The sequence below is a fragment of the Strongylocentrotus purpuratus genome, unplaced genomic scaffold, assembly GCF_000002235.5.
Source record: "Strongylocentrotus purpuratus isolate Spur 01 unplaced genomic scaffold, Spur_5.0 spur5_scaffold_12, whole genome shotgun sequence".
NCBI lineage: Eukaryota > Metazoa > Echinodermata > Echinoidea > Camarodonta > Strongylocentrotidae > Strongylocentrotus > Strongylocentrotus purpuratus.
In genome coordinates this window covers 27,206,365-27,339,686 of record NW_022145597.1, presented here as the reverse complement: position 1 = coordinate 27,339,686, position 133,322 = coordinate 27,206,365, and the positions used below count along the sequence as shown (strand labels likewise).

Sequence of the window (133,322 nt, the reverse complement as noted above, 5' to 3'; positions counted from 1 at the left end):
AATAGTACTGTACAATGTCAATTAAATAAAATAACTAAATAAACAAACAAATAATGGACCTCTTTAGCCAAGACTGTGGATTTTTATTGTTGAGCACTAAATGATTCTGCTCGGTCATACAGGCTAGGTGGGGGAATGCTTTCAATAGACTTAAATTTGAAAGGCCCTTTGTATCACTTCGTGCAAAATGACATAGGGCACTTCTAATAAATTTATACGAGAAGTAAAACCCTGTTCATCATTGTTTTCGTGTTGCAAAGTTGTTTACAGACTGAAAAAGGGATAGTACGGGACTGTAGAGAGTGAATAAAACTAGGAAATTATAATTGCAAATGTAAAACAACGTTGTAAACCTAGCAATAAGAGGCTCTTGAATGCAGTTTTTAAATGGACATGGCTTTGGGGCTACCCGCTACCGCCGCTAGGCTACGCTGTCGATTGCCAGCTAGCTGTCGATTGCCAGCTAGCTGTCGATTGCCAGCTAGCTGTTGCCAGCTAGCTGTCGATTGCCAGCTAGCTGTCGATTGCCAGCTAGCTGTCTAGATGGGACCCCCCTGGCGATTAATGTGGGGGGGGGGGTGATTTTTCAAATTTTCGAGGGCCAAACAAAAAAATAGTGCTCTCTAACCCCCCCCCCCCCCCCCCCCCCCCCCCCTCCCCCTTCCCCCTCTACCACTGAGTGAAATATCGGCCGGCACGATTTATTTTTATTTCAGCACATTAAATTTCAAATTGATTTCAAGTTTGGGCCCCCCTAAGAAATCCTGAATCCGCGCCGATACCCACCCCCCCCCCCCAAATAAAAATCCCAAGGCTCCCCTGTAGTTTTTTTCTACATTGCTCCCCCCCCCCCCGCAAAAGGTCCCTATTTTCTCATTGTTTTACATCAACAACAACAACAACAATAATATTTATTATAAAACTCCAAAATTGGTTTGTTTTTATAAATAATATCTGCCCGGCAAAATATTTGAAGTAAGTATGTAGATTAAGATCATCAGACTTTATTACACTGATGAGGTGTATTGGGTTCTCTTCACTTGTCTCTTTCTGGCTCTCTTTCTCTTTCTCTCTCTCTCTCTCTCTCTCTCATTGGGACTGAAAAAGTATTGAATGTAATAATGTTTGATAAATAGATAAAACAGGATTCCTGTCCTTCTTGTACTTCGTAAATATAATACTTTACCTTGCTTACAAGTTAATTGCAAGCTCATTGTATAGATCAATTAAGAGAATAGCAATAAATATGGACTTTGAGTGAGATCAAAATGGGTTTGACATCAGTTTTTCTTTTTCAAAGATTAAAAAAAAAGCAACAGCTGGGTGTCGAACCCGATACCTTCCAGTTACCAGGCGATTGCCTACCCACTAGACTAAAGTGTCACATTGCTAATCTCCATGTTTTTTTCTTCATACTTATACTTATTGTTGTAGATGTAGCAAAAGAAAAAAACGCAACAGCTGGGGGTCGAACCCGATACCTTCCAGTTACCAGGCGATTGCCTACCCACTAGACTAAAGTGTCACATTGCTAATCTCCATGTTTTTTTTTTCATACTTATACTTATTGTTGTAGATGTAGCAAAAGAAAAAAACGCAACAGCTGGGGGTCGAACCCGATACCTTCCAGTTATCAGACGATTGCCTACCCACTAGACTAAAGTGTCACATTGCTAATCTTCATGTATTCTTCATACTTACACTAATTGTTGTAGATGTAGCAAAAGATGTTTTCTGACTAATTCAGAGAGTCGCTTGTTAAAGAAAGAGTATTACATGCTATTTTTTCTTTGTTGAGGGGGGGGGGGGGGTCCCCTTTAAAAAAGAGATGACAAGTCAATATTATGGAGTGAAGAAAAAAAAATAACATGGGTTTATATAAAGGAGAAACTGAGACTCGAACCGAGTACATTGCATTGTGAAGTGATCACTTTTATCCACAAGACCATTTTGCCTCACCGTGATAACTGGTTCGCTTTTTGTTGTTAACACTTTCTGCATGCTAATGACTTTACAAAATGTGCCGATTTACTGATTTGACGCTTTCGGGATGCATTATTATCATCATTTTTGTAGTCCGATGTTGTCAAGATTGCCCGTATTTTTTTTTCTTTCAGTTACTGATATTACTGATATAATAGTGAGGTTTTATGTTTATTTCATTTAATTTGCAAACTGCTGACTTAAACTTATAGTGATATGACAAGAGGCCACTGCCCTCACATAGTATAATGAATAGAACACGGGTCTATTCAATTCAGTATATGCTACGAATTCTATAACAGGGCACCAATGAATAGGGAAGCTTGGCTATTCGATTCTGTTTTCAATAGCTTGCACCTGCAATTTTTGAATAGTTACGTAACAAACTACTCAGCTCTTTCTGACATGGCATCAATAATATTAGTGAATTGAAAACAAACCTGACCCTCCCTTCATTGAGTGACTTTTGTTTGGTCAAATGCGAGGATTACCAAAGAGGAGGTAATAATAGCATTCCTGACATTGCAACAATGACCGCGTTATTTTGATGCATTGTCCCTAAACCTACCGAAGAGGCTCTTTGTCCTTGTCTGGGAGGACAAGCACTTTAGACTGGGGCTGTAGTCTGATTTCAAGAAAGGAAAACAATTTCGGGACAGTTCAAAATAATGCTTGGAAATGGAAATTCAAATGATACCGTTTTAAAAACCAGAAAGATATGGTTTGAGGACAAGAAGCAGGATGTAATTCATTGCTCGGCAATCTTGACTGTATTTAAAACAGAGCATCCAATATACCTGATATTTAATAGTACTGTACAATGTCAATTAAATAAAATAACTAAATAAACAAACAAATAATGGACCTCTTTAGCCAAGACTGTGGATTTTTATTGTTGAGCACTAAATGATTCTGCTCGGTCATACAGGCTAGGTGGGGGAATGCTTTCAATAGACTTAAATTTGAAAGGCCCTTTGTATCACTTCGTGCAAAATGACATAGGGCACTTCTAATAAATTTATACGAGAAGTAAAACCCTGTTCATCATTGTTTTCGTGTTGCAAAGTTGTTTACAGACTGAAAAAGGGATAGTACGGGACTGTAGAGAGTGAATAAAACTAGGAAATTATAATTGCAAATGTAAAACAACGTTGTAAACCTAGCAATAAGAGGCTCTTGAATGCAGTTTTTAAATGGACATGGCTTTGGGGCTACCCGCTACCGCCGCTAGGCTACGCTGTCGATTGCCAGCTAGCTGTCGATTGCCAGCTAGCTGTCGATTGCCAGCTAGCTGTTGCCAGCTAGCTGTCGATTGCCAGCTAGCTGTCGATTGCCAGCTAGCTGTCTAGATGGGACCCCCCTGGCGATTAATGTGGGGGGGGGGGGGGTGATTTTTCAAATTTTCGAGGGCCAAACAAAAAAATAGTGCTCTCTACCCCCCCCCCCCCCCCCTCCCCCTTCCCCCTCTACCACTGAGTGAAATATCGGCCGGCACGATTTTTTTTTATTTCAGCACATTAAATTTCAAATTGATTTCAAGTTTGGGCCCCCCTAAGAAATCCTGAATCCGCGCCGATACCCACCCCCCCCCCCAAATAAAAATCCCAAGGCTCCCCTGTAGTTTTTTTCTACATTGCTCCCCCCCCCCCGCAAAAGGTCCCTATTTTCTCATTGTTTTACATCAACAACAACAACAACAATAATATTTATTATAAAACTCCAAAATTGGTTTGTTTTTATAAATAATATCTGCCCGGCAAAATATTTGAAGTAAGTATGTAGATTAAGATCATCAGACTTTATTACACTGATGAGGTGTATTGGGTTCTCTTCACTTGTCTCTTTCTGGCTCTCTTTCTCTTTCTCTCTCTCTCTCTCTCTCTCTCATTGGGACTGAAAAAGTATTGAATGTAATAATGTTTGATAAATAGATAAAACAGGATTCCTGTCCTTCTTGTACTTCGTAAATATAATACTTTACCTTGCTTACAAGTTAATTGCAAGCTCATTGTATAGATCAATTAAGAGAATAGCAATAAATATGGACTTTGAGTGAGATCAAAATGGGTTTGACATCAGTTTTTCTTTTTCAAAGATTAAAAAAAAAGCAACAGCTGGGTGTCGAACCCGATACCTTCCAGTTACCAGGCGATTGCCTACCCACTAGACTAAAGTGTCACATTGCTAATCTCCATGTTTTTTCTTCATACTTATACTTATTGTTGTAGATGTAGCAAAAGAAAAAAACGCAACAGCTGGGGGTCGAACCCGATACCTTCCAGTTACCAGGCGATTGCCTACCCACTAGACTAAAGTGTCACATTGCTAATCTCCATGTTTTTTTTTCATACTTATACTTATTGTTGTAGATGTAGCAAAAGAAAAAAACGCAACAGCTGGGGGTCGAACCCGATACCTTCCAGTTATCAGACGATTGCCTACCCACTAGACTAAAGTGTCACATTGCTAATCTTCATGTATTCTTCATACTTACACTAATTGTTGTAGATGTAGCAAAAGATGTTTTCTGACTAATTCAGAGAGTCGCTTGTTAAAGAAAGAGTATTACATGCTATTTTTTCTTTGTTGAGGGGGGGGGGTGTCCCCTTTAAAAAAGAGATGACAAGTCAATATTATGGAGTGAAGAAAAAAAAATAACATGGGTTTATATAAAGGAGAAACTGAGACTCGAACCGAGTACATTGCATTGTGAAGTGATCACTTTTATCCACAAGACCATTTTGCCTCACCGTGATAACTGGTTCGCTTTTTGTTGTTAACACTTTCTGCATGCTAATGACTTTACAAAATGTGCCGATTTACTGATTTGACGCTTTCGGGATGCATTATTATCATCATTTTTGTAGTCCGATGTTGTCAAGATTGCCCGTATTTTTTTTCTTCTTTCAGTTACTGATATTACTGATATAATAGTGAGGTTTTATGTTTATTTCATTTAATTTGCAAACTGCTGACTTAAACTTATAGTGATATGACAAGAGGCCACTGCCCTCACATAGTATAATGAATAGAACACGGGTCTATTCAATTCAGTATATGCTACGAATTCTATAACAGGGCACCAATGAATAGGGAAGCTTGGCTATTCGATTCTGTTTTCAATAGCTTGCACCTGCAATTTTTGAATAGTTACGTAACAAACTACTCAGCTCTTTCTGACATGGCATCAATAATATTAGTGAATTGAAAACAAACCTGACCCTCCCTTCATTGAGTGACTTTTGTTTGGTCAAATGCGAGGATTACCAAAGAGGAGGTAATAATAGCATTCCTGACATTGCAACAATGACCGCGTTATTTTGATGCATTGTCCCTAAACCTACCGAAGAGGCTCTTTGTCCTTGTCTGGGAGGACAAGCACTTTAGACTGGGGCTGTAGTCTGATTTCAAGAAAGGAAAACAATTTCGGGACAGTTCAAAATAATGCTTGGAAATGGAAATTCAAATGATACCGTTTTAAAAACCAGAAAGATATGGTTTGAGGACAAGAAGCAGGATGTAATTCATTGCTCGGCAATCTTGACTGTATTTAAAACAGAGCATCCAATATACCTGATATTTAATAGTACTGTACAATGTCAATTAAATAAAATAACTAAATAAACAAACAAATAATGGACCTCTTTAGCCAAGACTGTGGATTTTTATTGTTGAGCACTAAATGATTCTGCTCGGTCATACAGGCTAGGTGGGGGAATGCTTTCAATAGACTTAAATTTGAAAGGCCCTTTGTATCACTTCGTGCAAAATGACATAGGGCACTTCTAATAAATTTATACGAGAAGTAAAACCCTGTTCATCATTGTTTTCGTGTTGCAAAGTTGTTTACAGACTGAAAAAGGGATAGTACGGGACTGTAGAGAGTGAATAAAACTAGGAAATTATAATTGCAAATGTAAAACAACGTTGTAAACCTAGCAATAAGAGGCTCTTGAATGCAGTTTTTAAATGGACATGGCTTTGGGGCTACCCGCTACCGCCGCCAGGCTACGCTGTCGATTGCCAGCTAGCTGTCTAGATGGGACCCCCCTGGCGATTAATGTGGGGGGGGGGGGGGTGATTTTTCAAATTTTCGAGGGCCAAACAAAAAAATAGTGCTCTCTACCCCCCCCCCCCCCCCTCCCCCTTCCCCCTCTACCACTGAGTGAAATATCGGCCGGCACGATTTTTTTTATTTCAGCACATTAAATTTCAAATTGATTTCAAGTTTGGGCCCCCCTAAGAAATCCTGAATCCGCGCCGATACCCACCCCCCCCCCAAATAAAAATCCCAAGGCTCCCCTGTAGTTTTTTTCTACATTGCTCCCCCCCCCCGCAAAAGGTCCCTATTTTCTCATTGTTTTACATCAACAACAACAACAACAATAATATTTATTATAAAACTCCAAAATTGGTTTGTTTTTATAATTATCTGCCCGGCAAAATATTTGAAGTAAGTATGTAGATTAAGATCATCAGACTTTATTACACTGATGAGGTGTATTGGGTTCTCTTCACTTGTCTCTTTCTGGCTCTCTTTCTCTTTCTCTCTCTCTCTCTCTCTCATTGGGACTGAAAAAGTATTGAATGTGATAATGTTTGATAAATAGATAAAACAGGATTCCTGTCCTTCTTGTACTTCGTAAATATAATACTTTACCTTGCTTACAAGTTAATTTTTGTAGTCCGATGTTGTCAAGATTGCCCGTATTTTTTTTCTTTCAGTTTTTTAGATATGATTTTAGGACAAGAATCAGAAGATAATTCATTGCTCGACAGTCTAATTGATTGTATTTAAACAGAGTATCTAATATACCTGATATGTGATAGTACACTGTCAATTAAAACAAATAACTAAATAAACAAACAAATATAGACCTCTTGACCCAAGACTGGGGGTTTTTATTGTTGAGCACTATTTAATTTTGCTCGGGTATACAGGCGAGGTGGGGTGAATGCTTTCAAATGTAAAAGGCCCTTTGTCTCACCTCGTGCAAGATTAGGGCGCTTTTATTAAATTTATAGGAGGAGTAAAACACCGTTCATTGCATGCATGCTACAAATAAGTTGTATACAGACTGGAAAAGGATAGTACGGGACAGTAGAGAGTGATTTAAACGAGGAAATTAGGATTGAAAATGTAAAAAAACGTTGTTGACCTGGCAATAAGAGCTAGGCTCTTGAATCTTGTTTTAAAAATGAACATGGCTCTGTGGCTACCGCTACCGACCGCCAGCTACCCCCCCCCCCCGGCCCCCCCCCCCCAAAAAAAAAATCAATTAAAAGAATAGCAATAAGTATGGACTTTGAGTGAGATAAAAAAAAGGGGTTTAACATAAGTTTTTCTATTACAAAGATTTTTTTTTTAAAGCACTTGCTGTATGTCGAACCCGATACCTTCCAGTTACCAGGCAATTGCCTATCCACTAGACTAAATTAAATGTGTCACACTGCCAATCTCTATGTATTTTTTCATATTGATACTTATTGTTGTAGATGTAGCAAAAGATGTATTCTAACGACTAAGTAATTCAAAAAGTCGCCCTTAAAAAAAAAGAAAAGAGTTATTTACTCCTTTGTTTAGAAGGTGGGGGGTGACCCCTTTAAAAAAGAGATGGAAAGTCAGTATCATGGGGTGAAGAAAAATAATAATAAAAAAAATAAAGGAGAAGCTGGGAGTCGAACCGGATACATTACATTGTGATGCGATCAGTCTTATCCACAAGACCACTTTGCCTCAGTGCCATTCTCTGGTTCGTTTGTTGTTAACACTTTCTGCATGTTAATGACTTTACAAAATATGCCGATTTACTGATTTCACGCTTTCGGGAGGCATATTTATTATTATTTTTGTAGTCCGATGTTGTCAAGATTGCCCCTAATTTTTTTCTTTCAGTTACTGATATATTAGGGATGTTTTATGTTATTTTCATTTATTCTGCAAACTACTGACATTAACTTAAAGTGATATGACAATAGGTTACTGCCCTGACATAGCATGATGAATAGAACACGGGTCTATTAATTTAGTATACGCTACGAATTCTATAAAAGGGCACCAATGAATAAAGGAAGCTTGGCTTTTCAATAGCTTGCACCTGCAATTTTTGAATAGTTACGTAACAAACTACTCAGCTCTTTCAGATATGGCATCAATTAATGAATTGAAGAAAACAAATCCGACCCTCCCTTCATTGAGCGAATACTTTTGGCAAATACGTGGATTACCAAAGAGGTAATAATAGCATTCCTGACATTGCAACAATGACAGCATTATTTTAAAGTATCGTCTCTAAAGGTAGCATACTGAATAAGCTATTTATCCTTGTCTGGGAGGACAAGGCCTTTCAATATCCCCATGCATAAGAAAAGAATAGGCTGGGGCTGTAGTCTGATTTCAAGAAAGGAAAACAATTTCGGGACAGTTCAAAATAATGCTTGGAAATGGAAATTCAAATGATACCGTTTTAAAAACCATCAATTATATATGATTTTAGGACAAGAATCAGAAGATTCGTAAATATTCATAATTGAATGACACACGCCCTTAAAACTAAAACAACAACAACAACAACATGATTTTTCCGTAGAGATCAGTGGGTTGTATTTAATACTATAGGAGCAGCAGCAGCTACAGTACCGTACCCTGCCCGGTATCCGCCCGATAGGCAGTTTTTCTTAGATAACTTTTCTGAAAATGAATTATACAGGCGCTAATGTATATCAATTTGTAGCCGAAATTCTAGCGAATCCAACCATGCCATTCTTATGCCTGAAATCGTAAGCAATTGTCCGTAGTGCGCCGTCTGCGTGAGGCATTTTCCTTGCCTATTTCCGCCTAGACCTGCCCTAATTCGTCCCGATGGTAGACGCGCATCAAAAGTATAGAAAAGGGAGACATCTCGGGTAAACGTTAGGCCAAATAAAATTGCTTCCCAGTAGAATTTGATCTACATGATATTTTGATAATTGATATTTCTTTCTTTATTTCTTCTTTTGCCTCTGTAGGCCTACTAATAATGTCTGTTCACTGTTATTCACCACTTTCTGATCTGGGAAAATTCTGTAACTGCCTTTCCGGGAAAATCTTGTGACTTGTCTTTAATGTTTTAATAATGGTAATCAGACAAATCTGACTAAAGTCACTTAACATATCGCTAATCATTTTTAAATTAACCACTAGGGTGAAAGAATTGAATTTAAAAAAAAACTATAACCACTATCAAAGTGAACTTATTGTAAAAGAAAGTAATGGTGCTTCATTTTTATTTATTTTTAAATGCAAACTATTCTCGACATCTCTCAAATCTTGATTCAAAAATAAATTAGCGTATATTTTTAGGCATAATAATTGGTTGGAAAAAGCATCTAGCAATATTGTCATTAGAATTATCATCATCGCCGACATCGTCTAAATCATCATCATTACAATTTTAGGGTATATAGGTCTATAACGCAAATGTGGTTTCCTTTTTGATTATTTGTTTAAGACTTCAAGTTGTTGTGTTTTTTGTTTTCCACTTGTTCTAAATTATGCAGTATTATATTTTGATAATGCATTCAATAATAATTATAGCCAACTTGAAAGACAAAACTTTCCGAAATGATCTTAAAAACGAAGTTGTCGATTCACTTCCATAGAAAGTCAGTGTTTTTTTTTTGCAAAATAATGTAGTATAATAATTAATGCAAAAGGAGTGGTGGTAGGGGGGGGGGGGGGTCACCAGTCACGTTTTTGCCACTTCAACATCCAAAGAGGGTTGAAAGCTATTGTATAAGTATTTTGTTGACATTACCGAGAACAACTCAAATCATGTCCTGCAATGTATTGCCCTTCTCTAAATTTGGCACTATACCCCCTCCCCCACATCTTCTACATAATTCATCTATTTATTTATTCATTCAATATTCATTCATTTTATTGCCGAGAGATATTAATGTGATGGATAGAGATAAAAAAATGTTCACCTTTTATTCGCCATAAAACTTTTGCAAACTAACAACGTATATAAGAATTACCCTAGCCATTTGAAAGGCTGACAGGCGTATAGGCCCTTGTGAAATGTATCATTTATAGTTTTATACTACTCTTTCGATAGCCATTCATATAGGTTTATTTCACATAAAACAACATTTATTTTATTCACAGTCAGCTGACGGAAATTTGATAGCAGCGAAAATGTCATGGTCCGTGTTGGCAAAAATATATAACACACAAACATTTGAAAAAAGATATTATAGCCTAATGTATAGAAGCACTAAGAAAAAGGATGTAAAAGTGAAGAGGGAGACTAAAAGAAAAATCGGGGAAAGGAGGGGTGTAATCGAAGAAAATTGAGGGAATAAATTAAACTAAATTAATTAAAACAAAAACTAATACATCAATCCTCTGCCTGCATCCTGTATCGTATCAGAAACAAGCACTCTTTTCGCTACAAAGCCACGACGCTGGATTGAAAGGCGACACAAGCTTCAGCGACATAGAACATAAATACAAACTTTTTGCAAATCTACCAAACCTGGCAACTTTTTTAAAAGCCGGACTTAGTTGTCATCGGGATCACTTTTGGAGAACCGAACTTCAAGCATTTTTTGCAACATTAATCAATCATATATAATTTTGTCACAAAATTTAACTGCATGATTATCACATTACCACATCGTTACCAGAAATTGTCGGTTGCTCGATCGAACGAACGGCCAAACATCATTGCAACATTCTTCGGGGGGGGGGGGGTTCAATCTCAGCCTCCCACCTTATTCGCCTACCATTACCCCCCGGAAAACTACCCCCAAAGATAATTACCCCTAAGGACAATTACCGTGCCTCGACGAGCTACCCCCGGAAAAGAGTCCCCCCCCCCCCACCCCCTGAAACTTAACCCCTATATAGGACAATGCCCCCCTGGGACAACCAAGGACAACCGCCCCGAGGACTACCCCCTGTTCAGTATGAACAGGGGGAAGTCAACCTCGATAATTAGTTGGGTAATTTTTAGGGGGAGATCATTAATTTCAGGGGGTGGTAATTGTCCTCTGGGGGTTTAATTGTCCACGGGGGGGGGGGGGGGTAATAATTGTCCTAGAGGGTAATTTTTCGGGGGGGAGTAACTTCCTCGGGGTGGTTGTCCTCGGGGGGGGGGGGGGGGGTAATCGTCCTTGGGGTAATTATTGTACCGCTAATTGGCCGGGGGTGACATGCCCAAGGGGTAATTGACCTAGAACCTTCAAAGGGCAATAAATAAACAGCTACTCAATTTACACTGAATCTTATTTTCTGGTTGTAAACTCAACAAAAAATGAATGGCCACCTCTAAATGATTATTTTGTAGACCATGCAAGTGAGCCTGCAAAATGTTAAGTTTAGTAGCACGGTTATGATTGCTCATCAAAAAGTGAAACAACATTCTGTCTGGCAGATTTTGACAACTGCATGGCTGTAATCCCAGTAAAGAGTTTTATGCCTGGTGACCATGTTATCTCATTTATGATCTTTCTTTTATTTGCAAAATGTAGGTCAACATATACGGGGGGGGGGGGGGGGGTGAATTCCCAATTTACAAACTGTTTATAGGTCGAATGTAGTTTTATAGTATTTGTGTATTCTTCACCTTCTTCATACTCTCGAGTTGCGATTTTATGGAGTAAACCGAGTGTTTTATCATGGAAAAAACAATGAAGTGTGCACTTTCAAAAAAACCAACCGCAGACCTAAAAACACACAAATAGACTAAAAAACCACGGGCAGATAACCTTTTCTCTGTTAGAGCATAAACAACGCACGGTACATACACTGAACTAGCGCGTGTGTTTGAGTGGGCGGAAATAGGGCAGGGGCATCACAGGGCGACATGGCCGAGTTCAAGCCTCGATAACTTTTTTATAAATAATAATTTTCGCAAGAAATTTGCTCAGGTAAAACATCAGGAATTTAAACTTCCATATCTCTTTAAACAAAAGTAAAATTTCCACCATATTTTTTTTCTGATCGTTTTGAATAGGAACTTGATGTTTTTTAAAAAGGTTGATTCACACCTAAATAAGCGCATAGCTGACTGCTGCACAGTGACGTCATTCGCGTATCTCCGTTAAATGGGCGATCGACAGTGTACCATATTTCGTGCACATGTTCCTTACAACGTGTATGTATGGAAAGCCGTTGGTGACTTTATTCACGTGCCCCAGACGAATGGAACGCGGCACACGTCTGCTAAATTGACCAATCACCGCCTGTTATTTAGCAGGCGCGTGCAAGGTGCGATAGCACACGCCTGTTACTTTATTAGCACACGTGTGCCCTTTTCCAGACGGATGCTGTTTACTGCGCATGCGTCTGGAATTGATCGACCAATCAGATACCTTGTATGTGTGTGTTTGGATCGACAATGGGTGCATGCAGCGCAGACAAGCAAAAATGTGCCGGGCACGTGGTGATCGACGCACGTGGTACTCTTACCGTTCCTAAAAGTTTTGATTTTGATTTCTATGTCAGAAAAGAAGTATCATTGTAAGAGTACTCCCATTGAGGTTGGGACTAATTTCTGATGCAAAGAATATTATGTCAAATTATAAACGAATTAAGTACCGAACTGCTATATGAACGTTTATCCGAAAATCCTCCACCTAGTATTGGAGTATGTAAATACTATAAAGCTAGTCTAGGGTTGATAAAGAAAAGGTAAATCTAATATCATGAATGGTAGTTTCCAGATTTACAATCTATCATTCAGAACCTAACTCTAATTGCAAATTAGGTGATATACTAAGCAACAGTGCCATTGTGATAATGTGTATGATCCAGTGTAGATACATAGTGTTGGAACAACAGAGTAGATCTCTCCCCCTCTTACATCTCTCCCTTATCTCTCTTGGGTCACTCTGTACAGAGGTCAACCCTCACTCGTGGTAGGGGAACACACACACTCTCTCTCTCTCTTTCTCTCTCTTGCTTCCCCAGTATTCTCGTGCATGCTGTGTTGTTGAGAAACATTCTGCATTAATTGGGCTAGGACAGGCGGATTAGTGATAGGAGGCATGTTTGCTTAAGAGCTCAGAATACTGTGAAGAGTTTGCATTTGCTTGGCACAAGGGATTGTCTGACCATTATTATTTGGTAGTTTTCAATCGAAGAAACCTGCTCATAATTATCCCATAGGCCTAATTGTATTTAAGGGTTGATGTTTGGATGTTGATTGGCTTATAATACAACATGTATTGCTGTATATTGCATAAGTGGAAGTTATCAAATTGCTTAGAGACAATAAATATTCTTTAGTCTATATTTCTTGTCTTGTATATAGTTTATGATTATTCCTTTATATTTCTATGTTATATCATATGGGTAGTCGAAGCATAATAATAGTGCAATAATTATAGGTGAATCACATGCAGATTGCAGTATTGATTGATAAGCTCGTTTTTCTAAAACGATATTTACACCTGAGATTATGTATGTGTTGTGTGCTGGAGGAATACAACATATTTCTATGTTAGTATTATTATTTCTAAATCTGAGAGGATAAAAGATTAGCACGTTTAGATGAGATTGTCTAGGTACAATGAAGGTTTAATTTAGAGTTAGGGTATAACGAATCACAATCAGGGGCGTCGGATCTCCAAAGGGGGGGGGGGGTGGGGTGCGACACCCCCCCCCCCACCTGTCAGGATATTGTCGGACAAATTGCGCTGCCGTCGGGAAAAAAGAGAAAAAGGAGAGGGGAAAAAAGAAAGGGAAATGGAAAAAGAAAGGAAAAGAAAAGAAAGAAAGGAAAAGAAAGGAAAGAAAGGAAAAGAAAGGAAAGAAAGGAAAAAATAGAAAGAGAAAAAAAAGAAAAAGAGGGAGGAGAGGAAAGAAAAGAAAAGAAAGAAAGAGAAAAAAGAAAAAGAGGGAGGAAGGAAAGAAAAGAAAAGAAAGAAAAGAAAGAAAAGGAAAAAAAAGAAGAAAAAAAAAAGAGTAAAAGGGAAAGAAAAAAAACGGGGGATGAAAGAAAGGAGAAAGAGTGGAGGAGTGGGAGTAAAAGAGAGAAGGGGGTTGTTGGGTGGAGTCGTCTCGTCGAGGGAGCAAGAAAGACACGGCTAAATATGTTGCTGTGTCGGGTCAGCTGTGTCGGTATTCTTGCTCGATCCTCGTGTACTATATCAATGCAGAAGTTTGAAGTCGATGAGATGTATATTGTCGGTCGGCCGTATGGCAAGCCGTTTTATCATTTAAACATATTTCTTGATATCAAGAATTCGATTTCTTGATATCAAGAATTCATTTTTTGATATCAAGAATAGAATTCTTGATATCAAGACACATGAATAAATGTTAAAACGACAAGTTTTTTTCCCTACGAACTGTGACTTTTTATCCGCTGTGACGACTGCGAGAGTGACGACAACTACTATACTTGTATTTTCTCGAAGTTTCACTTTCCTATTATATCAGCTAAAGAAATTAGAGGTTTGAAATTTTCGGGGAGACTGAATTAAAACAAGGTTTAAGAGTCAACAACGGTACGACGAATCGTTTTCTTTTCTCTATATTGTGATGAAACGCCAAAAATTCCGCCCTTCGCTGGGAAGGGGAAAACTTCATTTAGCCGAGTCAAGAACGGTACAACGAATCGTCTTCTTTCTCTAATAATTTAAGGAATCGTCAAAGCTTCCGCGATTCGCGCTAAAGGAGAAACTTAATTCAGATGAATAGGGCTTAATAAGAATTGAAAACGGTACAACGAATCGTCTTCTTTCTCTAATAATTTAATGAAACATCAAAACTTCCGCGATTCGCGCTAAAGGAGAAACTTAATTCAGATGAATAGGGCTTAATAAGAATCGAAAACGGTACAACGAATCGTCTTCTTTCTCTAATAATTTAATAAAACATCAAAACTTCCGCGCTTCGCGCGGGAGGGGGAGAACTGAATTCAGACAATTAGGGCTTATTAAGAGTCGAAAACGGTACAACGAATCGTCTTCTTTCTCTAATAATTTAATGAAACGTCAAAGCTACCTAAGAAACTGAATTCAGACAAGGATTAAGAGTCGAGCACGGTTCAACGAATCGTCTACTTTCTATAATAATTTAATGAAACGCCAAAGCTTCTGTGCGGAAGAAACTGAATTCAGACAAGGATTAACAGTCGAGAACGGTACAGCAAATCGTCTTCTTTTCATAATAATTTAATGAAACGTCAAAGCTTTCGCGCTTCGCGCGGGAAGGGGGGGGGGGGGAACTTCATTCAGACAAGGATTAACAGTCGAGAACGGTACAATAAATCGTCTTCTTTTCCTTATAATTTAAGAAAAACGTCTAAGCTTCCGCGCTTCGCGCGGGAGGCCTTTCTCCCACACCCCGCGCCCTTTAAGTGATTCGCTTGCTCACTATACCGCCCCTCCCTAAAATAAGATCCTAACTGTGACAAGTTAGCATTCACAGATAAATTCTAAAGATTAGTGCTTGTGTCAGCCCAGACATATTGAAATGCTGAACAATGAGTGGATTATGTGTCTAAGAAGGAAATGTTATCAAACTTGGCACAGTGCACCTTTCACATGGTGGACAGCAATGCTTTGTTATTCAGTCAACTGTGACAGTAGTAGTATGATCGGGGTGTCATTAACAAGAGGACATTCTGTCCTTTACAACAGACATAAAATGCTTGATTATGAAATCAGTAGTTTTCATATAAATCGTCATTAAACTTCAATATCCTTTATTATGATACGCCCTAGTAGATAGTCCATAGGAAACACAATTTAGCCTTCGGCCCCTGGTTTATAGGGTTTATTTTGTAGATATTGGAAATTTAATTTTGTCGGTAATTGGTGGCTAGTTTTGTCGTTAATCGTTGGCCTCTACACCCCCCCCCCTCTGAAAAAAAGGTATAGCGACGCCCCTGATCACCATATTAGGTATGAATATGATGTGTATAAGAACAAAACATATATAACATTATCTGTTTGTAAGTGTTTATTCGATTTGATAATGAAATTGTTCTTATAATAATGTAGATGTTAGTTCAATAGGAACTCTGTAGGACCATGCATTATGGTTCAAGGCATGCCCACATAGAGAATTTTGTAATTAGGGGTCGGGGCCAAATGCAATAAATTATTCATAATTTATTGCATTTTCTTTTTTTTCTTTTTTTACTTCTAGGGGCGGCGACGTACCCTAGCCCCCACTGTTTACTCGTACCAAGGAAATACTGTGGGGAGGGTGGACCGAATGGCGCAGCGTGGTCGTAATTTTTTTTTTTTGGGGGTGGAGGGGCAAGATGATCGGTCGCGTACATTATTGGGGCACGCCTTTTTTCTTTATTTATTCAGAAATGTACGTTTTCAATAAATGTTTTCTACAAATATTCGGGGCCATGTGGCGATCCCCCCCCCCCTGCGCCTACGCCACAGACGTGGGGTGTTCCCTATCCATTATTTCGCTTTCTTATAATCATTTTGTTTATTGCTAATTTAATTTTCATTTAATTGTTTATGAAAAGCGACTCTCAACCCATGTTATGAATAGCGACCCTTAAACGCGAACCATCATCCCGGGCCAACCCCCCCTCCCCCCCCCCCCCCCATCAGTCTGACCACGTAGTGCAAGTTCATATTACCGACAATTTTCGTTCAAGTAGTTCATAGATGGCGTAGCCTGTGTGTGTTTCACGGGGGGGGGGGGGCGGTGGGGTGTAACAGCGTTGCCATCTAGGAGCTGATGTATCATGTCCCTAACCCACAGCAAAGGAAGGAATCGACAGAGAGGGAGTTGTATGGACTTAAAGGGCAAGTCCACTTCAACAATTAATAACAAACCAATCAAACTAAAAGTTTGCAAAATCGGATAACTAATAAGAAAGTTTTTAATTTTTAAACATAGAAAACTTTGAAAATCACAAGACAAATTGGCAACTCACTCATGAGTCTGTTACGTCATTCAGGCGCGGATCCAGGATTTCTTAGGTGGGGGGGGGGGGGGGTGGGAGGGGCCCAAATTTGAAATTATGCGAGCCAAATATTGGTACGTAATGGTGACCAGCAGTGACGTAATAGGGGGTGGGTACAGGGACGGGCGAGCTTCCCCTCCCTCCTCCACGAAGCGCGGAAGCTTTGAAGTTTCAATAAATTATTAGAGAAAGAAGACGATTCGTTGTACCGTTCTCGTCTCTTAATCCTCGTCTAAATTCAGCCCCCCCCCTCCTGCGCGAAGCGCGGAAGCTTTTACGTTTCATTAAATCATTATAGAAAGAAGACGATTAGTTGTACCGTTCTCGACTCTTATTTTAATCCTTCATAAACCTTCTTTGTCTGCTCCTTTTTCTTCCTACGTCCTCTTCCTTTTCTTTCCTCTCTCTTATTTTTTTGTTTTTTGGGGCCAGCGTTTAAGGGAGGACCGCCCCCACTGCCCCACCCCGGCCCCGGAAGCTCAGGGGTTTAAGGCAATAAATCACTGTTAGATGAGCATCTAAGGGCCCGCCTTAGGGCCCTAGGTGGAATCCAGGGGGCAGAGCCCCCGAAAGCTTAGGGGTTTTATAAGCATTTAATCACGGTCAGATGAGCACATTTTCATACCTCATTATTTTGTGCCACTGGCAGTTAACCATTCTTTCTTTCTTGCTCCCTTTCTTTCTATTTCTCTTTAATATACTCTTTTTGTTAAGTGTGTGTGGAGGGAGCTCGAGGCTCCCGATCCCCGCCGTTCCTCGCGCCCTGACATGTAGGCACCTCAAGAAGCATATTTCTTGCCTGGCTGTAAATTTAGGAATTTATCATTTTCCAAAAAAACGCATATAAAAATATAAAAATATAAAATATAAAATATAAAAATATAAAATATAAAAATATAAAATATAAAATATAAAATATAAAAATATAGGTAATTTACTAAAAAGTGAGGACAAATCCCGGAAAAATTATGTCATTTTAGCATTATTTGTAAACCACCGTTATGGAATTAGAAATAAACCACGTTTCCACCAAGCCGCCCCCGCCCCTTATCAGTACACCAGTGCCCCCTCCCCCTCCGTTACACCTTGTTGGCGGGAAAAAATCGCAACTGATCTCCCCTACCTTTCTTCTTTCTCTTTTTTTGTCTTTCCCTTTCTCTCCTCTTTACCTTTCCCTTCCCTTCCTTTTCTCTCTTAGGTTGTCCGGGGAGGGGGGGGGGGGAGGGCAAGGGCCTTTTGGCCCCCATCCCGCTCCGCACGCTGTTGGCGGGATTAACAGCAACTGATCTCCCCCTTCTTTTCACCCTTTTCTTTTCTTCTTCCTCTTTTTGTTCCCTTTTAGCGCTCCTCTTTCCCTTTTCCTTCCTTCTCTCTCTCTCTCTCTCTCTCTCTCTTTTTTTTTGGGGGGGGGGAGGGGGAACAGCCTGGGAGGCAAGGCCCTTTCAACCCCGATCTCTTCCTCCCTCCTTTTTTTTTCTTCTTCCTCTTCTTTCTTTTCCTTTCTCTCCTCTTTCCCTTCTTTTCATTCTCTCTCTCTCTCTCTCTCTCTCTCTCTCTCTCTCTCTCTCTCTTGCGGGGGGGGGGGGGGGGGCAAGGACCGCTCGCCTCCCCTGGATCCGCGCCTGACGTCATTGCCTTGCTATCCTCTTATTGTTTTCTTTCTATTGGTAATATACATTTCTCACTTTCCCCCTGAGAATCTCATCTTCTAACACCAGCATCCAAGTCATATTGATAATAATGTTTTTGTGTGGATGCACTAATAATCTAATATAGAGTAATTGTTTTCAGTTAAATCATGAAAAATGTGAATTCTGAAAATTTATTAATATAAAAGTCAATAATTATGAATATACAATATTCTGAAAATAGTTTCAATTTATAAAAGATATTGTGAAATGTCATGCCCACAATACGATACAAATCATATAACCTGGGCAAAGGCATTTGGAAATCAAGTTTTGGGGATAAAGAGGGGAATTAATGGGATAAAAATATATAAAGCAATTGATAAATAGTGAGGCAATGGCGTCACAAACTGATAAACAAATTGGCAATTTGTGTAGTGATTTCCATTGTTCCATAGTTTTTCATATTTAAAAAAAAATCATAACTTCCTTATTAGTTATCCGATTTTACTCATTTTTTTTGCTCTGCTCCTCTTGTTTTTCTGCATCTATTGAAAGCGAATTATTTTAAAGTGGATTTACCCTTTAGGTTATACCATATTCAAGCTTTTCGTAAAAATACAATATTGCACGATATCTTTTCCAAATAAGTAAGGAATTTAGATTTTCAAGATTTTTAGCTAAATAAGATACGGTTTTTGTGACCGGAAGGCATATGTGAACGGAGCTTTTATTAGAATCTATGGATCTACCATCTCCAGGCACCCAGAAACTATACAAGTTTAGCCAATGAAAATTTTCAAGATTTTCGTTTGTCCATGACACTGGAATTCTCAAAACCTCAGGATACCAGACGGAGCTGACGGGACTACAAGCCTAGTTACTGCTCGGAGAGGGGGGGGGGGGGGCACTTTAAAATTGTGTCTTGTTAGGGGATAGGGAGCTTGGACACTCTCGGGCCTTGAAGGTTTTCGCGTCATGTAGCGTACAACGGGGTAATGCAATCCCAATATGATTTACTTTTTGAGTTCTATAATATTTGAAATAATTGATAGTGTTTATATATTACGTACGCGTAAATATATATTTACATAACTATACGTGTTTGTTTAACGCTGATTGGAAATAATAACTGATGATGGGGGGGGGGGGCGTTGGATGGTAGTATCTTCATTTGTACATTTTTTATTTATTTTTTCTTCTTTATACTTCTGTTCTTTGTTTGTTTTTAATATTTGAATGTTTAAGATATGTGTAATAATAAAAAAAAAAAAAAATAATAATAATACTGTCTTCTTTACCCGGGGTAGCCTCATCAGTATTTATGCTGTTCTCCCTGAGGTCCATGCAATCAAATTATAATAATACGATGTTGGTTATAAAGGTGGCCTATTTACCCCAGTTTATGGAATGATTTTGACAATGATTTATTCTTAACAGATCTAGATAATAGTATACATTCTCAGATTAAAACAAAAAAATAGTTTGCAAGTGCTCGTTTTACCTGACTGCATGACTGCTAAAGTGTGTGCTACCAGGCGTCGGAGGGGCGAGGGCCCCCCCCCGACAAAAAAGAGAGAGATTAAGGAAAATAAGGGAAAGAGGAGAGAAAGGAAAGAAAGAAGAAAAAGAAGATAAGAAAAAAGAAAAAGAAGGGGATCGGGGGAGGGGGAAAAGGCCTTGCCTTCCCCTCCAGCCCTCCTTCGCCCTCAAAAAAAGGAAGAGAGGAGGAAGGGAAAGGAAAAGAGGAAAGCTATAAGGGACAGAAAAAAAGAGAAAGAAGAAAAAGAAAAGGGTGAAAAGGAGGGGAGGTCACTTGCAATTAATCCAGCCAACGACGTGTTGATCGCGGGGCCGAAAGGCCCTTGCCTCCCCTCCCCCCTCAGCAAAAAAGAGAGAGAGAGAGAGAAAGAAGGAAGGTCGGGGAAGGGAAAGAGGAGAGAAAGTGAAATAAAACAAAGAGGAAGAAGAAAAGAAAAGGGGGAAAGATGTGCTTTTGCGCTCCCCCCCCCCCCCCAAGCGAGACCAAGCGCCATATACGCCACTGGACACTACTGGCGTACTCCCCCAAATAAGAATAAAACGAGGTTTATTTCTAATTCGATTTCAGTGATTTTCAAATGTTGTGAAATGACATAACTTTTAGTAAATTATACTGTTTTATGAGTTTGTTGGAAAATGACGAATTCCCAAAGTTACAGTCAGGCGAGAGGTATGCTTATTAGAGGTCTACATGTCAAGGCTCGTGGCACAGCGGGGCTCGGGGGCATGGGTCCCCCACTATTTTGAAAAAGTATATTCAAGAGAAGTAGGGAGAAAGTAAGAAAAATAAATTGTTACCTGCCAGTGTCACAAAATAATGAAGTCTCAAAATATGATCAAATTAAATGAAATTTCGGAGGCTTCACCCTCTTGACCCCACCAAGGGCCCTAAGGCGTGCCCCTGAATGCTTATCTGACCGTTATAAAATGCCTAAAAACCCCTGAGTTTCCGGGGTATCAAAATATGCTCATCTAAACGTAATGAATGCCCCGATAGCCCCTGAGTTTCCTGGGGCTCAGCCCCTGGACCCCACGCCAATTAGTGACCTACCCGTGTCATTAATAAGGTATCAAAATTTGCTCATCTGAACGTAATGAATGCCCATTGCCCCTGAGCTTCTGGGGGCTCCGCCCCTAGACTCCACACCAATTTATGTTCCGCGAGCCTTGACGTGCAGACCTCAAAATAAGCATATTTCTCGCCTGACTGTAACTTTCGGAATTCGTCATTTTCCAACTAACTCATAAAACAGTATAATTTACTAAAAAATTATGTCATTTTACAACATTTGTAAATCACTGAAATCGAATTAGAAATAAACCACTTAAGGGGGAGGCTGCCCCCTTGAATTAGTACGCTAGTGGTGTCTAGTGGCGTATCTGGTGCTTGGTCTCGTTTGGAGGAGGCGAGATGAGCGCGAAACCATATCTTTTCCCCTTTTCTTTTCCTCTTACTCTTTATTTTCTTTCCCTTTCTCTCCTATTTCCCATTCCCTCCTTCCCTTCTTTCTCTCACTCTCTCTCTCTCTCTCTCTCTCTCTCTTGCTGAGGGGGGAGGGGGAGACAAGAGCCTTTTGCCCCCGATTCACACCTTGATGGCAGGAAAAATCAAAACTGATCTCCCCTACCTTTCTTCTTCCTCTTTTTTTTTTCTTTCCCTTTCTCATCTCTTTCCCTTCCCCTTCCCTTCCTTCTCTCTTTTTAAAGTTTGCTGGGGGAAAGGCAAAGGCCTTTCACCCCCTACCCGAACCACATGTTGTTGGCTGGATTAATTGCATCTGACCCCCTCCCTTTCTTTTCACCTGTTTCTTTTCTTCTCCCTTTTTTGTTCCCTTTAGCTCTCCTCTTTCCTTTTCCCTTCCTACTCTCTTTTTGTTTGCCCCCCCCCCCTCTTTTCCCCCTCTTTTCTTTCCTCTTCTTTCTTTCCTTTCTCTCCTCTTTCCCCTTCCCTTCTGTTCCTTTTCTCTCTAGCTCTCTCTCTTTTTTGGCAGGGGAAGGGGGGGGAGACCCCTTTGACCCTCCCCCTGGATCTGTGCCTGGCCGTGGGTGTGTCCCCCATCCAGTACTGACATGAGCAGTTTTGTAATAGCGAACAGGCCTCGTACGTACTGAGCTGAGCAGCTTTGTAACAGCGGACTTGATTGGTTGCCTTAAAATTCAATTTACGAGCGTTCTGCGCATCCGTCTGGCAAAGTAACAGGCGTGTGCTATCGCACCTTGCACGCGCCTGCTAAATAACAGGCGGTGATTGGTCAATTTAGCAGACGTGTGCCGCGTTCCATACGTCTGGGGCACGTGAATAAAGTCACCAACGGCTTTCCATATGTATGCTGCTATAGGCAAGTTAGTCGCACGCCTTCCTTGCGCACCGTAGAAACTCGGGCGATGGAAGACGGCCGTTGTGTCTAATAAGCCACTGGTAACAGGGGGGCGGTAACTGGGCAGGGTACGGTACGGTATGTATACTGCTGCGCTGGTACTCGAAAGCAGGTGGTCGTAGTTGTGTAATGCTGAAGAAGGGAAACCGGGTCGCGGTACAAGTTTCGAGATCTTTGTTGTAGATGGCGTCAAATATAAAATGGGGATCGGACGTTTGCTTTGCTTGGTGAGTTGTCGTTCTTTTAAGTCTTTACTTTCGTTAAGCTTAGATTATTTTTTAGCATTCTTCAGTATTTGGGGGAGCTGAGAGCGCGAGAAATAGGTAGAGCATTCGAGAGGCCAGCGGCTGATATGTCTCCCCCAGAGTTCGGGCGGGCAGTGGATTGGGCTGGAGCCTTGGCACACATAGCTGCATCACTATCCTGGCTGTGTAGTAAAAGCTGTAACACCGCTGTACAAAACTCCACGGATTTCACAAAAAATAGGTACTTTACTCTTTAGTGACAATTGATGACACGTAAATAGCAGTAAAATACAATTTTTTTCCTTTAAGTTACTGATGTTAAAAAGAATAATTAAAAAATTCAAATTGTAAGTCTAGTGTCAAATTTGCCGATCAGCCCAATCGGTGCTATTGTGTGCAGTCTATGCAATATTGTGTGGTGTGTATATTTGTGTATAATACCTGCCTCACAGCAAGTATACAGTGCTAGAGGTCAATATGCATTAGCATTGACTCTTTGCTTTGCTGGAGTGGAGCCTTGGTGCTGTGAATAAGCGTGGGCGATACAGGAAACTTGTATTGCAATTAACAACATTAATCCTGCCTTTCACTGTGATCAAGGTCTTCTTTGTTCTCTTAACTGTGTTTCTATGGTCCATTAATTGCTGTGTTGTCATTGAAATTTTTAACTGTAGAAACAAAACTGATAAAAACAAAAAATGTTCATGCAACTGAAAGCGACTCTTGCCAAATAAAAATAACAAATACAAAACAATTATCACAAGAGACCTTGTGTGTAGTGCAGTGGCATCTACTAAAATATTAAATTTTATTATTATTATTATTTGTTCAACCATTCTTAAAAAAGCACAAATACAATACAGCAAGGCAAGAGACACGTACATAAAAAGAATGAACAAACACATGCAAAGAGATAAGGGAGCAGCGAGTGGGTCAGGGTGCACAAAAGTTAAGTTCATCGCTGTTGCCCAGAGGCATGTGCCCCCACACATGCTACTCCCAGTACATAATTAAAAATATTGCACATTATAAAGGGGGGGGGGGGGGGGAGAAGAAAAAAATATATATACAAAAAATAAGATGGATTAAAAATTGAATATCAACAAGTTAATTTAAAAGTTGATTTAAATAAATGAAAAAATGCTACAATGTACAAAAAATTTCTATCACCTCAACTCTGAACATTCATCACGTGTATAATCATAGAGCCATCACAATGTTTGATAAAACATTTCAGATTAACAATGAAGAAAAAAAGCTCAGGCCATTACACCGTTCACCAAGACATTGTGATTTGTGAAACAATTAAAGAAAGATGTTCTTAATTATATCTATTGATTATCATTAATCCAATACAGTATTTGCCTTGGCCATGAAAGAATCTTGTAAATTTAAGTGCAAACATGTATTTCAAAAACCACTTAAAAATTATCACAATCTCTATGTGGTCTGTGTTACTTGAACCCTTTCAGTGTCAAGTCCTGTATAATGTAAATCAATTTGAAATTAATATCTGAGATCATTATAGATTTATAGAGCCCTAAAAGTTGTATGTATCTCTCTTGTCATTGCATATAATGCCATATACATGTATGTAATCATCGCTATTTTTAGAATCATTAGAAAGTGGGTTTATTCTTTGTTAAATGTCAACGAAGTGTAATACATGTACGTAATACAAATAAATCATCTGCATTTACTTACTCCTTGTAGGCATGTACACCAAAAGAAGTTATTGATATTGTTTCTAAACTCTAAAATGGCAAGAGTCCTGGTTTTGACAGGGTGTATATTACATTGGTTAAAAATGTTCTCCATATTTTGTTACCCTTTACTAGCACATTTCATGGATTTGACTTTTCTGTTTAAATTCATGGAGTGAAAACAACTACTTAACTTCCTGTTCCTTTACTTTGATTCCTGAAAACAGATGAATGAGAAAAATATATTTGTACTGTTGTAATTGTGTATTCAGAAAAGTGTGTGAATTACACTGTCTTGCTGCCAATGTAAGGAGTAATTGACCTTCTTTAAAGGTCAAATTTCTCTCTATACTGATCTAAACTTGAAGTAATGTATAAATGCATTTTAATAGATGCAACAAAAATAAGAGAAACAGAGGAAAACTAATTTGAGTAAAATTTGATAACTGATAAGGAAGTTATAATTTTTTTAAAGTATGACAAATTGTGGAACTTTGAAAATCACTACACAAATTGCCAATTGGTGACGTCATTGCCTCACTGTTTATCAGTTGCTTGACATATTTTAAATCCATTAATTTGCTTTGAAGAATCAGAAGTTTTCATGTTAGTAAAAATTCATAACTTCTTTTTTAATAGCAATCCGATTTTGCTCAAACTTTTTATGATTGGTTTGTCAGATTTTTCTGCTTCTATTGAAAGTAAGTTATTTTGGAGATGACTTGCCCTTTAATGCCCTTGTGGTTCCAAACAGTTAATTCTAGACTTTTCAAGGATTTTAAATCTGGATTGCAAGTTTATGTCACAAAGTGAAAGTTCAGTCATTGACAATACTTCACTGTTGTCTTTATTTTCCAATTATCCTGTTAATACAATTAGTGGTTATCATTCTTCTTCAGTAGCTTTTTTAGCCCCTGCCAAGAAAAGCAAGTATTTCCTGTTAACCAGCTGCAGAGTTTGACAACCATATTCCCTTTCATATTTGCAGGATATTTGTAAGAAGAAAACTATATCATTATAAAAAACAGAGAAAAAATTCTCATGATCTGTTTAAGTTTTTGTTTTGGAACTTTCCCACATTGTCCTCCTCTGACCTATCCCCCCCCAAAAAAAAAACCCCACACATTTCTCCCTCTGTCTCTCTCTCTTTAGTCTCTTTCTCTCTCTCTCTCTCTCTCTCTCTCTCTCCCTCTCTCTCTCTCTTTATCTCTCTCCTCTCTGTCTTTCGATTTGTCCTGATAGACACATGATATTTGAAATATATGTACTGTACCTCAAGACGATTTATGTCATATAATTTTTTCAGATTGTATCTTCATTTTAGTGATTACGTGCCATGTGGTTTGTGGTTCATGTTTTTTTTTTCTTCCATACATGTATGAGTAGTCATTGTATTTGGGGTTCTAAGAAATGTTATTGAATACCAAAGGTCAAAGGTCATTGTCTGATGAGAGATTCCTGCTCAGGTGGTTTTATCTTGTGTATTATTTTTAATTCTCACGGAAGATTCATCGATGTTGCCTTTACACTACGACATTCATCTGTTTGGAGTCGGCAGGGTGTTGGTTCATATACAATGCACCCTCCTGGCTCGAAATTAGTATTAGAGGGTATGGATGGATTAATATACTAATATACCCTTCTGTACTTGGGGGGGGGGGGAGGTTTTTTGAATTTGTTTTGGTTTTTGTTTGCTTGTTTTTTTGTAGATTTTTTTTTTATAGGCAGTTTATTGCTAGTACATGTATATGTGTGAAGCACACTTTCACTGCCCTTGTATCATTGTATTTGCTTTGACATTTTTACAGGCAGTCTAACTGCAATAAACTGCAGCATATATAAACAAGGCGTAATATTCCTTGAAATGGGATGTAAAAAGTCCTAAAAATGTGAATGGATGATCCAAGTGTAATAATTAATTTGCAGGAAAGCCTGCTGTAAAACATAATTGCCGTGACAAAGCTTTTTTTCTATCAGGATATCCTGATTTTGATATGTTCACATATCCTACAAAAATCTTAGTTCTCAATTGTTACATTTTTCATGAACTATCTGTAAGGGAATTTTAAGCTTTTATTCTAGGATATGACGGTTTCTTAAAAGTAATCATAAGCAATTTTTGAGGGAAAGCAGTCAGAGACTTACATGTACAAGTGGTTCGCATCCTGCTTGCTGATATTTGAACATATTATTTAACATTAAGAGCAATGAGAGGAAACACTTATTGTCTTTGATCTTGAAGGCAGGTTAACTATCAAGTGTGAACAAGGTGACTGTACACTCATGTTTAAAGGGAAATCCCCCCTTGAGGCCTTGAGGTTTGTTCAGATGTAACGTGGTAAACTGCTGCGTTTGTTTGTTTAATTAGTATTATAATGAATGGCAACTGCATGCACAGCAAAGGTCCTGTGGCTGCGTATATTTCCTGAGCTCTGTGTTATAAAATGCAGAAACGTGAAGCGTACGTGTTACACACTGTATTTCATTTGGTTCATCATCATTAAAAAAAAAATCTGCTTTGATTTTGCCACGTCATGTCTGAACGCAGCCTTAATGTACAAGTTACTCTGATGGAGAGCAGAAAAATCAGAGAAGCAGAGTAATGAAAGTTTGAATAAAGTTTGAATAAAGTTTGAATAAAAAGTAGACAAGAAATAACAAAGTTATGATGTTTATGAGCTGCAGACGCTGTTCATGTTGGAAGTTCACATTGAAGTAATAAAAGAAAAATCACAGTGTTGCCAATTTGTAGCCGTGACCTTATGATAGTCGGAGAGTTGATTATTTTTAACCCAGGGTTGCTGATTTTGGCAGGGAATGCATGTCGGCTGGAGGATGTACTCAAGTACCTCTCCATATCACATGGCTTCAAACTTTCCGTTTGACTTCCATTGTCCTCAATAATGAAAGAGCAATGCGTATTCAGAAAATAACAGCCCTGTCTGTACAAATGATATACAATGTATGCATGACATTTCTTTTCTTTTCTTTTCTTTTCTTTTCTTTTCTTTTCATATTTTACATCATGAGTTTCAATCCTTTTGTGAGTTTGACTGGTTAAAGTCACACATTGTTTTGTTCCCTTTGTTTAGATTGTGCAGTCAAAGAGACAATCAGGTCATGTTCAGTGATAGGTTCTCCCCAGTGTTTAAACAGTGCTGTTGTGATAGTTTACATTTAAGCTGGTAGATTGTTAGGGCGTAAGAGGCCTGTAACTCCCTTAAAGGTACTATGTCCCATTTGCAGGCCAAAAAAAGATGAAAAGGTTAAATTCTAATGGCATTCGAAAGATAATACTAATTTAGAACTTCCCTAAAAAAAGGGGGGCTTGAAAATGTCCCTAAGTGGGAAAATAACGACTATTAGTTTTCGAATCGACTAAAGAGCTACATGTATAGAGCCAGTATGTAATAGTCTGATTTTCAGACCATTGTACTGAATGGTCGCACGTTATATGCTGTGCAAAGATTCAATCAGTTTAATTTTGGCCATTACAAGAAGTGGGTTATTGATGTAGACAAATACCCATGTATCCTTTACAGCTCATTTTATGTACATGTATGTTATTACCAAAGAAGAAAAAAAAGCCAGTCAGTCACAGATGAGTCACTCAATAGTGTCTGACAGTGAAGTCTAGCAAGTAAACAGGTTTCCTTGCATACTTTGAATATTAGGACACTGCTAACGTTTAAATTTCACAGATAGGACATACATGACATATTTATAATTCCTGCAAAGTTCTACAGAAATTGATGTTGGCTGCAAAGGGACATAGTATCTTTAAAAACCCAATTGGGACACATACATATACATGTACATGTATAACCTAAGAGTTTTTACCAATAAAATGTTCCCCTTCCCCTTTTTTCCCCCAAAGTTTTTCAATCTGAAAAGCACTGTTTTTTTCTTCTTCATTGTCCCCCTTCCCCCCTTTATGAAATTTTGGATCCCAATACAAGGCTTGTTCATAAAGCCATATACAAAGCAGTATGCCCACTACTAAAGTTGTCCTTGATCATAACTTATCTTTTTGGCTGAAAGTCTACTCAGAATTGTGTATCAAAACAAGTGACATGATGAATACAGGTACCAGTATATTGATTGAGGGGTCACATACAAACCTTGACCTCTACTGAGCTGGGATCATAAATGTTAACCATTGTTTAGAGCAGGAACCAGACTGTTCAGACTCGCAGAGATGTACTTAGAAAATCATCGAAAGAAACATTTATTTGCAGTGAAAAGGGTGCACCAATGGAAAAGAAACAAAATATCAGTAATAATGGTGGCTTCATGTACTGTACAATGCTTCATGCAGGGATGCCAGTTTTCAGGCCCTGGCGAGTTATTTTCAGACCATAGTTTAGGCTTTTTTGTGTACAAAATAGCTCATTCTAGGTGATTTTCAGGCCCTCTGATCAATTCTAACTGGCATCCCTGTTCATGATGCTCCTGGCACTCCAACATTATTATTCCGATCATAGCCAATAGCTAGGCCAAAATGTAGCTCTCTAGCATTCGGGACCCATTTAGTCCTGGGTGGAGAGAGGCAAACTTGGATGAATGTCGTGCAACAGGATACCACTGCTGGGCTGGGTTCAGATTTGAATACGAATTGCGAGTCAAATTAATTAACCACAAGATCTCCACTTTTGCTATATAAAACCGGCTTGTTTCACTCTACAACCTCTTGTAATGTGACAACCAGACTGACCAGGAAAAAAAGAAATATGTATCATTTTATGACCAGAAAGAAGAAAAAAATTCTGGTGTAATTAATTATACAGATTTGTTATGGCTAATTACTGTAGCTCTATAATTGCTCGTGTGAATGAGCATGAAGAATGGATTCACATCATGCTTCATTTCATTGGACTGTGCATACCAGGATATTTATGCAATAAAATCCCAGACCCAGGGGGCTATGTTTCATTTAGGCCTAGCTGTACATCATTGGCATACACAAATACGCATGAAAAAGGGTAGTCTGTTCATCACCAGGCTTTTAACGTGTGCGTGCATAGCATGTTATTCTTAAGGGTACCAAAAACAGGAAAATCTTTGAAAATTTGATCGCTAGGGTATCAAAATCAAATTCACTGATGATAAGAAGATATTGGATAGCTAGCCCCGGTTGGTAGCAGATGGTTTAATAGGATTCTAAAATATTGAAATATCATTCTGTAATGTATTCCAAATCAAGTTTACCTAAATGTATTTTAAGGATTATGAAGGGATTTATTTTGTAATGTATAACCTAAACTACATGTACATGCATAGATCTTTATGAGGCCTGTCCTCATCAGCTTAAGTTTGCCAAATAACCCGCTATTTTCAGTCTCTGGATATTTTCCCGAAGCTCAAAATTGCGTCTTCACCAGACCGATGCGATCATCACAAACTAGCTCGGACGAGCACAAATTAGCTCTCTATTTCTCAAATAGCTGGATATTTGGAAAAAGACCAGATTTTCACAGGATATCTTCTCGACCACATATCCGGCTAGTTGTAACTGCGGGCTGATGAGCACAAATTAGCTCTCTATTTCTCAAATAGCTGGATATTTTGGAAAAAGACCAAGATTTTCACAGGATATCTTCTCGACCACATATCCTGCTAATTGCAACTGCAGATTAACTGGCTAATTTGCGATCAGGATAGTTAAAATAGCGGGTTATTTGGCAAACTCAAGCTAATGACAAGAGGCATATGGAAACCATTTAGAACAGCTGTTAGAATAAGGGGAATCACCTACTCCTTCCTCCAGCAATGAGTGCCGTTGGTTTCAGTGCAGTTAAAGATTGGAACAATGGATGCCGGCCAAGCAAGCCAGATGAGAAATGGTAAATCTCGTAACTTTTATTTTTAGTCACAAAGGACTGTCCATAAATTGAACATGGGAGCTGTGTTTAAAGGGCAAGTCCACTGCAAAAATACTCCTTTCAAAAGAAGCAGAGAAATCAGACAATTAAACCAATCAAAAAAATTTACCGGTATTGTTCAATTTTTCTCAAACCTTCACTGATCTGTTCTTTTCATTTTTATCCTTGTATTAAAGCCCCACTGAACTAGTTTGGCAAGGAGGGATTAGACCTCCCTGCATGGTCACTGACAGGTGTTTATCTCATCAAGTCAGCTCTCAATTAACATAAGAAAAAGAGGATCATGGGGGACCAATGGTCACCGATTAGGCATTGTTTGCTATATAGAGGGTGCAAGTAGCTATAAGTAGTGCAGTGGGGCTTTAAACCAAACTTATTGTCAGGGTGAACTTCCCCTTTAATATTAACTATAGAACAATGTGCGATATTCCCATATATGCATGAATAGAGATGCAAAAATCCCATTATGAATTGAGTTGTAATCTTTTGTTTGATTGTCCATTGCGCGATTGATCCTTTTAATCATTACAATCCTGTAGTTCCCTAAGTAAAGACCAGTTTTGGAAACGCCCCCCCTCTCAAAAAATGAAATTACCAATCATGTGAAAGAATATGTTTTGACTAACACATGATGATAACATTTTGCCGGGAAACCGCCTACTAAATGATATATTTGGTAAATTAGTTTATTTATTTGGACGTGATAGATATACATCTTTCTGTGTACAGTGCTTGTAACTTTACGAAGACTGGGTCAAATTTCTTATCATTTTGATGATTCCAGAACCTTGCAGTACACACCAATACTTACAGTGTATATGCTAGATGATCAACCTTTTCTGATCGATTCCACAACGTTTCTTTCACAATTAATCGCATGACCATAAATGGTCTTTATCTTTAAGTGCAGTAATAATAATAGATAATAATAGGCATTTACATGTATATAGTGCCGTCTATCTAGACAATTCTATTCCGAGGCGCACAAATTAATTATTACTCCGGCTTTAGCCTAGCTGCCATTACAGTGCTCTATCATTTCGAGGAGTTAATTTCTGCCAGGTACCCATTACCTCACCTGGGTCAAGTGTGACAAATGAAGATTAATGCCTTGCCAATGGACATTAGTGCCGTGTTGGGGATCATACCACGACCTTTGAATTTCAAGTCAAGTGCTTAAACCACTCAACTACGACACTTCTACAGTACGCTTATAGAATGCCCTTGCATGGCTGCCAAGTTTACAAACAAAATAGATTTGCTTATTAACACTTATAATGTTATTACATCTGTACAACTCCACTCAAGAATTATTGACTTTTCATAATCAGGAAGTTTCTGCTGATTGAATTTTCAAGAGTTTAATGGTCATTAATGTGCCAACGTTTTTCAAACTAAAAAGTGCATCTGAACTCTTATTTCCATTATCTAAATATGCACTTTAACATACATTATGTATTGCTTGAAATAAAGTAAACACTCTCACACAGTGTCAAGCGGGACTGCATGTATTATTCCATATAATGTGGTGTGACTTGGTGTTAGGGTGTCTACTCTATTTCAAGCAATAGCCTACTGTACATGAACATGCCAATATTTTGTTAGCTTACATATATCTCTATCAACAACAAGGACAAAGCAAATTCATGAAAATAAAAAACTTGGAAAAGCAATGGTTGTCAAGTTGCCAACTTTCATAGAAAATAATCTGAATTCATAATTAATTCTTACATAAATGTAAGGTAAAGCCAAAGTGAGAGTAATTTGTAATATATAAATAAGAAAATCCAATTCTAAAGTTGCTGCCCTGATTCACTTCCAGTTCTAAATACAATGAAATGCATCATAAGTAAATCGAGAATGGTGACTTTACACATTGTATAAGGATATACATGTACATCCTTCAGTCTTATCACTGTACATTGTCGTAATGGGGGGAGATTTTGATTGAGGCAAGCTTGTGTTAAAGGATCCAGGATATTTGCATAACAAAACACAAAAAACAGAAAGTTGCAGTTTCAAAGTGTTATTGGTATATTTATAGATAATTGAATATCCTCGGGTGGGGGTCTGAAAATGATTCAGCATCCAATCTTATAATGTACTGTACCAGGATATATGAGGGGGTGGGGGATTTCAAAAAAATAAATAAAATGATATTAAAAAAACATAACAAAAAACACACAAGACAGAAGTTGCACTTAAATTTCTCATCAATTTATTTAGTGTACATGTATGAACACATATCCTAGGATGGTTGGGAGCGGGATCTGATCGAGAAATAGTATCCTTTCTTATAAAGTACCAGGATATGAGCAGGAGGAGGGGGGGGGGGGATTTAGAGCAAGATATTTTAAAATTCATCAATGTATTTGATTTGTTTGAACCTATATCCTACGGTTGGATAGGAGCTAGGGTAAGAATACCGGTACCAGGATATAGGGGTAGGGGAATTTAGAGACACACATATTATATAGCAATACCAGTATGCTCATTTTTATTATCAATGTAGCCATTGGAAGTTCCATTGTATTAGCTCATAGCCGTGTGAAGGATTTGCATTACCGGTATCCGACATGAATCATTAATGCAGAAAGGTTGTAGCAGAAGAGCCGAATCACACAGTACATATACTGTAAACAGTTCCTGAGGGTTTATCAGTAGTACATGTGGGTATTAACACTTATGTTGGTTTTGGCAAACAGACGATAGCACATGCACACACTGGTCTCTCCACTTGGGTGAGTTTTTTTGTTTAAACTTCTATTGAAAGAGACTTGAAAGAGACTTGATTTCATATGGTTAGATGAACTGCCTGTGTGCTATATTTTACTTAAGGAGGCTTTTGATCATAATATTTCACATAGGAATTTTCTTGCTCGCATTGGTATTAATTGTTGTGGTTAACATTTGAGCTTTTGTAAAATCACTTTGTTGTGGAGTGGAAATCTACTCTCAAAAGACTTATTTAAACTACTACTTTGGAGTGTATTCAACTCCAAAATGGAGTGATTCCTATAATGTGACTCCAAAAAGTGTTGCTTGCAAATCTACATTAAGAGCACCGTGTTGACAGTACATATAGCAAGCAATTTAATGAGCTTGTATGTCGGTTTGGGAATTATGGATTCCTAGAAACGATGAGCAATACAAATGATATATATCATGTGGTTTGTGCATTTTGAACTTGGGATAGAGGTCATCGGATTTCCTCTGAAAGGCAACCGCTGATAATGAAGCTATATATTCAAAGCTGTAAACTAGCCAAGTCTACTGTTTTAGCTGTCCCTTGACTTTGGTCTCTCAAGGCCTTCTACCCCCTTGAGCTTTTCAAGTTACGTGCTCAGACAACGCCCCAACTTTAGGGGAGCTATATATGTTGTTTACCCATTTATACTTGGATTTGAGTCTAGGAATTATGGATTCCTAGAAATGAGCGATGGGCAATAAAAATGATCAAGTTCATCGGATTTCCTCTGAAAGGCAACACCTAATGCAGCTATATATATTCAAAGCTGTAAACCAGCCAAGTCTACTGTTTTAAGTCTATGCGAATCTCAAATTGGTAGTTCGGTCAGAGGATTGTGACTTAGGACGAGGATAACTCTCCCATTAGCCGTGTACATCATTAATTTCTTTATTTCTTGTAAGTTCCTTCTCCCTTGGGGCACTTCTCAAAACATATTATATTATTATAGGTCCTCTAAAAAGAATTAACCCTCCTGAGCAATGAATTTTTGCAAAATTTAAAGTCTAGTCATTATATGTTGGAACAGATGGGAAAGTAGTCCAGCACTACATCACATTGACATTACCGCTTCAGCCTATTTGAAGTGCCCATACCTATATAGTGATTACAACTTTCCAAAATTCATAACTTTTGTATATTTAGTCAGATTTAATTGAAACTTTCATCAGTTTGCATCTTTTCTGCTTCTTTTAGAGTAGTTGTCTATTTTGGTTTGATTTCCCTTGAAGTCTCTCATCGGTCTACTCCCTTGAGCATTTCAAGTTACTCCAACATCTCCCCAACTTTAGGGGAGCTATATATGTTTGTTTACCTATTGTCTTGGATACTTGGATTTGAGATCAATAAGATGATACCTAGCTAGCAGACAGGTTAACTCCAATACAAACAGTCAGCATTCAACTTATAAGTCTCAAATCAATTCTCTTTTTTTCTCATAACTTTGATGTACCTTCTTTCTTTTTTCTTTTTCTTTCCTTTTTTTATTGACTTTGTTTTAAAGCATGGTACCTGAGATATCATTTATAGATACCTGAGACCTACATGTACTACCAGTAAATGACAATGAACATAAAGGTATACTCTTGGACCTGTTCTTTAACCCGCAACGGTCAAATCTTTAAAGTGTGAAGTCTATAGTTCCTGTTACCGGTACTTTTATCAACCTATATTAAACCTTCTTTTCTTGTTTTTGTTGTAAAGATTCTGTCCTGAGACAGCATGTGTGGATCAGGATGCCTAAGACCTACAAGATGACACCTAGAGGACAGGTCTACACTTGGACCTGGTCCTGGACTTGCAAGGCTCTAAATGGCCTACTTCTACTGCTGTATTTAGTACATAACTCTATTTCTCTATGCCCTGAAAACAGTAAGTAGAAATGCCATTATTCTGCTTACTTCAATTAATCGGGGGATCGCGTCTGGTCAGTGGTCACGACCTTTCGTGAAACAAATCCGGAAGATCATGTGACCTTTCATAGATTTGCTGTAGGATTTTCACAAAGTGTTGTGTAAATTGGACTAGACCATTTGTAGATAAGGGGTGCTTATTCCACAAATGTAACCCCCGACATTTCGTGAATAAAGGGGCAAATAGAATTTTTGTTGTAATATTATAAGAGCATTCCAAAAATCATAGATATCATCAACATTTTGGGGAGAGTAATTTCTCAAGATTCCACAAGAGTGTCTCAACTAATATAATCTTGCTATCAATAACCTTTTTTAACTCAAATATTTTATGACCTTATATTGCTAATAAATTACAATCTTTTTATTTTTAAATCCTCGTTTAAAAAAGATTGTTCAGTGAAATAGCTTAAAGCTTACTCCAAACACACATTACCCCTTCACACTCTGAATCCATAATGGATTGTAAATTCTGATTAATTATCAATCAACTGTGTCAATTGTTCTCTAGATATGTTATTTTTAGGGTCTGTGTGAAACTGTGATTTTTTTTGATTTTTTTGATTTTTTTTTTTTTTGGGGGGGGGGGGGGTCTACAATTTCAAGCACCCATTTGTATGTCCTGGGCGTTATTGCCGAGCCGTGCCTCATAGACTGATCGCTTCTTTTTTACATATATATCTTGATTGTTTAACAGTATATTTTGTATATATTCTAGAGACGGACCCCAGCACGGAAGAGATTGGAACTGCTGGCACATACAAAGATCTCATCTGCCAAGTGACGGAGCAGTGTAAGGTCTGATTATAGGACTTCCCCAAAAGACTGACAGCCCACGAGACCAACAGCCCATGAGATCAACATCCCATGAGACCGACAACATCAGTCTGACGAACCGTAAAAAAGCTCTCAGATGGCCCACGATCCTGACACGTTAGTCTTGTGGGCTTTTTGATAACTTTCAGGTTTGCTAGACCAACATGTTCGGTCTCATGGACTGTCCATCTCGTGAACTGTCGGTCTCGTGGACTGTAGACTCTTATTATACCCTGTTGTAGCCTAATACATATTCATACATAATTCAATAAACTGCCTCAAATGATCTGCCGCGGCATGTTATAACCACCGACGTAGTGCGCTTTACAAATTGGTTGTATTTTATGATTCACAGATAAATGAATACATATAGATGCCTATTTCTTGTGCCCAGGTATAATACTTCTTTTTGATTCCATTTTCCTTTAATGTACATGTGAAATGGTTTCTATGTTGTTTTATATGCATCATGAATTGAGTTTACCATTACTGTAACTGTCTATGATTATGATTATTTCTCTTTTTGTTGTAAAATGATCTTTGCAAATTTTTACCAGTGAAAAACAATTTACCGAATAGACAATAAATATTCAATTTCATTTTCTTTCTATTTAGAAATTTCATTTGTAACATTTATACCGGTGATAAACAAATTTCTGAATAGACAATAAATAGTTATTTTCAATTATCATGGAATGATTGTCATGTAGTAAATCGGACCTCTTCACCATATTGCTGCCACAAGATGATAAAACTAGTTCAGTCTTTCTCTCCACTGTAACCAACACAGGTATCCTGGCAGCAAGATGGCGTACCACTCAACCTGACGGACGATGGAAGGATCTATTGCGAGAGCGAATGTAACTGCCGAGCTTTGAAATTCAAGTCCCTCGACTTAGAAGATGAGGGGAACTATACCTGTTTAGAGGAGACAGGATGTGAAGGAGAAAACCTGCCACAACAGACTTACTTGAGAGTGGATGAGGGTAAACGTAAGCAACTTTTCTCTTTTATCCTTTTTTAAAGTGACTTTGTAACATTGTTGAAGGTTGATGAAAAGAAACTGTGTAGTTTTGGTATGAAATGCTACTTACTATATTCCTTCTACTGTATTGACCCTCTGACATGCAAAAAATCCTGAAAAAATTCTCAAACCACAAAGATATTTATGGTTTTCTTTGGAAGCGTCACTCTGCGACAACCTCTATCAGTAAATTCCACCAACCATTTTTGAATTTTCCCAACCGTTTTTCCATGAAAATAAGACATAAGACGGGCTTTTGAAAATCTTTCAACACTTAAATGTCTGGAATGGTATATAGAGCCAATTCATTGCTTTGTGACAATTTTCATTCACCTAAAATGTAATTAGATTGTAATAATATAGTTGGGAGAATTAAGGAATCAATCAGATCAGTTTTTCCCAATTTCTTTCATTAATATTTGTCTGTTTTAACTAAAATTTTCAGATTATCTTTAATTGTACATCCAGCATTGAAGTCGCTTCCTTAGGACCATTTTGTCTCATCTGAACAATGTTACCAAGTCCCTTTAAGCTACATTTGCCATTACACCACACCGTATTCTTTCAACAAGATTAGTTGGGCCTGAAAAGGGCCGCACACTGACTCGTGCTCTATCTCAATGTTTTAATAGCCCGTATCTATCATCTTCATGATTTTTTAAAAAAAATTAAAATAATTTATATCTATATGTATATCAATTATAATGGGATCACCATAAATCACCTGGAAAATGATTTGAACACAGATAGAATGTATAACATCAACCTCAAAAAACTTAACCATTCATTCTATACGCTATTACAGTTAAAGTGTTCAAATAAATAATGAATAACATCAAACACTGAATGAACAATAAATAGCATCAAAACGCACACACGTAACCCAAGTCAGTCTTGAGTTTGCCGGGTACCAGCCATATTCTATGTGAGCGGGTACATGCATTGGCTAGTCTACTCAGCTGTTGCTTTTATGTGCATTGAGCGTGTATTTAAAATTCAAATGCTCTTTGGAGAGGTAATATTTTAAGCTCACATTTAGATTAAAAGATATAGCGACATAGAACCTTGAATATACAGATCATAATACTTAAAGGTAATACAGAGTTTTGGTATGGGTCATGAATTTGGTCAAATGAACATATTGGAAGCATATGCGATCCTACAATATTCAGTGATCGTTGTCACGTTTGAAATCGATTTTAAAGTTATGAAATTATAAATAATAAACTCTTTATGTTGTATAGCTCCCTCTCAAGGTCAAGATATTAATTAAGCTATAAAACAATATTTCTTGACTAAAATCTACCGATTAGCTATTCCCGTTTGGAAATTATATATCACAACTGCATATTCTGAAATGTTCATGGTCGCATGTACCATTGCACGACCATGCAGCGCTATTTGAAATTTATCAAAATTTAACGGGAACACCGGTAAATTTTTATATTCAATTTTTCTCGAAAGCAGAAGTGTTTTAGAGGCTAAATTTTCTAGTGCTTATATAACATCCACAGGGGCATCCAAATATATCAAAATTGAAAAGAATCACCACCATCCAATTTTCTAAATTTCCCAAAACTTTGTATTACCTTTAAGGGTGATTGGTACACTTTAATTGGTGTGTACAGTGAGGTAAATAAAACAGAAGATGTTAATGCTTTATTACCAATGCATGCAATTTTATGTTTAGAGACTGAATTATCAGAATGCAAACTCATTCCTTTTTTCATATTATTATTATACATGTACCGGTAATGCATATGATGCATGCGAATGAGTTCATTATACAATCTATTCGCAATCGAGTTGAGGCTGTATGCATTTATCTGACAGCTGTTGGACTAGGTGCATAAACGGTAGCCTCAACAAGAGCGAATAGATTTTTTAATGAATGAAAATATGCATCATTTGTTTTACATAATTAAACTTTTAGATTCAATTTTTCAATTTCAATTTATTTTCCATCTTTAAAAAAAGAACAAATATAACAAAGTATTGAAACATTGTATTAAAATAACAATATAAACATAAACATGGAGGGATACCCTTAATAAGCAGGTTGCTTGTAGGCAGGGCCCCGGTGTTATTGAAATAGGCTCAGTAAATGAATCACACATGCTGGCCACGTTTGACCAGTCATTTGAATAGGATCGAAGAGAGAGTTGTATAACATTTCTTATTTTATATCTGCAGATTCCATAGGCCCCATCATCACGGTTAACTCTGAATGCCAGGATAAGGTAGTCCATCCGGGAGAAGACGTGACCTTCTGTTGCGTCTGCCAAGTCGGCACAGTCTCTGACAGTACCTTCACCTACTGGGAGGATGAGAGTGTGACCCAAAATGTAAGGTGATTATCCCCTGTCTTATGAAATTATAAATTCTTTATGTTGTATAGCTCCCTCTCAATGTCAAGATATTAATGAAGCTATAAAACAATGTGTCTTGACTAAAATCGACCGATTAGCTAACAGTGAACTTGTATAGAAAGACCAAAAAGCAATATAGAGGCAGGTGCATGGTCTATATGAGAAGCATTAATTATTTCTAATGAGACAATTGTGTTCTTATTAGATAGGGGTCCTTAAAGTAGGTTTGATTGTATAAACAACCGTTTCCCTTAAATGAACATGCGGAGAAATAACATTTCCAAATGCTTGTCTCCTCAAATTGGCGTTGATCTGAGATTTGTTCTGATGACCATTACTCCGGGGTTTATTTTTTCGAGAATATCTAATAGGGTTGGGTTACCTTTGGGTTTTGGCGTAATTGTAGGATTAGGGTTAAGTGTAGTGCTTGGGGGAGGGTTGAAGTTTTTTTTTTAGGCCTAATGAAGAACAGTAATCATAATAAAGTGATTCTCATTATCATAATTATTTTCAAAGCAAAGGAAAGGGAAATATATCATCCTGCATCACCTTACACGATGTGAATAAGACATCTGAAGGGAATTATACTGTGGTTTGCTCTACGCCTCTTGGTAACATCATCAATACACTCAACTTGAAAGGTAGGATGATACAGATTAGAACTGGTAAAAATGATTGTGAAGATGATGAGGATGATTATTATGACAAAAGTGATGATATTGATGATTTTGATGATAGTGACAGATTATTATGATGATGGTGACGATGTAGATGATGATGATGATAATGATAATAAATATGATAATAACGATAATGATACAATTTATGATATTGATGATGATGATGATGATGATGATGATGATGATATGAATAACGTTTACAAGCTCTAGCTCTCTCTGTCCTTCCTACAACAGTCCAACCGAGATGGTCTATACCGAAGTGGGAGATACCTGTTAGCGTGATGATGGCATTCATCGTGATGACTGTCTTAATGTCGGCCCTCATCTACAGAACAAAGAGGACTGAGATACAGCTGCTATACAAAGACCAGTTTGGAAAACAGGAACAAGATGGTAAATACACTAACCATCTGTGTAGAGCCAGAAAGGCGTTCAGTCCTAAAAACTATTTGAGTTGACGCCCTTCTGTTCTCCAAACAGACAAAATGCTTTACAAGTGTGTCACATGAGTGAATTTAAAAAAAAATTTATTACTGCTACGGACACACAGAATAAAGGGAAATAAAGCTTGTTAAAATAAAGTTAAATTGTAACGTTTAATTTCCAATCATTTTTCCTGCTTCACACACTTTGTTTTGGCTTAAGTAAAAAAAAAAGTAGGTAATTAAACTTATCTTTAACAAAATAATTCTGGATGGGTAGTTTCCCGTCTGACATCGATGCCGGTCACAGCTCGTCTCGTCCACTTGGCCCTGGCCTCCGCATACGGCGTCTTTGCTCCACTTGGCCCCGGTAGTCGCCCCAGATTCTTGACCTCCGCAGACTGGGATACGATGGTGTGCGTCCCGATCCCAGACAAGAGCTAGCCCCCCGACGAAAGCTATGGAGAACCGGGTGGCAGTTGAGCTAGCCTCTCGTCCCGACGTGGAATTACCCTCAGATATTGACTTTAATTGCCGACTTCTAACATGACGTTAAGTCTATTATAGCTTAGGTGGTTCTCCTCGATTGCAGAAAATCCACCTCTTAATATACCCTACGGTTACTAAGTAAATTCTAAAAACATGACTACAAATGTTTGGAGAGGAAATCATCTTACAAAGGAAAATACTTGTCTTCTAAAGAGGCTTCCTAAATGTGTGCCAAACAACAGATAAAACATGTACACTGAATTAATGACTTCCCCAGGCCTATTCATAAGGAACAATACATCTTGGCCTGAAAAGAAAACATCTGACCTTAACATCTTCACCTGACCTTAACAAAGAACACTCCAGACCAGAGAGCTAAACAAATAAATTTCTTTCCTGACAAAGTGCAATTTCCCAGATCATTTTTTAAAATTTCTAATGAATCTTACATTTTCTATCTAAAACGGATGAGTAGTCATTTTTTAATCTGCATGTGTTCTTTTGGGTGGTATTTATATCTTACTCTGTTAATTTTAAGATAAGATACAAATTTTTCTTCATCAGCCTCATCATTGGGATCTCAATGCGGCTATAATGTATTACATACATCATCTTCAAACTTCTTATCTTTCAATTTTCTTGTAAAAATCATATTTTATGCTGCTGTAAACCTTATTATATGTTTAGATTTTTGTGCACACGTATGGGTATGGGAAGGAAGCCATGTGGACCATGGTTAGTTTAGTTGACCTATTCCTGCCCAGGCTGCCTGGTTTGGTGCAGCAGTGTCTATGAAATCGGGTCATATTATTGTGTATTGCAGTGATAAATAAATAGTAATGAATAATAAAAATTTAGTTATTTAATGGTTTTAAAAGTTTCAAGATGGTAAAAAGATGACTTCCCCTGGATCCCCCAACCCACAACCCAAACAAGTACCCCAATATACCCCAATTCAGCCCCCCCCCCCCCTCCAAACATCTAGCTGAATGGTAGTATACTGGTCGTTTTTCAGAGACTAATTGTCCCATGGGGCAGTTGTTTGTTAGTTGTGTCTTAAAATCTTTTTAAATGTCATCATTTAAATGATTTCTTGTGACTACGCTGATTTGACTCGCTGTCTCACTTGCAGATGGTAAGGATTACGATGCGTACATATCTTACTTCTGGTCAGACGGCGAGAGTTCACACAATCCAGACCGACTGTACGCCCTTGACCTCAAACAACGCTTGACCAAGCTTGGTTACACGGTGTGCCTTGCAGAGACAGACTTTCTCCCTGGGAATGGTAGGTCTTCATCATCAAACTTGAACAAAGGTCTTTCTCAATAAAGACTGAATACATTTGTAGAGGTGTCGTGGTCGAGTGGATATGTCACTGGACTGTGGATCACAAGGTCCGCAGCACTAATGTCCTTTGGCAAGACATTAATCTACATTTGCCACACTCGACCCAGGTGAGGTAAATGGGTGCCTGGCAGGAATTAATTCCTTGAAATGCTAGAGCGCCGTAATGGTAGCCAAGCTAATGCCGGGGTAATAATTTCAAAGGCTCTGTGGAAGCACATAGAGACGTTATAATGTGGTGTGCTATACAAGAACCGAATATTATTATTATTTTTAGATATTTTAGCAATTTTTTATTTTAATATGAATTCCGGGGTAATAATAGTATAGTGCTCAGAAACGATACTATTAATCACTTTATAAATGTTACTATTTTTATTATTATTTTTTTATATTTTTTAAATAGAATATAACTTTATTGAATACATACATGTACATCCTTTCTGTGCATGTCATGTTAAGAAATCATGAAACAGATGATAACAACAAAAAATGGTTTCAAGAAAATATACATTTTTGGAGAACTTCAAGATGAAATACGAGAAATGTTTTAATTTACACTAATTCTCCATCCTGCACATAGTTGTTCATTAGCAAAGGCAAGTGGTACCCTCTTTTTTAATTTGTTATATTTTCTCAAAAATGCAGAGAATAGGAGACCCATCCGTAAGTACTCAGACATATGGTATTGTGAAAATAATACAAAAAATTCAGTCATTATTTTCATTGCTGGTATTTGGTACATCCATCCAAAAATAATGAAATGTATTCAGTTGGAGTGGGATACAATCAAGGGGCTTTGCTTATAATCTGGCATTTTAACAATGATTTCTATTTTTACTGTTATTTGAAGTTTTAAATTGGACTGTGGAGCATTAGGCCAAGACGACTATAGAAAATCCTAGCGGGTTGATAATCTATTATTCTGCTTATCTTCACATACAAGTTATTTAATGAAGCCAGCAAAAGCCTAGCAAAAGCATTTGCTAGTTTATTTCATAGGCTTTTCACGCCATATATTTTAAAACTAATAAAGGAAGGCTGTGTTTGGATTTTGGAAAATCATGGTGGGCTTGTTTAATGAAAATTCTGGCACCAAACCTAACCTATTCCTCTATAACCTCTTCCTATTGTCATCTTCATTCAGCTAATGCATATGTTATTGGCAAAAGACTTTGGAACAAATTTCTTGCTAACATCATGTAACTTGCGCCAAAACAAAGTATATATGTTTCATGCCATAAGTTTTAAAACATAACATATGGCTTGTGGTCTCAAATATCCTGCATTAGTACTTTTTGTGCATCTATCACCCAATTGATATGTGTGCTGTACTGCAACCGGTTCATAATATCCATATTACCCACTGTCTCCAATTCGCAAACTTGTACCTGATTAAAAATTGTGTGGAAGGAGGAATGCCGTTACCTTCCTGCAAATTTACTTTCAGTAATAAACCTGCATAATATTGTAATGATATACATATATTTCATCAATAGCGCCACCTTGTGGTGATATGTCACATAGACAGCAACACAGGCAGAGCTCTGTATGGATGCTACAGTGGGAGTCTCATGTACTGATAAGTTTGTATCAAGTAATAAAGTTTCATTTGAGCTTAAAGATAAACTTGAGTTCTGGTTTTAAAAAAAATGAATTTTCACAGAATCAAATGAAACTTGCACTGAATGTTCAAGATTACAAATAAATGTCATTTGCCAAACAATTTTGGTAGAAAATGTATACTGGCTGAGTAAGGAGCATAGAAAGATAAGGAAATCAAGGAAAGTTGATCCGACACTATTTGTGTCGTCTCATATACATCTTTCTGTGTACAGTACTTGTTACTTTACCAAAACTGGGCCAAATTTATTATGATTTTGATGACTCCAGAAACTTGCAATACACACCAATATTTACATGCTATATGATCAACTTTTTCTCATCCATTCCACACCTTCACAATGCAATCGCATGACCAGAACTCAACTTTATCTTTAACTACATGTAGATGTCAAGCATAATTATTACAAATGTATTCTTGGTCACTGTTGTTTGTCTGTGTACCACCAATGAACAGGAAATGACTGAAATATCAATTCTATTATGATTCCTTATTCTTTGCAGAGACGTCAGAGGAAATCGTCCAATCATTGACTAGGAGTCGTCGTTACATCATTCTCCTGTCTCCACAGTTTCTTACATACAGGTATAACCCTCTCCACCTCTTCCTCTCTTTTATAATGATAATAATACAATATTCATAGAGCTCTTAATGAAAAAAATATGTTTCTCAATACACTGTACAAGAAAAATGTAAAACACAATACATAATACAAAGTACTACAATTCAAGGGTGAGTGCTTGCTTGTACAACACATACTGTATGTCACAAGGTTGCCAAATTGTACTTGATCCATTACAACTTTGAAAATTCCCTATTCTTACACTTTTCTTATTCTTACACTTTCCTATTCTTACACTTTCCTTATTCTTACACTTTCCTTATTCTTACACTTTCCTTATTCTTACACTTTCCTTATTCTTACACTTTCCTTATTCTTACACTTTCCCTATTCTTACACTTTCCTTATTCTTACACTTTCCTTATTCTTACACTTTCCTTATTCTTACACTTTCCCTATTCTTACACTTTCCTTATTCTTACACTTTCCTTATTCTTACACTTTCCTTATTCTTACACTTTCCCTATTCTTACACTTTCCCTATTCTTACACTTTCCTTATTCTTACACTTTCCTTATTCTTACACTTTCTCTATTCTTACACTTTCCCTATTCTTACACTTTCCTTATTCTTACACTTCCCTTATTCTTACACTTTCCCTATTCTTACACTTTCCCTATTCTTACACTTTCCCTATTCTTACACTTTCCTTATTCTTACACTTTCCTTATTCTTACACTTTCCTTATTCTTACACTTTCCTTATTCTTACACTTTCCTTATTCTTACACTTTCCTTATTCTTACACTTTCCTTATTCTTACACTTTCCTCATTCTTACACTTTCCTTATTCTTACACTTTCCTTATTCTTACACTTTCCTTATTCTTACACTTTCCTTATTCTTACACTTTCTCTATTCTTACACTTTCCCTATTCTTACACTTTCCTTATTCTTACACTTTCCTTATTCTTACACTTTCCTTATTCTTACACTTTCCTTATTCTTACACTTTCCCTATTCTTACACTTTCCTTATTCTTACACCTTCCTCATTCTTACACTTTCCCTATTTTTACACTTTCCTTATTCTTACCTTAATCAATGCACGCATATACGATTGCATAGAATAGGGCCTACATAGAACCAAAGTCATACTTAGGCCATATGCATGGGGTTTTAGGTTATTCTGTATTTTCTTAATACACTTCACCACTAGCCCCTTAGAATTTGAGGTGAAGTTCTTTATGTTGATTTTATATTTCCTAGCTGCACTTGTTACTCGTATTTTTTATTATTTTATATTGTGTGTGATTGGTATGCCCTTTGATATTTCATTGGAGGTGGTGTTGTGGAGGTGTAATGGTTAGTGCTTCATATACTTGACTCTAAATCCAAGGGGTGAGGGTTTGAATCCCAGTGCAGCTCTCTCGTCTTTTGGCAAGACATTCTTCCATATTTGCCACTCTCCACCCAGGTGTTAAATGGGTACCTGGCAGGATTTATTCCTTGAAATGCATTATGGCTGCCAGAACTAAAGTCGGGGTATCCAAATATCCAAACTAAAAGGGACGTTATATTTTAATGTGATATGCGCTTTATAAGAAGAGTTTATTATTATTATAATGATCCTTATTGATTATAGGTATATGTCTCTGGAGACTGAGCAATGCCTAGATATCATTAAACAGAACAAGAAGGAGATCATCCCCATCTTCATCCGAGAGATCTCACCCGATGTCATCAAGGCTCACGTGGCCCTCGACCACATCGTCAGCACCCACCCACGACTAGACTGGCAGATCTTCAAGGACTCTCGATCTCAGGAGCCGCTCAGAACCCTGTCAATGGAAAACGGTAACCATATTGAGATGGAGGCCAGAGAGTCTATTCAAGTAGCGCCAAAGCTGAAGAGAGCCGAAACGCGTGTATGGAGTACTTTAAGATTGCAGATGCCACCCGTTCCTCGACAACGTTCCAGTTCAAGCAGTACGACAGAGCAGCCGCTTTCGAGCGTAGAGGCGGACAGCTTGATAGAAAATGCAGTTTTGCAAGAAGATTCAATGCCCGGGGAGAATCCAGAAGCAGCTAGGCACACGCCACATGTGGTCTGATAGGGACTATTGCAGGAAACCAGTCCAACCATATATGGTTAGCGTTTCACCTGGTATTTTTCAAGGAATGCCTGGTTTAATCTAGTCTGGAGTCTGTTGTGATTACTAAAGTCGCCAAATACTAGAGACCTTGCAGAGTGTTTCTGACTTATAATAACACATAGCTTTAAAGACTCATTTCTGGGGATTGTGGCTATATTTAGGTTCTGTTTAGAGTCTCTTTCACTCAATAAATTGCCATTTATCATAGACTTTCAGCAATGTTTCTGCCTTATACTGACATACAGCTTCAACTACTCATGCCTAGCAATCAGCCTGATTTGTGGGTTCTGTTTGAATCTATTGTGTCTACTGATGTTGCTGGAGACTCCTTCTGAACAACATTTCTATCTTGTAATTACATAATTGTGCATATTATAGCTTCAACTACTCATGCCTAGCAATTGGCCTGATTCAGGTCGAGTTTGCAGTCTGTTAGTGCTTACTAAAATTGCTAAATATCACAACCTGTAAGCATATTTCTGCCTTTTATTGATGTATTTTTATAACAACTCATGCCTAATGATTGTGGCCTGGTTTGTAAGTTCTCTGTGGAGTTCATGTTGCTAAAATTCTTGCATATTTCTGCATTATAGTGACAAATCTAATTGAATGTTGTATCGTTTAAAACTTTCTCCTGAGCCTTGACAATACAAACCTGCCACGATACGTGTTTAAAACACAGACCAATCTGACTGTCAATTGAATAAGTAATGATAAACCTGCAATACAATGCCATATGTAAATGGTGCTATAGGCTGCTAATGTATGTATGATATATGTATTTTAAGATTTTCTATACTCAAGTATACTTCTATTATCAGTCCCTCCTCAATTGAGGGATGGTCTTCCCAAACTTACGTTGCTGAAATTGCAAACAAAACCTTTGAATAGGGATGGAGTTATTGAAACCAATTTTGTTTTCACTTAAAGATACTATGTCCCTTTTGCAGCCAACATCAAATTCTGTAGAACTTTGTAGGAATTATGAATATGTCATATATGTCCTATCTGTGAAATTTGAATGTTAGCAGTGTCCTAATATTCAAATTATGCAAGGAAACCTGTTTACTTGCTAGACTTCACTGTCAGACACTATTGAGTGACTGACTCGCTTTTTTTTCTTCTTTGGTAATAACATACATAAAATGAGCTGTAAAGGGTACATGAGCATCTACATCAATAACCCACTTCTCATAATGGCCAAAATTAAATTGATTGAATCTTTGCGCAGCATAAAACGTACGACCATTCCGTACAATGGTCTGAAAAATCAGACTTCTACTTACTGGCTCTATAACTCCTAAGTCGATTTGACAACTGATAGTCGTTATTTTCCCACTTAAAGACTTTTCAAGCCCCTCTTTTTTTAGGGAAGTGCTAAATTAGTATTATCTTTCAAATGCCGTTGGAATTTAACCTCTTCATTTTTTTGACCTGCAATAGGGACATAGTACCTTTAATACACATATCCCTTGGTTTTAACCTTGGGTCATCTCAGACATAATACTCCATGGGAATGCTTCCTATATATATATATATATATATATATATATATATATATACTTGCTTTCTCAGCAGTCAGATAGAATATACAACATCAACACTGCCAATCTACCAAATGTATGCTAGTTTGCCGTCATTTTACATGCATACTGTATGGCCATGTCTTAGAGTTATTGAAAAAGTTGTGATTCGCTTGACTAGTTTCTTCAAAAACTAAAAACATACCACAACAATACTTCTTAAGCTGTCCTTAGACTAAGGGACAGCACCTTGTATCATTTTGAAAAGGCTCTATATATGTAAATCCAATTATTATTATCATTATTGATCTAAATCAATCTACTGTAAAACCAAAAATTTAAAGCTAGAATGGCATTAACTTTGTAGTTAAGTATATGAGTTCATGCCCTCGTACCTTTCAACAGACAAAGAAATTAAAGAGGGTCAAGTGCTTTCATCAGATGTTGTTAGTATGTGGGTTTTTTTTAGTTCCAGTGCAAAAAAAAGACGGCTCTGGCAAACCTTCAATTTAAGAAAATATGAAACAAGGTTGTAAAAGTAAACATTTTATTTTAAAGAATTTTTGAGAAGTTTGAAAGGTGATTGAAAGTATGTCTTTTTTTGTCTTGGTGCTAGGCTTATGAGCAAATATTTAGTAGTTATGATAGTCATTGCACAATCAATGATCGTCAAACAGCTTTGTGCTTAAGAAACTGTAATATTTTACGCGTTTGAAAATCATGATAAAATCATGAATTTCATCACCCCAAATGTGGATGGGTCATCATCCTAAACGATGGATATAAATTTTGATAGAATTTGTGCAATAAAACGTAAATTTTCTTTAATCAATAGTTTATATTTTGTAAAGCTTCTAATGCATTTTTAAAAATATTTGTGACTACTTTTTAGAATTGTAATTTAAAAAACCTTGTAGAATTGTAATTTAAAAAACCCTGTAGAATTTTATAGATTAATAAAAGGATCAGCTTTGTAAAGCTTATATACTTATCTGGATGTTTTATGATTAGTTGTGAATGCTCTTTAGAGGTTTTATTTTGTGGTGTATATGTCACTTACAAATTAAAATCAATGTTGTTGTTGTGTTTTGAGTTATTGGCGATTAGTCAGTGATTTGACTATTGTCGCCAAATTACTTTACGGCACGTGTTATATCTCTCAATTTGGATTTTTTAAGAATACATTTATTTCGTTTTATATTTATCTATCTTTTAAGATAGTATCGTAAAATAATATTACAATGGTAAATTATGGTATCCTTGATTCCATGTATTCTGTATTTCTGATTTATGCTTTTATTGGAATTAAATAAAATTCTAATTCAACTCATTTCTGCTGTGAAAGGTTGGCAGGTATGCTACTGTCACTTTGATTCTAAAATTCAGATTTTCTTTGTGATGCCATAGTCAAGTTCAGAGCTATCCTATAGCATTCAGTGGGCAGCATTTAAAGGTATAGAACAGTTTTGGAAAAGCCCCCCTCTTAAAAAATGAAATAGAAGCTTTTATTACCAATCATGCGAAAGAATATGTTTTTACTAAAATGTGATGATACAAAGTTTGCCAGGAAACCGCCTATTATCATATCGATCCGGCCTGGGTAGATATTGCGAATGCTCTTCAACATTGAACATTTGGGCATATATTTCTGCTTTTTTGCGAATTTTGGTTGAAGTATTGCCATCTAAACCTCTGAAGGCAATATTTAAACAATATTGAATGGATATTTCGCACCCAAAACCCTTGAACTGCAATTTTACCACTACCGCTCTATATATTTAACAAAATAAAACATCATGGCTACAGGTTCACTTAGAACCTATTGAATCGCATGTATTAAATCTAACACCTGTTTCAATAGGATTTTAGGAAACTGTTTTTATTGTTATTTCTGAAAAATTAACAGAGTAAAAGCAACAATATAATATATTATATCATCTTAAAACTTCTAAACAGGCACCCGCTCATGCACCCATGTACACGCACATACATACTTTCCCAGGGGGCAAGTTTACATTACAAAAAGTCAATGAAGATGTTAAGAACAACAGAGCTTTGCAAAACTACTACAAAATTTCACTTGATGGACCATTTCTTAAAATGGACATGTAACTTGTTTTTCTTTTGGGCAAGTTTATATTCTGTTTTTTTTTTAACTTTACCATTGAAACAAAAGCTTCGAAAATTAGTTCTTTTCCCTGAAACCTACAGGAGTAAATGTAATATTTTAAACATAAACAGAGAAAATTTATACAAGAAGTGTGTTTGTCCCTTGACTGTATCTCAAACAAATAATTAAATTTTGTCAGAGTCAGATTATAACTGTGATCAGTGCCAGTGTTAATCTTATCCACCAATTTTTCCCACAGTGATACAACTTTATTACAGAGATTTCAGGAAACTTGTACTTATGACACTTTAATTAGTGAAACGATACACAGGAAAATTAATTCCCCTTTTCCAGAGAAGTGTCATTTTATAAAGATCACTCAATCAGGGAAAATCTGGGAATCTCATTAGCCGGAAGTGAAAGTAGTTGTTCTCTTATATATTTAGTTTAGTGTCCAAACAGGATATATACTGGATGACTGACACGCACTATCTGCACTACTTTGGCCAGGAGGGATAATACCTCCCTGCTGGTCACTAACAGGGGGTTATCTCATCAAATCGGCTCTCGATTAACATAAGGGGACCAATGGTACCGCTTAGGCATTTTTTGCTATATAGAGGGCGCAAGTAGCTACAAGTAGTGCTGTCATTAATTGCAAGCAAAGTTTTAATAATAATAATAATAATAATCCGTTTTTTTTTATATAGCGCTCAATACACCGATCCAACGATGTGCCTAAGCGCTTTACAGATATATTATTACCCCGGTCATTGGATTCAGGCTTACCCGCACACAATGTGTGCACATTTTCCACTCCCTGGGGAGCATTCCAGCCAGTCGCCATTTTACAGGGGCACACTGTCTTGCTCGTCCAACCACATGAACGTTCGCATCCTACCGGGAAAAGGTTGAAAAATAATGATCCTGGAATTTGAAATTCCATCAGGGAAATATCATAGGTTGTATTTTGAAAAACTATGTTAACATTAATGCTATAGTAAAAAGATGTTATTTTTCATAATAAATGTAAGTAAGGACTTTGCGATCCAAACGGTATGAACAACTTCTTGAAAGTAAAACTTTCTTCTTCCGTTCTCATGCAAGCAGGATTGGTGCTTAATTGGCACAACATTATACTGCTCAGAATTAGTATACTTGGAATTTAATTTGCATACATGCCCCAAGTCTTATCAAACAGGGTCGTTGTTCAATTCAATTCAATTCAAATTTATTCATGTTTCCAACAAAACATTACAAATCAATTATAAGCATTTAAAACAAATGTTACTATGTACCTGTAGGCTGGCTAGGTGTGAATGACCAAAAAGACTCTTTTTTTTTGTTATACTTGTCATAGACAAATTGTTGCTATGGTAGATAGTGTATCTCCTGACCAATGAGCAGTAACTATACCCTTTGTGGAACTAATTCATGAATAATTCCTATTTGGCCTGATAGTCTTCAACTTCAGACTTGTCGTACTGTTCTGGTTACATGCCGCTACACCATAATTATATAGGATCTAGCTTTTAAATCTCTTTCCATCCCTGATGTTAAAAGGGGAGGTGAATGCATGAACCTTGCCGTTAGTGACCAACTATCTATAAACACCATATCATCTTTTATCCTCACTTTTCCCCGTAAAACCTGCCCTTTAATATCCATTCTCGTAAAGCCCTTCTTTCTATTTAGTGTGCCTTTTTTCAAAGTCATAAATATGGTCTAGACAATCATGATAGCGTAGACTTTCAACAATTCAACTTAAGGGGAAACATCAATGCTCTATTGTACATGTATATCCCATAGAAATCGATCATACTTTAATAAGATTACATAATAGTCATTGTAGGAATGATAATTATTTTTACACAAAACTTAATAAGTAATGAAATTGATCTAAAGTGAAACACTTTTGCCCCATTAATTTAAAATTCATTTTAATGGCAATATACTTGGAAAGGCCTATGATGTGAATTCAGAATGTGAAAATATGTATTTTCTTTATCGACGAGTTGACGTTTTCTAAACTGTTCCTGTCAAATAACGTCTTTCGATCCGGATTTCTATTTTCTTTAAAAAAATTGTCGTATCACCGTTAGTACAATGTAATTTGTGTTTGTTTCTTAGAATGCACTATCACTTCCGGGTGAAATATTCAAAAGGGTAACGTATGACTTTTAGCGGAGTCGAAAATGACACTCAATTTGCGGACTTCCAAGAACATTTTCAACAAAATAAGTATCCTTCTATTATGTGCTCATAATATAACTCTTCTTAGTATAGGTCCATGGTTTGAGTTTTATCGACTATTTTCGCGAAGTTTGCCTGATCTCTCATGATTCGGAAGTTCCCTTTTGAAATACATGACACTCTTTCGGGAAATTAATTGCTCTTAAGAAGAAGAAAAGAATACCCTATGCTTTCAAAATGCTTTCAAATCTGCGACATCGAAGTGTTTGTGAACATCCCCGGAAATTACCCCATTGTTGCGATATCATGCGTACTCAAAGTCTTAGATAATTATAAAGTTACACCAACGGAGATAAAATTATGTAAGGATAAACGCGGAATAAACGTCATATATATATATATATGCGGGACACATTACACGTAATCGCCCTTTAATACTCATGAGTTGATTTTATATTTTTTTTTAAAAATCAGAGATTACCGTGATCAGGGGCGTCACTGGGTAATGTTTTTTTGTTGGGGGGGGGGCATTGTACTTCTCACTCCACTCAACAATGTGGTCATTTTTGTATTGCCATTCAGGGCGGATCCTTGATTCTGTGAAAAGGGTGAGAGGACACAAAAGCAAAAGGTATCTGACAAGCAAACGAATATTTGTAAAATGATTATCACTTTATCAACAAAGCACGTGTTGAAAATAATATCGCTAGTGACATTCGTTTGTCTCGCAATATATGGTCAACAAGGGATCTAAAAGAAAACACGTTTGCTTACAATATTTGTTATCACCTGACGAAATGTTGCAGCGGTGCACGAAACGTCGCGATCTTTTAGATCCCTTGTTGACCATACATTGCGAGACAAACGAATGTCACTAGTAGCGATATTATTTTCGATACTGTATCCGCAACGAGTTCTTAACTCATCTTCGTCATTATGTTGCAACCATTGTGTGGGTAGATTATGCGTATAATAATTATTATCCGCCCACGCTGGTGATCATGCATTTTCGTTTCTAATCCCTCGATTCAGGGTTCGGTGCCTATTTTTAACACATGCTTTTAATTTGTAGTGTCAAAGTATATTGTTGTGGTTTAGGGTTTGTGAGTTCTTTGATAATGTGCACATCATGTGATTTGCAGTCGTTTCGATTATCCCTCATTGTTTTTTACCCTAATTAATACTGACATCATTTTCAATCGTGGACGTTTTAACTAAAAATGTGTAAAACGGAAAGTGAATCTCTCTCCCTCTCCCCCCCCCCCCCTCTCTCCCCCTCTCTCTCTCTCTCTCTCTCTCTCTCTCTCTCTCTCTCTCTATCCATCCCTTCCTCCCTCTCTTCCACACTCGCCATGCCTTCCTACCCCCTCTTTCCCTCCTTCATTCATATTTTAAAATAATTATCTTCCTTATGCAATTTTTTTCATCTCGCCCTTATTCAAATGAAGAGATTTTTACAAATCTACATCTAAAACGGATTGTGGAAATCAATTTGAGCTGAACTCGAAACTTGAAACATAATACCTTACCAGCATCTCTGCCATTTATAAATCAATCAAGGAAACTCAATACTGCTGTGGTGACGCTTTGCATGAAAACAATATTCTCTCCTTTTCCCCAGAAATGCAGATCTTCCTTTAGTATACAAAATAGCAAACTAATTCTTTGAAGAAGGCTCAATAATTTCCCCCTTCGTAATTTGAATAAATCATTTACGATGCTAAACCGAATCACATCCTCAATATCGGCTTTGTAACTGTTAATCATATCCACTTAGATAGTTAATCTAATACTCAGAATTGATAGATATAGTTTCTATGAAAATTCCTCTCCGTTCGATTTCGTATTAACGAACTTTCACATATCGTTTTTTTTTTGCATATTGTATTGGCCAAAAATAATGTTATGTTTTTGTTTTGGACTGTTGTCGTATGCCCCAGTGTAACATATCTCCCCCCCCCCCCATCTCTCTCTCTCTCTCTCTCTCTCTCTCTCCCTCTTTGGAGGGGTCAGATGTTTTGACCGGTGAAAATGTGATTAGAATCCGTTTAGAGATAATACACTGCATCTACCAACAAGGGTCGGTGTGGGAGGGGTTCCCCAACTCATCCTAAGCTTTGATTCCCTACAATTTGATCAAAGTCCTGTTTTGACAGATATGACATGTATATGACTTTGAGACTATATCATCAACTCTGTTAAAAATAAACTTGAGTTCTGGTTAAAAAAAAAAAAAAAATAAATTCTCACAGAATCAAACAAAACTTACACTGATGTTCAAGATTACAAATAAATTTCAGTTGCCAAACAATTTTGGTAGAAAATGTATACTGGCTGAGTAAAGAGCATAGAAAGAAAAGGAAATCAAGGAAAGTTGACCCGACACTATTTGTGTCGTCTCATATACATCTTTCTGTGTACAGTGCTTGTTACTTTACCAAAACTGGGCCAAATTTATTATGATTTTGATGACTCCAGAAACTTGCAATACACACCAATACTTACATGCTATATGATCAACTTTTTCTCATCCATTCCACACCTTTTCTTTCACAATGCAATCGCATGACCAGAACTCAACTTTATCTTTAACTAGATTAACTGTTAATCGCCATAACTAGACGGGAATGGAAAGGACATTATTTCAAGAACATTTTGATCTGTTGAATATAGAAGAACATAAACGAAAGACTTTCGAGAACTATACCCTCCGGCCATTTTAATAGCCTTCTCCATCAATTACTATTGAATGTTCGAACAGTAGAATCAAATGATTATTACAAAATAATGTTTGTAAAAAGGGAATTGAATTTTCCTGTAATTCGATTTCTCGATAATGTTGCAATCTTCTTGCAGTGAAAAAGTAGTGTATCAAATTTGGTTGAGATTAAAGACATTAAAATGATTATAGACGTTCATTATACTGATACAACGTGTGGTTGTAAGGGTTTAGGCATAGCCATATCATTTTAATGGGGTTGCTGTATTTGATCAAATTGTCGACAGAGCCCCCCCCCCCCCCCCCCCCCCCCCCCAAAAAAAAAAAACTCGTAAGTGGAAAATGCCGTATAAAATGGTGACAAAAATACAAATCTATAAAAGGGATGAAGAGTCAGAGAGAGAGAGGCAGAGTCAGAGAGAGAGAGAAGGAGAGAGAAGGAGGAGGAGAGGGGGGGGGGGGGGGGGGGAGAGAGAGAGAGAGAAGCAGGTGGAAGCTATACCACCCCAAAAAAAAACTCGAAACGAAATCGAAATCGAAAATGGGAATCAGGAAACAAGATAGATAAGAAAAAGGGGAACTCAGAACACTCAACAGATGACTTGATAAATAAAGACTTGTATTGTTGCTTCCCTTAATAGCAAAACCAAGGCAATTCGCTTTATACAAACAATTATGTTTATAATAATATTATTATGACGGCACTGACACGATTAAATGTTTTTGTTTCAGTTTCATATTTACTCCTACACTCCCGCCAATCTAGTTGTTTTATTATATTTACTCTTTAAAACATAATCTCGTCTTTCGAATCACCATGGTAAACAATGAATGACAAACCAATTAGACCTGCCCAACCCTTCAATAAAAAAAGGAAATGGAGTCATAGTATATCTCTTGATTTCTCCATTTCGCTTAAAAAAGGGTGCAAGAATGTGGGATATGACCCGAATTAGTAGTATTAGTAGCAGTAGTAGTAGCAGCAGTAGTAGTAGAAGTAGTAGCAGCAGCAGCAGTAGTAGAAATAGTAGTAGCTGTTGATGTTGTAGAAGTAGCAGTTGCAGTAGTAGAAGCACCATTTATGTTATACATAATTATATCCGTTTTTCACAATGAAATTTCTTCAATTATCAATGTACATAAAACAGTCATCACTCAGCAGCTGTGAGACTAAAGTGTGAAATAATCTGTTGTTCCTTTCTTCCTTTAACTCTTTCTGTCTGTCCTTTTCTCTTCGTATTTCCCATTCAAGTGTCAAACGTGGTAAGATACCAGGAAAATCAAAGAGAGATACAGAATTACAAAATGCGAAAGGTACAGAGTTTGGTTAATAAAAAAAAAAAGTCAATGCCCTGCACAAGTCATCATTGTATTTTTTGGTAATTAAAATGAAATAAAATAAATGAAATGAGAGAGAGAGAGAGAGAGAGAGAGAGAGAGAGAGAGATATTGGGAGACAGATCGAGACAGAGAGAAACAGAGAGAAACACAGAGAGAGAGAGAGAGAGAGAGATTCGGAGACAGATCGAGACAAAGAGAAACAGACAGAAACAGAGAGACAGGAGAGAGAGAGAGAGAGAGAGAGAGAGAGAGAGAGAGAGAGAGAGTGTGAGTGAGAAAGGGAGATAGGACAGAGAGAAAGAGAGAGACAGACAGACAGACAGAGACAGAGAAACAGAGAGAGAGAGAGAGAGAGATCGAAAAGGGACGTCCCCCTCGTAATGATCGTAGGCGGACAATCCTGTCGGACGTCAAGGAAACAACCTGTGAACGAATACTACGTCATGAAGGTTTTGACGTCATCTTCATGTGAACTTGATCAACTATGTACACACACACACACACCTTAAAATATCGCAATTCGATTAGTGCAGATGATTTAAAATTGTAAATTAGATTCACATTTTTCTTCTTGAAGAGAATTTTTCTTCAGTTTTGGTAGTTTTTGATAGTTTTCCTTTTCTTTTTCTGCCCTTTTCTTTTCTTGATTAATTATGTCCTCTTTCTTGAATGGACAGATACTTGTCATTTTGTGTTTAAAATTTAATCCTCATATCTTTTAAGGCAAATGATTTCCAAAAAATGTGGCTGCAATTTTTCTATCGTTGAAAGTCTGTAATGAGCCCCAAACCCTTGCCCTTCGTTCAAATATGCGAGACAGTGTGAAATAATTGATTACAAATTTATTTGGAACATACTCAGTGCTACCACCTAATACGAATGCTACGCATTATCATGGGTGGATGTAGAGGGAGAGTGTAATTCCCCAACGGCACATGGGATAGATCGGGTGAAATGGGTCGGATTCGGGGGCTCGGTGGGTAGGGGAGAGGGGGGGGGGGGCTCAAACCAAGCTGAATGTACCTTTCACGGGTTAATCATTGCAGTCATTTTGGAAATGTTGCGTGTACTCTCTAAATACATAACCTTGAAAAGAAAATGACTATGGCAATCATATCCTGGGCTTAAAGAGAAAGTACTTACTTTCGAAAGCGGTTTAACTTTTCATAAACGAGCGTGTAATTTCCTGTTTAAAAAAAAGAAGAAAATAAAAGAATGACCCTAAAGTTTGGTTGCACGCATGACCGGAAATATGTAAAAATGGAATCATAGATTAAGTTGAAATGCGAATCGTTTGACTGTCCAACAATAGGTATATTCTAATCTCCATTGCATTAACATTTTCTTTCCCTCTTTTCTTCAGCCCATCTCAAAACAAAAAACTACTTGCCATCATGTTCTTGCTCTCTTGTTTCAGCTATCTCAAGGATTTTGTGCGCTCCCTATGCTCGATCTCTACAACTTTCCTTTTCTCTCACTCTCCTTCCCTCCAAACGCAGCCCGCATTTTTGTTCCTTCCCCCCCCCCTTTTTTTTTTCTTCTTCTTTTTTTCTGTTCTTTCTTCGTCATGTAATTTGTTACGTCTTCTTATTTACAGTCATTACGTGTTTTAATAAATGTTCTCTGTTGGCCACTATTCTTCTTTAATTGATTATGTATTCAATATTTTGTTCACACTCATTATTATCTGAGGGGTCCACAATTTACAAGCTTTGCTTTTCAGTGGACCTCTCCATTTTCTCAAAATATAAATGCAATTAAGTTTTAAAATTCATTTTTTTGTCTTCCTAAAATGTATAAATTATTATTAAGATTTGTTTATTACCAATGTAACTATGTTTTGTATACATTTTACATTGTATTCGTTATTATGTATTGTATTTTGTTGGAAATGAAAAAATAAAAATGAAATGAAATGAACTCCATCATATTTTGGATTAAATTCAAGATTAACTTTTAAATTTGGTTTGGTTTGGTTTTATTTTCCGCATAAAAATTCAATACATACTATACAATTTACAAATAATACAAATCAAGAATTAAAAAACGACTGGAAAGCTCTATTTAGAGCCATTATTAAAATGGCTCTGTTCTTCCTAGAGGTCCAGAAATTATCAAATAAAATACAAACTATTATAAAAATATAACATTAAAAACGCACTATCTGGTACAGGCTGTTACACGAATATATAATAAACATGCATGTTGTTTCTTGGTTAGTAATCATATAATCAATATATCTATTGCTAAAATGTTAATGTAATTGTAACAAGATCGGACAAATAATCTTTTGGTCAATAATTGCCCAAGGAAAATACAAATCACAAAATTGATGTGCATTGTCATAATTTGCTTAACAAATCATGATAAATGTATTTTTCTGTGAACACGTGTAAAGTAATCATTAAGCGCGCGTAAACTTTGTGAAAACTTATTCGACCAATCAACCACCTTAAACGAAATCACGTGATGATACTTTCAAAACCGAGCATAAAACTACACCATGTTACTTAACACCCAGTAATTATTAATGCATGCTTAAATCTGACCGGTGTAAAAAAAAATAATAACACCACTGAGACAACGCACCTTTATAATCAACACCAATGGTGTCAAAAAATTCAATACCATACTGGTGTAAGAATTTCTACACCCTGGACTTTACAGTGTACCCCTCGCCCCGGGCACCCCCCCCCCCCCCCCCCCACCACCATACCTATGTCCTCTGTCCGATTCCCCTCGCCAAAGAGCGGTCGACCTTTGGACCTGGAATTCAGGGAAGGGGTAGATGCCCCCATAATGTCAAAGGTAGCTGTGTATCCCATGGAGATAAATATTTTAAATATTCAAAATTTAACTGAGCGCTCGTCGGAGGCGGATACCGGCGCTATACACTTTCACCATGGTATTGCACATTTTTTATTCTACAAGTTTTACGGAACTCAACTGATAACATTTTTTCTATTTTCGCCCACGACGAAATATGATACATGTTGATTTCAACTTCCGGGTAAAAACCCATATATACGCATGTTTATCACAACGCAATATCTCTTCCTCGGTTCTTCTCGCCTGCAACAATAAATTGGTGAAAACTTGATTTAAGAAAAAAAGAATCTGAGGCTTTCTGATTTTGTTTCAACTGTAGATCCTGTACCAGTTAATTTATCTCTACAGGGATATTGAGAGACACAGCCCAAGCAAAAACTCATCGATATTAACAACGCGGTATGAAGATGTTTTATTCTCTCTATTTTGCTGCCTTTCTTCTCGGGTGCGTATCGTCTGCACCAATATCATCTTCTCTCTGGGAAACGCCCTGCCCCCCTGATAAACTGAGTTGTGAAAATGGTAAGTTAATCATCGTTAATTGGTCCTAAAACATTGCAAATTAGGCCAAAATTATTTTGTATTACTCCTTAAAATTACCACCATCAATAATTATCATCACCGCCCGCTGTCATTGATAAACCGAACTGTGAAAATGGTTAGTTTTAGCATTGGAAAAAATCGTCATGAAACATCTCAAATTACTCATCAATATTACTACCACCAATATCGATATATATGTGATATATATAATTTATGATATATATTTAATGATGACAAATAACAGAAAGCTTGTGAATTAATTACTCGTTATTGTCACGGTTGCTTTGTGGCCAAAGTAATACTAATTTCTAGAGTTACCGAGCCATCAACCAAGCCCTGATATTAGAATTCACAAGTTTGTAAATTTTAAAGAAGACTTTGGAGAACAAAAATCAACTTAAGGAATATTTGAATACCCTATTGTATTGCTTAGAGAAATCATGTCCGGATTACGTAATACTTCATTGACATTCTCGCACATTTCAACAGGGAATGAATAAAGCTCTTGAAATTGCCTTAGGATGATTTTCGATCGTTTTAAACACATATTTTTTAAAGAATGTTCTTCATATTCTTGAAACATCTTTTTAACCCTGTTTACGCTATTGTAAATATCAAAGATTTTTTTTCCTGATAATTATAAATGTGGATAATGAGTTATTTATTCATCTTTGGACCATGCATTATGGCTCAAGGCATGGGCACACAGAAGATTCTTTATGTTGGGGACCAGAGGGAAATTCAATGAATTATTGAAAACTTATTGCTTTTTCATTGTTTTTTGTTTTATTTGTGGGAACTGCCCCCTACCCTAGCCCCCGCTGCGTACAGTCATGGTTCGGTGGCAAAGCAATGGCCTCGCAACTGTGAGGCCCCAGGATTTAAAAAAACGTGTCGATGTGCTATATTAGTGCCCTTTAGTGGGGCATTAATCCTCATTACTGTCATTTATGACTTAAGGGCGTAGGTCCCCTAGTTGATAAGCATAATAGCATACACATGCTTTAGCAGTCACGCAAAAAAAAAAACACTGGCAAATTATTATTACATAAAATCTGAGAATGCATACTATTATCTAGATCTATTAGGAATAAATCATTGTCAATATAATTCCATAAATTGAGGTTTAAAAAAAATTCCAACTTATGAGCGACAGTGTATATATATATATATATATATATATATATATATAAAATACAGTATATATATATATATTATTGAGTAAACTCAAAGTAAATGAGTGATCTAATCCATTATGAAACAGACATGATAGACAGCATTATTTGGATTTCAATAGTCATATATCCCAAAACATTTCCGTGAAATATGAGCAAAAAAATACCATTTATTCTATGTTTGGTTCATTTTTTCTTTCAAATCTTGAAAATATGATTTAGGCTATTAGTTTAAAAAGATGGCAATGTTAAAAGTATGGCTGTGAATACTGTTTGCACAATACTAAAAACATTGGCTATGGTGAAGAATAGAGAGAGAGAGCGCTAAAGAGGGAGTTCATTCTCTCTCTCTCTCTCTCTCTCTCTCTCTCTCACTGCAGGTGCCCTTACAATTATAGGGAAAATCCCCTTTCAACCCCTTTTTCATCATAAAAGGGAGACCACTTGAGTTTAAGACAAAGCAAAATCTTCCACACAAAATCCCCAACGTAATACATGGGAAATCATTCCCGATCAAAATTAAGTTTATCCAAATTTCAAGTAGGCCTATTGCATGTTTGCATAAACTTTAAACAATGTTTGATCGAAAATGCCATTAATAAAAGCTTATAAGCGTAAAATTATTGATCATGAAGAAAAAAAACACAGATTTTTTTTCTTTGTGATATTAAAATATTTCCAATTAAAAAAGAAATTAAGACTCAAACCACTAAAACGCATACAAAGTTATTACGTGTTCTATGATATAGAACACGTAATAACTTTGTATGCAAAGACAGAGTGAAGAGTGAAGAGACAAAAAAACAAACTATAAAATTGTCTCTTCACTCTGTCTGTGAGTAAGAATTATTTTCGTTTTTATTATTGGGTTTCAGTTTCGTTTTACTCATTCTCCAACACTACTTCCCAATGGTTGCACTTACAATATAAAGAAGTAACAGAAATCGTTTTCTTTTTAGATTCAAATATTCTGTCAGACTATGTAGAGTCAGAGAGGGCGGGGGAGAGATGTTATATGACATAAATTATTTGCAGTTTGCTATTGTTTCACATCTAAAAATACTTTTGTCTTAGTAAGTCCATGCTCTAAACATGCAATCATACTGATGTTATAGATATTTTAATCTTTAAACTCGAAAACCAGTAGAAGATACAGATCAAGACTAAAACAGGTCGAATATGTAGGTGAAAGAAGGAAGAAAAGCAACGATAGAGAAGAAGCAAACAAATAATAAAGATATAAAAGAGGGAACAAAGATAACTGACACCAGCAAGGAGTATTATAAGATAAAATAAACCCCGGTTAGATAAGGCAGTATCGATCTGTTTGATTAAAACTGGATATGTACTTAGTGTAAAGTGTTCCTTGAAATCTGGATAATTTTATGGCAGTATCGGTCAATCGCGGTACCAAGGGAAAATCCCGGCCTTAAATATTACTAACTAGTGGTCAGTCTTCAAAGAAAACAAAATGTATGCTAGTGTAGGAGCGGATCCGTGATTTAAAAAAAAAGGGGTACAATACCGCAAACTATCTGAAAAGCAAGAAAATAGATACTAAATAGCAATAAAAGTTATATGTATTTTTGTTTGTCTGTTTAAAACTATATGTTTATATGAGGGGAATTGTTATGGGGATGGTATACTTTATATTTAGTCAATCGGGTTTGAAGGGGGCACGGGATGAATGTGCCCCTTCACCTTTGATATGAGTTTGCATGATCTTAGAATTCACTCACATATTGCTGTTTGCCGAGAATTTTGTATGTTGTAATTCCTATTTATCCTATCCTACTTTTTATTTTGGTGATGTATGTAAATCGTCTAAATTATGTTTCCCTTAACAGAGGTCACTTTAAACCTCTTGTGAAAATATGCTTTTCTATGTAAACATGAGATGTAGATGATTGATTTTTTGTTTTAATGATTCGTTTGACTAAACTAAACAATTCTCAGAAAGAAAACAAATTACAACCTCAAGTCCTGTGGGGATGTATCATAATGTAAGGATGTTTTTGAGTCACTGTCACGTAAAAAACGCAAACTGTTTAAAATCCTCTCTACATTGTACAACATAACCTTTTCAAACTTATTTGTGTTTGTTTATTAATCATTTATTCTTGTAGTCATATTTTTGATAACAGGAAGACAAGCACGTGAATAATTGATGTTAGCATGTGGCTTGCCCGTATCCAGCATTTCCAAATTGGAGGATGTTTAAAAATTGTTATGTATTTGTTTTAGAACTGAACGTGAAAGTTTCTTAATAGGGACTTTTAGATTCGCACGAAGACAATGGGGATTGCTACGATCGACGTCCTTTTAATGCACTGCCTTGAATGTATGTCACACGTATCAGTCCACGCAAATCTAAAAGTCCCTATTAACACTCACGCAGGACAGCACGTAAATCTAAGTGTTTCCGCAAAGAGAAGATAAAGAACAAATAAATACCCTAACGTTTCCTTGCATGCATTCACACTAATTTGAAAAAAACTATATAGGGTTACGCACTTTGCATTGATTTGGTGTAATAGTTCTCTATCTAAATATTAAGAATGTCTTAACGCTAGTGAAATATAAGTACCTTTATTTTCATAGGAAATCGGAATAAAGAGGCACTTTGTCTTATTCACAAGGATCTTATCAAATTTCAATAAACCCGTTTTCTGCGCCATATTAAATTACTTGCTGGGTGTTCGAATCTAGAGGGATGGTATAACGTTATAATTATAAATGAAATTAATTGAAGAAAAAAAAGACTGTTGGTTGCCGTTGCAGAAATTCGTCTCAAAAAGATTGAAATTATTTTACAACGTTTCGATCGAATACCATCATGGAACATTTACAGGGATTTTTCCTTGCTTAAGTTCTGCCTCAAAACAGGATTTTTTTATGAATGCAAAGATCACCAAAACGATAGATATTTTCAAATTACAGAGATGTTAATTGGAGTCCATTTCCTTATGTTTTGTCCTGTCTTCTTTGACATTAATTTGTTTCCACAAACTCCTTGAAGTATTTAAAATACTTTTCTTTTTTATGTTAACGATGTTCATTTTTATACACGTTCAAAGCAAAACGAAAACTAAAGAAAAACAATGACACGTAGGCCTATTCATCTGTTTCATTTGCTATTTCTCTCTCACTATACGTATTGAATCTAAAAACGTCTTTCGATTCTATTATCTCTCGGTTTGCCTTGTATTCGATCGAATAGGATAACGTTTGAAGCGTATGTGACTGTGTATCAGAAAGGAAATTAAAATTAATACTCACGTTGAACTTGTTGAAGTGCCACACATTGGTGATCAATAATCACACATTTCTCTCTCTCTTCCCTCTTTGCTCCCCTCTCTCTATCGCTTTCTTGTTTTTTCTATATCTCCTCCCCTTTTTCTTTCACTTCTTTTCAATTATAGGTACAGATATCGGATTGGTTGGTTTCGAGTTTGGCAGATATACCCGGCTAGAGCATTCCAAACAGGGCACCTACAAAGACCTCGTATGCTACCCGCAGAACTTCTGCTCCATGCGATGGCTGAAGGACGGCCTTCCCTTCCCGTGGGCGTGGTCTGTGGATATGGGCGTGGCACAGGGCGTTTGTAATTCGACGCTCATGTTCCGGAGGGTGGGGCTTGAGGCGGCGGGCGTGTACACGTGTGAAGTGACGGGTGCAAATGGAACAGTGATTTCCAGAAACATCACCCTGAGAGTGAAAGGTATGAAAAGAGTTCCCGTTTCGCCCCCCCCCCCCCCCCTTTGATAATTTCATTTTATTTTGCACCAGGAGAAAGAGGTATTATGTATTTCTACTTCATTTTGGATTGACTTAATCTGCCATACGATTAAGTCCATAATTTTAATTGAAAGTATCCTTGTTTAATAATAATAATAATAATAATAATAGCCTAATAGTCCACTCCAAATTTTATTAAACCAAAACGGAAATTCTTTTTGCCCAATTGATCGTGAGCCCGGCAGCCACTGAGCAGCGTCAGATCGACGTTGCTCTATCCCTTATTGTTGAACGCCAAACAAGATAGCAACAACTCCCATCTTTTAACGTCTTTTGGTATGACGCGGCCGATATTATGTATAATTTTATTCAAAGATCCTTATTGTTAAGATAATGATCATATTGTAGAATTGTAATGATACATAGTAGTTACTTACTGATGATGATGATAAGGAAAATGATATTCATAATAATAATAATTATTATTATTATTATTATTATTATTATTATTATCATCATCATCTTAACAACATATCAGCTATTAGTATCACTATCATCATCATCATCATCATCATCGTCATTGTAATTTTCATAATTGTTACGATTTGTATAGTATCACATTCATTCTGTTAACTCTTACAGCTACTCCGCCCCCAGCTCCGCCCATTGTTGTCGCCGGGGATCTTTGCGCCAATCACACGGCAGAGCTCGGGTCAAATGTCACCTTCCGTTGTGAGATCTATGTGGGTGAGGATGTTATGGCCAACAGCTACTCGTATTGGCTAATGGAAGTCACACCCGGAGAATGGGACCTCCCAGACTATGTAGATCTGAACGGGACGGTCATTCATGCCAATAAAGAAAAGTATGTGCGGCTTATACACCAGTAAAATACACCATGCACACCGCGGCATATCTATAATCTACTCCAGCCCGACTCCAAACCAACCATTTCTTTTCCATTCTATCCCGGGTACTTTTCGGTCTGTTGTCGACCTGGTTTCGGTTTCGTTCGTTTGACTGAGATATCATACCTCATCCACATCAACTAGACCGAGACCCGGAACCAGAAGAGACTGCATGAACACAATATTAATTTAACCCGAATGACCAAATAATCATTGAGGTTTATGATATGACGAAGCGGGTTCTTATCAAAATAATGATTGGTTGAGAGCGTTTATACGTGACCAGGCATTTATTTTGCATAACATGTAGTTTCACTATCGGACCAGTCATTAGCAAATACTTATGACCGGTCATTAGTAAAATCATGTTATAAAACATCATTTTATAAAACATGAATCTCAGGGGTTTTACGCATTTTTATTACGGTCAGATGAGCATTCAGGGCTCGATCCAGGGGCCCGCCTTAGGGCCCTTGTGGGGTCCAGGGGCGGAGCCCCCGGATTCCGTGAAGCTCAGGTAAAACTCTTGCCATGTCAGCAACATTTGTAAATTACTGATATCGAATTAGAAGTGAACTACATATGAATTTGATTGGGGGGGGGCAACTGCCCCCAGCCCCCCCCCCCCCCCCCCTCCCCATCAGCACGCCAGTGCTTGGAGCATGTCAGTACCATTGTGGGGAGGGGCCAATGAGGTGCTAAGGATCACATTGTCGGCTATTCAAAAGTACGGGGGAACGGACGGCTTACATATTCTAGGCGTTAGCCAATAAAAATAGGGGGTGGGGGAGGGTAATAATTTATTTGTCGACATTTTTTGGAAATTCCCCATCCTGTTTTTCTAATCATTTTGTTTGATTTCTTTCAAGGCAATTTGTTAAAAATGTTGGATCGCCCTTTTTGCGAGATTTAAATTGAAAATCCGATATCTAACTTAGTTAGGCGATCGAACCAAGTTTAACAACCCAAAGAAAATATATCTTCTTTGAAGCAACCAAACATTAACAAACAAATAAAATAAAACAAACAAGGGTACACAATGTATGTCCGTGCACTGACAAATAACACTTCATCATGGTACATTGCTATAATTTGTTGTCTTTTTCATCATACATTTCAGTAACGTGAGGCCCGGCTACATGATGTCCGAACTTCAAATTTTCAACGCATCGCACGAGACCTTCGTTAGATATGAACTACACGTCTCTACCAGCAGGATGAACTCCGTAACCAATTTTCACTTGCAACCGCCTAGTTCCCCTATTCCAAACGAAAACATTGGTTGGTAAGTTTTCGAAAATAGTGCACGCAATCACGATACGCACTGCTTCAAAGAATGTCGCCCTCGTTGTCCACTTCACCGCACTGCAACTTTTCTGACTGATGCACTGGTGAAGGCATGCACTGATGCACTGTGTTGGCGGTCTTGATTTAGGCTTGTAGTTCTATGTAAGGCACTTAATTTATCCAAATTATGTGGGTTTTTTTTTTTTAGCCACTTTTCTTCTGGCTTCTCTCCAATCTTCCCACCATCTTTTGCTCTTCTTTTCTTCTCCTTTCAACCACCTGTGTAGCAACTGCCGACTTACCTTTTCCTTTCCTTTTCTCGCCTGTAGCTAGCTTTCAGCTTACAGTGAAAGTATGTCCACTGAGTTTTTTCTCTCTCTTTCCCTCTGGGCCGTTGTACAACAAGAAATAAAGCACTCACTATTGAAAAAAAAATTACCGTCAGTCAGTTAGGCTATCGGTCTAATGAACCTTTAATCAATATCGGTCTCGTGGGCTGTCAGTCAGTTAGGCTATCGGTCCAATGAACCTTTAATCAATATCGGTCTCGTGCAGGGCTGTCAGTCAGTTATGCTATGGTCACATTACCCAAAAGTAGACTGCTCGGCGGCCGAGCGGCGAGTTTTTAACCAATTCTGCCCGGCGGCTGCCCAGCCACCGAGCGGCTGCCGTCCAGGCACCGCTCGTTTTTAGGGCATCGCTCGGTCGCCGCTGAAGTTTTAGCGCGGAGTTAAAATTTGGGCGGCGCCTGCTCACTTTTCACTCGCCGCCCAAAATACGCTCGGTGCCTGGGCGGTCGCCGCCCGGGCACCGACCTAATCGCTGGGCGATGCCTAATTCCAGCAGCGACCGAGCAGGCTACTGATCGGTCGGTCGCTGCTCTGATTTGTGACCATAGCTTTAGGCTATCGGTCTAATGAACCTTTAATCAATATCGTTCTCGTGGGCTGTCAGTCAGTTAGGCTATCGGTCTAATGAACCTTTAATCAATATCGGTCTCGTGGGCTGTCAGTCAGTTAGGCTATCGGTCCAATGAACCTTTAATCAATATCGGTCTCGTGCAGGGCTGTCAGTCAGTTAGGCTATCGGTCCAATGAACCTTTAATCAATATCGGTCTCGTGCAGGGCTGTCAGTCAGTTAGGCTATCGGTCCAATGAACCTTTAATCAATATCGGTCTCGTGCAGGGCTGTCAGTCAGTTAGGCTATCGGTCCAATGAACCTTTAATCAATATCGGTCTCGTGCAGGGCTGTCAGTCGGTTATATATAGGCCATCGGTCTAATGAACCTTTAATCAATATCGGTCTCATGGGCTGTCAGTCAGTTAGGCTATGAACCTTTAATCAATGTCGGTCTCGAGGACTGTCAGTCAGTTAGGCTATCAATGAACCTTTAAATCAATATTGGTCTCGAGGACTATCAGTAACTTTTAATCAATATCGGCCTTGTGGGCTGTCAGTCAGTTAGGACAGGCGTGTACGCAGGGGGTGTTTGGGGGGTTAACCCCCCCCCCCCCTTTGGTATTTTTATGTGTATAAACCCCCCTAAACCCCCCCCCCCCCTTTGGGTTTAAACAAAAAATAATAATAATTTAATTTAAAAATAAAAAATAAAAAAAAAAATTAAAAAAAAATTATTCCCATGGCTGACCTAAAAAAGGTGACCTTACCCCCCCCCCCCCCTCCCCAAGGGAGCAAAATGTCAATTTTTCAAATTTCGAGACCAAAAAAAAAAAAGGGTCCTCTTACCCCCCCCCCCCCCCCCCCCCCCCCCCCCCCCGCTTATTCAGCGGCTGGCTGAGTCGTGCGAAATTATCGGCCCGATTTGAAAATGTTAAACCCCCCCCCCCCCCCCCCCCTTTGAAAAAATCCTGCGTACGCGCCTGAGTTAGGATATCGGTCTAATGAACCTTTAATCAATATCGGTCTCGAGGGCTGTCAGTCAGTTAGGATATCGGTCTAGTGAACATTTTGTTAATGTCGGTCTCGTAGGCTGCCGGTTTTCTGGGACGATCCCGAGCATAATATTCTAAATACTTAAGTTTAAAGCGACCCCTTCCTTGCCTTGTTCTATACATAGGAGACTCCGACAACAATTGCGAATCGAATGATGCCTACGCATCTACCAGAGAAGGCTCGTCCTCGTCGTCCTGGAAAACATTAGGCATCGTCATACTGTGTGTACTCGGTGTCGTCGTCGCCCTCGTCGTCATCGTCGTAATTGTGTACATGCGACGGCTAATATCATCTAAAGTCAAGGCACATTGTGAATATCATAAACCTAAATTCGACATGACTGCTTGATAGGTTTGTAAAGTATTGAATACGATCGAAAAGATCTTCAAAAAGTCATCATATTAGAGGTTTCAATGGCCTCGTTCATCACCTTGTGCGAATACTACAATGAACCGTTTCATAATGAACGTTTCCATGGATAGTACCAATGGCGTAGCGTAATTACATCCATTGAGGGGCGCTGGCACGACCGGGGGGGGGGCACCCCTGTCTTACTCGGAAAATGAAATGAAAATTCACAAGGCCACTACTCCTACTACTTCTATCTATATTGTTGATTTTATTATGAGGATGCGGGAGGCGGTCTAGACGTCTTCTCTTCTCGCCCTTCCCCTTCTCACTATTCCTTTCTCGCCCCTCATTTCTTTTATTTTTTAATCACTTAATATGGGTGCCCCTGTGCCCCCACGCTACGCCGCTGGTTAGTACAATAGGGTATTGTAATTTCCCGTTTGCTGATTTCTTGAAAATCTTTGCGATCGTGTTAATTCGCTTGTACATCCTCAAAGATATTGGGGTAAAATTCTTCCTGCAAAAAACAAATGAACAAACAAGCGATCAGCCTCATGGCTGGACGAGTTTATACGTTCACCGTTATTATAACAATATAATTATGAAGACATGCACCATATTGGTGTTCGTACTTTTCTTACTTACTTAGTATACGAAATATTTGTATGATTGTGTATTGATCAGTACCTTTTAGAGAGAAAAATAAAGAAAAAATTCAGGAAGGAGTATAACATAATTTTTGAAAATGTTTGTATTCATTTGAAAGAGGAGATTTAATTTAGGCTATTGTCTGTTTGGAGCTAAAAGGGAATTACGTTATACCATTAATGCATTATCTTTTAAGATAGACTTAACGCACTTCTGGCTCCAAACACATGCTATTTAGTCTGTCAGAGAATGAATAATATAATTCTGGAAGGTATAATTATGATGATTGAAAAGCATTCAGATAGAAAATCCTTTTTTATAATCAATTTTACAATAAAAAAACACGTAAGTGGCAAATAGTATGGTACTAAAATGTAAATGAACGTTTCTACATAATAGGGTCCTATCTTTAAAAAATAAAATGATAATTATTGCATTATTTTACATGTGAAATTTGTTCTCTATATACTATATTATGAATAGGCATTCAATTTGTATTTTATTACGGTTCGAAATCAAACAAATCTTCAGTATTTACTTGGCATAAACTTAATTAATCAGCTTCAATTTCTATTTAAAATATAAATATTCCTCACTTAACAATGATTACAAAAATATTAATAATGACGAATCTATTCTATTTGTATCATCAATTTGTTTGCAAGTATGGAATATGTAATAAGTTATAATTTATTTTACTGTGTATTATTTTGTACTTGTCTATATCTAAGTTTTGTTGAAATGCTTTTTAAAACTGAGCTTGTAAAACTTGCAATGTAGTTTGTAATTTAGCTCTCGGGCTACCATTTTGCAGTTGTTCTATAATAAAACCATTTTACTTATAGCCTACTACTATCAATATCGATCCTCTCCCTACCTACACATTTTTTCTCCATTAGAATATAAAAGAAAATCTATGATTTCCTCTAGATCAGTACTGTTATAAGCAATGTTTATGGCAACGGCTTAATGTGCTGCAGTAGAGTTGTAGTACTAGTCTAGTGTTAGGCTAGTAGTAGCCAACGTCAGTACAAGTTGGTATAGTGATAGAGACACATTAGAGAATGGTAATGTTGACCGTCTTAGAATACAGTGATTCGATTTGATTCATGGCACAAAATAATGTGTCATTAAGCTGTAATATAATATAATAATATATATTAATAGTAGTAACGGCAGAAACAACATCAACTGCAGTAGTAGTAGTAGTAGTAGTAGTAGTAGTAGTAGTAGTAGTAGTAGTAGCAGAAGTAGTAGTAGTAGTAGTTCGTTGGTATGTGTCTCCTTATAGATCAAGAATAATGTAAAGTTCCTAAATTAAATTAAATTAAATTAAGTTCTTCCATCGCCCAATGGCTGCGATGGCCGTCTCATTTCGCCAATTGGATTGGTTATCAATTCAAATGGTTTATTACATTAATTGTTCATTTTTTATATATTTATTTTTCCATAACTAAGCATTTAAATTTTACAATTATAATACCGGTTATAATTAATTTTTTACAAGAAAGAGAAGGGAAAAAAAACAACAATATGTGCAACTCTTTTGCTTTAATTTTGTGTATGTTCGTACCGTAAAGAAAATGTATGGCAGCTATTTTGAAAGAGAAGAGAATGGAGGAAGGACAGGGAGATAGGAACACTGAGAGGGGGACGGCCGAGTTAGATAAAGAAAGAGAGAGTTGACCGAGAGAGTTAATTGGTGAGAAAGAGACAGTGAGAGTGAACAGAGAGGAGACTATAGAATAAGAGGAAGAGTGAGAGGAAAGAATCAGTGAGAGTTTTATAGAGTAAAGTGAGGCAGAGTGATCGAGGAAAAGGATTATGAAGGGAGAGAGATAGAGAGAGAGAGAGAGAGAGAGAGAGAGAGAGAGAGATGGGAATTTGGTTTGGTTTTATTTACGATCATAAAAATATGAAATACAAACATCTTATAACACATCAGGAAACACTAAATAATTTTACAAGGACTATTCTAGAAGCAAAACAACATTAAAATGAAGATCATACAATCACCCACTTCAGTCTGTTCAGTTTCCGTTTCATTTTTGATTTCCAACAGAACAGTAATTTTGACATCAGATATAAAATTCAACATTCAATAATATAATACATTTAACGTGGTTAAATATTCACAAACATCCAGTATGGTTTTAAAAAGTTTTTAAAGATAAAAATCAACCGAGAAAATTGATCTGTTCTTCGTCGCGGTGTTCTAATAAATTGATTGATTAATTAATAAAAACGATGATAATATAACCCCCCATAAAATAGAGTGCGTACCCTACATAATTAATTATTATCATCATAACAGCAAGCACCAATATATTCCCGGAGGGAGACCAAGAAAGAGCGGGGACGCCTCACGCGGCCACGCCCCCAATCCTTTCTTAGTCGTCATTTGGATATTAAGGATTGGTGGGGGGGGAGGGGAGGGAGGGGGAGGGAGGTGTGGGGGGGCTTGTGTCCCATCTTGCCCTACTGAAATCTGATTCAAAAATATTTTTCTCTCAACTTGCTTGTTTTGATCTTCTTGCACGAGCGCCACCTGTTGAAGTAGAGTAGTACCTAATAGTTTTTGAAGGCCAGATACTGCGGCAGCGCTCCCTAGGCCGTCACCCGTTATGAACGAGGCATGCGGCAGCGGCGACGATCTAGCTGACGTAGCGGTCATAATACACCTGTAGGCTACTGTTGTTTGTAATCTGTAAGTCGAACTGACTCCGCAGTACAGTACGATCGTATGCATCGAAACTCCACATCACTTTAAAGGCATATTAATCTGAAGCTGTATATATTGAAAGGAAACTTCCGTGATTCTGTATATCTTTGCCTGAACTTTTATGCCACATATTTTGTTTTATACAACATAAGCCAGCGCCAGCTAGTCAGCTGATGAATTCGTCGAGTGTAGCGGACAACGCCCACACACCCTGCCGGAGTTTCCCCGTTCTAAAAACACCGCGACGATCTGCGATCAAAGGTACGTGTTCGAGCTTTAAAATGTTATGTCTCATAAAAGTTAGAACGTTGTAATGGTCGATTATGGATTTGTATTAATTGGAGTGGTCGTGTGGAAAGCGCTGTTATTATGTTGAAATGCTTCCTGTCATAAGCATGTGAGTGACTGATCCATGATGTGGGGAAAAACTTCATGAATGTCATGTGCCGCTTTCAAAATTCAACAAATGAATACTAACTTTGTTAAACATACAAGTACAAGTTTAGGCTACTGCTGTAGGCTATATAATATGAATATGATTGTGGATTACACTCACAAGGGAATTATCAATTACAATTTACAGAACAGTACTTATGTTACTCTGTTCCAAATTTACAAACAACATGCTCCATATATCTTGTTATTTTGTTTACCTTTCATACTTAATTTATAACTGGATCTTATAGATAATGCAATTTATTCTGGGTTTGAGTTTAGTACAGATACATTTTGAGTGATATCAAGTTGCAATTGGTTTGAATCAATCACAAATTTTTATGAGACAGACCTGTTTTGAAATGTTTGTTATCCTCATTCTATCTCCCGGGTCTAGCTCTTAATCATTGTGCAACTATGAACTTGTGCATGAATGCCAATTAGAAGAAAGATTAAATTGTCCTTACCCCCCTCCCCCCCCCCCCCCAAAAAAAAATGATTCTGACCTATCAGAGGGAGGAAGGAAGAAGATGGGGAAGGGGAGGAGAGAGGTTTTTTTTCTTCATTTTGTGATTGTTGAAGACCAATGAGCAGTTACACCTGGGGGGTTGCAGTCTCAGAGGAAGTGGGCAGGGGGGGGGGGGGGGGGCTTGGATGGTCCTAAGAAAACATTTGAACATGTATTGGAAGACAAACATCACACCATTTACTAACATTAAAGTTCAAATAATTTGACTTATTTCAATTTCATTTTAGTCAATACGGTACTGAGTTAAAAGACATGTATATTTTTTCATTTTAACACATACCAGAATCCTTCATGTACATGTATTAACAGAAATGGAGCCCCAAGATTAGCAAGAGCATAAACACCTTAATGCAAGTTCTTCTTCTTAGATGTACAGGCCATCATGTTAATGGTGTATTTTCGCTCTTTTAAATTTGTGCTGTTATATACAGTGCTGGACTGTACTGTTTGATAATGAAGGGGTTCAAAATAGTTGAATTCATCATGGCTCGAAATGCAACGCATGCAAAGTGTCAACAATGAAGTTTGAATAATAAGACTATTCACCATATAATATCAATATAAATGCAACAGGTACAATGCATTGGATCAGTGTAGTTTGGATTGTGTTGTGTGTAGCCTAGCCATAGGTCAGCCAAGATCAGCCTTTGGCATACTTGATCTAGTAGATTTATTTATGCCAGAGACAGAGTGTCAAATGACAGTGAAAGGAATGAATACCTGTGCTCCGCCCAATGATGGAATCTTTGTGGTTACCAGTTAGATCATTTCTTTTCAAAAGTCACTAATGGAAATACGTTTTTTCTACCAATAAAATCAATGGATCAGTAAGTTGATCTTTTGGGAAAAATGTAGCTTGCAGAAGGTCTATTTCTACCAAACTTTAATCAGGGGAGGGGGGAGGGGCACAATTTCAAGATTTCTAACAGGCAAATAAGTCCCCTTCTCCAAAAAAAAAATGTGATAACAAAAAAAGAAATATTATTCTGCAAAGTGATGTTATTTTGAAGTGATACTTTCAAGTTTTGACCAGTTGATACTAGTATGTTAGTTGATAGCACCCCTGTTGGTCATCCATTATTTTCCAATGTGTATGTTATTTTATGTAAACACATTTATGTAAGGTTATTTATGAGACAGTTATGTATGTATGTAGTACTATAAATATAGTGAACATAAGTATATGAATATGAATACATAATAAGAATATATCTTGTTTGTTGACCCAGGAAACCTTGTATAATTTAAACAAAAATTGCATCTAAAAATAATACTACTGGTACTCATAAATATATAAATAATGAAAAATGGGAAGGAAAAAAAAAATCCTCTCTAGTTTACTTCTTGCAATGTAAACAACAACCAGTTTTCCTTTATTTTTCACTTCCATCTTGAAATATGGCTTCCCTGCATTTCTTAGCGATTCAACCCAGATCAAATGCCTCCGAAACCCAAGTAAGGAGGCAATCGATTTTGGTCTCCTTTTCGCACTACCTCACCCATTTCTGCATAAAGATGGGCATCTCCTTTGCGTGTGATGGCCGTAGCAGGGCTGCATATTTGCAAATTTATTCCTCTCTTCACCTGGCGTGGCTACTTGCCATGCTTCTTGGCTTCTTGCTCATTTTGCATGCATTGTGGTTGATATGTGTGCAAGTGTTTCAGAAATCAGAATATTATGTACGGATTTTCCTTTACGGCCCCTTTGTAGAGAAACTTTGTTATAAACCTGGACTGTTTGTAATAATTATGCCACAGTGATTGTCAGAGATTTACCTGACACATGTAGACCTTTCTTCTTTTCTTGTTTAAATGATGTTTAAATTTGCTTCCATAATACTTCGCTACTCTTTTTCAAATCTCACATCAAAACAATTTATTCATATTGACAATTTTAAAGACTATGGAGAACTGTTTCATTATTGTGGCAGAAAGGGGAATATAATTGGTGCAATCGATAGCTGAAATGCTGACTACTGAATAATAACTGCCTCTAGGCAGTGTACTTCAACATAAAAATGTCACAATGTATCCCAGTTTAATGCAGTAAACATACTTCAAGTTCAAAGGTTGCATGAAGTCACAATGCAGGGAATTAGACTGACAAATTTCAAATGTGTATTGCTCCTATAAATCCCCCAGGCTGTTAAGTTACTGTACACTCTAAACTGTAATCAATAGGCATGTCTTCATCAGCTCGAGATCGCCAAATAGCCTGCTATTTCTGATTTGGGAAATAATCCCGAAGTTACAAATCACGTCTTCATCAGCTTGAGATTCGACCTCAAAACTTGAAACTTGACCTTGAGAAATTAGCTCAAGATATTTTGCTAAGCGTGTGAGTAATAGTGTGAGTCTTCGGGCTGATGAAGACGCAAACTAACTGGATAATTTGCGAAATAGCTGGATATTCGGCAATCTCGAGCTGATGAAGGCAGGCCTATGGTTTCCAATAGGAGGTGGGACTTTGAGACTCTCCAATGCCACACTCGACCCACGTGAGGTAAATGGGTACCTGGTAGGATTATCCCTTGAAATGCACTGAGTACAGCTGCTGGAGCTAAAGCTGGAGTAATAATTCCCAAAGCTCTTTGGAAGCGCATAGAGACGTTGTAAAATGTGTGCGCTATATAACCGAATATTATCAATGACTAAAAGATGGAATTTAATTTTGTTAATTCTGCATTTCTTTTTATTTGTAATCTGGTTTACTTCTTCCTACTACACAATTGCAAACAAGATTTTTTAAAGCACAAAGCAAGCACCCTTGTTGTGGCTTATAAATTACACTATTTAGAGTAAAGGCCATATACAGAAAACAACAAACAAGAAACAAACAAAAAAACTGATAGATAAACAGACAGACAGACAGACATACAGTTAGGCAGACAGACAGACAGACAGACATACAGTTAGGCAGAAAGACAGACAGTTAGGCAGACAGACAGAGAGACAAACAGACAATAAACAAACAAACAATAAACAAACAAACACACAGAAAGGTAAACAGACAGAGAGACAAACAGACAATAAACAAACAATAAACAAACAAACACACAGAAAGATAAACAGACAGACAGAGACAAACAAACAAGCAGACAAAATGAACAAGCAAACACAAGCAGAGAGAGAGAAAGAGACAGACATACTGACAGACAGACAGAGAGACAAACAAACAAACAAACAGACAGACAATAAACAAACAAACAGACAACACCATAAAGAAGTAAAACTGTACTCCAAAATCATGCAAACTGTTTGCTCAGAGCCAGAAGGTCATTAATTTGAATATTTAAAAACAGACTTAGCTACCTTAGGGTTATCAACAGACTAATAGATTGTTTACTCACGGCTCAGTTAACCGCCGCAAAACAACAGTCATGATTTTTTTTAGATATGTAAAATGAATGCCATCTGCGTGCAACAAAGGACTTGTGCGTATTCACTGAGCTATGTGTTATAAGATACAGAAATGCGAAGCCAATTTTACTTTACATCATCATAAAAAATGCTGTAAGTTTGTTGCATAATTTCTGAAGTTTTAAAGGTAAAGACCAGTTATGGTCATGCGATCACATTGTGAAAGAAACGTTGTGGAATCGATCAGAAAAGGTTGATCATCTAGCATATAATGTAAGTATTGGTGTGTACTGCAAGGTTCTGGAATCATCAAAATGATAAGAAATATAGCCCAGTCTTCGTAAAGTTACAAGCACTGTACACAGAAAGATGTATATGGGACTATACGCACACGTGCGCGGAACACGTGCATTTATCTCTCACAGACCATGTAGATAACTAATTTACCAAATATATCAATTAGTAGGCAGTTTCCCGGCAAAATTTGTATCACCATGTATTAGTCAAAACATATTCTTTCACATGATTGGTAATAAGAGCTTTTATTTCATTTTTTGAAATTGGGGCATTTCCAATACTGGTCTTTACCTTTAAACAAACCATAAAATCATCCGTTAAGAGCAAGAAGGGTCTTAATCCTCTGTTAAAGTGTTTATATGAGTTAACGTCTTTCTGGCTTTAAACAGACAGAATGATAAATGGCAGGGCTGCCAGATGAAATGGCTAAGGGCGCATTATTCTTTTAGGGATGTTTTAACATGTACCGGTTAGAAGATTTCATCTGATGCAGTAAGAGACTAGTGAGAGACAAGAAGGGAGGACCTTTCGGGGGATTAGCAGCTAACCTGTTGCTAGGATACAATGTAATCCCTTTTGATCCCAGTGCCTTGGTTGATGATGTTTTTGTTGGGAGTGATCTGGAGCAAGAGAGAACATCGGATGAATCTGCTCAACAATCAGCGTGTCCACACACAACAATTTTAATCCTGAAACTCTATAAAGAAACGTTGTATAAAGGATCATCATATAGCGAACAAGGCGTCCACACACAAGAAACGTTGTATAAAGAATCATTGTATAAATTCCAGGGCTTCCACACACACACAAGAAAGTAATCCCGAAACTCTACAGCGAAACGTTGTATAGGTGCGCAGTTTGCTACTGCGGTCATGAAACGGAAGCGAAAATGAGAGGTCAGGTCTCCTTTCGCGCGAGGTCACGTTAAGCCCCGACCAGTTATACCATTCTAGTTCGACCAGTTATACTTGTTACGTCCACACACAACACATTCCGTGATTCTTTATCGAGTTCTAGTTTGAAACGATGCCCGGACCCGCGTTTCGTTATACACGTTTTGTTATACGACGTATCGTAAGTTAGCGTACACACACACAATTTCATCGTATAACTATGGGATAGTTATACAATGAATTTGCTGTGTGTGGACATGGGGTTAGAAGATCCGAGTGAAGATTACATTTAGTTGTGTTTTTATTCTTTTCTTAAATAAACACCGAAAACAGATATTCTTGCAATTCACTACAATGAGGGCAAGAAGAAAAGCTGTAGTAAAACATTTTTTTTTTTATTATAATTTTGTTATTTTGTGGTTCCAATCATCTCATGATTCTTCTCTGTTAGATGAAAAAGGGATTTGTAGGAGAAATGATAATGACCAGGATTTCAGAATAGGGGTGGGGGGGGGGGGCGGCGGGAAGGATTTAGGTTGGGCAGATCTTGGAAAAAAAACAGATGAATCAGTTCAACTAAAAATTATTGCGGAAAGATCATGTTTTGGGAAAGTGATTGCCTCTCTGTGGAAGCAAAAGGGATATTGTAGAGAAGAATTAATACTAGCAAAGACAATACCAAGAATGTCAGAGGAGGGGGGGGGGGGGGGGGGAGGGAGGGATGTTTGAAAGCTGATGTCTGTGATGAATCTGTTCAACATAGAATGTACTACAAGCAAAGATTATAATTGGAAAAGCATTTCACATTTTTGCAAGGATTTTATATAATCAAAAATTATACTCTAACCTTGTCAAGATCTCTCATTTTATATTGTCCACCTACTATTTCACAGTACCAGTAGCTTATTTTTTTCTTGCTTTTAATCAAGGAAATCCATTGTCATTTTTTTTTGCCGGGTGGGGGGGGGGGGGGGGGGGGGGATAAAATACACAAAACCCTTTGAATTATATTTCAGCACTGTTATACAAAAGCACAGCAATGTTTTTGATGGACTTTGCCTACACGAATTTCACACAACAAAAGTAAGTGAATTGACAAAGGCTCACCGAGAATCCGAGATTGTCAGGAACAATGTTATGAATGAGAATCACTTTGATAGCCGGATACCTGATTCCATTTTCTAATAACGCCCTGGTCGGCACCTTCAAAGGGAGCAGTATGGAAAGCCTCTTAGCACCCTGATTGTTTTTCTGTATTTGGGGCATCTGTTAAAGAGGAGGTCGGTTGCTCGTGAAGGTGAAAATAATTTGTAAGCTTTCTCCTTTTTTAAAAATTTACATTTTGAAGAATATTAGAGAAGCAATCACCCATGAAATAAAAAGGATTATTCTTGATATTCACTTGAAATGCCAAATATATTTGAAAAACTCTCTCTCTCTCTCTCTATATATATATATATATACAAAATGTGAAAATAGTCCCATATACTTGTTTCTGTGTCGTAGTGTGGTTTTTAGCAAGATTAAGTCAATTTCCCATCATTATGATGATTTCCCATTGCCCATTCTTGTGAACTTAAAGAAAACCTATGTATTCTCTTTCACAATGCTATTGCATGGTTAGAATTTAACTTTATTTTTAAAGGTAGGATCACCTGCATAATATACAACTAGAGAAAGAAGATTTTTATTTGTATGCCCATTCCATACACCTGTATGCAAGTTAAAGGTACCATTTAACTTGACAAACATGTTAAAAATCGGTCCTATAGGCGATTGGAAGTATGTCTATATAGGTTGTTGCAATGGTATGGAATACTACCCATCCACAGTGTACAGTAGTTATGATGACGTCTATGAACTTAGGGATATTTGTACAAGAATATATGAACAAGGCATTAGAAGGCCTTGGCATTGAGGGCTGCACTTCAATCATCGGACAGTAGGTCACATATACTATGTAGAGGGTTCAGTGACACAAAGACGTAACTCCATATTTTGCCAAAATGAGTATTTGATATAAAAATGTTCTGTAGAGGGTTCAGTGACACAAAGACGTAACTCCATATTTTGCCAAAATGAGTATTTGATATAAAAATGTTCAGAAAAATGTGGGCTTTCCAGGAAACACAATGACTTAACTCCACCCAACACCCCATTGAAGTCAATAGCTAGTGAAACATAGACTTAACTCCTTCAGGCTCAAGTGCCAAGTGGACCTCTATCTTTAAACCACTTTTTCTCAAAATGGCCAAAGTGGAGTTACGTCTTTGTGTCACTGACCCCTTCATATGTATCTGTAATCTTTCAAACATCTCTGGACTTGACCGATACTGATATATAATTGACTTTCAGCACAAAATTGGGTTCATATGACTGTTTAAATGTCAGCACATGCTAGATAGGCTTAGTTCTCTTATACCTTCTCCCTCGCCCTCCCTCGCCCTCCCTCTCTTTCTTTTGTTGGGCTGCTCGACGATCATGTCTTGTCTGAGAAGTAATATATAAATCACTAAGGATCAAAGGAAGAGCTGCCATAATTTTCTGTCAAAATGTCATACTCCGAAAGTTCATCCTTACGTTCTGCACTTTTTCCCTCGGCAATAATTCTTGTCCGATGCCTCTCAATTTGATATCATATGTCAAACATGAGAAGCTAAGTGAAAGGCCAGGGGCGGGGTAAAGAACAATTAAATTTGGGGGACATGAGATGAGTGGGAGGGGCACCTATAGATTTCTTTTTAAAGAGTTTGGAGTGTCGTGCAATAACTGGAAAAGTAGACGTTATGCATTTATTGTAAGAGGTATATTGTACAGCTTCATACAGAAAACATTGCTTGCACATTCGGAATTGGCATCTTTTTAGTTGTAGACCCCTGTTTCGTATTTTTGCATGATATGTAAGTTACAGTAAAGTTGTTTTCATTTCAAACATTATGGTTATGGATTCTCATAGTACAGTACATCTTTAACTTTATCCATAGTTATCCATCAATTCTTTTGGACATTTTTGACATTTTTTAGGTTACAAAGATTTCCCAGTTAGCAGATCTATTGGGATGTGATTCCTAGATGTAGTGTAGTAACTGGTGTTTGCTCTTGCTTAAATTTATCTTTATTTACATAACACACAAACAAATTAATGTTTAGGCTAGTGAACTCATTTGACAATGAATTTCTGAACTGGCTGAGTGTCATGTGATAGATATTGTGTAGCTCTAATGCCCTATACAGGATTATTAACCAGAGATCCTGTTTACGAAACATCATGGTTTGTAACATTAGCGTAGTTACAAGGGGCACAGGGAGGCATTATGCCACCCATCAAATTTATTTAAAAAAAGGAAAAAGAATGAAAGAGATGAAAAAGAGAGATGAGGAGAGAGAGAAATTTATGGGAAAAGGAGGAGAAAAGGAAAATGATAGAGCCCATGTACACCTGCTCATAATCAGTGGTAGACTGGTTCCCCTCCCCTCTCCCCTTTGGAGATTGCCCCCTCATAATCAGTGGTAGACTGGTTCCCCTCCCCCTCCCCTTTGGAGATTGCCCCCTCCTAATCAGTGGTAGACTGGTTCCCCTCCCCTCCCCCATTGGAGATTGCCCCCTCAATAGCTAGACTCTTGCTATGCCACCTGTAGGTTATATTCTATATTTTGTATGATCCTTGGATTTGATGATGGGATTACTTTTTATATCAATTTCAAGATGAAATACAGATGTTGGCAGAAATGCTGGTATATGACTAACTCCATGCATGCAACAGTATGTGCCATCCTCAGAAATTATATGGCGCTTGTGTCTGTGAAGCACCCTTATCTATAAAATCATATAAATACACTATATACATCAAAGAGAGCATGCAATTAAAATTAACTTTCAATATTTAAAATAGAAATACATATTGGTGCAAAAATTGAGTTAGAATACTGGGAAAAGTCATTTCACTAATTCAGTTTACCAGCTGCAGAATGTTTTATTTGAAAGCAAAGTTAAAATATGTGGATAAGCAACTGAATCTTGCTTTTTTTAAAATAGCAAGTATGTAAGATTAGTGTCACCACATTTCGGCTCCCTTCCCCCGTGAAAACAATTCCCAGGAAGATAAGAATTGGCAGATAAACTGATAGATTTGATCTATAGCGATGTCTTCAATCTTTCTTGAGATGGTTTGTTGAGCTGTCCGCACTATGAAAGTCAATCTTGCAGAAAATAGGACCTAGATCATTGTCTCTGTCAAGATTTATTTGTTGTCCCTAGAGTGCCTCTCTCGCCCCCTCTCTATCTTTATCTCTTTTGATCTCTCTCCCTTTGTTACACTCCGTCTCTCCATTTCTCCCTATCCACCTTTCTCTTCTCCACCATTATATCTTGTCCCCCCTCACTCAGTCTCTTTCTCTATTTTAAGTCTCACTGACTCTAGAATGTCCCCCATTCTCTGTCTCCTCTCCTCTCCCACTCTCTCTATTGCCCTCCCACTCTCTCTCTCCCCCTCCGTCTCTCTCTCTCTTCCCCTCCGCCTCTCTCTCTTCCCCTCCGCCTCTCTCTCTTCCCCTCCGCCTCTTTCTCTTCCCCTCCGTCTCTCTCCCCCTCCATCTCTCTCCTTTCTCTCTCTTTTAACTCTGTCTCTGTATGTGGAGCATCCAGAATACTTGACAATGTTTCATACTAATGTTGAGGTGCCTCTGAAACAGACTGAAAACACTGACAATTATGCGTCCTAATGAAATAAGGGACCCTAACATTTTTGTGAGTTTCTTACTTGGAGTTAGGGCATTTCAAAGGTGCCTCTGCAGCACCCCAATTCTCCAGTACCAAAACGATGAGAGAGAGAGAGAGAGAGGGAGAGAGGGAGAGGGAGATGACTTTAAACCGATACAGAAGACAAAGTGACAGTGACAAGCAGTAATAAGCATGTGGAGGTTTATCGAGAATGCCTTTGCGATTGGCTCTTGATAAATGATCTAAGCTTCAATTACTTTTCAGATCAGTCTTCTCTCTCTCTCTCTTTTGCTTTATTTGTCTCTCTCTCTCCATCTCAATGGACCTTTTACTGGTAGTAGGTCCATCTTCCCTCCTTCTCTTACCCTCTTATTACACCTTACCATTCTCACACTTTCTTACCATCTTCCCTTTTCTCTTCTTACTCTCCTCTTTCATCTTCCCTTTCAAGTTGAGAGACAGTTCTCTCATGTTTCGTGCAACCCTTCTTGCTTTCAAATCTTCCTTGCATTCAAATAATCTTCCTTGCATTCAAATAATTTTCCTTGCATTCAAAATAATCTTCCTTGTATTCAAAACATCTTTTTTGCTTTCAAATCTTTACTGTTGTATTCAAATTCAACAATTTTCATTACTTTCAAGTTATCCTCTTCCCTGCTTTCCAGACTTTTCTCTTGATTTCGGACGATCAGTTTTGCATTCAAGCTATCTTCCTTGCATTCAAACTATCTTCCTTGCAATCGAATCACCTTCCTTGCATTCAATTCATCTTCCTTGCATTCAAATCATCTTCCTTGCATTCAATTCATCTTCCTTGCATTCAATTCATCTTCCTTGCATTCAAATCATCTTCCTTGCATTCAAATCATCTTCCTTGCATTCAATTCATCTTCCTTGTATTCAAATCCTCATCACTGCTTTCAAACCTACCTCAACACCTCTGAATATCCTCCCTTTCTTTCTTTCTTCCTATTTAGGACATTTCCATTTTCCTTAAGACATTTCCTCTTTATTTAGTCTTTTACCTTGTCCAGGTATTACTTGTCATACCTCTACGGTTCCTCTCATCCTGTTCTTCACCCTCAGAGGGCCTACATGTACATGTATATATACCCTTACACATTTCCTAGATTTTCCAGTCACTTTAGAGTGTCTGAAGATACCTCTGATGACAGCATTAGAGACATATTAATTAAAGCCCCGTGTGTCAGAAAGCCCCTTGAGCCGTCAGGTTCTGAAGAATTTCACAAGCCAAAACAGATTGGATTTGTCTTCGATTTTCAAGAGGCCCTAACTCATCTCTTTGATCAAATTCCATGTTCACTTAGGCCACATTCAGACTTACATGTATAAAGGCCCAGTCACACTTTGCCTTTTTACTATAACGATAAATTTTGACCAAATTGCTTTCCTGTTTTTAATGTTAAAAATAAATAGGAAATCATAAGTCAGACCTCATTGGTTTACGCTACTGAGCCTGCGTCAATGATTTTATCCTCTCCTTGAGATGATGGGATCATTTGAGAAATTTCTAGAGGACAAGCCTCAGCGATAATTTTTGTTAGCTATTAATTGCACTCCTGCAACGGTTTTCATAACACTACAGTCTATTGGGGAAAATGAGTATGGTAAAACCTGTCACTCAAAGATTTTTACTTTTTTGAGGCACTTCTTGATCATTTTGAAGTGCAATTTTTTTAGGGCTTCACTATTACACCATATCACAGACTGATAACACGTACAGTGTATGGCTGTGCATCTCAGATTTAACATTGTTAAACGATGCCTTTAAGCAGTTGAAATGAAATTGACTTCACCGTTTTTTCTCTCGAGATTGCAATTGATTGCTGGCTCTAAGACACTTTGGAGGGACTACAATATAGGCTCTTGAAGCTCCATATTCTTCAATAGTTTTGGTAAAAATAAGTGCTTCTGAGTAATTTTTTTTGTAAATACAAACAAGGTATCCCCTTTAGAATAGGCATTTTCACTCTGTTTGAAATTCTTTTATGGGCATAGATATCTTAATTTTAATTTGTATGTATATTATAAGAATAGTAGTCAGTGAGATATTATTAATATAAACATGTAATGATACAGGGCATGAGGCATGAGGGTTAGTTATCAATCAAGCTGGGCTCCACCCTATCATTTCTAATCGGGGGCCTGTATTTACATGTGAAGTTTCTGTTTGCACACAAGCCATGTAACAGTGTCAACATTGTGGGGTCCATAATTTGACAGGCCCATGTGCACAAGATGCTGATCAGATGCTGATCAGATTTTACATTGTATTACCTTGCCTGTCATATCTATATATTTTGAAACTTCGTGGTCGAGTGGATACGTCGCCAGACTGTCGATCACAAGGACCGCGGTTCGAATCCCGCCGCGGCACTAATGTCCTTTGGCAAGACATTGATCTACATTTGCCACACTCCACCCATGTGAAGTAAATGGGGATCGGTAGGAAGGAATTCCTTAATTGCTGTGAGCACCGAAATCGGTAGCCTAGCAGAGCCGGGGTAATATTGGAGGGCTTTGAGCACCCTGCAGGGTGGATACATGTATGTGCGCTATATAAATATCCAATATTATTATTACTATTATTATTTTCCGTACATTATACTAGATTTGAAATCTTTAATTTTTGTGTGTAATCTACGCTTATACGCTTGTAAACCAAAACAAAAATTAAAAACAAAAAAGTTTTTTGATGTAAATGTGTAACAAATAATCTTCAAACTTCAAGTGTAGGGTCCTGCTTGAAAGAGGGTCCATCAAATTTAGGCCTGGTATTATATGCGTTTGATAGGGGCCCCCAGTCCCCCCCCCACCCTTGCATGCAACCTTCATCCTGTATCTTGCTTTTCATTACAAATGTTTATTCAACCTCATTTTACTTCAAAAGCAAGTGTAAGTACCCTTGCATAACTGTCACCCAGGCTTGAGGGTCTCATCTTGGTGCCACCATCTATTCTATCCCTCTTGGTGGTTGCTAAGCAATGCATCTGTTTCCATCCTCCATCCTCCTCTTTCTTCACCATCCAGGAGAGGTTTGTTATGCCCTCCACCACTAAAGATACTTCTCAAGATCGTCTATCTTACCGGTTGACCAACCCAATAACCCATGATCTGGTTGCAGTTGCTAGGCGATAATTTCCTGCAATAACCAAATAACTAACCTCAAACCCTGACTCAACACTATACCTAATTATAACCCAACTAGCAATTACTGACTAAACCTAACTTTAAACCCAGTTGTAGCCTCAACAATAACCCTATACTTTTTATGAAACATTGCAAAGCCTGGAGCATTCATAACCAAATGTTGGATCAAAGTATTGTCATGTTAACATGATTGGATTAGAAGGCTGAACATATGAGTTCAATTCATGAGCTCAGGTGAAAATGATTTAAGCTACCATGAAATAATAGTTAAAGGAGTTTTGGTCTGTTGTTCATATCTCAACAATTTTTAGATTTCAATGTATGTTTAAAAAGCTTAACGCTGGATGTGTATTATATGGAATGGCATGCAAGTACAAATATATTCATTTTTTGTTTTATATTCATTGGTGGATTTTATTTGTTTTTTGTAGTATTTAATTTTAATACTGATAATAGAACAAAATTGCCAGGAAAATAATTGCAATTGATCAATATATTGACCATATGAAGAATCAACCTACCCCACCCTCCCCCACCCCTCCCCCTAAAAAAAGAGATGGAAATCCTTTTTCCATCTCCAAGCAGCTTTTCCTCAATCTTTCTCCATCCCTTATCACTCATCTGTATTTATGTGGTCCATTATGTGGAGCTTACATCTCATCTCAGACATGGTGACAGGGATGCACTCCTCAACTATCCTCCATCTCGTTCTTCTAGGAGCATGACGGAGTCGAGAAAAAACACAAGATGTAAGAAAAACATCCTGAATACATTAATCCAATTTTGAGGCTTGGCGGTTGAAGCTTCGCCTGTTGTCTTATACGGTGGATTTTCTTCTTCAAAGTTCTGTATTTAGACTGTCTTCTGTCAGGAGGGCACTACTTGTAAACCCGAGCTAAATATTACAAATTGTTTTTCTGATCGAGTGCCAGAAAGATGTCAGCATTCAGTAAAATTTTACATTGTGTTTACTGTTAATGTCTTAACGCCCTTCTGCTTCTCAATTAATAACATTATTTCTACTGCATTTTTTTCTTAATTTTTTTCTTAATTTGTGAGGAGCCAGAAGAAGAAACCCAAAAGACCTATCTTGATTTCCCAGCAGCATTATATAAATGGCATGAATCAATGTTGCTATTGGAACAATATGTTAAGAGCCAGAGAGGTGTTAATTCTGTGTTAAATTATATTGCCCTACAGTGTGTGAGTTTGGATTGAACTGCTGGGTATACCTTCAATTCTTTATACATTAAATTGTTGTTTTAGGTCCCCATGGAGTAAAATAATAATAATAATAATAATAATAATAGTGTGTTTTTGTATAGCGCTCATGTCTGTCATACGTGACATTCCTGGCACTCCCAATTATTACCCTGGCTTTATAGCACGGCTGCCATACGGCATTGCCATACGGCGCTCTAGCATTTCAAGGAATTCATTCCTGCCAGGTACCCATTTACATCACCTGGGTTGTGTGGATTACTTTCTGAAGTATTGTAGGTGATTTCTTGCTGTATTGAGCAAAAAAACAATGCTTTTATCTAGTTTCATACATCTTCCTATATTCCTGACGTATATTTTTCAGCCCATGTGTATATGTATTATATCAGTCCCTTAATTTGTATGGATCTAGTTCTTGTGTATTATTTTCCTAGGGCTTGTTGATATAATCTGGGCACAATTTACATTTTTCCAGGGACTTTATGAGATTCAAGACTCATAAGATTTGTGGGAAAGAGGAATTGGGCAATAGATTGTGGGAAAGAGATAGAGAAAGAAAGAGACCAAGAGGAGAGGAGAGGAGAGGAGAGGAGAGGAGAGGAGAGGAGAGGAGAGGAGAGGAGAGGAGAGGAGATAAAAAAGCATATAAATATTTTTTCACTCTCATTTGTTTGATCTTCCACTCAAAAAAGAAAAATTACAGCAGCTTTAGTTTGCTAGTATCTCAATATTTATTGCCTAAAATCAAAGATATTTTATGGAAAGTTTTTTTTGACATTGGATTTAAAGTTTATCTGCTGTAGTTTACAGGAGGGATTAGACCGCTCTGCAAGGTCACTGGACAGGTGGTTATCTCATCAACTCAGCTCTCAGTAAACATAAGAAAAAGAGGATCATGGGGGACCAATGGTCACCGATTAGGCATTGTCTGTTATATAGAGGGCGCAAGTAGCTACCAGTAGTGCAGTGGGCCTTTAAGAGTGATAAAAGTAAGGATTTTATTTGTACAGGCATGATAAACAGTTAAAAACATGTTCCACTGCTCAGGGGCTCGTGTAGTATCAAGTTGCATGTTGGATCATATTGATACAAGCCAGAGTATGGTACCGATCGATCCAAAAAGCAATTTGTGCTTTGACAAATACACTCCAAGACATTTTGGACAAATTATCTGTACTATTATATTCGTATTGATCTGTGTGCACTTCAAATGATGCATTCCAGCCGAGATGATTCAACCAGGAGCAGTACTCGAGGGGCCTTTAGTGAATGTATCTAGCTTGAAGCAAACAAGATACCGGTAGTGCTATAGAAGTATAATATATTTGTTTTTTTTGTCGTTGAGATTTACAGGGAGAAAAATATGAAATTTTTGATTTTCATGTATTTCATGATATTGTTTGTAAGTTGCAAGTGAATAATTGAAGGAACTGGCGACCAAAATTATAATTTGTACATTGAATCCTCTCCAATTGAGTGGACCACATAATGGTAGTAATGATATTCTGAGTTTTTATAATGCTTGATATATCAATGATGTCTCTATTCTTAAAAGCACTTTCAGATATTACCAGATTTAGGCTTACCCACAAACAATTCATGCACATTCTCCTCTACTTGGGGAGCATTCCAGCCAGGTGCCATTTTACTGATGCTCACAATGCTGAGCAAATGACAACGACTTTATCATCCTATCGGGTACCCATTAAACACCTGGGTGAAGAGTGGAAAATGTGGATAAATGTCTTGCCACAGGCATTATTGCCAGGCTGGGATTAGAACGCTCATCTCTTGCATTGAGAGTCAAGTAAATGAACCACTATAACATAATGCCTCCACAACTCGCCACCCCCACATCATAGTTTATCTCCTGTAGATGTCAACCTACTATTAAAGGCATCGTTTAACAATGTTAAATCTGAGATGCATGGCCCTACATATTTTATTATCAGTGTCTGTGATATACACTGTAGTGTAATATTTAAGCCCTAAAAAATATCGCGCTTCAAAATGATCAAGAAGTGCCTCAAAAAAGTAAAAATCTTTGAGTGACCGGTTTTACCATACTCGTTTTCCCCTATAGACTGTAGTGTTATGAAAACCGTTTAGCAAACGCAAAATTTGATTTTGATTTCCAATCATAAATATCTTGATAATCAGAAAGGCGATCGGCTTGTAAAAGTCATGGGGTTCCTGACTGACCTAAAGGTTTATAATTATCATTGCAGCATGAGCTAAATCCAGGATTTTGTTTCAGAATGTGAGACAAAGTTACCGGATCCCTTTAATGGTGGATCCAGGATTCTCTGACAAGGTCCCCTTAAAAACAGATTTGGGTTTTGCCAGGGTGCATGTTAGGGGTCACATGCCTCCACACATGCCCTTGTATCCGAGGCCTTTTAATTTTTTACTTTAGAAACATGGGATCTAGGATGCATTAGGTTTTAAGTTTATTTTAATCACTTTTCAAAGACAGCTTTTTTTTAAATGGTGGAAAACGAAAATGTTGTCTTGGTGTATGTTTTAACTAATTACAAACACATAATAATCCAATGTTTAGAGAAGTATGCCGGGGAGACTCACGTCATAGAAGTAATGATATTATCAAGGAGCGCTGCACTTTTGTCAGAAAATGTCATTAACACTTCAGATCCACAGTGGGACAATTAAACCACTAATTTATTGCAAGCTTCGTTATTGCCAACGCTTCAATTAAGTCTGATACAGCTTCACATTCAGAATGTTAAATCTCCTGCTATCACTTCATTCACATGAATGCATACATGGGACTGTACGTGTTGCTAAACGTTCGTTATTACATTAATCATGCATATACTTTAGGGAATTTGCCTCGGCTTTATTGAATCAACGATATAGGTTTAGGTATAGAACTTTACAAAAATTGACATTTTCCCCAAAAAGCCTAACATTCGCAGCTAACGTCAGCTGTTATCCTAATGGCGGACTGATGAGTATTAAAGAACAAGTCAGGAGAGCTGAGGTTTTTGTTTCCAGTTCATCGTGACTGTGCCATGGACCAGTGATGGCCTGGTGGTAGAGTTGCTGCCCGGCAAGCAGTAGATGGCAGGTTCAAATCCTTGTTTGTAATTACAAGATCGATCACGCAATCTTTAAATCTATTTTCCAGCTGCAAGTAAAAAAAAAAGATTAAAAAAAAAGGATAGAGTTTAGGGTCAGTTTTGCCGTTGTTGTTTTGTTCAGGTTTGAGTTCGGTATGGCCATGTGAGGATAAGGATAGTGTATGATACAGACCACAGAGCAAGTGTCACCAGAAAATGTGCTATAGAAGTGTTGGTGCGGGCACCTATCTTGACGATTACTTATAGTCATCTTGGCTGATACATGTATCTGTTCTTGAGTGCTATGATGTTAGGGTCAGTTCTTTAAAAATAAATTAGGTAATTTCCACTCATAAACAGATAATATCTGGGAAGCATCCAATCCTTAATCTAACCTAAAACCCATGCAAAAAACCTCAACCCTTACCCTATACTCTTGATGAAAAAATTCCAGAGTAATTGGTGCCAAAGCAAATGTTGGATCACCAGCATGGGCATGTTCCTTGGTAACATGCTGAACTTCATAAGCAAATTCTGCATTGCTGTCTGAATTAACTCCCGATGCCGAAAATGTTGGTCCTGATTTTGATGCCATTTTGGGCTGGTTCGTTAGACGTCGTTACACCTAATGGCAGAGTTATGAATACATGAGGGAAGCAATGTTCTTGTGTATTCACTTCGCATGCCATGCTTTATGCAAGTACATGAACAGTCACCTAACCAAGCAGAGCAAATAGGCTAAAGTAGATTAGGTTCCGGACTGAATTCATTGCAAAATGCATTAACCTTTTCAGTGCTGCAGGATTGCACGTAGTTCACATTGCATGCATGTACAGTTAAGAATTAAAGTATCGATACCCTAACCAAGTTTTTGTAAATTTTGAAGTATGTGAAAAATTGATATGTCCCATTTTACGTTTCTTGAGAATATGACATATTAAAGCTTTCATATAGAAGTATTCTACAAAGGCCCTAATTCAACCGGTCCACTTTTCATTCTTGTATTTAATATAAAAAATTAAAAACAAATACCAAATTTACAAGGAGTATGAAATAATTCGGTTGTTACCTGTATATGTTGTATGTTAAGAGCCAAAACCCAGAGAGGTGTGAACTAATATACTTTGACAAAGAGTTACATTGTAACTTAATACTTTTCTTGCCTCAGCAGATGATATTTTGATTTGTAATGAAATATTTGTTAATTTTACTTCAACATCTTAAAACAAGGCTCTGCCACTTTTTCAGAATGAATTCCACCAGGGGGGCGTTTCACAAAACTTGTCATCAGTGACAAATGAAAATTTGTGTTATAAGCTACTTGCTACTTGCTTCTGATTGGTTATCAGCAGATTTGTCACTGATTTTTGTCATTTGTCATTCAAAAAAGGCTTTGTGAAACGGGTCCCTGGTCAACCCTCTGACGCGATGCGGGATCCCGCTTTGCCGGAGCACTTATCCAGAACCAGAACTGTCATTAGCCCTGAAAGTCAAGACAGTATCATGAATTGATTTCCAATTAAATTCCATGATTGAGTATACTGTATTAAGAGGAACATTGACAATATAAACCAGCGCTCTATCATAACAGGATGGTTTTACATGTTGAATACCTGTTCTCTCACAAGAAGTACGCTCAAGAAATAGTATAATACTACACCTGTATAAGGTAATGTTTGCCCTGACTGTTTTATTTGCTGAACTCTGAATCAGACTCTGGGCAGACGCCTCCCTATGCACGCACGCTTTCACATCTTCTTTTTTTAATGAATATTCATTAATTCATAAAAACATGGAAAATGAGACGGAAAATCTTTGATTTGAAGGTCTCTATTTCTTTTTAATGCAAGAGAAGCAGATGAATTATCAGCTTAGATTTCACGATGGAACCCTGTTTGTATCAAGAGCAACACTGAAAAGGACATGCCTGAAGAATTAGTTTTAAAAAAACACAACTTTCGTTGGGTAGCATTTGTAATTAAACACAGTCTATATATGTGATATGGTGTAATATTGAAGCCCTAAAAAATTGCACTTCAAAATGATCAACAAGTGCCTCAAAAAAGTTGAAATCTTTGAGTGACCGGTTTTACCATACTCGTTTTCCCCCATATGACCGTTTATCAAACAAAAAATTTGATTTCGATTTTTAATCATAAATATATTGATAATCGACTTGCGATCGGCTTGTAAAATATGTGGAGAACAATCATACGGCTTACCCCGATTCATCAGGTGATTGTATCACATGACCTTTCGTAAAACGAAAGCGAAAGCTCATGTGAAGATGTACAGGGTAAGGACATGACCTTTCGTAGATTTGCCGTAGGGTTTTCACAAAGTGTCGGGTAAATTGGACCAGACCATATGTAGATGAGAGGGATTTATTTCACAAACATTAACCTGATATTTCATGAATAAAGGGGCATGTTATCCCAAATGGTCTGGTAAGACTACCACCCAACATGTTTTTTTTCTTCATGTCAACCTTTAAAAGTGAGAAAAAGTTCAAGTTCCCCAAAGATATATCGATTCAAGTACAGCCAATGGATATCATTGTAAGGAATACATTTAAATCCAATGAACTGAGTGGTTCACGATAAAGCTTGTGGGACAGAAGGGATTCAGTAGTCAACGAGTTAAACCTAGTGGTGTGATATCTTACTCGTGAATCATGTTTGTAAACTTGTGGCTTAGCAAGGATTCTGGTTCTTCAAATTGGCAACTCAATATAAACATGGCTAATACTGCTGACAAATTGACATGCTCTGGTGACTGACAGAGATATCAATCATCCCACATTGCCTAATTACATGTCAAAGCGTAATCTATTTCATAGACAGTAGTAAATTTGTTTCACTAATACGATTATTGATCGGGATGGATCAAGCCCTATTAGAACTCACTGTTAGCGCATGATCATATCGTCCTTGTTTTCACGAAGTGACGGTAGTGAGGAAAATCGTAACGCAAAGTGAATGCAATTCTTTTTCACTACCGTCACTTCGTGAAAACAGCGACGATATATGCCCTAATTTGCATAACCAAATCGAGAAGGTCTTTGAAAGCTTTGTTAGATGAACACTTGCTTGCCCGAAGTCATTGCATGGGCAAGTGATTCGAAGCGCATGAAGCATGCGCTGCTTACGGTGCTTCATTGTTTGTTACATTATACTGAGGATGTCTCCTAGCTTTGACAGTAATTGATGATAGTTTGCTAAGGAGCCCATCTCATGTTGAACACCCCCCTCCTTGTCCCCCTTTGCTAAACACTCCATCTTCGACCAGTTGTTGTGCTAATTGATTCCTCTTGGCAGATGAGTCGCGCTGATTGAATTTCACGGCACCGAGCCATGAACATCAATAATGCGCAGTCCTCTGGATTTACATGTATAGTCGTAGAGAGGCCAACGGTCAGAGGCATATGTCGGAATCTCTCCCCTCCCCCCGTATGCACGAGTGGGTCGGCACGGACGGTGAATCGGGACAACTGCAATTAATCGTAAAAGGTAGACCATGCCAGGGAATGCTGGGGGGCTGGTTGAGGGGCAGCGATGTGTTTTACCATAGACGTAATTACGTCTATGGTTTTACAGTTAGATTAAAGATTTCTTGCTTTTCGGTGACGTGACTGTAGCAGGTGCAATTGCTTAGTCTGATTTCAGACCTAGAGGCAAGTGTTTTTGTCATCCCAGATGGTTCTCTTAGTGTAGACCATGGGCCCTGTTTCATAAAACTTGATATCAATAACAAGTTACAAGCTACTGTTATAAGCTACTGAAATCAAGGCATCTGATTGGCTGAGAGCAAATTTATCATAGAAATTAAGCATTTGTTATAGATAAAAAGTTTTATGAAGCAGGCCCCTGCAGTCACCTGTCAGCCTCCTCTACAGCTCTCCTATCCTCATCCATCTTCGTTAGAAACCTAAGTCTAAGTGATACAATGTTTGCTGAAGCATTGTGGGATTCAAGGCTAATTCCCGAGGACTCATACAAATTGGATGTAAGATTAAGCACTTGTCAGCCATCTTAAGATAAAAGTCAAGTTCTGGCCAATGCATGTTATACATTGTGAAAGAAACTGTCTGAAACTGAAAGAGAGAGCTCAAAATTTTGTTTCTTCACCATTTTGTTTCTTTCACCTTCACCTTCACTCAACATTCTTTTTCAATGCCCATATCTCTTGTGATTTGTCATGCCATATATGGTTGGTTCTTTTCTTATACTTGGGTTTAGTTTCTGAAGACTGGCGTGTTTCTCAGAGGCAGTTCCTTTGAAGGAAATTGTCGGGAGATTTGAAACATCAAATGCTTTAGGGAACATAGCTCTTTAACCTGTTGGATACTAAGCTGGTGATAATCAGACGAGAATCAATGGGAAAAGTGTGCCATACCACAAATAAATCTTAAACCGTTCAGGTCAATATTATTATCATATTTAATTTTAACTACAGTTATTTTAAATAGCCCATTTTCGTAAATTAATCAAATTTAATGTATAAATATTTGTTAAGTGCCATGTTACAAATTATTTGATTCATTAGTTATGAATAATTGTATTTCAATAGTCAGAATGTGAATTACATACATTTCGTGTTGTTAGTCTAGACAAGCCATAATGTTTGTCCTACCTAGCAACAATTGAAGTACGCAATTCACATTCTGACTTTTGACAAACACTATTTGTAACAGGTGAATTAAATAATTTGTAACAGGTGAATTGAATAATTTGTAACAGGTAAATTAAATAATTTGTAACATGGCACTCACCGGTAACAAATATTTATGCATTATATTTGATTACATTACGAAAATGGTCTATTGTTATAACATGTAGCTCATTTACATCCTCAGTCAAACCGTCAAACCGACCAGACTGATGAGACTGATGGCAGTCCAACAACAGACTTAACAAAATATGCTATAATGCTGCATGGCCAAGAATCGGATGGTATCACAAACAGTTTTGAGTTGTTTTTTGGCCGATGTGAATGGGGTTTTAATGCCATTTTGCTCAGTTCGGTATTTCAAGGTCATTCTAAATGAACAACTAAAGTATTGACTAGAAACTTGATTTGCCTAGATTATATTCTTCTCAAAATGACATTGATACAAACTGGAGAAGTTAAAAGTATGAGAACGTTACGGAATGCTTCAACCGATTTTTCACTACTAACGGCACATATGTTCCTGGTTCAGTTTCTGCCTGAAATCAAATTAAAAAATGTTACAGCACAATTGCATGATGGCTTCTAGGTTACGGTACCTGTGCAAAATTTAATAGAGTGAAAATAGTAACTTGCGATCAATTGTGGTGCAGTTAGAAGTTTGTCAGGAATGATTTCTCTCGCTTCAACGATCTAATTCGTTTGAACTGGATTGTGGTATTGACTCTAGGCTTTGCGGGAAGCTAGATTTTCAATTCTACCCTTTAATTATCGCAGATTATGTAGCATTCCCTCTAAGGTGATTGGTCTTGGGTTTAATGTTCATGAATACTCCCTTTGGTCAGAATGGAAGAGGAAACATGAAGCAGCGATTGGAAATCAAGCTCAAACTGTTTTCATGCTCACTTCGGTAGAGGGTTCTACCTGGTCCAATCAGACTAATATTCTGGGTTAGGATACTTCAAGCAATGGTTGGAAATCAGTTAAGATTCTCTTTTCGTATTTAGTTCAGTTTGGTCTTTATTTCACTACCAATAAGGCCAAATTAAAAAAAAAACATGTTTAGCGTCCTGCCTTTTTGAAAAATAGGAAGGAGGAGGCTCTTTTAATTTTTTTTCAAAATGGCCGCACGGTACATTTTCCCTTACAGTCGGGCTATTTTTCAAGATGGCTGCCGACATTTTTTAAATTAAATTAAAAAAAAAAATCAGAAATAGAATCATTTTAGCAGTGTTTTTCATTTTTTTTTCTTTAAAAAAAAAAATAAAAAAAAATAATGGGAGGCGTCCCCCCCAAAGGAAGCAGGCGGGGACGCTAAACATGTTTATATTTTTTAAATGGCCTAAATGCAACATACATAAAATATATACAGTACACACCAGTGCAATATCAGCAAAAGTCAATACAGAGCAATAATAGACAAAAACAAATTATGAGAAGGAGGGCTCAACAAAAATGAGGAAATAGCTGTATCATACAAATGAACAATATATACATGACTCTAATATAGCAAACAGACAAACAAATAAAACAAGGAAACAAACCTGCGATATATAACATTTCACATTATGAATATAAACTTAAAAACTATAGGGTTCATTCACTGGGAGATGAGGTTGAGTCTGGATGTATATAGGGTGCGTTTAATCGACACTTTTTCACCCTAGAATCACGGTTTCTAAAGACGTTTAGTTTAAAACGCAATGCGTTCAAGCGATTTTTTCGTCGGTCGTAAAAATAAACGTGTTTGAAAACACAAACATGAAACGCTGAAAAAGATGCGTTTTGTATCATGATTCAAAAGAATCACGGTCGCTAAAATTCGATTGAACGGACGGAGTTCTCAATCATGATTGTATGACGAAGCCTCTTCCGGTTTGGGAAAAACCGCGCGCCCGCTTTGCATGCAATTTGCGTTCACTATACCATCGTGGCCTGTTCCGTTATGTTATTCATTGTTTTTCCTTCTATCATTTTCTCTTTCTGTCTTTCCTTATGTTATTCTTTGTTTCTTCCTTCTATTCTTATGTTATTCTTTGTTTTTTTCCTTCTATCACCTTTTCTTATGTTATTCTTTGTTTTTATCATTCTATCATTTGCTCTTTCTGTCTTTCCTTATGTTATTCTTTGTTTCTTCCTTCTATACTTATGTTATTCTTTGTTTTTTCCTTCTATCACCTTTTCTTATGTAATTCTTTGTTTTTATCATTCTATCATTTGCTCTTTCTGTCTTTCCTTATGTTATTCTTTGTTTCTTCCTTCTATTCTTATGTTATTCTTTGTTTTTTTTCCTTCTATCACCTTTTCTTATGTTATTCTTTGTTTTATCATTCTATCATTTGTTCTTTCTGTCTTTCCCTATGTTATTCTTTGTTTCTTCCTTCTATACTTATGTTATTCTTTGTTTTTTCCTTCTATCACCTTTTCTTATGTAATTCTTTGTTTTAAGCATTCTATCATTTGCTCTTTCTGTCTTTCCTTATGTTATTCTTTGTTTCTTCCTTCTATACTTATGTTATTCTTTGTTTTTTCCTTCTATCACCTTTTCTTATGTAATTCTTTGTTTTTATCATTCTATCATTTGCTCTTTCTGTCTTTCCTTATGTTATTCTTTGTTTCTTCCTTCTATACTTATGTAATTCTTTGTTTTTATCATTCTATCATTTTCTCTTTCTGTCTTTCCTTATGTTATTCTTTGTTTCTTCCTTCTATTCTTATGTTATTCTTTGTTTTTATCATTCTATCATTTGTTCTTTCTGTCTTTCCTTATGTTATTCTTTGTTTCTTCCTTCTATACTTATGTTATTCTTTGTTTTTTCCTTCTATCACCTTTTCTTATGTAATTCTTTGTTTTAAGCATTCTATCAATTTCTCTTTCTGTCTTTCCTTATGTTATTCTTTGTTTCTTCCTTCTATCATCTTCTCTTATGTTATTCTTTGTTTTTATAATTCTATCACTTTCTCTTATGTTATTCTTTGTTTTAATCATTCTGTTACTTTCTCTTTCTATCTTTCCTTATGTTATTCTTTGATTCTTCCTTCTTTCACCTTCTCTTATGTTATTCTTTGTTTTAATCATTCTATCACTTTCTCTTTCTGTTCTTCCTTATGTCATTCTTTGTTCCTTCCTTTTTCACATTCTCTTTCTGTCTTTCCTTATGTTATTCTTTGTTTCTTCCTTCTATTTTTATGTTATTCTTTGTTTTTTCCTTCTATTACCTTCTCTTTTGTTATTTTTTGTTTCTTCCTTCTATTCTTATGTTATGCTTTGTTTTTTCCTTCTATCACCTTTTATGTAATTCTTTGTTTTAAGCATATTCTATCACTCTCTCTTTCTGTCTTTCTGTCTTTCCTTATGTTATTCTTCGATTCTTCCTTCTTTCACCTTCTCTTATGTTATTCTTTGTTTTAATTATTCTATCGACTTTATCTTTCTGTCTTTCCTTATGTTATTCTTTGTTTCTTCCTTCTATCACCTTCTCATTCTTTGTCTTATTATTGCGATCTATGCTCAAAACAGCAGTCGATAGTCGGCCGTAAACAATTCCAGAAAGCGCGCGCCGAAGTTCCTGGGCCATACTGCGCAGTGTGATGCGCAGTGGTTTGGCTCGCAATGAGCTAGAATCAGCGTTGATGAAACATCGCTTGAACGCAAACCGCAGTGACCTTGCTTTTTGTAACGGCGTTTTGAATTGTGATTCATGTTTGTGATTCTAGCTTCGAAAATTCGATTGAACGCACCCATAGTCCAGAGTGTTGGTTATCTCCGTGATCCACATCTGAAATTGGACAAGTAAAATTCAATTGATTAATTTTGTGTGTGGGTGCAAATATTTTTAGCTCGATACCACCACACAAGGATACTCCGTGCCTAGGCTTTGTTCCAACACAAGTGACAATTTCGCGTGCGGTGGATTTTCATAAAAGGTTTTGTTAGCTCAGTTTACATATTTTCGTTTCAGTCAACTTGACATTTCCTCATGCTTCAGGCATTTTATTAATAGTTTGTACACAATAGTCTGCAAACCTAAAGTGAAGATTCTGGTCACAAAACTTTTAAGTTTACTAGAAGTATATATTTGTAAAGCGCCGTTGATTAAGGTTTACTCCAGCTTTTAGTGACAACAAATACTTGTTAGGCTTGTACATGTATGTAACAAAACTTTGCATATTCATTGTTTCAGTCTGTATGAACCCCCTTCCCCTGTTGGTGGTAGTGGATCAATGTTTAACTCTGAGGTTTCAGAAACGTAAAGTTTAAAACTACCATGGTTCCGTGTGAACGTAGCTTGTTACATATTTGTATTTTATCCGGTTTCTCTTTCTATTTCTTTCACTCACAGGGGGAATACCAGCCCATTATAAGGGACTATATATATATCAACACAACCGCATAGATTGAAGCCATCTTGTGTGCTATCCTTTTGTTGTTGTTCATGGATATCGTTTGGAGGTCAGTTATGACATATTTATTGTTTCAGTCTGTGTAAACCCCCCCCCCCCTGTCATTGTTAGTGGATCATTGTTTAACTCTGAGGTTTCAGAAACTTAAAGTTTAAAACTAACATGGTCTCGTGTGAACCCCCCTGTCATTGTTAGTGGATCATTGTTTAACTCTGAGGTTTCAGAAACTTAAAGGGGGGATCGCCAGTTTCCATGTGCAGAAGGCCATAATTCGCTGACACCAGACTTGGTGGAAATACCATTAATGGGGGTACAAATTTGCACACAGCAAACCCATAGTCCAGTCAAGAATTATACCCCCTAATCTCTCGGAGAGCTCGAGAGTCTTCGGGCAATTCAAAGCATTACATAAGGTCCAATGGTCATAAAACTCAAGGCTAACCCTGGTGATTGACAACACCTGTTATTGGGTAAACACCCGAACGGTGTCGAATTCCCCATGAGAGCGACTACTCAGTGACTTTAAAGTTTAAAACTACCATGGTCTCGTGGGAACGTAGCTTGTAACATATTTGTATTTTATCCGTTTCCTCTTTCTATTTGTTTCACTCACAGGGGGAATACCAGCCCATTATAAGGGACTATATATATATCAACACAACCGCATAGATTGAAGCCATCTTGTGTGCTATGCTGTAGGGGTTGTTCATGGATATATATAACATTTGGAGGTAAGTTAATGACACATTTGTCTCATATTTTTTGTTTCATCTACTTGACTGTCACATACTCATGTAATTGCAAATGATATGTGACAGCAGCATACATGTACATACAGCAAGATGAAAATTATGTGGGAGGAGACTGGGGTGCACAAGCTCATATCTTCAGTACCCCACAACCCTAAAACAAAATATTGCTGTCTCCTAACCTACATGTATCAATTGTCTTTTTGAAGCCAGAAGAGTGTTAACTCATAAACACATCTAGTTGACACACGTCTAGCTCTATAGCAGACAATTGTTATACTGCGTGTGCTAGATTATTGACTAATGTATGCATGCCTATAGTTTCTTTTATACAGAGGATCATCAATCCAAGTCCTTGACCCCATTCTCGAATATAAATTTTTGCATACAAAAACGTTTTAGTGGTGCACCATGAAAAACTGAAGTGACACTGTTTTGCAGGGATGCATTTGGCAGCCCTGGCATATCACAAGTCCAATTATTGAAGGGGCGTCTAAAGGCGTCGGCATAATGTGGGGAGTGGGGTGGGGCGGCACCAGTCTCCTTTCTGTTGGGTCATACAATGGGGGGGGGGGGGGGCCTGGTATGTGCCCTCCTGTATCCCCTCTCTATGTCCCCTCTCTGTGTCCCCTAGCTATGCCACTAAGTCATTGGATAGAAGGTCAATGAAAGCCATTCTAGGAAATCTAACCAACATATATACCTTCCTGAAATGGTAACTCGTGTTGATATCAAATATATCGTGTTGATATCAAGTGGATGTGGTTCACTCAGAAATGGTCAGGAAAAGGTGTAAATTACCATTTGTTTCCTCTTAAAGATTAAAACTTTTTAGACTGGAAAAGTACCCCCATGCCCCCCCCCCCCCCCCCCCCTGTAGCTACACCTTTAGATGAGGGTTGTGGTATACTTCAACTAAACTTGTATACATTCTACATGTAGATTGATAGTGAAAATGGGACTAGGTCAATACATGTGTGTAGACTGGATGGATGAGGTTCATGATTACACCAAATATTGATTGTGTCAAGCGTAAACTGTGTCGTGAGGTTGATCGAGTTGGGTCATTATATACCGTTAATAATGAATGCAATGATTTTCTTCTGAGTTACATGTATTGTATTGGATCAATTTGTCTGATTTTATCTGGACTGTTAGACAGCAATAATTGATTGTGTCAACCGTGACCTGTGTCATGCTGTTGATTGATTTCACAGTCATTATATTGCTGTGAATAATTAATGCATCGATTTACCTGTTAATGGACAAATTATCTGCTCTTTTGAGGTATATTGGATACTGAATGAGTTTCCCCTTTTAAAAATTATCAGAATGTTCATATAGAATCAGGTAATGGACTACCAACAGGGATGTGGAAAAAATAGGAATCATGTATAATATAAATATACGTTAGATGTATGTTTGCAGAGGAGAGATAGAGAGATGGACAGAGAGAGAGAGAGAGAGAGAGGGGTGGGAAGGAGGGAGAAAGAGAGAGAAACCAAAAAAGGGGGGGGGGGTGGGGGGGGGGGGGTCAAGAGAGAGGGAAGAGACAGAAAGATAAACTTGGACAGATATACAAACAGGCGGGGTACAGATTTAATGATACATGATCTATATGTGTACATAAATGGATAGACAGATAGATAGAGAGTGACACAGAGAGATAGAGAAAGGGGGGGGGGAGAAAGAGAGAGAGAGAGAGAGAGAGAGAGAGAGGGGGGGGGGGAGGGATGGGAAGGAGGGAGGGATGGAGAGAGAGAGAGAGAGAGAGAGAGGGAGAGAGAGAGAGAGAGATTTAGAAGTCATATGATAAGACAATGGGAATATTGGAATTGTATTCTAATTACACATGTAGTGGGAACATGACACCACAAGTTTTTAAAAACAGATGTAATCTGACCACTGGTTTACTAATACTACTGTAAGTGTATGATTTTTTTTTCCTTCCATGTACTGGTAGTTTAGGTACATCATTGCAATGACGAACCTTCGTCATTGCCTTGTTTTCGTTCACATTCTTCTTATTAATATTCTTACTTCTTCTTCCTCTTCTTCTTGTCGTCCGGAATCCCATTCGTTTTGCACGTAGTGCTTGTTATTCCTAGTTAGGTGCTTTCCTCATGTCCTTTTCCTTTCAAATTTCATAGGCATAGTCTCTAACATCTCATCAAGGTCACTACATTCTTCGATTTTCGAAATTACTCATGCATAACCGTCCAGGCGCCATTTTGTCCGTTTCTGGTCCATTTTAAGGCCTTTCTTTCTTCCTTCCCATCTCCACTATCCTAGATCCTACAAACTTCTAACAAATTCCTCTAGATAGTCTAAGAGATGTTCTTTCATCTGCGACATATGACTTGACCTTCAAAATGCCATCTTCGTACTCGAAATTCAAATCGTAAACCGACTCCGTCAAAAAAATCTCAAGTTCTTGAAAAATGGACCCCTAAATAATCTAAAACTGCCATAACTTTCTCATATAAATTCCGTTTTGTATTTAAATCTCACAATATCTTTATCTCATAATTGCACATAGCCATGCCAAATTTCACGCTCCATTGGCTTTGCACAACATAAATAGCGCCCTCTAAAGTTCTGGGAATTGGCTTTCTCTCTGTGGCCGTATCTCCATAATGGCTTGGCAAATCCGTACCCTTTTTTGGATTTAGATACTTGAAGATATGCCCTTTCCAGCCATATACAAAATTATATACCCTATCACTGACCAAATTTGAGAAAATTGCCCTCCAAATTCGCCATTTTCAAGAAAATTCCGAAATAACTTCAACTTGCTCTAAAATGGCGATCGTTATACCTACATCAATGAAACTTGGCAGACATATGTATCCATATACGTGACAACTGTCCGCCAAGTTTGGTAAAATTCAAATATGTCAGCGCAAAGTAATCGCCAAAAATGATGAATTTACTAAGCATTACATAATAGCGCGTTTAATGCGTGCAATACATTGCGCGCAGATAATAATGGTGTCAAACTGACCGCAATGAAGTGCCCTTTCGAATGATACCAAGTATAGTATATGTTCACACAGAAAATTGTGAGTAAATCGCATTTGAACAAAGGTCACTACACGAATTCCGCCGAGTTTTTGCACGAATCTAACACGTGTCGGCTATGACGTAATTTTTCAGACTGCTTTTCGCCCCTTAAACGTCCTTTTTTTTCCTTGAAAATTTGCAGTGACATGCCGAGTTCCAATACGCAGGGCACCTCTTGGCCGGATTTTTGAAATTGGTCAATGGGGCCATTTAAGACGCCATTTTGTCCTATAAATCTATTTTACATCACGTGTTTCGATAGGATTATCATAGAAAAAAAGAGAGTGGTTTACAATAACAACCATGAAATTCTCTTTCTAATGATACCAAATACGGCCCATAAAGAGACATAAAGAGAGAGAGAAAAAACAATTTAACTCCGGTCATAATACAGATCCTGTACGTTTTCCGCTCATGCATTACACGCATTGTCTATGGGGCATATCGGGTTCACGCTTTTGACCCCCAGGACGATCTTTATTGCAATGAAGAACATGCACCAAATCCCCTTGGTTTTTGCACGCAGTGCTTGCGAGCCCTTTCTACGTCCTTTCCCATATCCCAATTTCTTTCAAACTTCGTAGGCATAGTCACTACCATCCCATCAAGGTCACTGTTGAGGCCTTTCTTTCGCCCTACCTATCTCCAATATCACAGAAGCTACAGACTTCGTACAAATTGCTCTGGATAGGGCGAGAGAAGCTCTTTCGTTTGACACGTAGAAACATGGCGTCATTGCACGCACATCGTTGTGACACGATTGCATTTCTAGTTAATGTTGAAACCGTTTTTTAAAATATTTTTTGGTTTAATTTGTAATAGCAATAAGAGTAAGTCATTTACTATAGGCAGAATACCATAAGCTTTGAAGATAAAAGAGTTGAACTGGACAATATATTTTGAGAAAGTATGATGATTTTTCACAACATATCCCTCTTCTGTCTCATCTTCTGTACATCCAAGACAACAACAAAATAGTCCCTCCAAACTTGATATCAATAATAACGCCGAATCTGCTTAGGCTGAAGAGGAGAAATACTTACTGTTGAAGACGTTGGATTATTATTAAATCTCCGGCATCAATAAAATTGATTTCTGGATTGGCTGGATGGCAGAACGTGATGTGAGCTTTTTGAAGGTCTGAAGTAATATTTTGGAGGCATGATATTTTGCGGTGGAAAGCTGAAGCTCATATATCACATGATTCTTTCAGCTGCTCTTGATCAGAGAAACAAAGATTAAAAGTGATCTATATGGAAAATACTGTAATTGTAAACCTGAAACATAATGTTATTGGAAGTATGAGTCCTGTCATTGTAAAGAATGACTGCTTTGTTTCCTAACATGAATGTCATTTGAGAGTTTTTCTGTCTCGATCACAGGTACATGTAATTTTGATATATTGGACATGTCTTTATGAATGTTAGATTTTATGAAAGCATGTATATTGTATAAAGTCAATTTGTATAATCATTTGACTGGAAATGCAAAGGTTATGGGGTCGAGCCCTGGCATGGCATTTCTCCTTGAGCAAGGCATTTCATCAATATTGCTCCTCTTCACCCAGGTGCTAAATTAGGTACCAGGTAATAATTCGTAACAACTCTTACAATCGGTTGTAAAAGTGGCCAAATGGTAAGGATCTGTGAATTTGTTCAATCCATATTACTTGTAAAAAGAAATATGTGTATGTATTACTCTACAGGTGTATGTCAAATTACTTACTTGTATATCTGACTCATAACAGGGACAAAAATACACGGGGCTCGGGCGAATTTGCCCCCCAAATGCCAAAAAGAGCCCCTTAAAATCATAAAAGAGCCCCCCAAAAATTGCATAGAGTTCAATATAAAACAAATTAAAGATTGTTATTTTAATGCAAACAAGCTTGAAAAGTAGACCCCAAAATTTTTTTTTTTTTTTTTTTTCCCTGACTCATAAGACCTTTGTTACATGCAGTTGCCATTTATTTACATGTTTAAAAAAAAGGCAGCTTCATATCTCTGAACGAGGTATAAGATGTCAATTCAAGTTCTTGACAAGTATACATCGATAATAAGAAGTTAGGTCAATAGACTGATAGTAGACATAAAACGGTCAAAATGCATCAAAGTGCTATCATTTTTCACAGCTCTAGGAAATGCTAGTTAGTTTTTTTAAAAGTTCAAGTTTTATAATCAGAATCAAATCTGGTGTGAAATTGGTTTTGTGCTTGAGTAATTTCATTCTTCGCATTGCCAAAGACTGACAGTTATCGCTGAATGGAGAAGGAAAAGTGACGGTCTGTTCAGACTAAATGGATGATACGAAGCTTGAATAAAGAAACATCGTTTAAAAAAACGTCATGTAGCGGAAAGGTCATACATACTAGATAAAAACTCTGTTTATTTGAAACGCATTAAAAAAAACACCTAGTTTTGCTGATGTCAGTTGACTTGACAGCTGGCCTATCTTCAGTGTGTGCTCATTATATGCCCAGCCTCACCTGGTATAATACATCTTTCAGAATAGAATCGGATTCTGATTCGTTATTGGGTCTTTGTTCGATGGATATTCAGACATGTGTTTCGCTATACAATGTTTGACAATGTTCAGAATAAATTAAATCAATTAACTATCGTATCGTATCGTTCTCAAAACTCTGGCTTACTTGTTACTCCTAGGGTTAAAACAAAGTGGGGGGAACGAACCTTCGCTCATGCTGGGCCTTCGTTATGGAATACTCTCCCTCAATGGGTTAAGAATAGCAGTTCTGCTGAGGTGTTAAAAAACAATCTTTTATAAGAAATATCTGTTTAATTTAGCTTATAATTGATTACCATTACCTTTCATGTCTGTACCTTTCCTATCGCACTTTGTATAAATGTATCATGTATGTATTTCATCTTTTGCACAAGCTGCGCCTTGAGCATTTGACTGTCAAGTGGATTTGGCGCCTTATAAATCATATGTATTATTATTATTATTATTATTATATATATATATATATATATATATATATATAGGTTATCTTACATGCCAACCCTTACGAATAATCCGGAATATTCTGTTTTTCTGGGTTTCTAGGACCTGAAAATCCGGAATATTCTGTTTTTTTCAAAATTTTGATTAAAAAATAATAATAATTGAAAAAAAAAAAAATTGTTTAAAGGTGCTAAAGCGAAATTGAGCTTGTTTTAACATGTGCCACGATTTGAGAGTTCACATATTGTTTGTGTTGAATGGCTACATGATCGAGCAGCGAATTTGTTTTTGCTTCTTGGTACAGATTTACAGCGTATTGCCAGTTACACTGCCGCTGCAAGTGCGATTTCTTATTTCGAAGGCATACCGTGCTAAAAATTCCTAATTCATATTTTCAAATATTGGCAGGTATGGGTTATTGCTTGAATCGTCGGCAGTCAGAACGTGGAGTTTTTATGGAGGGAAAAATAAATGTGCAATCGAGTAATTTGCCAGAAGACGGTCCCTAGTGTTTCTTTCAACAAACCTCTGCCTGACTACTTTGGCATGCATGAGCATGTTCAATAGTAACCGCAGTAATTGACTTTTATTTGATATGCGGAGAAGTTTTGAAAATGATGTGTGATTAATTGTTTCAATCTGTAGTCAGGCATGCGTAAATTGAAGTAATGAGGCTAAACAAATGCAAAACTATGGTGCTAGTTAAGAAAGGCTCTCTGAATCTGTCTATCTTTCTCTGTTTCTCTTTGACACATTTCTCTCTCTGTCTGCCTCTTTCTTCCCCCTCTCTTTCTCCCTCTCTCTCTGTCTGTCTGTCTGTCTGTCTTTCAACATCTCTTTTTTCTTCCCTGGCTCTGCCTTTAGATGTAAATTTCTCACTCATTTTCACTGATCTCTTTTTTTCCTCCTATGTTTAAACGGTAGGAAAGGATTTACTTTCATTTTATTCATAGCCTGTTATATACTCATGAAGTCTCGTCGTGCTTGACATGGTAATATATATTACGAATAGATTATTTCGTTCTAGAAGATATTTAACATATTTCTTAGAGGTTTTATCAAGAGTTGAATTGGGCGTAATTTTTAAAAGGAAGAATCTTTTCTCTCATCTCCTCCCCCCCCCCCCCCCCCCCCCCCCGCCGTTGTCTCTTTCTCTCTTTCTCAGAGATACCTAAAGCTTATTTCATTTTTGTCTTCATTTGCTATTTTTTGTCCATGAATGGTGAACAAAGTAAGCTTTGACAGTTTTTTTTCTCTCTAAGAAATACAATTACTAGGCTTGAAATATAGATAGGGCATGCATGTCAATAAAAAGTGTTTCATATTTCAACACCTGTTATAATCTGATGTCTAGAATGATAAGTTATAAGAGGAATTTCTTAAGTAGATCATAGAAATTTGACTTTTGTACTTTACACAGCAAATATATTTGTTCAGTTAGAAACATAGCAGACAAAACACATACAGACGTAACACAAAGGTTACAGAGAGCATGAGTTAATCATACTCATATTTATAAGATAAGCTCGGAGAAGTGGATATTCATCAAACAAGTAACCTTTAAAGCCTCACTGCACTACTTATAGCTACTTGCGCCCTCTATATAGCAAACAATGCCTAATTGGTGACCATTGGTCCCCCATGATCCTCTTTTTCTTATGCTAATTGAGAGCTGATTTTATGAGATGACCACCTGCCAGTGACCTTGCAGGAAGGTCTAATCCCTCTATGCCAAACTAGTGCAGAGAGGCTTTAAAATAGTGACTGGGCTTTAATGCAATTCTAAGGGCTCAATGTACCTTTGGACTGCATTAATGTTTTACTATTTATTTTTTCAGGATATTATATGTAGCTGGCTAAAATAAATATTGATATCATATCGTCCTTGTTTTCACGAAGTGACGGTAGTTGGGAAAATCGTCACGCAAAGTGAATGCAATTTTTTTTCACTACTGTCACTTCGTGAAAACAGCGACGATATAAGGGTTTACTTTTTTAGGTGGAGATTGTTTATTCTCCACTGTAGAATAAATGATGCACTTTGTCATCCATTGCTAATGGTGGCAATGTACATATTCACAAATTCAGTCTCTGATTGGTTACTTTAATTATGCTTTTTATTCAATCATCTTAAATGCTTGTTGTTAAAAAAAGAATGTTCAAAGAATGAACATGAATGAGTATTAATGTAGATTTAACAATTATAAAATAACAAACTCACACATTTTTAGACCGTCCACTACCAGGAGAATATGTGGGTTGAAGAAAAAAAGGTCTAATAATTCTCCATATTGTGAAGGAAAATTTGTAGTAATCAAAAACCAAGTCAGGCATCCACTGATAGTCCCTGATCCATCTTTTCAAGGCAAGATGGATAGCCGCTCTTCTTAGGCAAGAGCATAAACAAGTAGGATCTCTCTGGCCCGCTTCCTCGCTTAACCCCCCCCCCCCCCCCCTCTGTTGTTCAGATTACTTAAGTTCATTGTTTGGCTATATGGAAACCCTATATTTTCCTAGTCGGTTCATGAAACATATAATGAAACGATGTTAAAGGATATGCATGTTGGAGCATTTTAAAAATGAAAACTTTGTTAGAGCATTAGGGTCCTATTTCAAATAATTATTGATGTCCAGTGTCTATGCCCCTTTCGCTTTATATATTTTGATTCTTCAAACATGTTTCTTTAAGAGGTTTATATTAATTTCTTTAGTCTAAAAAGGTTTTGTCATGATAGGATGATCATCAGAACAGTAAACGGCAAATTCTTTTAGGCTCTCCTCATCCTTTTCCTCGCTTTAGAAATGCCTGGTGTTTAATAGTGTTGCCCAGTAGTGTCGTAAATATCCCATAAAAAGATCTGATCGCAGTTTTGGGAATTGGTAATGTGCTTCTGAAGAATTGGTATGTGTTTAGGCTCCATTAATTGTGGATAAACGTAGGCATGCCGACATGTATAATTACATTCGAAAATGGAGCACATGATAGATCATCAGGTGACAGATCCCATCTCTGTAGAAGGAAAGAAAAGAAGAAGAGAGGGAGGGAAGAGGGATGAAAGGGCAGAAAACTAGCATGCCTTATTATTGAAATGTACAGCAAAGCTTGTCCTGGTCTTTCTAGAGTTATCATAACTACTTGTAACTCTACAGTAGGCTTGCGGGTGCATCATGTGAGAGAGAGGGAGGATTAATCTTTCATGAGGGTTTGTAGTCCTGAAAAGGACTGTTGGTGTAGTCTTGAAAATACTTGTAACTCCTTCTTACTAAATCAATTGTTAATCGTAATGTTCAAATAATTAAGCCACATTCAGGTATGATGTGGTAAACTGCAGCATGATTTTCATGGTTATTATTATACGATATGCTTCACCTTCTGTTTCGGATACCACAGAGCTATAGTGAATACGCACGCTTACATAAATGTACACGTGTAGGATCTTTGTCGTGTGCAGTTATCATTCATACATGTAGTTGCATACACATTATAAAAAATTAGTTTACTGCTTCATACATGTAACATGTACCATTACACGTAGAGGTGTCGTAGTCGAGTGGTTTAAAGCACTTGACTTGAAATGCAAAGGTTGTAGGTTTAATCCCGACATGGCACTAATGTCCTTTTGGAAGGCATTTATCTACATTTGCCACTCAATACCCAGGAGAAAAATGGGGACTGGGTAGGATGACAAAAGTTATTATGATGGTCATTGCCATATATTCCCTCACGGTGACCATAAGGTAGAAATACTCAGCATGGAGTAGAGATGGTGCTAATTGTGCATGAATGAATTCGATGACCGGGGTAATAGTACTTGTAAAGCGCCTAGAGATGTCATTTCGTAATACCGGTAAGCGCTATATAAATCCAGATTATTATTACTATTATTATGTGAATGAGCCTTTTGTTGTGTGTACTGACTGCTGAGAGAGCTCTTTTTGAAATGTGATGATCCAAGCATTTGTACACATGGTTTTAGAAATCTTTTGACCAATCACAACATTTCTTGTTGAGCATCAGTGTGAAAACTACATGTGAACATATTGAATAAGTGAATGATGAAAAAAGTATAATGAATGAATTTTCAAATAACTTGTGTATTTGTGGTAAAATGATTATGTCATAAAACATTACACATACTCAATAATTCATGCTTCTGTATGTCAATGCAACAGTTTCCAATTCGAGGTGTTTCAAAAATCATAATACATTTTACTAGACTTTCCTCATTAAAGATATACAGAAGTTTGAGTGTAAAAATTCCTTTCATCTAAAGAAGCAGGTACTATCAAGATGCCTTTAAAAAAAATACATCTAAGCAAGTTCCATAAATTTAATTGGACCTGAAATGGCTGTAACCCGTACAAAACGTGAGTAAACACTAAACAGATAATACTACGGATCTATAGGCAATGCTCTTTTTCTTTTCTGCTGTGATCATATGAAGCTTGACTAATGTACTCGGACATCTTGTTGACAGAAGAAATCAGGCCACCCTGCTGCCGATCTCCCTAGAAATCACCCTCTAGAACTTGATTAATAATTCCTCTTCTTTAAAAGTGCAGTTTTTGTGAGAAAGAGAGTAAATATATGGCACAAAAGATGCTGTTCCCGAAGGATGATGGTGTTCCTTTTGAGCTGTCTTTGTTTATTATCTTAAATTAAAGTTAATGATTCTGTTTTCAGAAACAAAGAGAAAAAACAAGATATTGCAGAAAGGCTGTGATAGTACAGGATATTGTAATGATAAACAATTGCTTTTTAGCCGTTATTCATTGACTGAATTTTGCATTAATTATTGGTTTTGCTTTTTGTAAAAATTTAGATTGTGGATGGTTTACACATGCAGAAAGAGTTGATAATGATATGGCGTTGCTTTAAAGCCATCAATTTGATTGTTAACTTTAATTAATAAAATGTGTAATTACCCATACTTATAGAATTGCAGCACTCTTGATAAATAGAAACAGATGTTGCTCCACAGTTGCTAATACACGTATATGAAGAATCAATGATATTGCATTACTTTCCAACTGTCATTGCTTTTTAACTTTTAAATTATTGAAATAGATAATTCTTGTTTCTTGAGAACGTCGGGTTTCAGGAAAACAAAATTACCTAGAAGCTGCTATCTTGAGGGGTCAATAAGAAATCAACATTAATTATGTTACTTTAAGAAAAGAGGCTGTAAGGAGAAAAAATAATTTGGTATTGCAAGAAACTGCTTTCTGTTTCAGGATAAAGTCGGTATGCGTTGCTAGTCATTTAAAAATAATAAGTGATTCTGAATCTTCAGGAAAATATAACTTTTGCAGAGAAACAGCTTGCGTGATATATGACAAGAGTGTGATAATCATTTTAATCTGTCATTATTATGTTATAAGAGAAAGGGGTTGGAAATTATGTTAAGTCATCAGATGGTATCATATATAGGCCTAATAATAATTTTGCTCTAGATGTGACTTTCATGAAAAAAGAATAAGATATTGCTGAGAAATTCCTACCATTTTATACGATGAAGGGAAATGGCATTAGTTTTTATCCTTTATTGATCATCAATTCGTCGCTGTTTTCACGAAGTGACGGTAGTGAAAAAAAATTGCATTCACTTTGCATTACGATTTTCCTCACTACCGTCACTTCGTGAAAACAAGGACGAATTGACACTAAATAATATTAGTTTTTAATTATTAATTCTGCTACTTTAAGAAATGAGTTTTTTAGGAGAAAGAGAAGCAGAGAGAGAGAAGCAGATGCTGAGCAAGTGCCTCTGTCTCTCACTAGATGAGGGCACGGTGAAATGGCGTTCCTTTTGAGCTGTCGTCATTTATTAAGTGACTCGGAATAGATAAGGAATACTTGTGTCTCTAGCCTTTCATGGGTCTGTCTCTGCTTGTTCAGCCTAATTGATTTGACGGGTAGCTCAGTCTCATGGAGGGAAAATGAGCAGTGGAGGGGGAGATAGAGGGAATGAGAGGGAAGGAGAGGGAGATTGGGGTAGAGGGGGAGGATGGAGAGGGGTAGGAGAAGGAAGGGGAGAGAGAGAAAGATAGAGATAGAGAGAGGGGGAGGGGGAGAGGGAGATGGGTTAGAGGGGGAGGATGGAGAGGGGATGGGGAGGGAGAGAGAGAGAGAGAGAGAGAGAGGGGGGGGGGGAAGAGTGAGATGGTGGTAGAGGGGAAGGATGAAGAGGGGATGGGGACGATGGAGAGAGGGGGAGGGAGGGAGAGAGAGAGAGAGAGAGAGAGAGAGAGAGAGAGAGAGAGAAAGGTGGGGGGGGGGGGTGACAGAAAGAAATGGATGGAGTAAGGGAAGGAAAGAAAGGGGATCATGGGGTGGGAGGGAGATAAATTGAGAAAAGGAAAGAAAGAGAGAGGGAACAAAAGAAAGAGAGAGAGAGAGAGTGAGAGAGAGAGAAAGAATAAAATGGACAAAGAGATAGAACGTCAACGTGAGTCATAAAAGACAGAGATAAATCTGACTTTGTTAAAATACATCACGCATTGTAGTCTCAGGAGAGTGTCCCACATGATGAAATTAATCTTGGATTCAAAAGTTACTCACAGCTACATGTATGCTGATGCATTTTTACTACAATTTAAGCAGGCTTTCTGTGATTAGTCATTTCCCATAGATAAATAGGTTTTGAATTACAATTTCAAAGTTCATATTCAAGATTTTTTTCCATACAAACTCTCATACTCGTACCAACCTGTATAATTTTTTGCAATGCATTAGCAAACACAACATGCTCACACACCAAAACACCAAAACAAGAACAGAGAGAAAAACAATGTAATTTAAGTTTTTAAGATAAATTACTGGTAGTATTTTGTCCCCGTGTATATTTCACAATTTTGTCTGCAATGAGCTTTATCATGCTCAGACTGCAACTATGAACTGGCTTATTCATTTTCAACAGGTTGTGTTTCTGTGTATCTCTGATTATTGGGTGGTTCTTTAAAGAGAATAGCAGCAGCTCCAGTAAGTCATGCATGCGCAACACGTGCATTTCATATCTCTCAACAGGCGAGAGATACACTAATTTACCAAATATATCAATTAGTAGGCGGTTTCCCTTCAAAATTGTTATCATCATGTAATATTCAAAACATATTCTTTCACATGATTGGTAATAAGAGCTTCCATTTCATTTTTTGAAATTGGGGTATTTCCAATACTGGTCTTTACCTTTAACTTAACAAATTTGTAAAAGAATAATTGTTTACCAATGAAAAAACAAAACTCTAGTCCTACAAAATCAGGTACTACGATACTTAAATACAGATCCAATTCTCCCACACATTAAAAGATGATTAAATCAAGTTTACGTTCACAGCATTCAGTACATTGATAAAAGATGATATCTTTTGCTTTCCATACTCCCCCCTCGCCAAAATCCAATACCAATTTGGGGATTCAGTCATTTTGAAATACCAAGGTTAGAATCTTATTGTATGGATTGATGAATTAATTGTTTTCCAATAAAAGCCCAGATTCCCCATGTACAAACTAGTGTGTAGTATTATAGCATTGATTTAAAATTGCAGAAAATGATTTGCATTTTAAAGGGGGTTTTCCCTGTTTGTAGATATTATGAGATATCATGTTGCAGTGAGTAGAGAATCGAAAAAAACCACCACACAACAAAATAGAGTTAAAAGAATAACATAATATTGTATGTCTGGAGCAAAAAGAGCGTTAACCTATATTTTCCATATAGTTAACAGCCTTCTGGCTCCAAACAGATGCTATTGCTCCTGTCATGAAATTGAATTTATCTTGTCATGAATATAGACATATATATGGTCCTTGTTTTCACGAATTGACGGTAGTGAGGAGAATCGTCACGCAAAGTGAATGCAATTTTTTTCACTACCGTCACTTCGTGAAAACAGCGACGATATATTGTTTTGATAAATTTGTTTTAATTAATTTTATTTTTGTTTATTTTGATTAATTAATTAATTAATATTTTCATTTATTATTTGTTTAATTATTATAATATTTTTATTTTTTTATTTATTTATTTATTTATTTATTTTTTTTGGGGGGGGGGGGGGGTGATGTGCAGTGTCTTTCTCTTATAAACTAAATTCTTTTCTGCAAACATTGTAATTGTTTTTCAAATCACTTGAATTTACATTTTTCAAAACAAGCAAGTGTATACGACATAATTTTTTTCCAAATAATTCTTCTAGATCTCCAAGATGTGTACAGTTTCAAAATATCCATATTTTGATTCGACTACTTCCCCAGAAGAAATCAGCTAAAACTTGTTTATTGCATTTGTACAATATTCAAAAACAATATATAAATGAACAGAAATTGCAGTATTTTCAGTTAGAAGTTTATTTCGGGGGTTGAATACCATATCTCGTTTTGATGAGTTTTCAGTAAAATGTTATGTTATTTTAATTGGATTTTTTAAGAATTCTTCTTTTTTGGGTAAAAATTTAAAAAGAAATCTAAAGAAGATGTGAAGATAATTGGTCAAAGATATTTCCAAATCACCATTGGTCAATTTGACCAGACCACTATCTGATCTCTTATGGTACCCTGATTCCATGTATGATTATTGGCATCTGCTCTGTCTTTCTCTTTATTTAGTTGTAAAGGAATGACTTGTATGTGTATAGCTAATATATTGGAATTTAATGAATTGAACTAGAACTTGAGCAATGCACGCCTTTCAAAGGGATCAGGTAACTTTGTCTCAGATTCTGAACAAAATCCTGGATTTAGCTCATACTGCAATGATGATTATAAACCTTTAGGTCAGTCAGGAACCCCATGACTTTTACAAGCCGATCGCCTGTCTGATTATCAAGATATTTATGATTGGAAATCGAAACCAAATTTTGCGTTTGCCTAACGGTTTTCATAACCCTACAGTCTATTGGGGAAAATGAGTATGGTGAGTCACTCAAAGTTTTTAAAACTTTTTTGAGGTACTTCTTGATCATTTTGAAGCGCAATTTTTTTTTTAGGGCTTTAATATTACACCATATCACAGACACTGATAACAAGTAGGGCCATGCATCTCAGATTTAACATTGTTAAACGATGCCTTTAAAGAAATCGTGTCTCTAATTATCATGTTATTCCTAAACTAAATATACACAAATTCACCATGTTGCCTAATTCAAAGTCCAATTCAATTCAAGATTGAAAGTGATCTTTAGAAACATCAATCAACGACTTTGCACCTTGCTTATTTCCTTTCAATCTCTTATGTAATCTGATCCAATAATGTGAAGTGGAGTAGGCTTCCCTACCACAGGGTAGACTACCCCTTTAAAGGGATAGTTGAGTTCTGTTTTCAGACTGCAAATGCCTTCAAAGTGCATGGTTATTGCTCTTAATCTTATCTATGACATTTCTAGTGCCCTTTTAGAACCTAATATTGCTATGAAGGTAATTTTAAACCCCAAATGTGTAAAAATTTAGACAATACGACCATACCAATTTAGCTCCACTTTCAAAAAGATCCGGGGACCATTAATTAATGAATTAATTAATAATAACAATACATGGGCCGGCTGGTTGTGCGTAATATAACCAACACAAAAAAGCCAACAAAATATCCAACATCGGCATTGGCTGAAATACAACGTAAAAGGCGCTATTTTGTTTTTTCAACGGCTTTTTCAAATTATCAAATATTTGTGGTGGTACACAAATATTTAGAAATCGTTATATTTATGGATATTTCAGCCGTCTCTAAACTGATTTTGATCAGACAAAGATGATTTTGTTATTTAAATTGTATTGTATGTTCTTTCAAATTTGACACTCAGTTTTTCATGATCTCACAAAAAAATTATTTTGTGTAGCGCCCTCTGCAACAGAACTCAACTACCCCTTTAAAGTTTGTAAACTGACTCCTATTTTCATCCCCATCTCTGCCAGCAAACTCTATTTACCGGCTGCACCAAACCACAGCTGTAAACCGAGAGGAGATGCGGCGTGGATGAGAGTTGTTGACGTCAGACCGCGTGAAAAATAACATTTATTGGTATTCCCTCTGTAGAATTTGTGAAAATGTCAACTATTTTGTAAGTCATGGGTAATTATTCCGAGGTATTGATGTTTTTTTCTCTACTTTTTGCTATGATTGAATGGTGTGGTACTTTATATCAGCTCTTGAGAAACAGGGTTTTGAGATTTGTATATGGTGCAGTGCCACCTTTGTTGTTGTGTCAAAACACACTTATGCCCAGCAAAGCTCATGTAAAGAGAAATCCAACCTTCAAAGCATGTTTTGATTTTAGTGAAGGTATCCTCAAAGTGCAAACAAACAAACAAATGTGGAGACGTGCTTGTGAGCCTTTGAGAAGTATCATAGATCACGATAAGAATCGTTTAGGAGTTTATTGTGTTATCAAATATCAATATCAAATTGGCAACTTGGTTATGTAGTTGGAATATTATAGGAAATGATCTCATTTTGTAGGGGAAGAAAATTGTTCAGAAATCAATCTTTAGAAAACATAGCAGCCGGAAAATGCAGGTGATATCACCTGTTGGAGCAGGAAGGGAGTTAAAGTAGATATTCATTGATTTTAAAAACTAACTTTATTTTCATTATTGCAAAGTTTAAACTTTGATTCGACAAGGTTATCAAAATTCAATGCTTGAAAGCTTTCGAAGTAATGATTATCATTAATTACAAAACGCTTAAATTCAGCACCGGCATAGCACCTGAAGAGCTCTCCGAACGCTGCTGAGATGTGTGAGATCACAGTATGAACATGATTTGCACAAGCAGACGATGTCCCATGACATCACACACATTTTCAGTGCCTGTGTTTTCATCTTCTCTTGAGTTCTTCCTCTTACTTCAGTACCGTCAGGCTAAATATACAATCTATTGCCTCACTCTAAACCCCGCACATGTTTTTATTTTAATGACAAATGCAGCGATACAAAAATAAAGGAATCTGTCGCTTGTAAACAAAATAAGACGCCATTGTATATTCAGCTGCACACACCCCGGTATGTTCGGCGTTTCAAGAGGGAACAAATGCCGTCCTTAATATCATTCCGGGGGGTTTTCAATTTGAAAGTCTGGTTTCTTTGATTGTTAATTAACCCCTATCCTGTGTATTTACAAGCAAAAGATTTTAGTTATCAGAATCGGGTCATATCCCCTTTTGAATGGTTTGACATGCCATTACATGTATATACACTGAACTCATTATAATTTGATAAAAAATAGCTTTGCACTCATGTTCATTCTTTATGGGATGTCGTCTGCTTGGGCAGTATTGGTCCATATAGTGACGTCATTAAACATCATTATTTTTCCGGCGAATCTCTCTTATATATCCCAGCTGCTACGGAGGTGGTTGTATTTGTATTTTTATAAATCACCCAATATGTAGTTGACCTAAAACTTGTACGATGACCATCTGTTAGCTTACCAGTTTCTAGTGATACATTAGTTGACATATTTGTGATTTTCTTTGAATTTCACCTTTAACCCTTATTTTGATAGAGTTAAAGCCCTTTTAGTTCCAGACAGATGATATGTCATGCAGGAAGACAGGGCTTTGTTTTCTCATATTGACCTTAGTTGGGTGTCATTTCTAAGAAGAACTTTAATACAAAGCCCGAAGATTGCATGAATAAAACATAAATGTCACATTGCCTGGCAAATTTTAAAGGTTATAATTCCCTACTTCCCTATTTTTCTGGAAGGTTAATAGATTTGGAGAATGAAGGAACTAATATGTCTCTTAGTAGAGAGACAAACACAGCCTGATGGACATGTATGGTGCCATGTAATCTTATATAAAAGCCAAAGGGTGTCGTACAATTTTGCTTGAAATAAAGTAGACACTCTCACACTGTGTCATGCAAGTATTATTCCAGAATTCTAGAATATTGTGTGACTTGGTGTAAGGGTGTCTACTTTATTTCAAGCAGTACTGTAGTATTGCTTGTGACTTTCAGAGTTACCAGGTGCATTCTAGTGCTTGAGTTTGTAGGTAGCTAGGGAATGCTTTTGATATATCTACTTTAAAGCCTAGAACTGTACACAAATATTAGATGATGTCATCTGTGATGTCATTCTTTATTGTTTTCTGCCAAGTTACATTTGCATCCTATTGTATGAATCACATCATGATACATGTACATCCCATTGTCTGTGACTGCATCATGATTGCATCCTGTATCATGGAATTCCATTATGATTGCATCCTTTTGTGTGTGATTTTTCACTGTTCTATTGCATTGTGTGTTGTGGCATCATGCACATCCTATGTGTGATATCATTATGATTGCACGCTATTGAATGTGATTGCATCATGATCACATCCTACCATGTGGGATTGCATCATGATTGCATCTTAATATGGGATTTTATTGTGCTAGCATTCCATTGTGTGTGATTGCATCACGATTGCATCACGATTGCATTCCCAATTTGTGCAATCAATAATGGCACCTTATTTTGTGTGATTTCATCAAGATCACATCTGAGTGTGGTGCAGTCAGTCACATGATTGCTTGCTAGTGGGCAAGCTAGGTCTTATGGTGCCCAATAATGCAATACAATGGCAAGCATGTCTGCCAAAACAGATTATGTTGTCTGCTTTGCAAGCTTATCTGCCTTACCATCTCTTCACCATGAAATAATTAAAGCTGTATATTGCAGAAACCACATATGAAGAATTATCACATCATCAGATGTACCAAAAATGCAAGTTTCTAGGCTCTCGAACAAAGAAAACAGACTGCATATGTGGACATATTGAACTATTTTCCACGACATTAAATGTGTTGATGAGTATTGTAATTTATCAGATCTCGTCAGCAATAGAATATTATCAGTTACATCACAATGGGTTTAGACTACTCTGACAAAAGATCAGTTGATAGTTTTTATAGATTCATGTACACCTGTATTCTTTTGACCTTGTGTTCATGAGAGCCATCAGGTATATCTAATAACGCTATTTTTTCCCCTCTAAATTAATCAACATATTTTGAAAGTCAATGTTAGATTTTTATTGCCAACCACCAGTAGGAAGAGACGTGCGCTAAGTAACAATCTAATTTAACCCTAACAACTTTTTGTTGTTGAGAATCTAACGGTTTTTGTTCACACAGCATCCATTGTGCAGTATTCAATCATTTAACTTTCTCTAGGTGTAGGTGGGAAGGATAAACGCATGCAATATTCATTCATTGGAACCCATTAAGTAATTGAGGCCACACAGCACAGTCTTTACTTTCAGACTTTCAATATATCTCCTTGCACCTGACAAAGTGTTGCAGCGGCACACAAAACGTCATGATCTTTTGATCCCTTGTTGACCATACAAACGAATGTCACTAGCCATATCATTTTTGATATTTCCTTGCAGTCTACTTTGTATATACATGTATGTTTGGAAGGTATGAGTTGGTCAAGTGTTTTCCTCTGTGGTTGTCCTTTCTATTCACTGACAAGGATTGATTTACTAAGTTGAAGTCTTTAATTTGGTGATGTTGTAAGCCAACTCCAAATGAACATAAATCAACCCTGTGCCAACCTGCTTTATTGTTTATGTCCCTTCATTCGTATAGATACTCAGCTCATTCAATATGTACATGTATTTTATTCTGGATTTGGGGGGGGGGGGGGCTGTAATGGGGGACTGTTATATCTCCTTCATGTACAGTCAAACCTGCGTATATAGAAAGACCACCTGCCTTTAAAGACCACTTTTCTTGTCTCTACCGGTATTTGGTGGTTGTTATAATAATAATGATAATATTGGATATTTATTTATATAGCGCACATACATGTATCAAAGTGCTCCAATATTTCCCCAGCTCTGCTAGGCTACCAATTTCGGTGCTCACAGCATTCAAGGAATTCCTTCCTACCGGTCCCCATTTACTTCACCTGGGTGGAGCGTGGCAAATGTAGATCAATGTCTTGCCAAAGGACATTAGTGCCGCGGAGAGATAGACAGGTTTCAATGTATATCAAAATACTATGACCTGGTTGATCAAAACAGACAGAAAGGTTATGTGTTGGCAAGACTAGCTTGTTATGCCAATTTTAGATGGATTAGTTCACAAACACAGCAGAACTAATTATGAAAGATGGATGCACACAAGTGATCCTTAAAGCATAATATTAGAACTGCTAAACATTAAACTTGCCTAACCAGTAACGAAAATACAAAAAGGCCCCCTATATTGCCCCCCCCCCCCATTGAAAATACAAAAAAAACACTTTCTGTCTTGTGCAGATTAAGAAACTACATGTATGTACAATTATTTTTGCTCTTGTCAAATTCACTGTATTGAACTGAAAATAGGATGCACTAAATTAATTTAAGGAAAGAATGAACAGGAAATATGTGGATATATTTCTGTATATATTCAGTTTCATATATGGACTATATTGAGGACATTAACTTCCTGTTTCGGTCCATAAATATACTTGATGTGTCATGTCTCATTTGTGTTATGTCCTTGGGAAACGTGCATGTTGCATTTCTATAGCAACAGAATATAACTATGATGTGTGCTGTGTGCTAATATTTGCTGTAAAATCTTCCTATAAAATTTTGTGTAGTTACAATAGCAACAGAATAATCATGACGTTGTATGTTTGAAGTCAAAATGGTGTATGGTTTAGTAAAGAATTTTTCTCTCTTTGACTCTCTTTCCCCTCTCTCTCTCTCTCTCTCTCTGTCTGTCTGTCTTACATTCTATCTCTTTTGCACTCTCTCCCCCTTTCTCCCTCTCTCCCCCTCCCCACTCTCTCTCCCCCTCTCCCCCTCCCCACTCTCCCCCCCTCTCCTCGCTCTCCCCCTCTCTCTCCCCCCTTCCCTCCCCCTCTCCCTCTCCATCCACATTCTCCTAAATCTCATCTACCATGAACATGCACTTTATATCCTTGTGACCTAAAGCTATGGATGAAAAGCTCACACCTACTCCTGTCTGAGATTAAGAGATATCACCTTTCTTCATCATCCTTTTCAGCCCACTTTTATCACCACTGAACACGGAACGGCATTATTGCAGGTGCACCAACTTGCTAGAGTTAGAAGGTCGGTCATATTAAGGCCTGTTCCATATTAAAATAGGGTTTGGTGCCAGACAGGCATTAACTCATATTCATTAACACAGAGTTGAAGCCCTTCTGGCCCTGAACAAATGATATTTCCCCTTTTTTCTCTTACCACATAGCATCTGTGCATAATATCATTTGAGCAGGTTCATCTACTGACTCTTAGAGCAAGAAGGGCATTACAAAGCTTATCAAACTTGCACCCCACTTTTCACTAGAGATTAAGTAATATTGCATGTCACCCTCATCCTTTTACAACCCACTTTCCCTACCATCCAATATCTGCACAGAATGTATTTTTAGATTCACCAACTAACAAGGTCATTAAGACCTGTTTCAAATCAAGATATACCCATTTCTTCCTCACCTTTTTTTTTTCTTACAACAGAGTATCTGTGTCAGCAGGGACTTCCTGGAGAAAGAAGTTTTCCAGTAAATATAGGCTTATATGTGACCGACTCATATATATTAAAGTCCCACTGTACTACTTATAGCTACTTGCGCCCTCTATAGGGCAAACAATGCCTAATCGTTGCCTGTTGGTCCCCCTTGATCCCCTTTTTCTTATGTTAATTGAGAGCTGATGAGATAACCACCTGTCAGTGACCTTGCAGGGAGGTTTAATCCCCCCTGGCCACACTAGTGCAGACAGGCTTTAATGGAGGGATATATCTTTCTTACACTATCTGGTTAATTTTGATAATCTGTTCCCGCAAATGATAAATATCATTCCTGATAACTCAGCAACTGGAGAAGAATTATCATGTGTAGGTCCTTTGGTGCATGCAGCCATACTTTCTCATCCCCTCTGGTGATTAACAGTTTCCCATGTCATGGGTTAGCCATTAGGCAGGTCCTTCACTCACACCCTGTCTTTAGCGTTACAGCACCTTGCGCTAGGAATTAGCACCCCACGTTCTCCTATCTTGCGGTCGAAAATTAACGATTCTTGCCGGCCCACTTGGGCTTCTGACTTTTTTCATTTCCATCTTAATGTGATCTGGTTACATCCTGGCCTCATCATAGGAATGAAGGAGAGTGATAGGTGCTCCTCCCATAAAGGTCAGCTGGTTATAAAGGAAAGGTTTGACCCCTTAGGGTTGCCAGGGGTTTGGGGATATCATCAGTTTGAGTGAGGATCCAATATTTCCTCTGGGGAGGATTTCTCCAGACTTTACAAGATACAGGGTTAAGGTTAGGTTTGTAATTAGTTTTTTAGTTTAGGGTAAGGTTTAAGGTTAACCTGATGACTAATGTATCCTCTCATTCCCAATAGACTTAATGCAGGAACCAACGGGTTACCGTAGGCAAAGGGTTAAGAGTTGGTAGCTTTATTTAAAACAAATGGATCCTTCTTGACATTGGGATTTAGTTGAAGAAAAGAGTAACATGTACTCTGTCAAGTGATACTTTATACATAAATTCATCAAAGTCTCCTTGTTCCTATAGTTTGGGCTGATCACAGCCAGATATGAGTCAAAGCCAGATATGAGTCAAAGCCATATGTCTGTGCAACTTTACTGTAAAATCCTTTGCAACATGAAGTACTCATTAACACAGCTCATGTACACAATCATTTGTAATACTTAAGCTTATTATGAATAATGCATAAGCTTATTATGAATAATGCATAAGGTTATTATGAATAATGCACAAGGTTATTATGAATAACTGTTATGTGTGAATGAGGTAGCCTAATTAAGTTTTGACAAGTAAGTTTAGGAAAAGCACATCTGGATATGTACATGAACTATATTTTGGGAGATTGGGAGTTAGTATGTGCCACAGTGTGTCTGGGGAGATAAGCATTAGTATGTTTTTAATGTAGAGAGAGATGAGTGTTAGTATGTACTATGTAATGGGAGATGGCAAAATAATTAGTACTATGTATTCGTTGGGAGATTAGGGGTGTAGATGTACTATGTATTCGTTGGGAGATTAGGGGTGTAGATGTACTATGTATTCGTTGGGAGATGGAGGTGTAGAATAAGGCTATCGCCATCTGTTGATGAAGTATGACGTATCAAACATTAACGAGGACGTACGTCCCAGCTGATTAAGTGCTCCTCAAGTATGGCTGCTTAGGAGTGTGAGTACATTTCAAGCTTGTTCACATATGTTGTAGTATAGTGCGTCACCACAGTGTTTTTAAACGTACTTAGAGATAAAGGTGAGTTGTGGTTAAAAAAAAAAAAATTATACTGAATGTTCAAGATTACAAATAAAGGTCATTTGCCAAACAATTTTGGTTGAAACATTTTAGACTCGGTACAAAACAGGACCTGTTCATGGGAGAAGAATGGTGATCATTTCAGGATGTGTGCATCATCTTGGACAATTGTGCAGGTAATGGTCAAATCATTCAAAGTTCATCAAGCTCAAGATGGAATCACTTAGCTGGTGGAAACGATGGTCGGGTTACTAAACCTGTCTTGGGACAGATTACTAGTAATGTTTCTGCAGATGATGATGATAATGAAGATGATGATGATGAAGAAGATGATGATGATGATGATGATGATGATGATGATGATGATGATGATGATGATGATGATGTTGTTGTTGTTGTTGTTGTTGTTGTTGTTGATGATGATGATGATGATGATGATGATGATGATGATGATGAAGAAGATGATGATGATGGTGATGATGGTGATGATAATGATGTTGATAATGATGGTGAAGATGATGATTGTGAAGATGATGATGATGATGATGATGTTGATGTTGATGTTGATGTTGATGTTGATGTTGATGATGATGATGAAGATGATGACGGTAGTGCTGCTGGTTATGTTGATGATGATTTTGATGATGCATATAAGAAATGCGTTTCCTGTCTATGAAATCTACAGTAGATATGAACATGTTACTGATCGTTGTGACATGCAGACTCAGAGTTTGAGTTCTTTCATGATTGATCACCTCATGACATTGTATTAAAGGAATCCGATAGCTGTGTCTTAGATCCTTTAAAAAAATCCTTGATTAAACTCATGCTGCAATGATATTTATAAGCCTTTAGGTCAGTCAGGAACCCCATGACTTTTACAAGCCGATCGCGTCTCGATTATCAAGATATGATTGAAAATCGAAATCAAATTTTGTGTTTGCCCATCGGTTTTCATAAAACTACAGTCTATCGGGGGAAAACGAGTATGGTAAAACTGTTCACTCAAAGGTGTTTACTCTTTTGAGGCACTTCTTGATCATTTTGAAGTGAAATTTGTTCAGGGCTTCAATATTACGCCATATCACAGACACTGATAACACGTACATGTAGGGCCGTGCATCTCGGAATTAACATTGTTAAACAATCCCTTTAAGTTTGAGTCAGTCTCTGTCAAATCCTACTCAACACTATAAGCCCCAAGCATTTGGTAGATGTTATAGCCAGGGTATTGAACCCATGACTCACTCACTCATTCCCCAGTATGGTGTCATATGAGAGAGAATGTAGCTGTGGCGCCATGTCAGGAAACGCCTGCTTGAAGTAGGAAGTCAAGAGACGGAGAAAGAAATCCTTTGAAACAGAGTGGAACGACGGTTAAGTTAAGATTGAAAATTAGGAGGATAGATTGATGTCAGTGAGGTCGCCACGTCGCGCCCTTTGGGCATCAACGGAAAATTGAGTGTCATCATATAGCTCAAAAAAACAATATGCCGTGTCACTAAGAGACTCCCAATGACGCTGTTTGTGCATGCCGCTTTTCCTGTATGCATGTCTTGAATTACAAGTTCTGCACGCTCTTTAACGCAGGGAGATCAACTTTTGTACTGATCACACGGCCTGTCTAGCTCAGCTGTCCCGTCAGATAATAAATATGGAGCGGCGATGGAAAAAGAGAGAATGACGTGGAAGAGGCATGAGAAAATAAAGGAATCTATGGAGAGAGAGAGCAAGGGGGGGGGGGGACAGAGGGGGGAAAAAGAGTTGACTAAGGCTGGCAGCGACAGACAGGCTATAAAAAGAGTACATAATCCCTTATTAAAATGATTGAAAAGGCATACAGTATATTAATGGAAAGTCAGAGGTAAAGTGGCTATAGTTTTCAACGTGTTGACAGAATTATCACCCCCAGTTTCAGATTCTTATGAGCGTGTTAAATTCAAGCATTTTGGGAAAAATGCAAAAATATCTGTAAATAACATTTTAAAAAGAGCAAAAATAAACAAAATGTCACTTCGGGTACGTTTCAGTTTGTGTTATGGATATTTTGGACATCCCATAAATGTTGAACGTATCGTTAAAATAAGGTTGAGTTCTGATACATAAATTTGTTGAAGGATAGTAGCAGTGTCACCCGAGAAGGATTGCTCTTAAAATGCCCTAATATGCAAAACAAGACTAGAAAAGGTTTAAAAGTTTTGAGCAAAATATGTGTGTTTTGTCCCATATACCCATATTTGTGTGCAGTGGTTTTCAGTATATGATGAGGTTGAGTCTTTCTTTTAGTTTTTATACAATCTTCATCACATCTTTAAATACTTAGATAGAAAAAATACAGAAATCCTTGTCTCTTCATTTATTGGCAGTAGGCTGGATTATTGTAATGGGCTTTTGTTTGGCTTCCCAGATTTAAAAATAATGGAAGTTGCAGTGTGTTCAGAATGCCTGTACAAGACTTGTGTCCAAACCCTCAAATTGTTTCCAAATTCTAACATTACACCTGTTTTAATGAAGTTACATCGGATGTCGATGAGGCATAGAATTACATTTCAGATACTTTGCTTTGTTCACAAAGCTTTGAATGGTCAATCCCCAAATTTTTTCTAAATTGTTATCTCTTAAAGGTACTATGTCCCTTTTGCAGCCAACCTCAAATGCTGTAGAACTTTGCAGGAATTATGAATATGTCATGTATGTCTTATCTGTGAAATTTAAACGTTAGCAGTGTCCTCATATTCAAATTATGCAAGGAAACCCGTTTACTTGCTAGACTTCTCTGTCAGACACTATTGAGTGACTGACTGGCTTGTTTTCTTCTTGGTAATAACATACATAAAATGAGCTGTAAAGGGTACATGAGCATTTGTCTACATCAATAACCCACTTCTTGTGATGGCCAAGATTAAAGTGATTGAATCTTTGCGCAGCAATAAACGTTTGACCATTCGATACGATCGTCTGAAAATCAAGACTATTACTTTTGGGCTCTATAGCCCTAAAGTCGATTTGACAACTAATAGTCGTTATTTTCCCACTTGAAGACATTTTCAAGCCCCACCTTTTTTAGGGAAGTTCTAAATTAGTATTATCTTTCAAATGCAGTTGGAATTTAACTTTTTCATTTTTTTGGCCTGCAAATGGGACATAGTACCTTTAAATGACATCCATATTCACATAACTTATTAGGCACACCAGGACAAGCTGCTTCTAAGGCTACCTTATATGCTAATGCAAAGGTAACTCACGGGGATTGGCTTTCAGTTGCGCCGCTCCAAAGCTTCCCAATAACCTACCACTAGACATAAGGAAAGCCTCATCTATTGCATTCTTCAAAGCTTTATTGAAGACGAACTTGTTTTCAGAAGTTTTTGAATAGTTTATAATTGTGTGCCTATAAAGTAGTCTTTTGATTGTGTGCCGATTAAGTAGCACTGTTGGGAGTTTTTTTCTTCTTCAAAGCGCAGTAGAGCATATTTGTATTGTAGCTGCGCTGTATAAATTGATTTAATCCTTATTCTTATTATAATTCTGTTGACAATTTAAAACCTCATAGAATGCAACTATTGTCATGAACTACCTGATCAACCTTTCCATAGTGCTTCCAGACATTTTTCCTTATTCAGAATTCAATGTGACGATCAGTAGTTAAGTTTATCTTTAAAGAGATTCATCGTCCACAGGCAGAGAGATAGGCATGTGAGCAGGGATGTGACACTGCTCTTCATCAAACCAGACCTAGCTAGGAGCATGAGAAGATCATGTGTTTGACTCTTTTATTAGAATAGAATGTTAATGAGATTCGAGAGATATACCTGAGCAGCTACTCCCTCACCCCCCACCCCCCCCCATCCCCCCTGTTGTCCGTACGTGACGCAAATGCGACAAGATCGTGCATGTCACTGTCTCTGTCTTGCAGGTGAGGTCTCATAGCAGAGAATGTGCACGGGTGTGTGCTTTATTGGAAATGATTCCCGTTGTCGAACAACGGGAGGATTTTGTTAGATGATGCGGACGAGAGGTTCGATGAAAATGGAGGAGTTGTGATGGAAACGCATCCAAAACCAGCTGACAAATTGTTATTTGATTGTGTCATGGTAGTATTGGATTCTCGATAGATGGATTGATTTTACGTTGATCAGTTTGAACGCATCATCCTTGAAAGTCTTCAAGTTTTTGGTTGGTGAGTAAATGAATCATTCAACTGCCTGCTCCAAGATGTCCCCCATTGCTGCCAGCCAGCGCTGTATCCTAGCTCCAGTGCAATTATCCTCGTTTATTCTTACAAATCATCACTGAATAAAATGCATTGATATTGCATTAGACGATTAATAATTGAGGGAAGTTGTCAAGGATGAGGGAAATGTTTTTCCAGTACTCTTTTGTAGTTCTTCCAACAGAGATGCCATTATAAGGTCTCGCTCGCTTCTGGAAAACCCATCCCTGTAATGGAATTCTTGATGAGATGGTAATGCCTTTAGCCAAGATACATACAGTCTCAGAGCCCAAGTTTGTTCTTAATCCAATCTACCAATCTACCTATCTAACTGTACTGCACTCTTTATTCATTGGACTGTCAGAAATATTCATATTTTGTATGAATGTTTGAATAAGTTTTTATTTAAAAAAGGCAAAAACATGTCAAACCGGTGACATTTGAAATCATTTGCTGAGAGAAGGGTATTGGGTAATCTCCTTTATCCCAGATATTAAAAAACACTCTGGCTCTCAAAATATACACTCATATTGTAAAGGTATTGTCAAACTATGTTATCTTTTCTTCTTATTGATTTGTTATGACATCTCTTCATCTTCCTTTTATTTCTATCTCTTCCCACTTCACCCTCTCTCAGGCTATCTATATCATTTTGTACCCCCTCTGTTGCTTTACCATTTCTTTATCTGTTTCACCCCCCCCCTTTGATCTTGTTTTCTCTGTAGTTAGAACATATTGTTTCACGGTTTTGTATTAAATCTGTGTAAAACTAATAACTCTTAATCAAGCAAAGAAAATACAATTAGAGATTACCATTTCATGATATGGCAAAGTTTTAATAAATACATAATGTGACATTGCAGGCTCTAACTTTAACACAAGTGCTATTGAAGTTCTAGTGTTAAAGTGAATCTCTACACCTCTCCCCCTCTTATCTCTCTTTTCCAGCACATTTTCCTTTTTGACAGTTTTAGGGCTGATTAATATTCATCCTGTGTCACATGATATCCCATCTTGCAATCTCTCAAAATTTGTGTTTTTTTGTCGCTTTTCAAGCCGCAGGCAATTGGCTGTCATCTTGCATTTTCTAAGCCATCATAAATGTTGCTTTTAAACCTGTTGATCTTTATCATGTTGTCATTTTGTGTTTTAGAGTGTGGATTTCATCGAAAATGTATTCTATTGTTGTGTATTCTGTCTTCTCTTATTCTCTCTTTATGTGTGTTATTTTATACTACTCTTCATTCTCCAGTTTTTAGTATTATCATTCTTTCAGTTACTTTTGAGATTTAATTTTTAGTCAAATCTGTATATCTTATATATCTTATATTTCACAAATATGCTCTCTTTTTTCCCTATTTTGCTACCGTACATCAGTTCCTTTCTTCCCCCGTCTCTCTCTCTCTCTCTCTCTCTCTCTCTCTCTCTCTCTATCTCTCTCACTCAGCCTCTCTAATTTGATATCTTCAACTCTCCCCTCTCTCTCTCTCTCTCAATATCTTTGCTCTCTCCTCCCTCCCTCTTCTCACCTCTCTTCCATTTTCCTCTTCATTCCTCCTCTCTCTCTCTACAATGTATATCATATTATCATGCTCATAATTGATGCACCATCATACCATTGCAGCCAGCATTCTTAACTGCTTATACGTGTGTATAGTGGAAGTAGGATACAATGTATTTTTTAAGTTAACAAAAAATGTCAAAATCATTAGTCACGAACCAGGGAAAGAATATCCTTGTAGATTAGTTAGAAAAGGTCAACACCAATCAGCTTCTTTACTTTCTACTAAACCACGTTGCCAGCATTGCTGGTAAGATTACAAGGAAAGCTTTTTAACATGAAAACAGTAAGTGAGTAAAAGCTACTCATCTTTGCTTTGCTGAGCCTATATTTTTCTTGGAAAGAGGAAACTAGAGGATAAAGCCAGCAGCAGGTACATGAATTTTTGCACTCCCATCACATCAGAGGAGATTTAAAGATATCTATATAATAATAGCGTAAAAGCCCGCCGTTCGGCTGCAAAATATGATTTTCCATCACGAGCGCCATCAACAGATGCGACCTGGATGGCGCACAACTTGCTAAAGGTAAAATTGTGGTTACCATCTTTGTGTTTTACTCTTTTTTTTTGCCAGGGGCGGGGCTCCTGCCCCCCATGCCCCCACCCTTGATACGCCACTGACAGTCATACTCATCCAAATCTCAATACACTTTCAGTTTCAGTGCCCGTGGATTTGCACGGGTTCCACTAGTAGTTTTACATTGACATAACTCTACATACTACTACGAAGATGAGTATACTCGTAAAGCAGTTTAAAGTCAGATTGTTACACTAATATTGGTGGCTTCTTAGACAGTGCCCATCTAAGGCAGCTAGCATACTCGTATTTAGAACATCTGCAAATTTGGATGCAGTTCTTGATGGATGTAGCAGGTACTGTCGAGCCTGTCAAGATTGTGTAGCCTTTCAATGATGTTCGCAGAAAATGCACATTGTCTTCATTAAAAAAACACTAGTACGTGTATCTCAATTTTTTTTTAACCGCATTCTTAAGTTCTATTTTTTCACAAAACTTGTTCATTACCAACAAATTGTCAATGTAAAACTATTAAATATAAGACCTACCAGTAATGGTATGTTCATAGTTCAAACTCAAATACGGCTTAAGTTGATCATGCTTGAATCCTGCCGTGCGGGATGATCAGTCTAATTAACCATCTCTTTGATATTCGAGCAGACCATCGTCTCCCAATTAAAGTATCGGGAGTTGTCTCTTTCACCGTCAATTGAAAAGTAAAGGTCACATTAGATTTGATGCATTCTACATGGATTGGTGAAAATAGGCTTAAGTAGGAGAGAAATGTGACATATTGGTTTGAACGTAGATACCAGCTCGAGCATGGCTGATTCCACTTAATGTTTCCGTACATGCCTTTTATCCATTTATCTTGTGATATGTCGATTGGTTAATGGAGCGATATATGAGGAAAAACTACCAGTCAGTATTCATGTCGAGAAGTTTTCATTTTTATATGAAATAAATGGATATAAGACATACATGTTTACATGGGACACAAACAAATTTTCATAGAGTAGGTCATTTCCTGTCTTCATGTAGTTACTTTCTATAGATGTTAGGCCATCCTTAGTAAACAAACATGTACAATGTATGGTTATTAAATCTAAATATATACAGGTTATGTTGATGAACAGGAAGAGTTTTGTTTTTGTTGTCGTAAATGATAGATTTATCATGATTAACTGAAGAACTTTAACTGTCAAAAGCTGTCAAAGAAAAGCGTGAAAACGAAAATGCCCTTAGATGATAGTCTTCCAAGAAAAAAAGGATTATGGCTGAATCTAGACTGAAAATTGCTAGGCTTTAAAAAAAATTACTAGTGGGAATTTATGGGCATCGATTTTGATGTGATGTCAAGAGTGTGCCATTGAAACTCTCTTGAGAATTCAGTAGGGTGTGGCCACTTTACATCAGGAGAAATCGTGTTTCCATGACAACAGACAGATGATGATGAATTCTATAAGTGAAGAGAAGGCAAATCTTATGCCACTTATCATTTATATTATCATTTCTCCTGTAATAATGTAAGCCCTTCTGTGGTTGATGAGTAAATCTTATAATGCATTTGCAAGGTAACAGAATATTTTATTAAAGAGATTGATTTTTATATTCTCTTGAAAACTGTTATGCTTTAGTATAGGTGTGGAATATACTGATACATAAGCTTGTAATGCATTTGTAATCCGATAAGAAGCAACAGAGATTTTGATTCAGAAGATTTTTTTTCTTAAAAAGTGTTATAGGTTATTAGGTGCACAGCAGTAGCAGGGATATGATAATTTATGATAATTTCAGAAGTTGTGTATTCCACCACCTGCACGCAGGAAGGCATGTGATATATATTGCTAGTGGCAGCTGATGATCTTTTTCTTTACTCTGATAACCAATTTTAAAAGCAAAATTTGATTCTAGGTTTTCTTTTGCCCATAGCAGGAGCATAATAGTTTTTGTGTAGACCTACATTTTCCATACTGTACATGTCTCATCTTGGTCACAATAGGCCTGTCTTCATCAGGTCGAGATTACCAAATATCCCGCTATTTGAACTATCCCGATCGCAAATTATCCAGTTAATTTGCATCATCATCAGCCCGAAGTTGCAATTAGCGGGATATTTGGTTGAGGTAATCATTCCAAGATATCTTGGGCTAGTTTGCAAAATATCCCGCTATTTGGAAAAATATATCCCGCTATTCACTAGCCCGAAGACTCGCACTGATTCAAGTTTTGAGGTCGAGTCTCGAGCTGATGAAGACGCGATTTGTAACTTCAGGATTATTTCCCAAATCAGAAAAAGTGGGCTATTTGGTAATCTCGAGCTGATGAGGACGGGCCTTGTGTCATAGCATTCCCTTGCTTGGCCTCTCATTTTCCTCTCCAAATTTCTCACTGCTTTTCCCTCTTTTATCTTTCTTTATAACTTCCTTTCTTTATCTCCATTCCTGCCTTTTCGCTTAATTTTCCCCCCACCCCACTTCCTATGTTTTCCGTTTTCTGTCTCTCCCCTTTTTTTTCTATATAGTGTTATATCTCCTATTTCTTTTCATCTTCCTTTCTGAATATATTCTCATCTCTCTGTCTTCTCAGTTCTCACCTCTATCTTCATATTCTGTCCCCTCTCAAATTCTCTCTTTCTCTCTCCCCCCTGCATATTTTATGTTAGTTCTCAGGAATAGGAAATGTTCATCCCTGTTAAGCTTCAATGTAGTTGCATTTTTGTCACATTTGCTGCTTGCCATACTTTTTCAATGATTTGATGACTTTTAACGTGACAGTTCCTACCGTACCTTTAAATGTCTGTGCTATTCATTGCAGTATGAGTGAGTGGTCCACGGTAGATAAGAAAACATCCAACTTTCAATTTTCATCAAACCCTTGTTTGCTCGCCTCGCCCGTAGCAGTACATCTTCATATTAGCCGACTGACGCAAGAATGTTTGGAACTAATTTGGATACCAGCGAGGATGCTGATGGAGAAATTCTGTCCTTACACCGCCTCATGTCGACAATCTCCGGCGTTGACTTCTTGCTAATGTCAACGAGGCGGGAATAATAATGTTCATCTCCCGCTCTCTCGCTTCTTCATTCCTTCGTGCTTCTTGATGAATTCCATCACATTAACTGCCTGTAAACATTGCAGATTGAAATGTAAACGTTCATGCTCCCTCGCACGAAGCCCGTTCGCGGCCGTCATCTAAAGGCGGGGTTTTAAATGGAGATGGATGTCTCGAGATATTGCAGGAGATCCTCTGACCTCTGAAGACTACATCCAGAATCATCTTAAGTCACTGAAAAGACATAAAGATGATTGGAGTAATGTACGCTGAGAATGAGAAGATGGGATTCTTCAATTCGGTTCAATCTATTTTACATTTTGGCTCCAGAGCCCTTCCGTTTCCTCAGCCGCTCCTATAAATAGATTCATTGCTTTCCTCTGGTGCTCCTGTAAACAGATGCAGTAGAATTTCATTGTTTTGTTCTGGCTCGGCTTCAGAATTGCTTCTATAGTAAATGTGTCGATTATACAGGACAGTACTAGAAGACATAATCTTTGTAAGACAACTCAGGGCTCAAATCAAATGTGGTATTTGAGCAGTGTTCTCACATTTACTCTGGAACATTTGCTCTGGGCTTCGTTTTGTCAAAGATGTAATGGTTAGGACGTTGGTGACAATTGGATTTTATGTTTAGGGTGAGTGTTGGGTTCATGGTTAAAGTTAAGAATTTGATAAGTGTAGGGAATTG

General features: G+C 37.3%; 2 protein-coding genes and 1 long non-coding RNA gene across 6 annotated transcripts; all 3 read left to right on the top strand.

Annotated features, from left to right (window-relative positions):
* Positions 1-22,443: 22,443 nt before the first annotated feature.
* On the top strand, positions 22,444-46,933 carry LOC764816 (interleukin-1 receptor type 1). Of its 3 annotated transcripts, XM_011666897.2 has the most exons (11): positions 22,444-22,691; positions 34,745-34,912; positions 35,672-35,751; positions 36,560-36,755; positions 37,871-37,876; positions 38,987-39,143; positions 39,679-39,803; positions 40,077-40,235; positions 41,886-42,041; positions 44,228-44,309; positions 45,930-46,933. In XM_011666897.2, the coding sequence occupies exons 2-11, from the start codon at positions 34,777-34,779 to the stop codon at positions 46,396-46,398; spliced, it is 1,566 nt and encodes a 521-aa protein (XP_011665199.2). In that variant the 5' UTR covers positions 22,444-22,691; positions 34,745-34,776; the 3' UTR covers positions 46,399-46,933. The 3 variants fall into 3 exon arrangements, with proteins under 3 accessions (XP_011665199.2, XP_030838126.1, XP_011665206.2); XM_030982266.1 differs by lacking the exon at positions 37,871-37,876 and having other exon boundaries at positions 22,445-22,691; positions 34,743-34,912; positions 36,560-36,761; XM_011666904.2 differs by lacking the exons at positions 22,444-22,691; positions 37,871-37,876 and adding an exon at positions 32,939-33,035 and having other exon boundaries at positions 36,560-36,761.
* A 12,404-nt stretch (positions 46,934-59,337) lies between these two features.
* On the top strand, positions 59,338-70,006 carry LOC764822. Of its 2 annotated transcripts, none has more exons than XM_011666883.2 (5): positions 59,338-59,677; positions 64,296-64,595; positions 65,255-65,477; positions 66,641-66,801; positions 68,887-70,006. In XM_011666883.2, exons 1-5 carry the CDS (start codon positions 59,557-59,559, stop codon positions 69,108-69,110), a joined length of 1,029 nt encoding a protein of 342 aa, XP_011665185.2. In that variant the 5' UTR covers positions 59,338-59,556; the 3' UTR covers positions 69,111-70,006. The 2 variants fall into 2 exon arrangements, with proteins under 2 accessions (XP_011665185.2, XP_001201346.3); XM_001201346.4 differs by having other exon boundaries at positions 59,340-59,677; positions 66,641-66,805; positions 68,887-68,987.
* A 2,326-nt stretch (positions 70,007-72,332) lies between these two features.
* LOC115922741 lies at positions 72,333-100,229 on the top strand. Its single transcript, XR_004063589.1, has 3 exons — positions 72,333-72,744; positions 99,201-99,310; positions 99,877-100,229. It is a non-coding gene; the product is annotated as an uncharacterized LOC115922741 (long non-coding RNA).
* Positions 100,230-133,322: the final 33,093 nt, after the last annotated feature.

Excerpts from the sequence above, each read along its gene's own strand:
- LOC764822 (XM_011666883.2), top strand. The coding sequence starts at position 59,557 with ATGAAGATGTTTTATTCTCTCTATTTTGCTGCCTTTCTTCTCGGGTGC. Across the intron at positions 64,596-65,254 it reads CATCACCCTGAGAGTGAAAG|CTACTCCGCCCCCAGCTCCG; the intron begins GTATGAAAAGAG and ends TAACTCTTACAG. Across the intron at positions 66,802-68,886 it reads TATTCCAAACGAAAACATTG|GAGACTCCGACAACAATTGC; the intron begins GTTGGTAAGTTT and ends TTCTATACATAG.
- LOC764816 (XM_011666897.2), top strand. The coding sequence starts at position 34,777 with ATGCCTAAGACCTACAAGATGACACCTAGAGGACAGGTCTACACTTGG. Across the intron at positions 34,913-35,671 it reads TTCTCTATGCCCTGAAAACA|AGACGGACCCCAGCACGGAA; the intron begins GTAAGTAGAAAT and ends TATATATTCTAG. Across the intron at positions 42,042-44,227 it reads AGACTTTCTCCCTGGGAATG|AGACGTCAGAGGAAATCGTC; the intron begins GTAGGTCTTCAT and ends TATTCTTTGCAG.